Source organism: Mesoplodon bidens (genome assembly GCF_964165515.1).
Source record: "Mesoplodon bidens genome assembly, chromosome: 5".
Taxonomy (NCBI): domain Eukaryota; kingdom Metazoa; phylum Chordata; class Mammalia; order Artiodactyla; family Ziphiidae; genus Mesoplodon; species Mesoplodon bidens.
In genome coordinates, this window is record NC_138161.1 from 60381486 (window position 1) to 60486401 (window position 104916).

At 38.9% G+C, this 104916-nt stretch overlaps 2 protein-coding genes across 10 annotated transcripts in view; one reads left to right on the forward strand and one right to left on the reverse strand.

Moving 5' to 3' along the window:
- Positions 1 to 230: 230 nt before the first annotated feature.
- Positions 231 to 65259, reverse strand: SPICE1 (spindle and centriole associated protein 1). 5 transcript variants are annotated; one of them, XM_081235773.1, is made up of 18 exons: positions 65170 to 65259; positions 58629 to 58724; positions 55238 to 55285; positions 50835 to 50978; positions 46617 to 46719; positions 45692 to 45798; positions 42301 to 42416; positions 31915 to 32057; positions 31566 to 31703; positions 30948 to 31213; positions 20117 to 20248; positions 16696 to 16837; positions 15547 to 15771; positions 8564 to 9051; positions 6039 to 6222; positions 3543 to 3645; positions 2702 to 2789; positions 231 to 1447 (listed from the first exon to the last, which is right to left on the reverse strand). In XM_081235773.1, the coding sequence occupies exons 2-18, from the start codon at positions 58722 to 58724 to the stop codon at positions 1394 to 1396; spliced, it is 2577 nt and encodes an 858-aa protein (XP_081091899.1). In that variant the 5' UTR covers positions 65170 to 65259; the 3' UTR covers positions 231 to 1393. The 5 variants fall into 5 exon arrangements, with proteins under 5 accessions (XP_081091899.1, XP_081091903.1, XP_081091900.1 ...); XM_081235777.1 differs by lacking the exon at positions 65170 to 65259 and adding an exon at positions 64809 to 64830; XM_081235774.1 differs by lacking the exon at positions 65170 to 65259 and adding an exon at positions 64570 to 64750.
- Positions 65260 to 91526: 26267 nt separating this feature from the next.
- Positions 91527 to 104916, forward strand: part of SIDT1 (SID1 transmembrane family member 1) — a gene marked incomplete at its 5' end in the record, with an annotated part of 85656 nt that continues 72266 nt past the window's right edge. For all 5 annotated transcript variants that reach the window (XM_081235385.1, XM_081235383.1, XM_081235384.1 and 2 more), the window contains one exon: positions 91527 to 91739. In XM_081235385.1, coding sequence (XP_081091511.1) covers positions 91527 to 91739 — 213 coding nt within the window. The remainder of the gene's footprint in view (positions 91740 to 104916) is intronic.

Genomic DNA, 104916 nt, shown 5'->3' on the forward strand with positions numbered 1-104916 from the left:
TGGTTCTCAACTCTGGCTGCACATTAAATCACCATGAGCAGCTTTTTAAAATGCCACGCCAAGGCATCTTAGAGGTTGAAAGGAATATAGAGGAAAAAAATAAAGAGCCAACCAGTTGGAGAATATTAAAGAAAATACATGTCAAAAGAATGCATTCACAAACCAAGCAGATAACTTGACATTTCAATAAGAGAAGGAATAACACTAAAATGGTTTTATATGCCATACAGGGATAGTATTTATTAAATACCAAGGTTTAAAAAGTGCAATACAGATGGAAGAATCTGCAATAATGCACATGCATACAGATGACTTCACATAAATAAAATCAGTGATACCGAAAGATAATAATTATTTTGCCCCTACAACAATGAAGAGGCCCAAATGAAAGCTGCATAGCACACTTCCTACAACAGTGACTTACAACTGCAGGAGGAGGGAAGGTGTTATCTGAGAAAGTTCCCCAAGGAGTTTCAGTGTGCTTCCCCCTCGCCACTCCCACCTCACTTAGGCTGACAATTCCTATCAAGCCAAGGAGCAGAGACCATTCAAAAACCAAGTTTAAAACAGAAACCAATATGTGAGATCAAACAGGTGCCTTGAAGAAAAGTCTACCCTGAATGCATTGTAGATTCAAGGCTGGGAAAATTGATAGCAACGTTTTGTACTCAATTCTGTTTCAAACATTAAATAAACCAATAAATCAATGTTACTGCATTCAGATATTTAAGCTCAATCATTATTTTTTTGATATACATTACCATTACTGATAACATTTTCACATGTAAAGACTATGTAAGAATTTTATAATATATATAACCACCCTTACCTGCTTAAGCAAATACAAACAAATACTCCCACACTTACTTTTTAAAACTATATATTCACTTGATGGAAAAAGTGATGGACTACAGTGACTTCTCTCAAAAGGGGGTGTAAATTTTTCTGAAAGCCAGACTTTAGTCACACCGAGGCATTTTATTGTAAGTTATATGGAAAAGCAGCTTAGTTCTTCAGAAAAAAATAAGATAAATATAAAATAGATCAACACTTGAGATACACTGGACCAAAAAAAATCTGAATAAAGATGATAAAGAAAAAATATATTACTCAAAAAAATCCTTGAATTTATTAGAATATAAAACTTTTATTTCTCTCTAGTCAAAATTTTATTCACAAGAGGTTATAGGTTGTTTGTTTGTTGGAAATCTATTTGAAAAGGTTAAAAATTAAAATAATTGCTTTATTTCTTTGTTCCATTAGTACTAAGTCACGAGATCTTTGTAAGTTGTATCTGAAAGAAGAACATAAAAACTTAAAAGTGGGAGCAGGGAAAGGGGAGTGGAAGCTCAAGAATATATTACTGAGAACAAACTCTACAACTCGACCTCACTTAGGACACGTGGGTAGCAAGAGCAAACCAGCCTTCTTCATTCTGTTTCTCAATCTGTTGAACAAAGATGCAGAAAGGCTTTAGAAAGTAATCAGGAGCATGAAACCACTCAAGATTTACAATTATTTATACCAAGTACATAGAACCAAAGTTATCTTACACCACTGAATGGTACTAAAAATTATTGCTACTAGAAATATGTATTCTCTATCAGAGACACTCCCAAATATTCCCTGGTCAACAGATCCCCTTACTGATTTGGCAGGCCTAATTTTTTAAAAAAGAATCAATCTAGTATTTTATACAAATCAATGTACAACTTTTTAAAATAACAAAAAAGTTATTTGACCTTGGTAAATTAAATCTGTTACTAAATTCCAGAAATTAAGGGCAAATTATATAAAATAGTTTACATTAAAGCTTCTAAGAATATAAGAAACAACAAAGGACAAATCTTCCAGTGCTGGGCAACTGGAATATTCTGAGCCTACCGATTAATTTGGACTATAAATACTCAATGTTTATTGAGGCGTTCACTATTTGGTCTAATTACTGAAGCTAGTAATAAGAATAGCAAGGAAGATTCCCCCCTCCACCCCATCAAACAGTTGTTAGCTCACGTTTGCAAATGTAATGTTTAAGATTTTAAAGATACCCTCACAATTTGCTATGACTAATCAGTCAAAGGAACTATATTTTGCTGTATTACCAGCACAGAAAAACGCCTTTTGCAAAAATTTTGGATATACTGTAAGATGCTTAGTTTCTGTACATCCCTATAGCAAATCAGAACACATAAAAAATACGTAAGACATTTATTTACCCTTTGTGCCATAACCTCTCTATGTGTGGCACATAACCTCTCTGTGGCACACTCAGATACAGCACACTGGGGCAGAGAGACAAGGAAAGTGACTGGCCCCAGGGCTCTGGTTATCCCAAGCCCTACACAGCCACAGCAAAGAATGAGGAAAACAGTATCTCAGTAAGCCCACAACCCATTCAAGGCATCCCTGCGTGTCTTGCCACACTATTTGGAATGCTCTGCCTGAAACAATAATGTCCGATCTTTGTTGAAATCTTATTGAATTTTACCTTATTCCTTAGTTACCCTAGAAAACAAGAGAAGTGTATGCTTATTTGTTTTTTTCTAATGAAGGTGAATTAGTATTTCTTTTCTTCTGAGAATTTTATGTTATCTTTAAGATAACAGGAATAATAATTAAGCTGGAAACTACTAAATCAGCCACCTCCCACCTTTGCCCTCCCAACCTCTAGACACGTTCACAATTACATTTTATCACATACCTTTGCACTTGGATTAAGAGGTGTCAAGTGCCCACTTCCTGAGGTGGCATTTAATGGAGAACAAGAATTACTAGTAGCCCCTGGAGATCTATTTATGAGAAATAAAAGAGGGTGAGAGTGTAATCTATTATTATTCACCTTTAAAAATTATATAAGACACAATTCTCAATACTGAGAAGAGCTTGAAAGGAATGGCTGACTTAAGTCCAAATGAGGTAAATTATTTGCAACATATTTTCACCAACCTAAGTCTTGTTTTTTTAATTAATAGATTCTCTTTTTTAGAGTATGTTTAGGTTTACAGAAAGACTGAATGGAATGTACAGAGACCATTAGAGGACCATACAGATAAGTTTTTAACATTAAAAGAGGAAGAATGGATGTGCAGGTATGGGGAAGAAGGTCAAGGTCGTGGAAGAGTAATGAGACATGGAGCAGTGCAGTACTAGCATGTAGAGTGGACACAGAGAGCCAGGTACATCCTTGGTGTCACCATTTACCAACTACATAACCCATCGAGGCAAATTGCCCGATTAGCTCTATGAGCTTTGGTTTCACTTACTGTAAAGGAGAAAAATACTATTGGTCAATTTACCCTGTCATATACTACCTCCTAATTTTGTAACCCATAAAACACTCTACATATGTGCTATTATCCTATTTTTGTCGTCAATAGCCAATCCAGTGCTTTTATTCTTCTTTTTTCCCCCAAAATTCTCCTCCCCAATTACTTGATTTTCTCTACATGAGTGAATCTGTCTGAAACTAAGTCAGACATTATGCACTACCTTCTTTCACAAAAAGAATAAAACACAAACCACGTGCTTGATCTTAACCCTACCTTGTTGAATTTAGCCCACTGGTAGGAGAAACAATAGTGCATTTTGAGCTTTCTGGGGCTTCTGCTACTGGAATAGATACCTCGATCGTCCTCTTTCCTCCTTCTATAATATAAAAATAAACATTAGTTTATTACCTTTCAATAAAATGAAAATTAAAATTTAACTTGATTTCTGTTTTACTGCAAATCATACATTATAAATTTGAGGGTTCTTTCTATATTTTTATCATCATGGACCACAAATACACTTCAAGGATTTTTTAAAAAACGAACTGTGGGACAAGAAACTTTAGTTCTTAGTGTCAATTCAGGAGCATGCCAGTTCCTAGAGAGCCAGAATCTTCAGACAAGTGGTATCATGTCAGATCTGCAAGTGAAAAACAGAAATTAAGAGCTAGCCCTAAAGAATAGGGATCTTGGTGAGAGCAACTTATCTAAAGCTTTCCAAAAAAAAAAAAAAAAAGAAAAAGAAAGAAAATTTCTGGAGTCATGCAGTAAAACTTTAAATCTTCTAAATCTATTACATTATTACTGTTACTGAAGACATTAAATTTGGAGGGGAAAGTTGGCTGAAGAGCTCATATGGCCAAAGGCAAGTATAATTATGTACATTTTCAATATTTCAGAAGTAGATAATCAGTCAACAAATATTTACTAAGTATGTACTCATGAAAGGCTCAGGCAGTGCTCCTAAGAATCACTGCTTAAAACCAGTGATTTCTGGACTTTAAGGGGTAATGAAGCTCTATTCAATTTTATAACATATTCCTTGGTTACCCTAGAAAACAAAAGAGGTTCTGCATGACATATGATTTATTTTTAGCTTTATCATTATAGACCACAGAGGTTCCTGTGAAACCAATAATTTTACTTAAGAAAAGAATACCTTAGACAAACAAGCACTGGAATGGAAAGAACACGGTTGCAAATCTACCAGTTTGCTTTAGAATTTCAGACAAATCACTCAGCCTCTTTGTGCCTCAGTTTACTTATTTATCAAATAGTTGTATCAGTTTTGTCTACTCTGAGGGTATGCTGAAAACTAAATAAGCCAACAGAAATGGAAGTATTAACCTCAAAGAACTACTGAAACAGATGTCTCATTTTATCACAAAATTATTCTTACGAGTGATCTGCTTTATTTTTTCTTCATTGCACTTAGCACTAACTGACATTGTCTCATGTATTTATTTGCTTATTTGTATTGCCTGCTCCCCAACTTGAATCCCGGAGTAGTCAAGCTGGGCAGGGGCTTGTCCTGTTCGATGCAGTATCCCCAGTGCCCAGAACAGGGTGGCACATTGTTGGTATTCACATATATTGAGTGATTTCACTTATTTATTCTAGTCAGAAGTTGCCTCTAGACTTTCTGACTATGAAGAACGGTAGATAAAGCTGTAATGTGAAGGAGCCTAGATAAACAAAGAGGAAGGACCTTAGGGAAATGCGTTATCCATCACTTTCCAGTAACTTCCAAATCACTCTGTTTTCCTGTTTTCTTTTTTAAAAATATTTATTTATTTATTTGGCTGCACCAGGTCTTAGTTGCGGCACTCGCGATCTCTAGTTGCAGCATGCGTGCAGAATCTAGTTTCCTGACCAGAGATCGAACCCGGGCCCCCGGCATTGGGAATGTGGAGTCTTAACCACTGGACCACCAGGAAGTGCCTCAAATCACTCTGTTTTCTGGGTCTGTAATTCAAAAGGGAAATAACTTCTGAGAGAAAAAGTCTTATTGGTAGATCCTTCATAGGTAACCTACTTCAACCAGCCACAGGACATAGGAATCTCTCTAAAACAACAATGCTTGAAAACCTCAGGGGGCACACCACTTACTGATACAGAGCTGTCTATTCCTGACAATTAGAACCTTCTCTTACACCAGGCCCAAATTAGTCTCTCTAGAACCTTCATGCAGCTCTACCCCTTGAGGGTCTTAATAATTCAATTTTTGGCTAAAGAGCAACTTGAGGTCTACTTCCTTTATCAGTACCTTTTTGAATGTGATCACTATGACAACTAAATTTTCAGTTACTTTCTATTGTTTAGAATCCCCTGTAGCTTTCCACATTCCTAAGAGTAACAATTAAATAGGAAGTTTAACTTACAAGTGAAAATGTTTTAATGGTTTTAACAGAATAATAACTTGTAATTTGCTGCTGATGAAATTCTAAATTATTTTGATGCTTATGTTTATAAATAGTTGCAGCATATGCCATGAACGAATCATATACAGAAATAGATCCCATTTACATGTAGGAATTCAGACACCAAAGATTAACTGCAGGCACCATGGGATAGCTTTCTAGAAGCTAGAGAGGAGACCAGCCTTCTAGTCCCATTTCTGTCCCTTAGGTCTGTTTCTTTCTATATAAAATTGAAGACACTGAAATATATGCGCTCTGAGATTTCTTTTAGCTAAATATATTCTTGCAAAATCAAGAAAATGAAAATTTTCATGTGTCTAAGCTTTTAAACCATGAATTTGTGACTAACCAGTCCATGCTCCGAGAGGTGACCGAATAGGTGATACTGGTGGAGAGGAAGGATTCAAACCAACAAGTTTCTGCTGCTCTATGAATTGCAAGAGTTTTCCACGAGCCTCCATACTCTGTCGATTCAATTCTGCAATCCGCTCCTCCATGCTACTTGGTGTTAGAGCTTGTACTGCTGGAAAAGTCTTAAAAAAAAAAAAAAAAGGACACAGACTCCATATTAAAAATAATACAAACAATTTTGACCTTTTGTAAAAACGAACTCTTCCACTAACAGCCAGCAAATTAGTATTCATAGCCTTTGCTACATGTGAGCTTGAATACTGGGCAAACAGTAATAGAATTTACAAATCTCTTAATTGAAAAATAAAGGCTAAAGTAAAGGGATACTAATCCTTCTAATATCAGTGCCACATAAGCCCTCTAGTCCCGCTCTGTCCATGGACAGTGTCCGCGGGACAAAGCAAAGCCTTCCTCCATCTCTTAGCGTTTGTTGAGCTGCACAAAGATCACACGAGCAAAGACACTACTCCGAGTGATTGACTCCTAACATCCCTATTAAAGACAGGTCTGGAGTTTGAATCACAATATACAAAAGAGGACCTGCTATAGTTGAAATAGATGCTTCTATAATTATAATCTCCATACATGCACTATGAGCTATTTGGCAAAGATTTCTAGGAATCTTATCACTCCTTCTGACCATGTGTCACCCTACCCAGGCCACTTTTGGCCTAATATACCTGATTCCAGAAGGCTAGTGACTGGAAAGGAATATGAGAGGTAGAGTAAAAAGGAGCCACCAAAGGAATATAATGTAAGTTTGATTTGAAAATTCCTGAAAGGAATGTCACTCTTAAGTATTTCATTTAGTAAATATGTCCCTTTGGGGAAAAACAATTCCTACTAGAAGTCACTAATTTGTAGCTTATGCCCGTTAGTTAAAAAAGAGATAAGCAAAACAGCATGAATTAAAAATCATTTTGTAATTCTGATTATAATGAAAAGGGTGGTGAGGGCAATAGTACTAGATTGTCCTCTCTAGCCTAACTGTTATACTAATTGGAAAAGGGGGCAAGATCCATTTTTAATTCTGTGGGCTTTTTTAAACCAAGAGTTGCCTGTTTCAAATAATCTTCAAAGCTCTGCATACACAGAAATGTCTCTGTTGACTAAAACTGAGGCAGCTTGTACTTACGTACAACCGTAACAATCACTGCTGCCCACTCCTAATCTCCGTCCCGGCTTCTTCTGCCAGTCCCTTCTGACTGCTATTTCTGTCACTCGATACCCGTATTGCCCTTATTGCCCATGAGCCAGTGCTGACAGAGGTGGCCCTTACCCCCACCCTCTCCTAACCTTCCTCATGGAAGCCCTCAATCCACAGTTGGTAAAGCCCTTATGGAAGCCATCACTCTGGAACCCCTAATCCATGAAGCTGGCCAGCTCCTTCCCACGGCCCCGCCTCCCATCAGAACTCTGAGAGGCGCCACATTGGCTCATGACAGGGTAAAAGAAAGACTCTCCCGTCACTGGGATCTGCATGAGGGCGTGTGTTATAAACACTCCACAACTGGAACTTAGAATCCCTTTGCTCCCCGCAAACAAGGAAATGAAGGTTCACGTTGCCAGGTCAGCCCTCAGTTACGTAACTTACAAAATTCCAGCACTACAACATGCAGACTTTTGCTCCTTAAAGTGTAATCCTTGGACCAACATCACCTGGGAACTTATTAGAAACGCACAGGTTCTACCTCAGACCTACTCAATCAGAGTCTGCATTTTAGCAAGATTCCCAGATCATTAGTATGTACATTAAAGTCTGACTTTAATATTCTTTAAAACATCATTTCTAAGGGAAAATGCATTCTGTGTCCTAAAAAATTAACTACTCACGAGCTGAGGGCCAACTACACATAATTCTTTTATGAGCCCTTTAAGAGTAAAAATGATTTCAATTAAAACATAGTTATGTGGTAAACTTTCAAGACATATTTATTCTATATATTATATTTATTTTTATTTATTTATTTATTTATTTTTTGCTGTACGCGGGCCTCTCACTGTTGTGGCCTCTCCCGTTGCGGAGCACAGGCTCCGGACGCGCAGGCTCAGCGGCCATGGCTCACAGGCCCAGCCGCTCTGCAGCATGTGGGATCCTCCTGGACCGGGGCACGAACTCGTGTCCCCTGCATCAGCAAGCGGATTCTCAACCACTGCACCACCAGGGAAGCCCCTATATATTATATTTGAAACTTCATTCCTAGCTTAGTTTTAGCTTTCCTACCTGTTTTACTTTTGTCCTATTTTCCTCATTCATTTCCTCGTTTTAAATTTTATGTTGTACTCTTTTAATGCATGTGTGACATAAACTGATAAATAACCTCTACTTATTTTGTGATGAGGACTTGACACAGCATAAGCCATCTAGTACCAGCTTCAAAGATATCCAGGGTCATTTCTGGATGCTCCAGCAATATACTGAAATACCAATATGTCTGTAGGCAATCCTTCACTGGTACTCACAGAGGTCATGTCGCTGGCATGACTCGTCTCCTGTTTGTTAAACTCCCGAAGTCCATCCCCTTGCTCTCCCCCTGGCCCAATATTATTCAGATGTGCCTTGATAGCTGAATTCTGCAGTGTCAACTCAGCAATTCGTGCCATGATGTCCTTTCTTTGTATTAATGTCTCATCTGTTCTAAGCTGTTGCCCATCTCCCAATACTGGGGGTACTTCTGAGAGTGCAGGGTTTCTTGATTGCTGAGTGCTTGAACGGGAATTGCAGAGGGGCTGTGAGGGGTTAACAAAAGGAGCCTGGGTTTTGTTCTGCAAATCTTCTCCCATGTGAGAGGCCCTCCACCTCTGAGTAAAGAGATGACTCTCTTCACTTGAATTCTGAATGTCTGTGCCAGTAGGTATGGTCTTCTTTTCCCAATTTTGTTCCTTCTCAATTATTTCCACGGTTGGAGGAATTCGTGGGGCAGGACGAGTTTGAACAGTCCTCCTCAATACTGTAGATAAAATTAAAGCATAAGAAACATGTACCACTTAACCACAGTTGGCACTATAATCATCTCATTAGCCCTCCTTAGTAGTTAGAGAAATATTTCAATAGAAGGATTTGGTTTCTGAATGCCTCATTTATTTTAGCAGAGAACGTACCAGCAATACCAGCGCTAACAATCAAGTACAGAGTCTTTTATATTCCTTACAGCTTTATTGGCATCCTTGTGAAAAACCATCTACCAAGTTCACATTTTAACACATGTATTAACTCATACCTGGGAATCCTGGGGGGAGTACAGATACATAACGTAAACTGAGGACGGGCAGGGGAAGCATCTCTGAAGAAGTAAAGTTTTTAAATGATTACATATGTGACAGAAAGTAGAGCAAAGAACATTACAGTCAGAGAGAACAACATATGTGAAGGCCTCAAAATAGGAAACAGCAAAGAAAGGAGGCCAGTCTGGCTGTAGCATAGCAACAAGGCAGAACTGGGAGTATATGAGACCAGAGAGGCATGCAGGGCCATTTTTTGCAGAGCTTTTTAAAGCCATGTTAGAAATTTTATAATTTAATCCAAGAGCAATGAAACCTGGAGGTTCGGGAATGACTCAATTTACATAATTTGCATTTCTTAAATGCTGTCGATAATTGGAAGGTCCAGGAATAGAAGTAGGGAGACCAATAAGCAACTGTAGTAGTCAAGAAGAAAGATGATGGTAGCTTTGACTAAGGTATGTTTGCTATAAAGATGGAGAGAAGTAGATACATTTGAGAAATACTTTGGCAATAGAACTGAGAGTGATGAACTGAAAGTAGGGAGTGAGGGAAACGCACAGAGCAAGATGGCATGCACAAGCGAATGGATGGTGATGCCATTTACTGAGATGGAGAAGACAAGGAGAACAGATTTGGTGGGAGGAGGATTATTAAGAATTGTTTTGAACATGCTAAGTTTAAGGTGCCTATATATCCATCCAAGCAGATGAAACATGGGTCAGAAACTCAAGAGACTATCTAGGCTAAGATCCGAAACTGGAGATCACTGGCATATACTGGGTTGGCCAAAAAGTTCATTCGGGTTTTTCCGTAACATCTTACGGAAGCCACAAGAACGGGTGAGATTATTTAGAGAGAAAGAATAGAGTGAGAGAAGAAACCAGTAACAAGACACGAAGAACTCAACATTTAGAGTCAGATAAAGGAGGAGAAGCTAGCAAAGCAGACTGAAATGGAGCAGCCAGAAGGATAAAGAAATATTACAAGAATGTGGTTTCAAGGAAACAAAGAGGCAGTGGTTAATTGTGTGTAATATTACTGTAAGACCTAGAAACATAAGGACAGAAAGTGTACAGTGGAGTTAACAACACATTGGCCACAGGAGCCCTTAGCTAGAGTGATTTAGGCAGAATGACCAATATGGGAGTGAATTGGGGGAATAGATGCTTCTATTTCAAGACTACAGACTGAGCATACATTTATCTCGCCTTCTTTAACTGACAGTAAGGAAATATAAACACAAATAAACTCACACCAGTAAAGATAATGGTCTGGGGAGAAGCAGTAGCAAACTAGATATTTCAACACATTTCTGGAAGACTGAGAGTGGATGGGAAGTGTGTGAAAGAATGAAATTGTGCAGAAGCTACAGTCCAGAATATGTCTATTAATTAAAAGGAAGCTACAGGTAAACCAGTTTCTTTTGGGCAGTACTGAAAAGGCTGCAGGCTCAAAGCTGACAGGTACAGAGAAAGAGAAAAGTAGGGCTAAACTGGGGAATTACTTGAAAGCCTGTCTTTTATACAGTTATGTCAGTCAACCTGTTGCTCCCCACTTCCGACACCCATCCTTGAAAACAACAACAACAAAAAAAAACAGGGTTGGGAAGAGCAAATGTGGTAGACCCAATTGAACAGCTGGATCCTGCTTCCATATGCTACAGGAAGCCTGCAGTTAACACCTCATGCCCATATGCGCAAAGCAACTACTTAGGGCAAAACATATTGGGAAAACAGACCTAGCCTTACCTACATCATAGAGGAGAAGACTTTTGCCAGCTACCTATGCTATCCAACCTAGTCATTTATTCTTAAATATGAATGGACAATAAAGGATGACCAGACATTGAGGAAAGCCAGCAGCACAAAGAAGAAAAGCCAGGATAGATAAATAGAACAGACTAAGAAGAGAAGAAAGAAAATTCAGGTACAGAGGAAAATGTAACAAAATTTTAACTGGTTTCCTCGCAAGAGAGTTTCTGGAAGATATTGCATTCATAATGAGCAGCAATGGAAGAAAGGACAATCAGAAAATAAGAAAGGGTCCTTGCTTGGAAATTAAAAATATGGTTGGTGAAATACAAAAATGTAAAAGTCAGGCTTGAATATAAAGTGAAAAATACTTCCAAAATATAAGAAGGGGGCTTCCCTGGTGGCGCAGTGGTTGAGAGTCCACCTGCCAATGAAGGGGACGCGGGTTTGTGCCCCGGTCCGGGAAGATCCCATATGCCGCGGAGCGGCTGGGCCCGTGAGCCATGGCCGCTGAGCCTGCACGTCCGGAGCCTGTGCTCCGCAACGGGAGAGGCCACAATAGTGAGAGGCACGCGTACCGCAAAAAAAAAAAGAAGGAAGATATAAGACCAAATACATGAGAAAATAATCCAGAAGGTCAACATATAATTTCCCCAAACTGCAGAAAGTCACGTCTTCTGACGGAAAGGTCCCACGGGTGCCTCACAGTATAATGAGGAAAAAACCCACATTTAGATACACCCTGTGCAATTTCAGAATAAAAATAAAGGGATCCTAAAAGCTTCCACAGAGAAAGAGTAGGTCAAAAATACAAAGAAATAAAATTTCAATATGAAATCAGACATCTCGACTGCAACACTGGATACTAAAAATCAATGGAACAATGCCTTTAATTTCTCAGGAAAAGGGTCTAAGGACCTAGAATTCTATTTCTAGCCAAATCATCAATCAAGTATAAGAGAAAAATGAAAATATTTTCAGATTTTCAAAAACTCGAAGTTTACCTTCTATATACCCCTTCTGATGACTTCTTTCAGAAAATTGAGGGAAAAAACCAAAAAAGAGGAAGAAATGGAATCTAGAATGCAGTGGATCCAAACCAAAAGTGTGATAACAGGGACTTCCCTGGTGGTCCAGTGGTTAGCAATCCGCCTTCCAATGCAGGGGACGCAGGTTCAATCCCTGGTGGGGGAACTAAGATCCCACATGCTGCGGGGCAACTAAGTCCACGTGCCGCAACTACTGAGCACGCGAGCCACAACTAGAGAACCCATGTGCCACAACTACAGAGCCCACGTGCTCTGGAGCCTGCGAACCACAACTCGAGAAAAGTCCACACGCCACAACGAAAGATCCCATGTGCCGCAACGAAGATCCTGTGTGCCACAACTAAGACCTAATGCAGCCAAAAATAAAATAAATAAATAAAAATATTTTTTTAAAGTGTGATAACAGCAAGTCCCAGGATAAGAGCTGTGCAACAGGCCCAGAAAGCAATCCATTGAGACTGGAACAGAGGTTGGTGGGCTCTGGGAAGGTATCTCCGGTGTGAAGGTGGAATGACGAAAGGATGTGCAAATGAAATGGGTGAAAGCACATTATACTTTTGTCAACAAGATGGTGAAAGCAATTTGAATCCTCAGGCAAAATAAAAACAGAACAAGAAAATCACAGTATAAACACAGAGCCAAGTAAAACATTCTGAGCAAATGATGAAGTGAAATAAGAATTCACCTTGATCTTCATACTATGAACTTTTTCCTTTTGTGTGGCACAAGGACTGACAGTAACAATGGACCCAAAAAGAAAATGTAATTGTTATTTGTTTTCAATGTCAGTATCCATCTATAGATGAGACAGAGAAGACATAATGGTAATGGAACATTGTAAATGTTATCAAACTTGATACTACCAAAGGAAAGGTAAAGGTGACTGAAGCTGGGAGGTGGAAACAAAGGAGAGGAAGAAGGAAGGGAGAGGAGTTAGTGTTCTCCTCTCATAGCTGAAAGCTAATAGGTACTGCCTGAAGTTAATGAAAAAGAAATAGAAAGTATTTAAAGTCATAAAGTTCTGCAACAGAAGAATTAAAAATAAAAATATAATTATCCAAATTAGATAGAGAAGAGAGGCAGGTGTTAAGATGAATTAAACCCTCTTATTTAATAAGGGAGAGCCTATAATGATTGTGTAAAGTTGATATTTCAAGAGAAGAGATGTAAAAATATTTTATGTTAATTATTAAGACCACCATCAGATAAATAGAAATCAAACTGGGATAAAAATAACTGCCTCTTGAGGTAGCCTAGAGGTGGAGGAGGAGGAGGAATCCCTTGTATGTGCTTTTTTTAACCACCTGCAAATATGAATTAAATTAATACTTTAAAAAGTGAATGGAAGATAAGAAAGTGAAAACAGCATATGTATACCACTCTTTCAAGAAGCATGGTTATAAAACAAAGTAGAAATTGATTAGTAGCTAAAGGAAAGTATTTATGATGGGAAATTCTAGAACAACACTGTCCAATATGGCAGCCTCTGGTTATATGTGACTATTCATATTCAAACTTTAATTAAAATTAAATAAAATTTAAAATTCAGTTCCATCAGTCACAGTAGCCACATTTCAGGTTCTCAGCAGTCCCATAAGGCTAATAGTGGCTACCATATTAAATGGGGGAGATACAGAACATTTTTTATCATCACAGAAAGTTCTACTGAACAGTTGTTCTGGAGCATAACTGAACACTGATGATGCACCCTATGTACCTCTCATCTCTGTCTGCATGTTCAGTTTAACTGAACAACTCTTTACATGTGAGCATTCCAAAGAAAATGTTGAAAAGTATGTTAATAAAACTTCACCAATTCAGAATACATATTCCAAGGTAGTTATATCTGCACACTGTAAAAGAAATGTGCAGTGTTATTTTCAATGCAGAATCTGCTGAAGGTGCTAACAAAATGTTGTCTAGAGCAATCCCTGAATAATTTGCTTTAACGAACAGTTAATATATTTGCAGAGTAAAAATATTTATTATAATTATTTCTTTAAAAGGATTTCAAGCTACCTTGTTATCACCAATGAAAAATAATTTACAATATCTCATACGAGAGCATTAGGCAAGCCCATTAATAACATGCAAACATTTGAAAAATTACTTTAAGGAACGAAAAGCTAACTTGAACAGAAATCAGAATTGAAATTATATTTTGTAAATCTAGCCAATGTTAATAATACTTACTAGACCTCTAAAGAGGAAATATCAAATCACAGAACTGTAGAGCTGAAAGGACATTAAAGATAAAGGAAAAGACTCTCATTTGAGAGACAGGAAAACTAAAGTCCAGCAGAGGTATCTTAGTCCCATGACGCACAGCTAGTCACTGGACCAGCAGGCCAAGGACTCCAGCACTTTTGACCCTCAGCCTAGCGCTGTCCCCCTGCACCACAAAGATCTGACAAACTCTACATTTGCACTGTAAATGCTAAAACAAATTTTATAACAGCAAGGATTTGTCATTTTCTTTAACTTCTTATGGTCTTTTCACATCCTCTAAGGGAAACGAAGTGCAGAAAATCTGACAAATTCTGTATGTCCTAATGACAATAAAAATTATTCTTCTGTTCCTCTACATAAATATATAAACACTCTTTTTAAAGAAAGAAAAATTTAGGCAAATCAGGGCTGAATAACATTTTTCTAAAAACTTTGGAGGAACATCTAGTTTTTTTGATTGAAGAACTCTTCTGAAAATGAAATGAAAGCTATAGCTCCAGAAAAACGTACATGTGGACAAATAAACATAATTTTCCAAACAGTGAAGGAGTCCATGGAACATCTGAAGACCATCCATGAGCTCCAAGTTTTAAGAATCTATGAGCTAAGGATTAATAATAAATTTTAAAAATATTATTCAAAGTTCTCTTTATATATGCTGCAAAAGTAATTCTAAAGCTACTTTTAATTATACATAGGCTTTCATTATAAAATTCTCCAAGCTGACTGAGCTAAAAACTTTTGCTAAAAATGAGGTTAATAATCAGATCTGACTTACAAAATCTTCCAAGTCACAGTTCCTGTCTTTCCTTGGTTAAACTTTCCTTACTCTCCGGAGTACAATCTCCCCTTGTTTCTTACCCCTTCCTGTGCCCCTGGACCATAGACACAAATGGGATTCCCCTTACTCTGCATTTTATTGCTGAGAACTTTGGTCCTTTGATCTGAGTTCAATTAATATTTACAATGTCTGATGGAACAGATACATAATGAAATTCACTGTCACATTTCACCATAGGTATAATACACATGATATAAACCACCCTGAAAGACCCTCCTTCAGCTTAAAGATTAGGTATGGTAATCAGTATCTTTTAAAATTCTGTTTATCAGGGAAAAATGAACACAATATTTTACATATATGAAGCATAAAAAAACAGCTGCCTTATAGCTTTAGAAGAAGCCTGCTTACCATCCTGCAAAGGACAGAATTCTGAGTTGCTCTTCTGCCTGGGTGGTGTTAACAATACCGCTGGCTCAAATATATGCCCTGGAAAATTGCTGGCCAGATTCCCGCTTTCTGGAGGGTTTGGCACCTGAGACAGTTTAACAGGCAAATCTTCCTGTGGGAATTCAACCACATCTTCCCCTCTGAACATCAATGGCACGGAGACATTAGCATTTACAGCTGGACCCTCTGAAGAAGATGAGAGGCTATGAGTACTCAAAGGAATTATGAGCGCATTTCAGGTGTTAATGCTTAGATGCATTTCCACAGAGGGCAAAATCACAGGGCCTCCGGAGCCTTCACTTTCTAGTCCATATGCTCATTTAGCAGTCACTCACAGGCAAAGCTCCTGGGGGGCCAGCACTGGGAAGAAGTGGCTGTTTTTGAGAAAAGCACTGCCTTTGAAGACCCACCCTCACCACTGAGTTTATCTCATGCAATTTAAATTTTAGAGTCAGCCACTTCTTAGAATCCCTTCTAAGAAAACGTGCCTAAATACATAAAACTCTTTCCACACAGAGACACTCATCAAAATATTACTTAGAAGTAAAAAATCTTAAATGTCTTATTCAGCCTATGGCATGAGGTGAAAAAAAGGTTTTCAAAGCATCACCACAAATGAACTAAAGTCATGAATTTCTGAAAGTCAGTATTTTTTTTTCTTTCCATGACCATCCCGACCCCTTCTGAACCTGGGGCACCATAATGAAAGGTGCTGGTATTAAATTCCCACATGTCTAGGAAGCTAGTTCTTCTACTTACTATTTGTGTGACTTTGCTAAGTTACCAACACTTTCTCTAAGCCTTGGTTTTCTCATCTAAAAAATGGGGGTAACAATGACACCTACCTCATAAGACTGAGTGAAGAACTCTTGAAAATTAAATGAAAGCTATATTATGAGGATTAAACAAGATAATACATGTAAAACACTGTAAAAGTACTTGGCATAGAGCAAGTATCCAATAAATATTAGCTGGAAGTAGCAGTGGCAAATGCAATAGTGTTAATGCTGTTTATGCATAAACAGCCAATAATTACATACAAGTTTACAGTTTTGTTTTCTCTCTAAGTATTTTAATCCCAATCTGGGATAATAAAAGTATTCCACTCACCTGGACTGTCCATATTTCTACTTGTGGCTCCCCTTTCTAATGTCTGACTTTCTTTGTCATTTATCACAGGACAGTTCTTAATGGCATGTGTGAGTGATATAAGCTGCTCATCTGTTGTGATCATGTACCGCTGAAGTCTTGCCTAGAGAAAAACGAACAAAATAATATCACTGGCATATCAGACAACAAATCATCACCTAGGTATATATAACTATATCATTTCAGACTTTCAAATACTAAAACAATGCATTCATTAAAACATATAATTATAAATATTTTTAAATTCCATGATAGAAGAATGGTCTAATAAATCATGGAATATTATTCATTAATAAATACACTGCTACAACAATAAGAATTAACCTTTTCATAGGGCTTTCAATTTACAAAATCTCTTTATATAGATGATACACTACTGACTCTTGAGCTACCCTGAGAGATACATCAAGTGGAGGAAACTCAACAGAATATTATATAGGCATTTAAACTGATAAACATGAGCATTATAAAAATTTATGGTAATATATATAAAATAGTGTTAAAAGACTATATATATATACATATATATATGTATATATATACCACATAGGTATATATATATGTATATATATTACAGTTGACACCTGAACACAGGAATTAGGGGCATCAACCCTCTGCACAGTGAAAATTCATGTATGACTTTACAGTTGGCCCTCCATATTCGAGGTTCTGCATCTGTGGATTCAACCAACCACAGACTGCGTAGTACTGTAGTACATATTTATTGAAAAAAATTCACGTATAATTGAACCAGCACAGTTCAAACTAGTGTTGTTCAAGGGCCAATGGTATATACACAAACAGACATAGATATCTCCAAGATGAACAGACATTAGATAAAAATCAGATGTGGTCAGAAGTCAGAAATATTATTAGTAGGACTGCTGAATGAAGTATACTAAACATTTTTATATCCGCCCAAATTTTCCCCAAATTCCACACTCATATATCTAGTGGCCTACTCAGCATCTCCACCAGGAACTCACATAGGCTTTTCAAACTTAAAATACACAAAACCAAACTCGTCCTGAACATCCCCACCTCATCAATAACAACTCCATCCTTCTAACTGCTCAGGCCAAAACTCTGACTCTTCCCTCACATCTTCCCCTTCACCCCATATCCTATCCATTGGCACATCCTACTGGTTGACTTCAAAATATATTAAGGGGCTTCCCTGGTGGCGCAGTGGTTAAGAATCCACCTGCCAATGCAGGGGACATTGCCTACAAGATTAAAGTGTTTACAGATTCAGTATCACGTCAAGATACATTCCTTCTGATGATGTTATATCTTCGTGAGGCTGAGTTTTCATTAGTTGCTGTGCTAAAAAGCAACACTGCATAAAAATGACTGTGAATAGGAAATAAGACTGATGGTGTCCAATATGATTCTAGGCTATGAGAAGCTGTACAATGCTTCATGTACAACATGTATACATATTCCATTAGTAAATAACTGTGGTTATTTAATCATGATAAAAATAAGACTTTTTCTATCAATTTACATGTATTATTTTTTTCACACAGCATCCAAGCTGTTAAGACATAAATGCTTATTAAGTTGTTTGAACCTAACTACTTAATAAATGGAACTGTTGGGTATTTCTTTGGTCTAGGAGTTTCCTGAGGCACAAAGGGCTTGAATGGAGCTAGGGCAGTGATCTCTGATCTAATCTCAACACAACAGCCTAGAGAGATTCTCTTAAAACTTAAGTCAGATCCCATCTTTTCTCTATGCAAAACCCTTCAGTGGTTTCCCATCTCATTCAGAACAAAAGCCCAAGTCCTCACTCAGCCTGCAGGGCCCCATGGGATCTGGCTTCCCTGCTCTTGTCTCCTCCTGTGCTCCCTCTCCCACATCCCACTCCCGCCACCCTGGTCTCCTTGATGGCTTTGAGCTCAATAGCCATGCTCCCACCTCAGGACCTTCACCCCTGCTGTTCCTCTGCCTCGAGTGCTCTTCCCTCAGCTATCAGCATGCTCGCTTCCTCACCTCCTTCAGGCCTTTGCTCAATGTCACCTCCTCAGACAGACATGGGCCATCCTATTTATACCTTCCCACCTTGGGCACTTCCTATGTCTCTTACCTGCTTTAGTTTTCTTTATAGTACATAATAACCATCTAACTTACAATATACTTCACTATTTGGGGGTGTGTTTATTTAGAATATAAGCTCCTTGAGGGCCAAGATTTTTTTTTCGTTCATTACTGTATTTCCTGCACCTAGAACAGTTCCAGGCCCACAGTAAGTGCTCAATAAAGATTTGTTGAACGTATTAGTATACTTTAAAAGTGTACCATCTTCCTAAGAGAATTGAAAATATATGTTCACACAAATACTTGTACATGAATGTCCATAGCAGCATTATTAATTCATTACACACAAAAAGTGGAAACAACTCAAACATCCTTCAACTGACGAATGGATAAGCAAAATGTGGTAGAGCATATAATATTTAGAATATTATTGGGCAATAAAGAGGAATGTAGTACTGATACATGTGACAACAGGGATGAACCCTGAAAACACTATGTTGTGTGAAAGAAGCCAGACACCAAACACCACATATTGCATGATTCCACTTATATAAAATATCCAGATTAGGCAAATCTATAAAAACATAAAGTATATTTGTGGTTACCAGGGGTTGAGGGGAGGAGAGAATGGAGAGTGAATGCTAATCAGTATGGGGTTTCTCTTTGGGTTAATGAAAATACTCTGGACTTAGCTAATGGTGCTGGTACACAACTCCATGAACATACTAAGAAACCACTGAATTGCACACTTTAAAAGGATGAGTTAAATGGTATGTGAACTATACATCAATAAAAAAATTGCTTGTCTTATATCTAATGTCCATTGACACAAACATAATTTGTCTACTAACTACTGATTTTCTAGTCTCTTTTGGCTGTTAAGTAAAAGTAATAATAACCACTATTTGAGAACAAAAAGATGAATAAAGATGCTGAAGATACTATAAACAACTTTAAACAGCATATGTTATAGGAGGGTTCCTCAAAGGGTATCCTCTGCTATTTTGAAATGAAAAGTAGCTATCATAACACTCATTTCCTATTTTGGATAAACTATTATAATATCGGTAGTTCTCATTTAAATGTAGATTCTGTCTTCCCCAATAAATAGTAAGTTTCTTAAAGACAGTAGACTTATTCTACACTATTTGTAGTCCAAGTTTCTACTATACTACCTCCAATATAATAAATGTGCCATAAAAGTTACTCTTGATGATAATAAAGAAGCAATAAGTAATCATGCCAGCACAACTAAATCAAAGGCAAAGAAGAGAATCTCATACATCCATAAAACTGCTTTATACTACTAAACACAGAAAGGTTTGGGATCTCATCTAAGTACCTGGGTAGCAGTATTTTCTTCTTTAAGGAGAAGAATTTCAGCTGTCAGAGCATCAGTCAGCTCTCGATGATCGCCTAATGCTTGTTCCAGTTGCTGCCTTGTCTCTACTTCTTTACGCAGTTGGAGCTCACTCTACAAAAAAAAATGTCAAATAAACTCCCATCCATAGCATCACATGTTGAAAACTAAAAGTTTCTACTCAAAGCTGTCAAAGAAGAGAATACTTACAAAGTATATATTGTGTGACAGTAATGACAATGAAATATTTTTATTAAAAGGTTTATAGTTGATTATAATGTGCTGCTTTATCCTCTTCCCTTCTTTAAATATAACACAATGAACAGAATGGTATGTAGAATTAAACAACTACAACTTTTATAGAAGACAGTGGAAGGAAGCACATATACATGTTGCTTGAATGTATGTAGGCCATCTCCAGAAGGACACACTGGTATCTGGTAATGATAGTTGGCTACAAGGAAGGAAACAGGTTAAATGGAAGTTAGGGGTGGGAATTAGGTTTTTCATCGTATATTCTTCTGTATCTTTGAATTTCATACCATGTAAATGTATCACCAATTCAAAAATTAAGTTTGTTAAAATATAATTAAAAATAAAAAACGTTTAAATGATTTAGCTTTGTAAAGCAAGTGATTAACTAAAAAGTACATGCTTCTAAGCCTGTAATACGTTCAGAGAGCCAAAAGTACATTCCTAGAGATTCCTAAGTTCTGGGCAGAAGAGTGTTAAGACTATCACAAGTCTGACAGTATAATAAATCTTTAAAAAGCAAATGTAGATAGATCTCTACAAGACGGTGGAGGAGAAGGACCTGAGCTCACCTCCTCTCACGAAAACACCAAAATCACAGCTAACTACTAAACAACCGTTGACAAAAAAGGACTGGAACCTACCAAAAAAGATCTTCTACTTCCAAAGATAAATAAGAATCCACGAGACGGTAGGAGGGGCACATTCACGACACAGTCAGATCCCATACCTGCCTGGTGGGCAACCCACAAACTGGAAAATAATTATATTGCAGAAGTTCTCCCACAGGAGTGAGAGTTCTGGGCCCAGGTCAGGCTCCCTGGTCTGGGGGTCTGGCACTGGGAGGAGGAACCCCCAGAGCATTTGGCTTTGAAAACCAGGGGGGCTTGATCACAGAAACTCCACAGGACTGAGGGAAACAGAAACGCCACTCTTGGAGGGTACACACAATGTCTCATGTACACCAGGATCCAGGGGAAAAAGCAGTGACTGCAGAGGAGCCTGCGCCAGACCTACGTGCTGGTCTTGGAGGGTCTCCTGGGGAGGTGGGAGGCGGCTGTGCCTCACTGCGGGGACAAGGACAAGGACACTGGTGGCAGAGGTACTGGGTAATCACTGGCATGAGCTGTCCTGGAGGCTGCCATTTTGATGCCAAGACCTGGCCCCACTCAACAGCCTGAAGGCTCCAGTGATGGGACGCCTCAGGCCAAACAACCCACAGGGCAGGAACACAGCCTGATCCATCAGCAGACAGGCTGCTTAAAGTCTTCCTGAGCCCACAGCCACCTCTAAACACACCCCTTGACATGGCCCTATCCACGAGAGAGACAAGACCCAGCTCCACCCACCAGTGGGCAGCACCAGTACCTCCCACCAGGAAGCCTGCACAAGCCTCTTAGATCAGCTTCATCCACCAGGAGACAGACACAAGAAGCAAGACAAACTATAATCTTGCAGCCTGTGGGACCGCAAACACAGAAAGTTAGACAAAATGAGACAACAGAGGAATATATTCCATACAAAGGAACAACATAAGACCCCAGAAGAACTAAGTGAAGTGGAGATAGGCAGTCTACCTGAAAAAGAATTCAGAGTAATGATAGTAAAGATGAGCCAAGATCTCAGAAAAAGAATGGATGCACGGATCGATAAGATACAAGGAATGTTTAAGAGCTAGAAGATATAAAGGACAAACAAAAAGAGATAAACAATGCAATAACTGAAATGAAAAATACACTAGAAGGAATCCACAGCAGAATAAATGAGGCAGAAGAACAGATAAGTGAGCTGGAAGACAGAATGGTGGAAATCACTGCCACAGAACAGAATAAAGAAAAAAGAATGAAAAGAACGGGGACAGCCTAAGAGACTTCTGGGACAACATTAAACGCACCAACATTTGCATTTTAGGAGTCCCAGAAGGAGAAGAGAGACAGAAAGGGCCTGAGAAAATATGAGAAGAGATAATAGCTGAAAACTTCCCTAACATGGGAAAGGAAACAGTCATCCAAGTCCAGGAAGTGCAGAGAGTCTCATATAGGATAAACCCAAGGAGGAACATGCCAAGACACATATTAACACATTACTGACCAGGGGATTTTTGCAGAAACTAACGCTGGTGGCCGGCAATTTGTTATGTAAGTGAATATGGAAACACTAGCATTTGAGTAAATATTGACAACTTTTTTTTGCACTTAATGTATTTATTTGAAACTTTGTACATGTCTTACTAAAGCATTCTAATATTTTGTTAGAGTGGGTTAGGCAGTATAGCAGGCACCTCTGTGCAGGGGAACAGAACACCTATTACAAACATACTGTGTTTCACTGTGCTTTCCCCTGAAAGAGCAGATGCTACACTTTCTGGTGGCACTTTTTTTTAGTCCTGTGGGTACTATTTCCTCTAGAATATGTTTTTATTTTACCTGATAGTTGACAAGGTGGATCTTTGCAGGGGGCTCTTTTAGAAACGCCACAAGAAGGACCAGGTGTGGGACTACCACTACATTCACCAGAATGGTCAGTTACCCATTCTCTAGCTAATAAAAATTACTTGTAAGTCATTTTATTCTGTGCATTAAGGCTTAAATAAATTTTAAACACATTGAATAAACTGCAATTACTCAAAAGAAACCCAGTTTCTTATACCATTTTTGAGTTTTCCAGAGGACACTGAAGTTTGACAGATTTGATCAGATTGATCAACTCCTTTCATATATTTATTATACTCTATATACAAGTGGGCTTAGTTATCTGATGGCCAGTCCTCCTGTCTTCTTTTCCTGTAGATGCTATGGAGGTATCATGAATAGCTGTCACCATGTGGACTAGCCTCTTGTCTTTCCATATAAGAAGAATCACTTCTCTCTTCTGTAAGAATGTCATTTCTCCCCTCTGCTGATTTTTAGATTTCTCCTTTAATTGGTTTAATAGACCATGATTCTCTCTTATAGTCCCACAAACTCTGATTTTATTTTTCAACAATATTTCAGATGTGGACACAGTAGTAATAACTGTCTTTGTAAATATGGTGCCATGAACCAAGATAAGGTTGTAGGACCAATAATATTGTTTCTTGCAGCTTCTTTCCTTCACCCGTGTAAATCTCAAGGCTGCATGTATATTCAGTTTCACTTTCGCTAACCATCCTGACCAAAATTCCATACTTTGTAAGTTTTCTGGGATTATAGGTTTTGAATCTGAGTCGTCCTCTCCACTTTATCTTTGCCTCCTCAAGTGACAGCTCTTGTTCGGGTACATAGATCGATTGAAATTTTGGTAGAAAATAATCCAAAAGAGATTTAACTTTTGAAATTCTGTCGCAGGACATGGAGTTTCCAAGTTATTGCTAAAGTGAAGAAATGTCATTACTTGTTTGAACCTTCCTCTCATCAACATCTTTGGAAAGATAGGTGTTTCAAGTAAGGGATCAGTTGACCAATATTCTTTCCAGTGTGACTTTCTTATTTGTTCCATCAAAATTATTAATCCAAGAAACTTCTTCATGTCAATATTGCTTACATCAGTCCATTTTAAAGCCTTATCATACTTTTTATATGATTTTTCATTCTGTTGGTGATACAAGTTTGTTTGAGAAGTGACCAACTTGAAAAAGTCGTTACCAAAAATTAATTCTGCTATTTCACTAACACTTTGTGGGTTATTACATTAATAGTTACAGCTGACACGCCCGTAAAGTCTTCTAATTTTTGTGAAATGTTGCCTTCAACCCACTCTTCTGTAGAAGCAAAGAAGCATTCTCCAGCACTGTGAGTTTCACTTTCACTTTCTGTATCAGAATCAATCACTAAGGTTTTTTGTCTTTTTGTTGTTCTAATATTCACATCTTCTGAATCAGAACTATATTCTGAAGAATTATCATCTTCTGAGACACTAGTATATATGTCACTAACAATCAGAGAAAGTATGTGCATAAAATTCACCGAAAAATTCTTCTTCACTCAAAATTTCATGATGCATAATTTTTGAAGATTTTACGGTAATAAACTTGTCTTTATAATTTACACAAATTTGGAACAAAAACCTAATGGAGCAAAACGTGAATGATAATGACAATCGCAAGTTGTATAATGAACCCTTGATCAATTTTAAGCCCTAACAACTTCACACGGTGATACTAATTGTATCACTTTCTAAAAACGTACTGATACGTCTCTGGTCAATAACATTCAGGTAACAAAAGATGTATCAATACATCACCGGTCAACAAGTTGTTAATCAAATTGACAAAAATTAAAGACAGAGAAAATATTAAAAGCAACAATGGAAAAGCAACAAATAACATACAAGGGAATCCCCATAAGGTTATCAGCTGATTTTTCAGCAGAAACTCTGAGGCCAGAAGGGAGTGGCAAGATATATTTAAAGTGATAAAAGGGAAAAACCTACCACCAAGAATACTCTACCCAGCAAGGCTCTCGTTACAATTCGATGGAGAAATCAAAAGGTTTACAGACAAGCAAAAGTTAAGCGAATTCAGCACCACCAAACCAGCTTTATAACAAATGCTAAAGGAACTTCTCCAGGGGGAAAAGAAAAGCCCATGACAAGAAACGAGAAAATTACAAATGGGAAAATTAACTGGTAAAGGTAAACATACAGTAAAGGTAGGAAATCATCCATACACAAATATGATATCAAAATCAACAATCGTGAGGACAGTACAAATGCAGGATATTGGAAATGCATTTGACATTAAGAGACCAGCAACTTAAAACAATATTGTATATATATAGACTGCTATATCAAAACCTCATGATAACCACAAACCAAAAATCTACAATAGATATACAGACAAAAAAGGAAAAGGAATCCAAATACAACATTAAAGATAATCAAATCACAAGGAAAGAGAACAAAAGAGGAAGGGAAGAAAAATGACCTATGAAAACAATCCCAAAATAATTAACAAAATGGCAATAAGAAAATACATATTGGTAATTATCTTAAATGTAAATGGATTAAAGGCTCCAACCAAAAGACACAGACTGGCTGAAAGGATATAGAAACAAGACCCATATATATACTGTCTACAACAGACCCACTTCAGACCTAGGGACACATACAGACTGAAAGATATTCCATGCAAATGGAAATTAAAACAAAGCTGTAGTAGCAATACTCATATCAGACAAAATAGACTTTAAAATAAAGACTGTTACCAGAGACAAAGAAGGACACTACATAATGATCAAGGGATCAATCAAAGAAGAAGATATAACAATTGTAAATATACATGCACCCAGCATAGGAGCACCTCAATATATAAGGCAAGTGCTAACAGCCATAAAAGGAGAAATCTACAGTAACACATTAAGAGTGGGGAACTTTAACACTCCACTTACATCAGTGGACAGATCATCCAGACAGAAAGTCAATGAGGAAACACAGGCCTTAAATTACACATTATACCAAATGTACTTAATTGATATTTATAGAACATTCCACCAGAAAGCTGCAGAATACACATTCTTCTCAAGTACACACAGAACATGCTTCAGGATAGATCACACAGTGGGCCATAAAGAAAGCCTGAATAATCTAAGAAAACTGAAAACATATCAAGCATCTTTTCTAACCACAACACTATGAGATTAGAAATCAACTACGAGAAAAAAACTGTAAAAACCACAAACACGAGAGAGTGGCATGGACATATATACACTACCAAATGTAAAATAGATAGCTAGTGAGAAGCAGCCACATAGCACAGGGAGATCAGATCGGTGCTTTGTGTCCACCTAGAGGGGTGGGATAGGGAGAGTGGGAGGGAGATGCAAGAGAGAGGAGATATGGGGATATATGTATACGTATAGCTGATTCACTTTGTTATACAGCAGAAACTAACACACCATTGTAAAGCAATTATACTCCAATAAAGATGTTAAAAAAAAAAGACATGCCACATTTTTGATCTATGTACTCAACCAGCAAACAAAAACATGAGAGGTACATTCATCTATCTGATAGGCTTCCGCAGTATCTCTTCAAGCCAGTAGGATCTGTGCCCTGCAGAACAATGTAGTCAGTATGTCTATAGGCCCTGATAAGCTTGAAAAATTATCCATACATTTTCTACATACGAGACTAACCAGAGCCAACGGGAAAATCGTGTCCCTACTTTGGTATTATCTGTCTGATAAGTTTAAATGGGAAAAATGCTTTTCAATTTTTTCCATAGTCATTGAAACTGGTATTTTAATCTAAATAGTAACCTTAACATCAGTGTGACATTCCAGAGCTACTCTCTCATGTAGTTTTAATTTTCCCCCCACTTTGGAGAAATGACCTTGCACTACTGAGTTAAAAAGCAAATAGCTGCTTCAATATTTACATCAAAGGGTTTGCTCAATACATTTCAGTATAATAATTACAAACAAGAAGAGAATGCAATTTTGCATATCATAAGTGTCTTCTGAAAGTCACTAAAAATCCTATATCAATCTAGACACTGATTGTGTCCATTGTCTCTTTTATGTAATATTTAATTTATTTTCACAGAAATGCCTCAGGTGAATACAACTCTTTCCAGCTTGAGGTTTGTATTTTGGGAAATAATTCACAGAGTTCAATGCTTCCAACTTTGATAGATTTATTGTCATGGTAGCGCCAAACATCTTTTTCTGATACTTGCTTACACATAGAGACTCAATGGGCCAAGTGATGAGAAGCAGTTTAGTGCAGGTGCTTGTCCTAGTTTACACATATTTGGTATTGAACTCCTGGTAATAATGTTTACTTGCATGATGCATTATTGTTTTCAGAGAGCTACCATATCCATTTCTCTTTGTTACAGACCTGTGGCTGTAATTTCTGAATCACTCCAAAAGGTGTCCTGCTTGAGAACGTGTGCACTATCACTCCTGCTAGAACTGCATATCTTTGGACATTGTTATTGCTTCTAGGTAAAATAATAGGGAGAGGAGATATGTTCAGGTGTAAGAATTGAGGAAATATGTTTCACTTAACAAAGATCTCATCAGCAGTCCAGTGGAAATCAGTGATTACATTTAGTGAAAAGTTCTTCCCCAGGTGGAGCTTCTGGACCTAATGAAGGTGGAGGTATTTTTCACTCCTTGCTTTTTCTCAGAGAAAGCAGAACCATTATTCCTTGCAATGATGTGGGGAAAGAACAGTGGGAGCTCTGCTCTCCTACAATGAGTCCGCCATGCAGAACCTGGGTAGGTTCAGTATGTTAATCTATTTGTGTCATTCCTTTGTTGAGGACAGGTCAAGGATTTCCCTTTGCCTTCAGAGTAAGTAACATTTATGGTTCTTCGCATGGCCCATAAAAAAATCCTAAAGATGCTACCAGAAAACTACTAGAGGAATCAATGAATTCAGTAAAGTTGCAGAATACAAAATTAATACAGAAATCTGTTGCATTTCTATACACTAACAACAAAAAATCAGCAAGAGAAATTAAGGAAACAATCCCATTTACTATCATATCAAAAAGAATAAAATACCTAGTAATAAACCTACCTAAGCAAAAGACCTGTACTCCTAAAACTATAAGATGCTGATGAAAGAAATCGAAGATGACACAAACAGATGAAAAGATATACCATGTTCTTGGGTTGGAAGAATCAATACTGTCAAAATGACTACACTACCCAAGGTAATCTACCAATTCAATGCAATCCCTATCAAATTACCAATGGCATTTTTTGCAGATCTAGAACAAAACAAAATCTTAACGTTTGCATGGAAACACAAAAGACCCTGAATAGCTAAAGCAATCTTGAGAAAGAAAAATGGAGCTTGAGGAATCAGGCTCCCTGACTTCGGACTATATTATTAAGCTACAGTAATCAAAACAGTATGGTACTGGCACAAAGATAGACTTATAGATCAATGGAACAGGAGAGAAAGCCCAGAAATATACCCACACACCCATGGTCAATCAATCTATGATGAAGGAAGCAAGATTATCCAGTGGAAAAAAGACAGTCTCTTCAATAAGTGGTGCTGGGAAAACTGGACAGCTACATGTAAAAGAATGAAATTAGAACATTCTCTAACACCATACACAAAAATAAATTCAAAATCAATTAGAGATCTAAATGTATGACCGGATACTATAAAACTCTTAGAGAAAAACTTAGAACAGTATTTGACATAAATCGCAGCAATATCTTTTTGGATCCACCTCCTAGAGTAATGAAAATAAAAACAAACAAATGGGATCTAATTAAACTTAAAAGCTTTTGCACAGCAAAGAAAACCACAAGCAAAACAAAAAGACAACCCTCTGAATGGGAGAAAATATTTGCAAATGATGTGACCAACAGGGGATTAATCTCCAAGATGTATTATATAGACAGCTCATGCAGGTCAATATCAAAAAACAAACAACCCAATCAGAAAATGGGCAGAAGACCTAAATAGACATTTCTCCAAAGACATACAGATGGCCAAAAAGCACAAGATGCTCAACATTGCTAATTATTAGAGAAATGTAAATCAAAACTATAATGAGGTATCACCTCACACTTATCAGAACGGCCATCAATAAAAAGTCTATAAACAATAAATACTGTAAAGGGTGTGGAGAAAAGTGAACCCTCCTACACTGTTGGTGGGAATGTAAATTGGTATGGCCACTACAGAGAACAGTATGGAGGTTCTTTAAAAAACTAAAAATAGAGCCACGAGATGATCCAGCAAGCCCATTCCTGGGCATATATCCGGAGAAAACCATACTTTGAAAAGATACACGCAACCCAATGTTCACTGCAGCACTATTTACAACAGCCAGGACATGGAAGCAACCTAAATGTTCATCGACAGATGAATGGATAAAGAAGATGTTGTATATATATACAATGGATTATTACTCAGCCATAAAAAAAGAATGAAATAATGTCATTTGCAGCAACATGGATGGACCTAGAGATTATCATACTAAGTGGAGTAAGTCAGACAGAGAAAGACAAATATCATGTGATAGCACTTATAGTGGAATCTAAAAAAAATGATACAAATGAACTTATTTACAAAACAGAAACAGACTAGCAGACTTAGGAAACAAACTATGGTTACCAAAGGGGAAAGGTTGGCGGGGTGGCAGGGGGGAGCTAGGGATAAATTAGGAGGTTGGGATTAACATATACACACTACTATATATAAAATAGATAACCAACAAGGACCTACTGTATAGCACATGAACTTATTTATAAAACAAAAACAGACTAGCACACTTAGAAAACAAACTATGGTTACCAAAGGGGAAAGGTTGGCGGGGGGGTGGGGTGGCTAGGGATAAATTAGGAGGTTGGGATTAACATATACACACAACTATATATAAAATAAATAATCAACAAGGACCTACTGTATAGCACAGGGAACTCTACTCAACACTCTGTAATAAACTATCTGGGAAAAGACTCTGAAAAAGAATAGACATATGTATATGTATAACTAAATCACTTTTCTGCACACCTGAAACTAACATAACATTGTAAATCAAATATACTCCAACATAAAAAATAAAAACATATATATAAAAAACAGAAGTAAACATTTTTTTTTTTTTTTGCAGTACGTGGGCCTCTCACTGTTGTGGCCTCTCCCGTTGCGGAGCACAGGCTCCAGATGCGCAGGCTCAGCCGCTATGGCTCACGGGCCCAGCCGCTCCGCGGCATGTGGGATCTTCCCGGACCGGGGCACAAACCCGTGTCCCCTGCATCGGCAGGCGGACTCTCAACCACTGCGCCACCAGGGAAGCCCCAGAAGTAAACATTTTAATTAATTAATTTTTTAAAAAGCAAATTTAGGAAGACATCTCCAGAGAAATTGATACATGTAAATTAGGGTGGTGAATCAACTTTTTTTAAATGATAAAATTTCCTTAAACAGTTTTTGGTCATATTTGCTTAACAAATTTAAATATATAAAAAATAAATAACAGTTTAAATAGGTTTTTAAAAAGGTATAATACATAATCATTTCTGATCCCACAGCATTCTGAGGACTGATTATTATTCACAAATGAATTAAAGATACAATTCTTGCCTGTCTTATAACTTATTTTTACAACAATAAAATGTCTCCCACTTCAAACACTGAAGCAAAGCCCAAGTTACCAGTGATACAAATAATATGAAGAATTTTCCTAATCTGTGTCTACAGATTACAGGCATACCACTCTCCAAAGTGAACTGAAGTGGGAATAGCAAGCAGAGAAAAGCAGTAGAATGTTTAGTGGTTCTAATTAATCTGTAACTGCCGAACAGTAATATTAAGTATTAGCACAAGATATAATTTTATTTATAGCAGATTTACCTAACTAATTATATTTTACTAAAGCTCATATTAAAATCAACATCACTTATCTGATGTATCTGTATCAGGATGTAGAGGAAAATTAAGAGGATAAACCTTTACTACAGATAATCTAAAGCTGACGTATTTTAAACAAAGCTATTCAAATTTGACTATACTTTATTTGGAGATTGCAATAATTCAAGTGTAGAGGGGAAAAACCTACCCATTTCTGCCATTAGTCTGGCAGAAGAGAAGACTCTAATAACCTCACCTCTTTAAGGTACCGAACCAGGCGACAGAGGGAGCTCACGAGCGACAGGGTGAAGCCGGTGAGACCCTGACTGTTCTGGAGCCCCCGGACCTCGCGTCCTGTCCACCGCTCATATTCTTCCATTTCATGTTCCACTTCATGTATCATGTGTTTGAGGACATCTAGGCTGGGGTTACTGCTATTCGGTAAGTCTGTGGAGGCTGTGCTGGTTGATAACACGCTATTCTTCTGTTTGGAAGGAGCACGCAAATCTGGTTTTCTTTTCACTGATAATGACAGAAGCCATTCTATGTTAAGACTGGGAAAAATTACACTAGAAAAACGTTTGACTGTTGTTCACAATTTATAAAAGGTTTTTTATAGAAGTTATCATCATTTTCTCATAAAGAATCTATACTGTTTGAACCAGACTTATACTATCTGTAATGAATGGATGAGAACCATCCTTCTAGAGTTACATGGAATAAAAGGAGGCATTGCCTGGCTACCATTCAACAAACTCTTACTTAGTAGGATCCAACTGGATGAGTTTAAGGGAAAAGACATGCACTAATAAACTAAGATAGCTGTGTCAAGTTACATGTTTAATAACCCAATTTGTCAATTAAGAGACTGAACCTTTATTTAGCAGCTGTTTTTGCTTCCTTGAGTTCAGCACTTGTCTCACTACATAGCTTGAGTCTAGAGTCTCAGCAGAGTCTTCCAGTTGAAGCCTCGTATGGATTCTCTTAACAGCATTGGTAGCATTCAGAGCAGCTAAAAGGGAGAATTTTTCCAAAAGTATCTCAAGTGAACAACAACAAAAAAATTTTAAGCATGTCAATCGACAGGTCAATGAGTATTTACTCAACCAGGCTAAGACAGTCAAAACTCAAATAACGTTCCTTTAAAAAATTACTGTGCTTAAGAAAGAACATAATAAAGTAAGCTACTACTCTGGGAGAACTAATACAGTCAGGAACCAAACCTTTTTGTTCTCCTGATGGAGAAGCAGATGATGGAGTTCCTGAAGAGGTTGTTATTTGTGATTGTGTTGCTACTTTCTGCTGAATATCAGTCCATAGTTTATTAATTAACTCAGAATTATCTTCCTTTATTTGGTGGAGAAACCTATAAATTATGGGACAACAAGCTATATTAGAATTAGTAAGTACTATCATTTAACTTGTTCAACTGTTTACATGTTTGATTTGAAGAAACTTTTAATATTTCATAATCAAAGAGAAATATGTTTTGCTTTAACTTATAAGATAAAAATCTAAAATGCCAGTCTTCTCGGTGTTAGAAGGAATCATTCCATCTCCCTCCCAGTTTCCTAGCTATGTTGGCTCCTAAACCAGGAGCGATTTGCCCTTTCTGAAGTTTTGTGCTATAGGTTATGTCCTCCTCTCTCTTTCTCTAGAGAAAGTACATGGTTTCTATGAAGGAGCTTGTCCTCAGAGCACAGTCTCTGCTCATCACTGAAGTAAAGTGACTGGAGCAGACTCTGCCCCTGTGTTTCAGGGAGGCGGGGAGAGGGAATGAGAAGAAGAGCTACAGTGTAGGGGGTGAGAGAGATAAGCCTTTTGCTGTAATCATCTTTATCACTGATAAAGCTGATTTTTCAATCTCCAGTTGTCTGATTTCTTTGTCTATTCCCCAACTAGACTAATATTTAAAAGACGTAGAGGGTCTAAAAGTGGAAACAACCCAAATGTCCACCAGCTGATGAATGGATAAGTAAAATGTGCTCTATCCACACAAAAGAATATTATTCAGCCATAAAAAGAATGGAGTGCTAACATGTTACAATATGGATAAATCTTGAAAACATGTGACAGATCCCAGACACAAAATATCACATACTGCATGATTCTAGACAGAGGAAATGTCCAAATAGGCAATCTACAGAGATTTAAAACAAAAACAAAAACAAAAAAACCCAGATTCACCTAACAAATTAGATTGGGCTGAGAGGTTTGGGAGAAAATGGAGTCTGACTTTAAAGAGTATGGGGCTTCTTTGAGGGTAATGAAAATGTTCTGAAATTGACTGTAGGTTGCACAATTCAATGAATATACTAAAAATCTAAATATCTTTGAATACTATGCTTTAAATGGGTAGAGTGTATAGTATGTGAACTATAAATCAATAAAACTGTTATGGGAAAACAACAGCAACAATGACAGAGGAAAGGGGAAATCTTATTTAGTGGCTCTACAAACCTCAACCTAGAGGAGTTGCTTTCAAGCAACCTGTGGACAGCACACTGTACACTAGTTGATATAAAGTTTAGTTAACAAAAGGCTATAATGTGGTCCATTCACATTATGGCTAGTTATCAAAGCATCAGAAAGACTCCTCTGTAAGACAGTGTTAGTTAGGTCTAAGTCCAACCTTCAGGATAAGTCCTAAGAAAAGTGTCATAATGAGATTTCTGTACAAGTTGGGAAAATCCAAACCAGTGTGAACTCCCATTACCATCTCTAATATTTATACTTTTAAGAATTAGGTTATATCAAATAACAACAACAAAATAATACTATCTATGGTAGGCTTAAGAATGGCCCTCCAAAAGATACCCATAACCTAATCCCTGGAACTTGTGAATTTTACCTTATCTGACTAAAAAGGGACTTTGCAGATGTGATTAAGTTAAGGGTCTTGAAATAGGGAGATGATCCTGGACTATCCAAGTGGTCCCTGAATGCAATAATATGCATCCTTAACAGAGAAGCAGAGGGAGGTTTTGACACACACAAGTGGAGAAGGTGATGTGAAGGTGGATTGGAGGCAGAGGCTGGAGTGATGTGGACACAAGCCAAAAACACACCATCAGCCAGCAGAAGCTGGAAGAGGCAAGGCGTGGATTATAACTTAAGAGTATCCAGAGGAAATGTGGCAATACCAACACCTTCATTTCAGTCTAGTGAAACTGATTAAGGATTTCTGGTCTCTAGAACTGTGAGAGAATAAATTTCTGTTGCTTGAAGCCACCAAGTTTGTAGAAATTTGTTAACACAGCCCCAGAAAATTAATACAGATTTTGGTACTTGGATATGGGGTGCTTATGTAACAAATATCTAAAAATGTGAAAGTAGCTTTGGAATTGGATAATGGGTAAAGGCTGGAATAATTTTTAGGTGAATGATAGAAAAAGCCTGATTGTCTTAAAAAGACTATTGATAAAAATATGAATGTTAAGGACTCTTCCAGTGAGGCCTCAAGAGGAAGTGAGGAGCATGGTAGAGAAAGCCTATATTATCATAGAAGATAACATATCATCATAAATAGAATGTTGGTAGAAATATGAATATTAAAGGAGCTTCTGGTAAGGATTCAGAAGGAAATGAGGAACATGTTAATGGAAACTGGGAAAAAGGCAATCCTTACCATAAAGTGGCAGAAAACTTAGCTGAGTTGTGTGGAAAGCAGAATTTGTAAGCAATGAAACTGGATATTTAGCTGTCAAAGTTTACAAGGAAAGTACTGAATGTGCAGCCTGCTTTCTTCTTGCTGCTTACAGTGAAATGCAAGAGGAAAGAGATAAATTGAGAGAAGAACTGTTAAGCAAAAAGGAACCAGGACTTGATTTGAGAAATTCTCACTCTTCAGATTGCAATAGATGCTCAAATTAGGAGCCACTGTTAGGAAAGCAGGCTCTGGAGAGAAGGACAAGTGTACAGCTAGATAATTTTTTGCTACTTCTAAAGAGATGAGGCATGTGACTCCTGGATCCCCTCAATGATCACAGCAGAAGCCAACAACGAAGATGGGATTATCCAGGGAAGATCAATAGAGGAGCTCTCATCTAAAGGCATGCTTTCCCATGACATACACAGGAGACCCATAAGATCTTTTGACAGTGTTATACCATCAGAAATACTACAAGCTGGTACTACTGAAAGGGACAGAGATAGGATGAAATGAAGGAAGGGTGTCAAACTCCTAAAATTCTCCAGATAGTAAACAGGCTGATAAAATTACTCAGGGGAAAAGACAGGCTTCAAAAAAAAGGAATAATGATTTCAAAGCCAGGGCTGCAGGTATAGAGACTAGATCCATGGACACAGAGTCCAAGGCCAGAGCCACAGGCACAGAGAATTGAACCATGGACCCAAAGGGTAAAGTGTCAAGCCACAGAGGATTATTACCAGGCCTTGAAACCTAATAAAATTTGCCCTGCTGGGTTGGGACTGGTGACCCATTTCTTCCTTTGATTTTCTCCTTTTTCAAATGGGAATGTCCATAATTATTATCCTATGTCTGTTCCATCATTGTATTTTAAAAGCAGATAACTTGTTTTCTAGTTTCACAGGACCATAGATGGAGAAGAGTATTGGCCCAGGGTGTATCATATCCAGAGTTTTAACCATTCCTGACTTAGATGATTAGATTTGGTTTGAGTTTATGTTTAGATGAGATTTTGAACTTGAGTTGATGCTGAGACATTGGGGGATATTGGAATGGGGTGAATGTAAATTCTGCATGTGGGCCAGTGGGTGGACTGTGTAGGCTAAATTATGGTCCCTGAAGATATGTCCATGCTCTAATCCCTGGAACCTGAAAGTGGCCAAAAACGGGTCTTTGCAGATGTGATTAAGTGAAAGATCTTGAGATGGTGAGGTTATCCTCTGTGGGCCCTAAATGCAATCACGTATATTCTTATAAGAGAGACAGAGGTAGATTTTCTCTCCTCTCTCTCTCTCTCTCTCTCTCTCTCTCTCTCTCACTCACACACACACACACACACACACATTCTCACACACAGGAGGTGTTGTGAAGACAGAAGCAGAGACTGAAGTGATGTAGCCACAAGCCAAGAAAGACCAAGAGCCATCAAAAGCTGGAAGAGGAAAGGAACAGATTTTCTTCTAGAGCCTCTGGAGGGAGTGTGGCCCTATCAACACCTTGATTTTGGTCTAGTGAAACTGATTTCAGATTTCTGGCCTCCAGAAGTGTGAGAAAATAAATTTCTATTGTTTTAAGCCACCAAGTTTGTAATAATTTTTTATAGCAACTCCAGGAAACTAACATACTACCTTGAATTTGGCAGCTTTCAACTTAGAAACTTAAAATACTTTATAGGTATTATTGGGTCGGCCAAAAAGTTCATTCGGATTAAGATGTTATGGAAAAACCCAAGTGAACTTTTTGGCCAACCCAATATTTTTGAAATATGATGGGAAGAATAAGAAATTACTTTAAAGTATTTATCACCATCTGAAGACAACAATCTCCTTTAGATCTAGAACTCAATTTTACTTATTTTATTTACTTTGGGCATTGATTCACATCCAAGCTCCTTCCATTTCCACTGATGACCACTTATGAGCACCAATTCTATTTTATGGCAGCATCAATCACAACAGTATTTTAATGACTTTATTTCATAGACAACTTAGGAATATCAGCAACTCTAATTTATATTCCTAACATACGAACCATATCCAAAGGAAGCTACCTAAGCCTACTGGAAAGAGACATTGTCCTTGTCATTCAGTTTTTGCCACTAGGGGTTTATTCCTCTCAATTCTTTCTCACTTTTTTCCTATGGATGCTCTAACATCACCTTTCCCTCTCCCCAGCCTATACACAAAGATCTACAGAGGAAGTAGGTATTGATAATGGTTAAAGTGAGAGAAATGCTTGCAATCACTGTTTCCTCACTTGGAATGTACTGACCCCCAAAAAACAGCAATGACTCAGTAGAGGCTTTTGAGGATTGGGTCAGGAACATATTTATCATGTATAATATTATTGCTATGAGAAATCAATTCAGTGCTCACAGGAACTCACAGAATTCACAGAAATTTTCAAACCAGAAGGCACCTTAAAAATCGTATGTTCTACCCGCCTCATATTTTACAAGTGAGGAAATAAAGACCCACAGATTATCTAATTAGTAAGTAACCAAAGGCTTAGTCCCCAGATTCCAAGTCTAATGCATCTTCTAATACCTCTAATACCTTCTAATACCTTCTAATACTCTAATACCAGCAGTCAATAAGTAACATTTTGAGACATAAGGTATTCATAAGTTGGAAATTGCCTTTTCAAACAACTAATGAGATAAAACTAAACTTAACCTACCAAATGAAAAAAATTATTTGATTCAAGTGTAAAGAATAAAAGTAATTCTGTACAAGATTAGTTATATTTAGGCTCTGAAAGAAAAAGTACTTAAAAGACAATACATATTTCCAGGTATTCCTAACAAAATGGTGACTGACTAAATTTGAATTACTCTACACATCCTCCAAAAAACTATACAGTGAAACAAGAAAAGCAAATAAAACAGCATATAACCCATACCTTCTATATTATTGGAAGACAGAGAATACTACTAACTTCAAACTACCTGTAGGTAGAAAAATAAGCATCAAATTCCAGCAAAGATATTTCTTGAGCACCTGTAGGAAGCCTTTGCAAAGAATGGGGGCAGTTCAAAATGACTGCACAGAGAAAAGGAAAGCTGAGAGCCTAATGGTGACAAAAATCACCTCTAGAAAGAAAAAGTCCACTCTAAGTATGCAAATACTTAAAAAAAACAAAAAAGAAAAACCTGGGCAATCATAATACCACCAAGAAGTTTGTAGAACCCAAGGTAGTAGTCTTGGGAAGGCATCACTTCTTAAGGAGAAGAGAGTGAACAGGAAGGGAGAGGTACCCTTTGGAGGCTGAGTGCTAAAGGAGAAAAGATGGAAAAGTCCTTCAAGACAAAAGAGAACCATGATATTGGAGGACAAGCCAACTTTAACCCACCAACACTTTTTTTTTTTTAAAGGCTCTAAATAAGCTGTGCCTCACCATAATTGAGAGAAGAATCACCTAAAACTCCCAAACCTCTCCACAAAATGTACAGTATAACAAAGGCAGTATATCAAAACAGAAAACTGAAATTGAAATATTTCAGCTAATGAAAATTCCTGCCCCCAACATGCAAAAAAAAGAAGAAAACTGGGCTTCCCTGGTGGCGCAGTGGTTGAGAGTCCGCCTGCCGATGCAGGGGACGCAGGTTCATGCCCCGGTCTGGGAAGATCCCATATGCCGCAGAGCAGCTGGGGCCGTGAGCCATGGCCACTGAGCCTGCGCATCCAGAGCCTGTGCTCCACAACGGGAGAGGCCACAACAGTGAGAGGCCCATGTACCACTAAAAAAAAAAAAAAAAAAAAAAAAGAGAGAGAGAGAGAAGCCACTTTTGGCCTAAGCCATTTTGTGATCTAAGTCTGACCACAATTCTTGCCCTTGAACCAGTCTCAGTAGTTAATGATCTTACGGGAAGTATGGGAATTCAGTAACAAAGAAAACGCAGTCAAGAAACAGAAGTTCAGCAATAAAACGAGTCCTAATTGCTCCCCAAGGGATATACATAACAATCTGATACAGTTTTTGAGCTCTGTAGGAACTAAGGCCCCCACCTAGGTGGAAGATGGAATGATGATGTTGACCCTCCTGACTTCAATCAACTAAAGCTTGGACTCTGTCAACATTTGTCCCAATTCTCCTCTGCTCAAGCCTCTTCATGAATATGCATGTACTCTTAGCTTAAAACTTCCCCAATTTTGCTGTTTGGGGAGACACTGCTTTGGGAAGGATCCCCCGAGTTCATCTTACTTGCTGCAAGTAATAATAAATCCTTCCTTCCCTCAAAAAATAAATAAATAAATAATAAAATAAAATACTAACCAACAACAAAAATACTCAGGAATAATTTTAACAATAAACGAGGAAACCTATATAAGAAAAACATTAAAATACTCCTCAAAAACAAAAAGGTAGACATTAACAAATGGAAAAACATCCTTTGTTCTTGGATAGTAAAACCCAGCATAATAAAGATGTCAGGTCTCTCTAGTTAATTTATTAATATAACAAAAATATCAATAAACTTTTTTATGATGCTAAATAAGTTGACACTAAATTCATACAGAAAAATAAACATGTAACAATCATTATGAAAACTCTGAACTGGAAAAGGCTATGAGGGAAGTCTATTAACACAATATAAACTCTAATTAAAACAGTGTGGTATTGGAGCATGACTACAGAAACAAGGCCAGTGGACTAGAAAATTCAGAAGGAGATCCAGGTACACATGGTAATTAATGTACGCAGGCAGAATCTCAGATCAGTGGGGCAGTAATAAATGGTGCTGGGGCAACTGGATACCAATTTAGGAAAAGATAAGAATTAGAGCCATACCTCATACCACATACCAAAATACTCTCTCAATGAATCAGAGAACTAAATAAAAAATAAAACCACAGAAGTATCAGAAGAAAACATGAGTGAATTCCTCTAAAACCAGTTTTAAGAAAGAATTTCAGAGTATGATTCAAGATCCACATGTAAAAACAATGAATGATAAATTCAAACTATATATATATTCTTTTTTTTTTTTTTTTTTTGTTACGCGGGCCTCTCACTGTTGTGGCCTCTCCCCTTGCGGAGCACAGGCTCCGGACGCACAGGCTCAGCGGCCATGGCTCACGGGCCCAGCCGCTCCGCGGCATGTGGGATCTTCCCGGACCGGGGCACGAACCCGTGTCCCCTGCATCGGCAGGCGGACTCTCAACCACTGCGCCACCAGGGAAGCCCTATATTCTTTTTTTTTTAAACATGGAATGCGTCACAAATTTGTGTGTCACCCTTGCACAGAGGCCATGCTTGTCTTCTCTGTATTGTTCCAATGTTAGCATATGTGCTGCCAAAGTGAGCACTATATATATATTCTTAAATCTTTTATTTGTTAAAGAAATTCAAAAGACAACAAATTGGGAGAAAATATAACATATTACACAGGTAAAAGACTAATATCCTTAATATGTAAAGAATGCTTACAAATTAATAAAAAAAGGACCAAAACCCTAAAAGCAAAATAGACAAAAGACATGAATAGACAATTCACTGTAATGTCCCTTAAATATATGACAAAATTATCAATTTCACTTAGAAAGGCAAAGTAAAACTACACTGAGATAACATTTCTCACCTACAAAATCAGCAGAGAAGTCTGACAACACACCCTGGTGCAGACACTCTTGTAAGTTGACAGTAGGAGTGCAAAATACTACAACCCTCATAAAGCAGAATTCAGTAATTTTAGAACAAAATTACATAGCATTTACCTTTTAATCCCAAAATCCCACTTCTAGTAATTTACTCTAAATACACACCTTCAACCATACAAAAATACATATGCATAAGTTATTCACTGCAGCATTTTTTAATTGAAAAATATTGGAAACAACCTAAATACTTGTGTGTGTGTATATATATGTGTATATATATACACACACATATATAGCATTGCAAAAACTGGATAAAGATGTGCAAAAGAATGAAATTGGACCCCTACCTTACACCACTCACAAAAATTAACTCAAAATGGATTAAAGACTTAAACATTAGACCTGAAATGGTAAAAATCCTAGAAGAAAACATAGGGGAAGCTCATTGACATTGATCTTGGCAACAATTTTTTGGATCTGACACCAAAAGCACAAGCAAAAAATAATAGCTGGAACTACATGAAACCAAAAAGCTTCTGCACAGCAAAAGAAACAATCAACAGAATGAAGAGGTAATCTATGGAATGGGAGAAAATATTTGCAAATCATATACTTAATTAGGGGTTAATATCCAAAACACATAAAGAACTCATACAACTTAATAGCAAAAAATCCAAACCATCCAATTAAAAAAAATGGGCAGAGGAACTGAACAGACATTTTTCCAAAGATGACGTACAAATAGCCAACAAGTACATACATGAAAAGGTGCCTGACATCACTAATCATAAGGGAAATGAAAATCAAAACCACAATAAAAGCAAAACCAAACAAAAAATAAAACAAAAGTAAAAAAACAAAGAAAACAGAAAACAACAGAACCAAACAAAAGAAACCAAAAAAACCAAACAATAAAAACAAAACAAAAAAACAGAAAGCAAACTAAAAAAAAGCAAACATAAAACAAACACACAAAAATGATTAAAAAAAAAACCCACAATAAGATATCTCCTCACACCTATAATAAGAATGGCTATCATCAAAAAGTCAAGAGATAACAAGTGTTAATGAGGATGTGGAGAAAAGGGAACCCTTGTGCACTATTGGTGGCATTGTTAATTGGTACAGCCATTATGGAAAACAGTGTGGAAGTTCCTCAAAAAATTAAAAATATAACTACCATATGATCCAGGATTCCCACTTCAGGGTATATATCAAAAGGAAATGAAAACAGGATCTCAGAGAGATATCTGCACTCCCATGTTAACTGCAGCACTATTCACAATAAACAAGATATGGAAACAACCTAAGTATGTGTCAACACATGAATGGATGAACAAGATGTGATTGAGATACATAGATACGTATCATATTCCACTGTATACATATACAGTGGGATATTATTCAGCCATGAGAAAGAAGGAAATCATGCCATTTGTGACAACATGGATGAACCTGGAAGGTATTACATTGAGAAATACAAGTGAGACAAAGAAAGACAAATACTGTATGATATCACTTATACGTGGAATCTAAAAAAGCTGAGGGGACTTCCCTGGTGGCGCAGAGGTTAAGAATCCACCTGCCAATGCAGGGGACACAGGTTTGAGCCCTGGTCCAGGAAGATCCCACACGCCGCAGAGCAACAAAGCCCGTGCGCCACAACTACTGAGCCTGCACTCTAGAGCCTGTGAGCCACAACTACTGAGCCCAGGTGGGGCAACGACTGAGCCTGCGTGCTGCAACTACTGAAGCCCACAAGCCTAGAGCCTGTGCTCTGCAACAAGAGAAGCCACCACAATGAGAAGCCTGTGCACCACAACAAACAGTAGCCCCCGCTCACTACAACTAGAAAAAGCCCACGCAGCAACAAAGACCCAATGCAGCCAAAAAAAATAATAAATAAAACAATTTTTTTAATTAAAAAAATATATATATATAATAAAAAAGCTGAACTCATAGAAACAGAGTGGTGGTTACCAGGGGCTGGGAGGTGGAGCAAATGGGAAGATGGTAAAAGGGTACAAATTTCCAGTTATAAGATAAATAACTTCTTGTGATTATAGCTAATAATATTTTATTTTATACTTGCAAGTTGCCTAGTGAGAAGATCTTAAATGTTTTCACCACAAAAAAGAAATGGTAATTAGACGATGTGACGGAGCTATTAACCATCCATCACTTAATGCTATGATGGTAACCATTTTGCAGTATGTAAGTATACCAAATCAACATGTTGTATGCCTTATAAACGTATACAACATTATATGTCAGTTATATCTCAATAAAGTAGGGATGGGGGAAGAAATGGCCTTGGAAAAAAGGGGAGCATCTTAGATACTTATGCCATCTATACTTACATGTTCGCATTTGTGTTTGACTGAGAGCTTAGAGAGTTATCCAACTCATTCTCACTTTCTTCTGACTGGCTGTTAACAGTTTCTTCTCGTTGGTCATCATCTACTTCATTAAGAGCCTTTATCAACACAACAATAAAATAATAACACAGGTTGGTTATATACACACTCATCCTTTCTTTTTGTCATAACAGAAGAGAGATCCCTCCTTCTAAGGCTAATCCCTCCACATGTGGTCTAGAACCCAAACCTACTTGCTTCCTTCTAGTCCATCAATTGCCCCTTCTCTCTCCTGCATCTTCAACTTCTCCTTACTGGCTTCAGCTCATCCACATTTAAATCTAAGTCTTTGCCATCTTATCCGTACCCTATACTCACCTCGAGCTACCATCTACTCTTTCTGTGCAACAAACTTCTTGAAAGAGCTGCCCGCCACTTCTTTTTTTTTTTTTTTTTTGGTACGCGGGCCTCTCACTGTTGTGGCCTCTCCCGTTGCGGAGCACAGGCTCCGGACGCGCAGGCTCAGCGGCCATGGCTCACGGGCCCAGCCGCTCCGCGGCATGTGGGATCTTCCCGGACCGGGGCACGAACCCGTATCCCCTGCATCGGCAGGCGGACTCTCAACCACTGCACCACCAGGGAAGCCCCTGCCCGCCACTTCTCATTCACCATTTATGCCCTGCAACTTTGCTTCTGCCCTGCCACCCCATTTAAGCTGTTCTCTACATGGTCAACATCAACACACTTGTTCCCACATCAAATGGATATTTCTGTCTTTGCCTTCCCTTACTTCTGACTCATTAGACATCAATGACCACTCATTTCTTTCCCTCAAAATCTTCTTTTGAAGAAGATAAACTTTTCCTTTCCACTTCCATGATACCATATTTTCTTGTTTTTTCTCCTTTTGGCCATTCCTTCCCAATCTCCTTTATTGGTTCTTTTCCTAGCCTTCCCTTTTTCTGATGTCACTCAAGGTTCTCCCTTTGGACCTTTTCTCCTCTCATCTGACTCATTTTCTGTATGATTATATTTAATTCCAAGGTGCAATTACGAGCCAAATGCTGTTAATTTCCAAATTTCTAGCTTCACTCAGATCTCTCTTGAGCCCTCAACATTTATATCCAACTGCCTAAAAGATACCCCTAGGAGAACATCCTACACACATATACTCAACATGTCTAAAATTCATCATTTTCCTAAGCCTCTACTATCATTCTTCCAGAAACCTTGTTCCTGTCATGTTACCAAGACCATAACCAGCATCACTATCTACTCAGGTTCTCAAGCCAGCAAACTGGAAATTATCCTTCTTCCTCATCCATCACATCCAATCAATCACCCAATCCTGTCAATTCTATCCCTTCTTAATCTCTCAAATCTATCCCTCTTCCCCTCTACCTCCTTCCCTACTGCCACTGCTTTGGGTCAGTCCTCACCACTTCTGCTAAGATTCCAATGTGAGTCTTCTAACCAGATCCTCTCACCAGTCTTGTCCCTCCCTCCCCAATCCATCTTCCACGTTACTGTCAATTTCGCCATGACTGTGCTCTTCTTAAAATCCTTTAGTGGCTCTACTCTTGCTTTCTGGTTCCTTAGCCCTTCGTGACCCAGCTCCTTCTTGTCTCTCTTACCTTGCCTCTTGCCACCTCCCAACCTTCATCATAGAGACCATGATCATTTGAAAACTAACTTTTTAATAAGTGTCAAAACATACATGGCTTTTGGCTGGGGATATGGCTAATGGACTTTGGCTATTAAAAATATGTGTAACGTTCTACTTAATTGCCTTTATAAGTAGAAAACGGTATATTTATATGACTCTGGACCTTGTAATTCCCTAGGATCATCCATCTAATTGATGATTCTTCTTTTTGTCCTAAAAGATACAAATAACTTAGGAAATTGCATTAAACAGGTACTAAGACCTAGTCATTCTTAAAAAGTTGATTTATTTTAGTATTAAATTCTTCATGGGCTTTTAAAAAATGTTTCCTATCTCAAAATTCTAAACATTTTGATTAATTAAGAGTTCCAATTAGATTAAGATACAGCTAATAAATGTTTTACTACTATACTTTTCTCATGTAACTAGTCAATAAATTCAAAGTTTCTTGGGTAGCTGCTTTTTAAACATACTAATACATTAGAAGGGACAAAGGTATTTTTAAAGAAATATTCAAGTCTGTTCCATAGTGACTAATTCACTGACTTTCAGATATAGTCTAAAATATTCTTTTTGGGCCTCCCTGGTAGCACAGTGGTTAAGAATCCACCTGCCAATGCAGGGGACACGGGTTCGATCCCTGGTCCAGGAAGATCCCACATGCCGCAGAGCAACTAAGCCCGTGCGCCACACCTACTGAGCCTACGTTCTAGAGCACCGGTGCTACAACTACTGAAGCCCGCGTGCTCTAGGGCCCATGCTCCGCAACAAGAGAAGCCACTGCAATGAGAAGCTCCCAACGAAGAGTAGCCCCCACTCGCTGCAACTAGAGAAAGCCCACGTGCAGCAACGAAGACCCAAAGCAGCCAAAAATAAATAAATAATATAAATAAATTTATTTTAAAAAAAAGAAGGGACAAAGATTTCATGAAGAACTAATATCTGGTATTATGCTCAACACTTTACATAACCTATCTGAGCTGATCCTCACAACAACCATAGCAGGTATATTCTATTCCCATTTAACAAAAAACTCTCTGAGCCAACTCAGATACCTTGAGAAATCAACTCAACATCGAACAGCTAGTAAGTAACAGAATATGAACACAGATTCACCTGACTCCAAAGTGGGACGTGGAAAGACTCTCTTGCTGTTTCCATATTTGTAGATGGTGACAGTCTTTATTTTAAAATTTAATTTTATTTATTTTTTATACAGCAGGTTCTTATAAGTTATCTATTTTATACATATTAGTGTGTACTATACATGTCAATCCCAATCTCCCAATTCATCCCACCACCACCACCTCCCAACTTCCCCCCTTGGTGTCCATACGTTTGTTCTCTACACCTCTGGGTGACACAGACTTATGGAGCCAGACAGCCTAGATTTGAATGCCATCTCTCATGCTAACTAGCTATGTGATCTTGGACAACTTACTTAATTTTTCTGAGCCTCAGTTTTTCCATCTGCTAAATGGGGATAATAATAGTAACTACCTCCTAGGTAAGCACTCAATAAATGTTAGCTATTATTATCTAGTCCTATCTTGTTTAGTACAAGCCTTACTCACAGTACATGTACTATACTTGAGTAAGAACAATTCTAGCAACCACAACTTGGTATTTAGATAGTAAAGCTTTTGAAATGTTTACCACTATACCTATCTACATCAACTTAAACTGAATTTCAGCATGAGCATTATGGCTGTGAGCAAAGTACATTACCTGAGGCTCAATAACAGATTCACTAAGGATGGCCTGGGTGACAGGGTCTTGATTTACCACAATGGGACCTTGAGAGGAATCAGGAGCCATTGTTACATTAGGAAACCCTGCAGAAGGAAAATGTCATGATGATTTTGTTTCATTTAATTAAATTGACTTCACACATACAATACACTGCCATAGGTCTGAATTATTGTATGAAAATCTTAAATAATAATAATAGCAACTCGCACTCAAACAGTGCTTACTATATGCCAGGCATTGTTCTAAATGCTTTTACATATATTAAATTGTTTCACCCTCACAAAATCCTATGAGGTTATTAGTATCATTATTTTACATATGGGTAAACTGAAACTCAGAGACGTGAAGCAACAGGCACAGAGTCACATTAGTGAGTGGCCAAGCCAGGATTTAAACCTTAAACTAAAAACTAATGATCTGTTTTTAGGGATTAAGGTAAACAACAGATTATATACACATTAAAGTAAATAATGTTGTGCATCTCACAAGAGACAAAGTTCCTTTTAGAGAGACACTGAAGTTGCTTTAGTTTTCAAATTAAGCTTCACTCAAATTACATACAAAGCAGATACTTTAATTATATGGTAATTTAATATTAATAAGCTGAAAATGAAATCATACCTTAAATTATGAAATCTTATAATTTCACAAGATATTTTAGTAAATAATAACAATTTACCTTTCCTTAACTTGAGTAATTTGTAATAGTTAATATTCTTAGTGAAAAGCAAATAAATTGTAATAAATCTATGTCTAACAACTCTTGTATGCTATCCACCCTAGAACACATGTGAAAGAAATAATATGATGCCTGAGAAAAGATTTTAAATTCTTTCAAATAGCCAGGTGTGGGCTATGATGAATAAGATAAAGAAACTTTCGTTTGATGTGACTACTTTACCTGTGCGCCTACGAGCAAAATCAACAAACAGATCTTTTGCTGTAGCCATCAAATGATCAGATTTTTCCAATACATCCTGCATCCGGTATTGATCAGAAAGAATCTAGACACATGTTAGTGATAAATATTATTATTCAGAAAAAATATATATACTTAATAAATCACAAAGGAAAAGTCCATACAAAGGCAGGAGCTTAAAAATCATCTCAAATCCTTCAGCGGCAATATCATTAAGTACCAGTAGATGGAGCTATTATAATAATTAGTGGATTTCAAATGCTTGGCTTTGATCCAAAGAAATACATTATTAAATTATGACCCAGTCCACACACAAATGTAGACAAACACCAAAATAAGAGCTTTGCTTAAACTTACTCTTTGATAACCACTCTGATATTTTCTTTTTCGTTTCTATTCTATTTTTTCAAATGATGGTCACAACCCACTAACTTGATTTTACAATCCATTAAAAAGTTGTGATCCACAGTTTGAAAAACACTGATTAAACATGAATCTTTGAGCCATAAACTCAGATGTGTGACTCTTTGGTATTTCAACCACTAAAGTGATTTCATAATCCATTAATGGGTCATGACCCACAACTTAAAAAATACGACGTGAGATACAACTTTGGGGGCATTAAACAAAAAAGTGATGCTTCTGCATTTATAAACAAGCTTGAATTTTATCCTGGAGAAATGAGAACTCAAAAAATACCAATCTAGCGGTGCCTCTGATTATACACTTTCAACTTAAGAACTTTCCCAGTTACAAGCAAGGATGCGCAGGCTAGAGTGAAAGCAAGTCAACACCCACCACCACCAGATCGCATTCTTAGGCTGAAAGGAGTGTCAAAATTGGAAAATTTCCAGTTTCCAACACTGACTCAAATCAAAACATCTGGTAACAAATGCTCTTACCAGAATTTCTCTAGACCATGGAAACAAGCATACAATGTGACCTCAGTTACTGTTTTAGGACATGAAGAAAAATAACCAGAGTCACGTTCTGACTTTTTCCCCCTTCTTCCCCTGCTAAAGCCAAGCAGGTTGGCTGGCTCTGTTAGTGAGAATAAAGTCCTGAATCTGTTCTCTCCACAACGAGTAAGTTTTGGAATGGCACAGGACAAAGAGCACATTTGGAGTCAGAAGACTGGCATCCTAGGCCCTGTCAAGAGATACAAAAGTATACTAAATCTGTATACAATTCTAGAGATATTTGAGAATGTTGTTACAACTTAAATTTTCATCCCTGGTTAGCCATCTTGTAGCACATGCAATTAGAGTTTAGGAAAGAAAGTAAATGGAGCATTATAATCTACCACTTATACTAGAAAAATTTTACAAAATATATTTCCTAGCAGCAGTTTTGTTTACTATTTTTAAAAAAGGTATTGACTTGCTATCAAAATGAAGAGATATAAATTGAAAGAAGCAGATTGTGGAGGAATAATTTTATCATATCAAAACCTGATACTAATTATAGTGAGGTCTCCAGAAAACCCACTTCCCTGCAGCCCTCTCCCTGCTAGTCCCTGCCCAGGCTCCTTGGGGCAGACGGCTTGAGTGGCCAGAGGTCAGAGCATTGGCTTTCTCTTGCTCTTTCTGGATTTCTTTATCACTCTTCTATGATAAAACTCATCCTCATGATAGGTAAATCAATCTCTGCAGGCCCATCTGTATATATTACTTCCCCAGATGGGTTTGCAGAGCACAAGACCAAACTTACGAAGAGCACAACAGAATACATCTTGGATTTTCAAAAGATCAGTCAAGGTCCCTTCAAAACCATTATTAGAAACTTGTCACGCTAGCAGTTTTGCTCTCTGGTAATAAAAACCAGACAGAATTGGGAAAGTACAAAGAGACTAGGTTAGTTAATATACTTTTAAAATTTACAAAATCTTTATCAAAGCCACCCTCTCTCTGATTTGGATTTGGACCCTTATTTGCTTGATTCCCATGGCATGAGTGGATCATACAGCAAATGAAATCTAAGATTATGCTGGTCAAAGAGCTTTTCTCTTAATTTACGTTAATCTAGGAGCCCAGCTTCTGGGGGACAGGTCCTGGTAGCTCTAACACATAATGATAAAACCTAGGTGGATATGCCCAAGGAGGACTCTTCCTTCCCCTCACATACCTTATCACAGACATTACAAATATAGCAATACTGAAATAATAGATGTATGAATGCTTTGACTCAGCAATTCCACTTTTAAGAATTTGTCCTACAAATATATTTATACATGTACTCAGAAACATATTCATTACATTATTCATTACATCATTTATAGTGACAAGGCAGGAAATAATCTGTCGGTGGCAGACACTGCTACTTATCCACCAATATCCTTTCTTTCTGTTTTCTCTTTAACAGTGGAACTCCCAAGTTAGCCAAGTACATAGCTAATTTCCCAACCACCCTTGCAGGTGACAGTGGTCACTTGATGAAGTTCTGGACAATGGGATAGAAGCCAGAGCTTCTGGGTGATACGTAAAGGGAGTAACATGCATTCTCTTCCCCACTTCATGCTGCCTGGGAAACATCTGAAGGAAGCTGGAACAGCCACTCCAAACTCAGACATGGAAGCCCTGTAATAAAGGACCAGAGATCCCCCTACCCACTACCATGTATCTCTGAGCTGTTCCATAAAAGTGAAATAGATTTCTATTTTGTTTAAACCAGTATATTCTGGGGTCTTTTTTTTTTTCCAGATGCTTATACCATATTCTGATACACATCCTAAATGTCCACTAATAAAGCACTAGATAAATAAATTGTGGTATATCCACATACTACTTGGCCATTAAAAAAGAAAAGGTAGATTTCTAAATACTGACATAGAAAAACCTCCAAAATATGTTGTTAAATGGAAATGCCTAAATCCCACTAATAGCAGAGGTTCTCAAACCTAGCAAAATATTAAATATTACATAGCAACTGTCTTAAAAATACCTAAGTGGGGCTGCATCCCAGATCCACTGAATTAGAATACCTGAGTATAAATATGTCTGAGTCCAGATACTATCTGGTTTTTTTTAATGGGAATTTTTTAAATGGAAATTAGAATCAGTCAGAGTTGATAAACACTACGCTAGAGCATGAGGAAGCCGCGTTACAGAAAGAAGGCAGAGAAATTACACTCACCCTCTCTTACCACTCTTCTTCAACCCCTAATTCTACCACATCTACAAGGTATAAGGGATTCAGGACATGAGCAGGGGTCACCAGGGACGGGAAACAAAAGCCCAGAGTCACCTCAAAGGGGCTGCCTTTTTCCCTGGCCAGATCTGTGTTCTTAGGCCTTTCATGGAGAATTACCACGTAACATTTAAATGTAGGTGACTTGCCTAAGATCACCATAAGATACGTACCTCTAAAGAACCATTCTCTCTCAATCCACTGTTCTTTTTACAAGCTCGTGTAAACATTTATTTGGGAGACATAATTCTTCCTCATGATATATAAAGTCATGACTTTCATATTTCACTAAGAAGCCTAACAAATTCCTCAAAAGACAGAATGTGACTTAAAGCTGCAGCAGAAGGTCACCCAGACAGCCAAGTGCCATAAGCTCCAACAGTGAACAAGAAGAAAACAGGCATTTCTTTTACAATGATTTCAGCCCAAATAAAAGAAGGGTTTTGCTGTAGTTTCTTCTTATTTTCCATATTATTTATTCCTACCCACTCTGATTACTTATTCAAACACCCTACATCTGACAAAAGATTCAGCCAAAGACAAGTGCCTTACTAATTTGTTGGACAAGCACACATTTTTTTTTGCAAAGTAATCTAACAGCATCGCTGTTGAACTGAGAAAAATAATTATAGCAGCTTTATATATATATATACGACACTAATTATGTGCCAAGGACTGTCCTAATCACTTTAGTAATATTTTATCACTGAAATCTCGTAACAATACAGTCAGGCAAATACTGTTACTCCAGTTTAAAGATAAGAAAATTCAGGCTGAGAAGTTAATAATTTAAGGTCACCTGGCTAGTAAGCTGAAGAGCAGGAATTCAAATCATGAAACTAGACTGTGATCGTCACTCTGCTCCTTTTTCCAAAGTCTACCTGTAGATCACCGCGTAAGGACACAATAACGATTAGAGTCTGTCCAATGTTAATCAAATACGCGGAAAAAGAGAGACACCTATTTACCTCTTCTTTTCTTTCTAACTCTACAGATGATGCAGTTTAGCATTACCTCCTTCATGAGAGACAATCTCCTTTTCTCAAGATTAGAAATTTCCGGTTTCTGCTTCTTCCATTTTCTCTTCAAAGCTTTTTCTTGGAGCTCCCAGTGTACTAATGCTCTATTCTTCGATTTGTGTATTTCATGACGACGGATCTATATGGAAGAAAAAATATATAAAAGAATGTTTCAGGAACAAAGAACTTGCCTATTCAGATGGTAGGACAACCTAACCTAGTTCATCTTTTTTTATTTTTTCTAGTCCAGTATAAGTATATTATATATATATATATATATATATATATATATATATATATATATATATATATATATATATATATTCACAAAATTTTCACCATCTCCTAAATTTTCAAAAATGATTTTTTAAAAAAGAAGTATCAAAAACTAGTAGACTTAAGGAGTTCCCTGGTGGCCTAGTGGCTAGGATTCTCAGCTTTCACTGCTGTGGCCTGGGTTTAATCCTTGGTCGGGTACTGAGATCCCACAAGCCACGTGGCATGGCCAAAAAATAAATAAATAAAACAAACTAGTAAACCTAGCTAAAACACAAAATGAAAGAATATTAATTTCTACTTTTTTTGTACAAGACTATCCAATAAAGTAGTGTTTTGCAAACTGCATCTTGGTACTCACTTAATGGGTGGTAAAATAAATTAGTGGATCAAAACCAACATTTTTAAAAAATAAAATAGAATATAGAATAGAAAATATTAAGAACATGTTGCACATAATAAAAGTTAAGAATTCTTTTGTTGGGGCTTCCCTGGTGGCTCAGTGGTTGAGAATCTGCCTGCCAATGCAGGGGACAGAGGTTTGAGCCCTGGTCTGGGAAGATGCCACATGCCGTGGAGCAACTGGGCCCGTGAGCCACAATTACTGAGCCTGCGCATCTGGAGCCTGTGCTCCACAACAAGAGAGGCCGCGATAGTGAGAGGCACCGCGATGAAGAGTGACCCCCGCTTGCCACAACTAGAGAAAGCCCTTGCACAGAAACGAAGACCCAACACAGCCATAAATAAATAACTTAAAAAAAAATTCTTTTGTTAAATTTTTCAGTTACATATGTGTGTACATGTACAATTATAAACACACACATACACACACACACACACACACACAGACTGAGTATGACATAAAAGGCACAAAATCCACTAAGTCATCTCTGGCAAAGGCACACCCATTCCATGATATTCACATCACCAAGAGCTCACAATGCAGTGTTTTTATAGCCCTGTAATGGCTGCATGTGGAAGTGGGTCCATGGAGATGCAGGACTCCAAGGAAGTGGAATTCCAGAAGTAGAAGCAGAGATATGAGGCACAGCTTAAGAGTCAGAAGGGAGGAGTTCACTAAGGTGGCTAAGGAACAAAAGCAGATATTGGCTTTACAAGCACTCTAGTATTCAGAACTATGAATATGAACAAAACTTGTATGTCATCTGATAAAATGTACTACTGAGTTTGCACCATGTAAATATGAAATCAGTCCATTAAGAGACTAACAACCAAATATTATGTAAGGATTCTGATTCACAAAGAACAAACGAAGATGACATTTTTGAGACAGTCAGGGAAATCTGAATATGGATTGGGATTAGGTAATACCAAAATATTAGTGTTACTTTTGTCAGGCATGATAATGGCATTGTGGTTATATAAGAAAATATCTGTTTTTTTTTAAAGCAAACTGAATATGTAGGCACAAAATGACATGTCCTCTGGGCTTTGCTTTAAAATGCTCCAGTGAAGAAGCAAAGGGTAAGATAAATGAAACAAGTATGGCAAAATTTTCATAACTATTATATCTAGGTGAACAGTATATGGGAGTTCTTTATACTTTTGTCGCTCTTTTCACATGAGTTTGAAATTTTTCATAATAAAAAATTTTAAGTCATTTGGGCACCATTATTATCCTCAACAAACATTTAATGAGTACCTACTACGATTTAGATGCCTAGGCCCACAAAGACGTATAAGATACGGCCTCTATCTCTCAAAAACATTAATAATCTGCCCAGAGAGATTGGACATATGCATATAAAGATAAATGACATGGATTAGATGGCATATACTCAATGCCTTATGTAGGTAGTAAGTACAACAGTTCAGAGAAGAAAGCAACTGTTAGGCAGCTTCAAAGAGTAGGACTTCAAACTTACTACAATAATCAAGAGAGTATGGCACTAGCATAACGATAGACATACAGCTCAGTGGAATAGAAATGAGAGTCCAAAAGAAACCCTTATCTTTACAGACAATTGATTTTCAACAAGGGTGCCAAGACAATTCAATGTGAAAAGAACAGTCTTTTTAATAAATGGTGCTTAGACAATTGGATATCCATGTGCAAAAGAATGAAGCTGGACTCCTACCTCACACCATACACAAAAATTAATTCAAAATGGATGAAAGGCCTAAACATGAGAGCCAAAACTTTAAAACTCCTAGACAAAAACATAGCAGTAAATATCTGTGAACCTTGGTTAGACAATGGTTTCTTAGATATGACACTAAAGCTACAAGTGACAAAAGAAAAAAATTAGATAAAGTGGACTTCATCAAAATCTAAAACTTTTATGTTTCAAAGGATACTATCAAGAAAGCTAAAACATAATCAACAGAATGGAAGAAAATATTTGCAAATCATATCTGATAAGAAACATATCCAGAATATATAAAGAACTCCTACTACTCAACAATAAAAACACAAATAATCCAATTTTATTTTTATTTTATTTTTTGTGTCCCTCTCTTCATCAAGCCCAGTTCATAGTTGTCACATATTTCCTCTGGAAATTTTAAAATAACTAAGAGACTTGAAGAGACATTTCTCCAAAGAAGATACTACAAATGGCCAATAAATATATGAAAGGATACTCAATGTCATTAGTCATTAGGGAAATGCAAATCAAAACTACAATGAGATTCCACTTTATACCCCCCAGGAGAACTAAAACCACAAAGATGACAATGACAAATGCTGGCAAGGGATGTGAAAAAATTGAAACCCTCATACATGCTGGTAAGAATGTAAATGGTGTAGCCACTTTAGAAAACAGTTTGGCAGTTCCTCAGAAAGTTAAATATAGAGATATCATATGACTCAGCAATTCTACTTCCAGGTATACACCCAAGAGACTAAGAGCGTATGTTCACACAAAAACTTGTACATGAATATTCATAGCAGCATTATCTATAACAGTCAAAAAGTAGAAACAACCCAAATGTCCAACAACTGATAAATGGATAAATAAAACATGGTATATCCGTAAACAAAATAGTATTTGGCAATAATAATGAATGAAGTACTGATACTACAATATGGATGAACCTTGAAAACATTACACTAAAAGAAAGAAGCCAGATATAAAAGAATACATATTATATTGCATTTATATGAAATGTCCAGAATAGGCAAATCCATAGAGACATAAAACAGATTAGTTGTTGCCAGGGATTGGAGGGGTGGGGCATAGAGAGTGACTGTTAATGGGTAAAGGGTTACTTTTGGGGGAGTGATGAAAATGTTATAAAATTAGAAAGTGATGATGGTTGCATAACTCTGTGAATATACTAAAAAGCAATGAATTGTACACTTTAAAAGGGCAGATTTTATGTTATGTGATTTATATCTTAATAAAGCTGTTTAAAAAAACAAACAAACCTATAATAAAAGCTTTTTTTTTAAAAGTAAAACTTGGGCTTCCCTGGTGGCGCAGTGGTTGAGAGTCCGCCTGCCAATGCAGGGGACACGGGTTCCTGTCCCGGTCCAGGAAGATCCCACATGCCACGGAGCGGATAGGCCCGTGAGCCATGGCCGCTAGGCCTGTGTGTCCAGAGCCTATGCTCCGCAACGGGAGAGGCCACATCGGTGAGAGGCCCGCGTACCGCAAAAAAAAAAAAAAAAAGTAAAACTTGAACTAGGATAAGGAAGTAAAGTAAGATTTGTACAGGAGGAGAAGAAGGTAGGGAAACTGTTCCAAGTAAAGAGAATAGCATGAAGTGGGGCTCAAATGTGGAAATGTACGTGGCATGTTCAAGAAATAAATTATAATGTATGTTTGTATAGGGAAGTAATGGTAAATAATGCTAGTGATATCTACAGATAGGAAAAGATGATAAATGTGTACAGGAAAATACTGGACTAGAGAGATTTGAACTGTAAACCAAACCTATCTAATGAAATTCTAATGCATGCTAACTGATGTGCCTAAGTAAAATAAGGAAGCCCAGGACATATGCTTTTTGATTTTATATAGACATAAGCAAGATTAAAAATAACTGAACAACTTCCAAGAAGTGCCTCTGGTTTCTATTCTGTAGGTTAGAAGTATCAAGTATCAAATATCAAATAAGAACATGAACAAACGACTTAACTTTCGATAGTAAACTTACCAGATCTTCAGGAGTTGCCCGATGAACTGTTAGATCAGTTACAGTGTTCTGCAAAAAAAAAAAAAAAAAGATGAACTTCCTTTAAAAAGCAAAAGGTTTCTTAAAAAATATTAGTATATGCTGAATTTTAATGGCTGAAAACGGATTCAAAATCCTGAGACCAAAAAGTCTTACCTTGAGAATTAAATTCTCAATTTAAATATTAACATGGATTACTTTTAGGTGTCTTGTAGAAAATAACTGACTATTTTTAAGTGTCTCACAGAAATTAAGCACTAAATTCACCAAGCAAGCATACATTATATTAAAATAATGAAAACAACTGGGTAGTACATAATTCAAAATGAGTTAGTTTAACTAAAGTTATAGCTTTCGAACTATATTTCATGGAACAAGGCAACTCTAAAGATTACTAAAATATAAAGTGTGATCACTACAGAGAGGTTCAATTTGTGCCCATGCCAACACCTTAAGCATAGGACCTATCATAACCAGAGAGACAAATTTTGAGGGTATTGTATAATTTCATAAAATGTGAAAACAGTCACTCAAGTAAAAAGGCACTAAACCAAATGGCAGGGCTTCCACATTGCACAACTCCAGGTGGTTCTGTTGATATCACAGGCCATGTAAATAGTGCCCCTTGGAATTGTGCAGTGCACAGCCCACACAGCTCTGAGTAGCAGCCCTGCAATTTGGTCCTTTCCAAAATGACTTCAGCCATTGTGTTATACAGATTTGGTAAGGCAGGGAAAAAAGCAATGTAGACTTTTAATTCTAAGAGAAATACAGAGAACTGAGCCTAGTGAAATAGCTTCGGATGTATTCAAAGACTTAACCTTTCGGCCATAGTTTATATTTAGCTCAAGTCTTTTATATACTAAAACTGTTATTCCTTCCATGTTGATTTATAAAAGCACAAGATACAACGCTAAGATCATGAGAATTGGGTTTTTTTTGTTTTTTGGAGGGGTTTTCTGGCCATGCCACATGGCTTATGGGATCTTAGTTCCCCGACCAGGGATTGAACCTGGGCCCTCAGCAGTGAAAGTGCCAAGTCCTAACCACTGGACCATGAGGGAATCCACGAGAATTGTTTTTAATAATCATAATAAAAATTCGGGCATATAAGTGATATGCTTGGAATTAGTTTTCATGGGAGAAAATATAATTTCATTTATACTACTATTGCTTAAAACTACAGTTGACCCTTGAACAACATGGATTTGAACACAGGTCCACTTATGTGTCGATATTTTTCAATACATACTACAGTGCGACACGATCCACATCTGGCTGAATCCATGGATGCAAAACCACAGATACAGAGGGCCAACTGTAAAGTTATACGTGGATTTTCGACTGTGCAGAGGGTCGGTTCCCCTAACCCCCATGTTGTTCAAGGGTCAACTGTATTTTCTTCTGAAATTGCCTTTAAATCTAATTTACAAGCCATTTCAGAAAATGCCTCAGTATTTTCAGCAAAACAGTATTATTCAGTTGATCTCTCCTTCCTCATTTACTATTCACACCAAATGACCTATAACTACTTTCAAGTTCCATCTACCTTCAGAAAACAAAGTTTTTTCTACCACTGGAGATAATATAAAGTAAATGAGGAAGGTTCTGAATGCAATTTCAAATAATGGTTTTCAATTATGTTTTGAGCAACAGCAGCATATCAAAATAAATATGGAACTTCCCAAAGTAACCACTCTGAAGGGGACAACTTATGTGATCATTTTTTCATGATAACATAATGTTAACATTATGATAACATAAATGTTAAGGTGCATTTTTTCACCTTTTAATCAGTGTCATTACCTTAGAGTCATATCCTTATACTATTTTATAGCCAATCACATGGCAACAAAGCAATCTAAACATAGAGAAATCCCCCTGCCCCATTTTCTAAGGCTGTCAGTTTGCCCAGGATACCTGGCTAAGGTGGTTGGCCACAACCCAGAAGGTTCTAAGTCCAAAAGAATCCCTAAGATCCAAACTAGTCCCTGACCAGTTAATCTTCACAACAGAAAGTAAAAGTACCCAAAGTCTCATGGTCCAAACCAAAGTACCCAACTCCAAAAGATAAAAATCCCTGTGATAATGCCAAGTGGCACTCAGGGTAGGAGCCAGGGATCATGTCTCAGATACCTGAGACCTGTCTTACACCTTACGAGAACCTTTGTACTGAAATTGACAAATCTCTGGAGATGAGCAAAAAACAATTTGAAGGGTAAGAGAGCAAGGATCACCCACTTTTTCAGTCAAAAATGCCACTCGCATGATTATGATATCACAAGTTGCTATGGGAAAATCTAAAATATGTACCCCAAAATTTCAGATTTCAGGTTAACTAGAGTTACCTTAAAGCAGTGAGTTCTCAAAGTAGAGGTGGGGGACATTTTAAAAACACACTCCCCACCCACTTAAGATTTCAGTTCTTTTTTTTTTTTTTTTTTTTGAGGAGAGAAGGGAAAGGAAATCCCTTCCCTCTTGTCTTTTTTTTTTAATTAATTAATTAATTTATTTATTTTTGGCTGTGTTGGGTCTTCCTTTTTGTGCGAGGGCTTTCTCTAGTTGCGGCAAGTGGGGGCCACTCTTCATCGCAGTGCGCGGGCCTCTCACTGTTGCGGCCTCTCGTTGCGGAGCACAGGCTCCAGACGCGCAGGCTCAGTAGTTGTGGCTCATGGGCCTAGTTGCTCTGCGGCATGTGGGATCTTCCCAGACAAGGGCTCGAACCCGTGTCCTCTACATTGGCAGGCAGATTCTCAACCACTGCGCCACCAGGGAAGCCCCAAGATTTCAGTTCTTAAAAAGAGGTAGAGGGGCTTCCCTGGTGGCGCAGTGGTTGGGAGTCCGCCTGCCGATGCAGGGGACATGGGTTCGTGCCCCGGTCCGGGAGGATCCCACATGCCGCGGAGCAGCTGGGCCCGTGAGCCATGGCCGCTGAGCCTGCGCGTCCGGAGCCTGTGCTCCGCAACGGGAGAGGCCACAGCAGTGAGAGGCCCGCATACCACAAAAACAAAAACAAAAACAAAAACAAAACAAAACAAAACAAAAAAAAAAGAGGTAGAGCTATAGCCTCAACATAAAAATTCCCCAAAGGCATCTGCTCTTCCCTCCAAGACCTAGGATATTGGATTGGCCAAAAAGTTCATTTGGTTAATGAATACGTTGTTCAATAAAGTTCTTGGTGAAAATGAAAAATGTCTTTTATTTTTATTTAAAATGAAACAAATGTTTTGGCCAACCCAATAACATGCCCAGAAATCCATTCCACCATATCACATGCTAAGCCCCATTCAGAGCACCATCCTGAGTGACTAAGGTCATCACATTTATTCCTTCCATGTAATGTTATGCCATGTATTATCCCACCTAGACTTACATCCCATTCTTGCTTTACTGACATTTTCTTCTTTACTTTCAGTGCTTTCCTTCCTCCTCCATGGGGACCGTAACGGTTCACTCTGACAAATGACATCTAGGAGTAATAATCATATCAAATTTTAAAAATACATGAAAAACTAATAATTAATCATCACCAGAGAGGGAAAAAGATATCTAAGAAAATAAATTTTAAAACATCAGACGAGAACTTTAAGTATAATGAAAGGAACAGGCTACCAAAAGACTTGGTTCTTTCACTTCGTAATTATTAGCAAGTTGATATTGATAACTATGATAAAAGAGGTTTCAAATCACCAAATTAAATATATGTGATTAATAAAGAACCCTAGGAATGAAGCAAGTATGACCTAAAGCAGAGATCTATCTGACAGCAGTCATAAACATTGTCACCTGTTACACAAATTCGCAATGAACAGAGGAAATGTCAATCACATGTGAACAATGTGAATGTAAGAGAAGGAGAGCAGGAGACAGCTAGGGTTCTTTTTTAAGCATCTAACACTCAAAATCACTACCAGACACATACGTACTTACCTTAAAATAAAGGTGGCTAAATTTTAGAGAATGAATGAGTTATGATACGATCTCTAGTATATTTTTCACATAATACTAAATGGGGGTGATTATCGATACTAAACTAGAATACGAAAATGGCCAACAGATGCTTGGCACTTTTAAAATACAATGCTAAGGACATTAGACTAAACATCATACAAAATTAGAAAAAGACTCACAGTGCCTGAACACTAGGATTTGAGGATACATATATGATTTTTAAAAAGCAACACATATACATGACTCCAATTCCAGAACTTCTTTAACACCTAAATAATTACAGAACTTTCCAGCTGACCCCCTTACTCCAAATTATCCTAAAACAAAGACTCTAGTATTTTCCTTAAGTACATCTTTTAAAAAAATCATTTAGTCTACTGTGAATAAAGATGACTAAATGCAAGTATTTCTCAGGAATTGGCCCTATAACTCTTAGCAACCACATCCACTCTTTAAGCATGGTATCTAATTTCAGAACGTACAATCCAGCAAAGGAGATAAGTCACATACAAGTTAGAGAATAACATTTAAGTGTTATCATAGTGATGGTGATGATGGCGATGATGATGACAGCGGTGGTGGTTATAATGATGGAATTAGCTACTAAGTACTTTCTTCAAGCCAGGTACTGTTCTAAACTCTTCCCATATATTATCTCCTTTAATCCTCACACTAATCCCATGAAGTATTTACTGTTTGTTACTCGTTTTACAGATGAGAAAACTAAGGGACAAAGAGTTAACTGACTGGGAAGGTCTCACAGTAAATTGCAGAGCCATATATGCCATTTTAAAAGATATGAATGGAATAGAACCAAGAGTCCAAAACAAAACTTTAAACTTATGGTCAGTTTATATTCAACAAGGGTGCCAAGAAGCAATTCAATGGGGAAAGAACAATCTTTTAAATTAATGGTGCTGGGACAACTGGATATTCATATGAAAAAGAATGAAGTAAGACCCCCTACCACACAACATGTAAAAAAATTAACTTAAAATGAATCACAGACTTAAATGTAAGAGCTAAAAGTACAAAACTCCTAGAAGATAACATAAGCATAAATCTTCATGAACCTTGGGTTAAGCAATGGTTTCTCAGAAATGACACTAAAAACACAAGCAACCAAAGAAAAAATAAATAGGGACTCCATCAAAATTTAAAACTTTTGTGCTTCAAAGGACACCATCAAGAAAGTGAAAAGACAACCAAAAGAATGAGAGAAAACATTTGAAAATCATATATCTAATAAGTAACTTGTATCCAGAATATATAAAAAACTCTTACAACTCAACACAAAAAATCCAATTTTAAAATGGCTAAGGGGGCTTCCCTGGTGGCACAGTGGTTGAGAATCCACCTGCTAATTCAGGGGACACAGGTTTGAGCCCTGGTCCAGGAAGATCCCACATGCCGCAGAGCAAGTAAGCCTGTGCACCAAAACTACTGAGCCTGCACTCTAGAGTCCGCGAGCCACAACTACTGAGCCCATGTGCCACAACTACTGAAGCCCACATGCCTAGAGCCCATGCTCTGCAACAAGAGAAGCCACTACAATGAGAAGCCTGCGCACCGCAATGAAGAGTAGCCCCTACTGGGCGCAACTAGAGAAAACGCACGCGCAGCAACGAAGACCCAATGCAGCCAAAAACAAATTTTAAATTTTTTTTAAAAAAGAAAGAAAAAATAAATAAATAAAATAGCTAAGGGATTTGAATACACATTTCCCCAAAGAAGATACTACAAATGGCCAATAAACATGTGAAGAGATGTTCAAGATCACCAGTCATTAAACGCAAATCAAAACCATAATGAGATATTACCTTACACCCACCGGGATGGTTATAATCAAAAAGATGTAAATAACAAGCTTTGGAGAGAATGTTGAGAAATCAGAATCCCCATATATCACTAGCGGGAATGCAAAATGGCATAGCCACTTTGGAAAACAGTTTGGCAGTTCCTAAAAAAGTTAAACACAGAGTTACTACATGACTCAGCAATTCTAGTCCCACATATATAGCCGAAAGAATTGAAAACTTATGTCCACACAAAAACTTGGACATGAATGTTCATAGCAACATTATTCTTAATAGACAAAAAGTGGAAACATCCCAAATATCCACTAACTGAAGAAGGGATAAATAAAATATTGTATATCCATATTCTGTAATATTATTTAGCAATAATAAGGAATGAAGTACTGACATGCTACAACATGGATGAACCTTGAAAATATTATGCTAAGAGAAAGAAGTCAGACACCAAAGGTCATAAATTATATGATTCCATTTATATGAAATGTCCAGGATAGGCAAGTCCATAAAGACATAAAGTAGATTAGTGGTTGGGAGGGTCTGGGGGGAGGAGGAAACGGAGAGCCACTGCTAATGGGTACAGGGTTTCTTTTGGCGGTGATGAAAATGTCCTGGAATTAGATAGTTGTGATAGTGGTTGCAAAACTGAATATACTAAAAAACTCTAAACTGTATACTTTAAAGGGCTAAATTTTATGGTCTGTGAGTTATATCTCAACAATGCTGTTATAAAAAAAGATATGGAAAAAGATAATGGTTATTCAAAAAAGCTTTCTTATGTATTTTACTCTTGAACCACTTAGATCTTCGATTTACTTGGCAGAAACAAAGGGGAATCATAAAGTGTCAGTATACCTAAATGATGAATTATGTATTCATTAAAGTTATATTATGAAGAATATAGGAAAATACATAGAAAGTTCAGTGTAAAAAGTAGAATACAGAACTGCACATACAGTATATTCTCATGATATTAATACACACACAATACTAATAAAGCACTTACCTGTGCTAAAAGCTTCACATTTAATCCCTCAACCCGATGAGGCACATACTATCCTGAGACACACTAGAGCACAGTAGTTAAGAGTACAGTCTAAAACCAGACTGTCTGGGTTCACATCCCAGCTCTGCCAGTAGCTGTAAAACGGAACTGATTAAATGCACAAGGTGCTCAGAACCCCTGCCTAGCACATACTAAGTTCTACTTAAGGATTACTAATGATTATGTCAGCAACAATTATTAACCCCCTTTCCCAAATGAGAAAACTGGGGCTTTTGAGATATTGCTCAAAGTCACAGAAATAATAATGCACAGAGCTGGGAGCTGACACTCAAAACCAGGTCTGACTAATTATGACTAATTATAATAATGCACATTCTAGAAAACATTACTAGAATTAAGTTGTCTCTGGTTGGTTCTATATTTTCCAAACTTTCTACAATGAACTCATGTTACTCTTAAAATACTTTATTTCAAGTTATTTAAAATATTATACTTTTCCACCAGCCTCAATTCTGAAAAATCATCCCTGAATCTGAAGTATGCAAAGGTTAAGTTTACAATGGTGTAACAAAGCTGGCATCCCATCTCTGACCTTCCCTTCACCAACAAACTTCATGAAGGAGAGGCCTATTTAAGCACTTGTATTTACTAAGCCCCAGTTATACTTCAAACTTTTATAACACAGGAACCACCTATGCACTGAAAAGTGTTCTCTTGAACATCACCAGTAAAGGTGACCATATTTTTCTTGACCAAAGATCAGACTTCGTGGTCTAACGAAGGGATTTTGTGCCACTTACACGAACCAGGTATAAGGGAGCTATAGTTTACATGCTGAAATGTGAGACTATAAAGATAGTCTGATGGTTTACAGTGCCAAGATGTCAAGTAATAACATTAGCATAACCCAGAAAATCTAGGCGCATTGGGAGAAAATCTAAAATACTAATAGCTTCCTAATTGCTAAAATTATTGGTCCCTTATTTCTCAGGCCCTTTCCATCTCTAGAGACGCCCACTCCTGGAAGCTCGCCCCTCCCTTGGCTTCCATGACACTCTTTCTCCTGGTTTCTCTCCTATTCTTTTCTCCTTTTCAGGTTAAGACAATACTCACATACTATGTAATCAAGGATCTTCACTCAGTTCTATCCCAGTCTTTTCTTTCCATTGGACACCCTCTCTCTTTGTCCAATAATTGTTTTTGAGAGTCTACCACATGCCAGGCACTGACCAGGCACTGGAGATACAATAGTAAACAAGTCTAATATGGCACCAGCTCTCATGGAGCTTACTTTCTAGATCACCAAGGGGAGTTCACATCTTCCCTTAGTGATCTCACCTACTCCCTTGAGCAAAGCTATCAATGTACTGGGAACACAAATACACTGTGAAAGTTAGTCCCAAATCAAGGATGCGCACCTTTCCTCAAAACACCTAATGCTCATTTCCAACCGGCTTCTGTGCACATCTCTCAAATATCTCAAATACAGTATGGCCAATATACAGCTTAGCATCCATGCCCCCTCCCCACCAATGTCTAGTTCTTGATATATAACTGGCTTGCTCAGTAAATGTCTGCTGAATAACGCTGAAGTACAGAATTACCTTTCTTCCAGTTGCTCCAATTTAAAACCTTAGCATCACCTTCTCCCCCTTCTTGTCTCAAAGCTAATCAGATACCAGAATCTATTCATTCTTTCCCTCAAACATCTCTCTCATGTCCCCCCTTTTTTCATCTCTACTATGAATGTTTTTGTCCAGGTTCTCATTATTTCCCCTAATTAATCTTCCTTTCACTCATTCGCTCTCCCACTTCATCATCCATCTATTATTTCAACAAGTATTTTGAAAGCACCTGCCAAGAGCTTGGCACCAGATACAGCAAGAAAGTAGAATAACTCTGGACCCTCACAGAGCTTAGTTTGTCCGACCGCAATTAAATAAGAAATTGCAATAAAAGGCTAACGTTGGAAGTAAATTTAGTGTCATAGAAATACCTAAATTACTCTACACAGTGGGAAAAGGCCACCTCCTCCCTCTAATTCACCCAAAAATATTTAAGCTGAGAGCGGAACTATGACTAAAAGTTAGAAGCTGGGGAAAAATGCTCCAGGGTGGGGTCGGGGGAGGGCACTTACAAAGGATTTGAGAGGTTCAGTTTAACTAACAAAGATTTGAGAGGGCAGGAAGGCTAGAAAAAGGATAAAAAAGAAAGGCAGAGGCCAGATTACGGCCTTGTGAGCCACAACAATTTGAACACTAACCTAAAGACCTATAGGAAGCCACTGAAGTGTTTTAAGCAAGGTCAGTTACGATGGGATTTAGTAAAACCACTCTGGCTAGTGGAAAATTGATCAAAGGGAAACAAGACCTCTTTCCAAACACTATCCCTCCAATCACTCCTACCCAGATATATGGATAGAGGATAGCTCTCAAAACTTTACTTCCTTCCTCAAACGATTTTAACAGCACTCCCCTGCAGAGAGGAATCCAGCTCAGCTGGGCACTCAAGACACTCTCGCCGCTCCGTGCGGCCCAGCTGACCTTTCTTTGCAGTCATTTCTCCTCTCACATCTCCCACACATCCTAAAACAAAGCTCTCGCCTTCCCATATCGTTCCAGCCGTTCCTTACGCTCTGCTTGGAACACCCGTCACACTTCCACTCCCTTTTCCACGGGGTTAACTCCCACTCACTCTTCAAAACTCATTCAGGCGGGCCTTCCTGATAAACCCTTTCCTAACCTTCAAATTGACTTAAATGACCCTCCCTGTCCCCAAGTACCCCGGGTAGTTTGTCTCTCTCCCACGAGACCGGAAATTCCTCGAAAACTCCATTAGGGTACCCCAATTTCTAGCTCTGCGCATAAGTGCCCGAAAGCGGTGCGCACGCGCACACTCAGGATGCTCCTGGGGGAGCGCGCTAGACACAAACACACCCAGACAGGCATCCTGACACGCACACACACTCGCAAAACACATGGAGTCGCGGGTGCACTTTCTGTAGTAAGGATTCTCAACCCAGGCGCCTGGATCCCCAGGGAACAGAGAGGAAGACGCCACGACCGTTCGCCCCGCCCTGTAGCCCCGGTCCCTAAGATTCTGTGGGGCGGGCTGCAGGCCTCCGCCCCGTCATCACAACCTGCCTTGCAGTTTCCTGACTGCTGCCTCCACCACGACTATAACTCCAGGTTCCAGAACCACCCGGCCGGCCACAAGTTAACACAGCCCGCCGCTTCCGGCATGTTGCCTAGGTTACCGAAGCCCCGCCCCATTCCCTTGCGTACATCCGGCGAGGCCAGTGCGCATGCGCCTCCCACGATCTGGCTTACGCTATGAGATAGAAAGGCTCTTGCGTGTCTTGCTTTGGCCACCTGTCGGCAGGGTTCCGGACATAGCTTTGGAGGGTAGGCATGTATCATTAGCCAGGTTCTTGTGAATTCTCGGAAAGCAAGATGTTGCTCCCCACACCAAACTTAACATGTCACACTTGCTTTCACCTCTGTTTATTCAAAAATATTTATTACTGGGCTTCCCTGGTGGCGCAGTGGTTGAGAATCTGCCTGCTAATGCAGGGGACACGGGTTCGAGCCCTGGTCTGGGAGGATCCCACATGCCGTGCAGCAACTAGGCCCGTGAGCCACAACTACTGAGCCTGCACGTCTGGAGCCTGTGCTCCGCAACAAGAGAGGCCGCGATAGTGAGAGGCCCGTGCACCGCGATGAAGAGTGGCCCCCGCCTGCCACAACTAGAGAAAGCCCTCGCACAGAAACAAAGACCCAACACAGCAAAATAAATTAATTAATTAATAAACTCCTACCCCCAACATCTTCTTTAAAAAAATAATATAAAAAAATATTTATTGCTACCTACCAATGTGCCAGAGACTATGTTATATTCAGCGGAGTCTAAAAACAGGCGAAGTCCCTGTCCTCAGGAAGCTTACTGTGTAATAGCAAACAGTTACCAACAATACAAATGTCACATTAAAACTCTGACAAGTGCTAACAAATAGGCATACTAACTAGATACTAAACTTATAGGAATATTTGAATTACTAGGAAAGCTGAAAAGCAAGGATGAGTAAATTACCAGGGACAGGTAAAGCCTTCCTGCAGAGGAAGCCACATATGCAAAGGTGTGTGGCAAGTGCAAGGGAGTGGAAGAAGTCCAGTACCTCTGGTGTTGGTGTAAGGAAGGCTGCCCTAACTGGGCGGAGCCAAGACAGGCAAAGCTGCATATCCCATGTTAAGATCTTCACAGAGCATTTCACTGGAAAACAGAGTTAATTTGCTCCAATAATACAACCTCCTTCAGGTCCTGGTTTTCTACTGTTAAGACATAACCATACATGGGCCAGCAAATACACATTCAACACCTTCTAGATGCAAAGAACTGCCTTCTAATAGTTTCCACTCTGATTGAGGAAGTTTAATGTAGTTATATTCAACGGTCAGTCAATATAATCATCCCCTGCATACATCTTCAACTCCCTGCCCCTCTCTGAGTTACTGTAAACTTGGCAAAACCACAATCCTGGCTATTTCAACACTGTATTTACTAAGTGCCTGAACCCTTCCAGATAAAACTAGAAGGAGAAAAACACTCAGCCATGCTGACTTTAAATTCATGATCACTAATTTTAAGTGGGCCTTTAAAAATGACTGAAGACCACAGTACCATTCCCTGCTCTGTTAATTCTCCTACCCTCCCAAATGACAACTTTATACCTTCTCTCGTGCTGAACATCTCTTCCTCTGTCCTCAGTCTCAGCCAGTGACCTTGCTCCCTACTTCATTGACAACACTGAAGCAATCTGAAGAGAACTTCCATAAGCTCTCATCACTAATTCAATCCTCCTGTCAGCATCTTTACCCACTAACCTGCCTTCCAGAAGCGCAACAAAATCCAAACACAAGAAACATGAAGAACATTACATCAAGGTACATAATAACCAAATTCAGTGATAAAGAAAAAACTCTTAAAAGCAGCCAGAGGGAAGACATTACAGAGGAACAAAAATAAGGATAACATCATATTTCTTATCAGAACTATTGCAAGCAAGAAGACAGTAAAACATCCTTAATGTATTAAAAGAAAAATACCTGTCAACCTAGAATCCTATATCTGTCAAAAATATATTTTAAAGATGAGGATGAAATAAATATGCTTCCACACACAACTGATAAAATTTATCACCAGCAGACCCCCACTATGAGGAATGTTAAAGTAGGTACTTCAAGCAGAAGGAAAATGATATCAGATGGAAATCTGGATCTACACAACGACAAGCACAGGAAATAGCTACAGGAGTAAGTATATAAAATTATTTTTCTTATTATTTAAATCTCTTTAAAAGATAGTTGACTACTTAAACAAGTATACTAAAAATGTATTGTGATGTTTATAATATATGTAAAGGCAAAATGCATGGCAACAATAACATAAAGTCCAGAGGAAATATATTGTTGTAGGCTCTTATACTATTCTGATGTGTTATAAAATCACCTGAAGTTAGACTGTGACAAGTTAAAGATGTATTCTATAAACCCTAAAGGTATCACTAAAGTAGTAAGAATTACAGCTAAACGAGATGATATGTATAAAAAGAGATATTATAAAAGAGATAACAAAGAATAGTTGATTAAAAGTAGGCAGAAAAGTGCAAAAAAAAGGAAACAAAGAACAGATGAGAGAAATAGAAGAAAACAGCAAGATGACAGATACAAATCAATTATTACATTAAATGCAAATAATCTAATCACCTCGATTAAAAGGAAGAGATTGTCAGATTAGATTTTTTAAATTGCTGCCTATAAAAAGACACACACATTTATCAATAATATAAAAACACAAGTAAGTTTAATGTACAAGGATGGGAAAAGATATATCATGCTAACACTAATCAAAAGAAAGCTGGAGTGGCTTTATCAATATTTGATGAAGTAGATTTCAGAGCAAAGAATATTACCAGGGGTAAATAAGATCATTTCATGATGGTAAAGGGGTCATTAAATCAAAAGTATACAACAATTCTAAACATTTATGCACCTAATAAGAGAGCTTCAAAATAAATGAAGCAAAAACTGATAGAACTGCAATGTGAAATAAAGTCCACAATTATAGTCAGAAATTTCAATCCCCCTCCCTGAATAACCTACAATACAAGTAGGTAGAAAATCAGCAAGGTTATAATAGGCTTGAAAAACATTATCAGCCATCTTGACCTGATTACATACATAGAATACTACTCCAACAACCAGCAGAATACAAATGCTTATCATATGTATACAGAATTTTTAGCAAGATGGACAATAATCTGGACCATAAAGCAAGTTTCAATAAATCCAAAAGGATTCAAGTTATACTAGCTATGTTCTCTGACCGCAATGGTTAAATCCAAGGAGGAAAGAAATAATAAAGATTAAAGCTGAATCAATAAAATAGTAAAGCAAAAAACAATAGAGAAAACCAATGAAACTAACAGCTGAATCTTTGAGATGATTAATTAAATTGATGAACCTATAAACAAATTGATCAGGGGAAAATTACATATAAATTACCAATATTGGAAATGAGAGAGGTGACAGATTCTACAGATACTAAAAGAATAATGTAATATTTTGAACAACCCTATAGTAATAAATTCAACATCATAGGAAAAAAATGGACAAATTCCTTGAAAGACATAAATTACCAGACTTTCTCAAGGAAAAGTGGATAACCTAAATAGTCCTATATCTATTAAAGAAGTTAAAGTTGCAATTTAAAAAAAAAAGAAACCTTCTCACAAAGAAAAGTACAGGTCCAGATGGCTTTACTGGTGAATTCTATCAAACATTTGGGGAAGAAATATTACCAATTCTACAGAAACTCTTTCAAAAAAGTTGAAGAGGAGGGAATAATTTCCAACTCACTCTATGAGGCCAGCATTATCCTGGTATCTAAATCAGAGAGAAGTTTACAAGAAAACTACAGACGAATATCCCTCATGATTATAGATGCAAAAATTCTTAGCAAAATTTTAACAAAACTCATTTAATAAAATAATTATGCTGAGTGAAATAAGCCAAACAAATTTTAAAAAGGGTATATACTGTGTGAGTCCATTTATGAGTCTCTAGAAAATGAAAGTTAATGTAGTGACAGAAAACAGACCACTGGATGCTTGATAATAGAAAGGAAGCAGAGAGGAAGTAGGAGAGAGATTTAAAGGAAGAAGAAAACTTTAGAGGATGTTGGATATGTAGAAAATGGTTTCATGAGTATGTGTGTCTATAACACAGGTGATATATATGCTTTAAATATGTGAAGTCTGTTGTATGTCAATTATACCTCAAGAAAGCTATTTATTTAGTTTTCTCTGGGCGGTCCAAATGTGAGCCAGATATGCTCCCCAAGCCATAAGATGTTCTACTTCTGCTTAGTCCACCTCCAGATCCCCCATCCCAAATTCTCATCAGAGTATTTCTGAAGTCTTCCCTTTATTTATTTTATAAACCTTTCCTACTCCCCTCTTGTCTTTGAGTCTCTGCCAAATGCAAGTGATGGTGGATGATCCTTCCTATATCAAACACTGAATAGTTTCTGTTTATTCTCATGTCAGTAGTCTTTGTTTCCACAACTGCTTCTATTTTTTATGACACTGATTTTTTTTTAATATGGGGAAGATTCGTCTTCAGTACTACTATGACAAGAATCATACTTTTTATATATTCTGATTTTTGAAATGTAAAAATACCTAAACTGGGATATAAATCATGTAGATCTCTGGTTGGTTATGAGGAACAAAAAATAGGGAAGCTGGCAAACATGACCAAATCAGGACAATTCTGGGTTGATTGTTGCAGAGGTTATGGTTTGGCTTCCTGGACTGACTGCTACAGATTGTGGGTCAAGTTCTCTTGTTATATATCATCTGCCCATTGTCTGTTTGAATATTCAGTCACAGAGACCACCATGACTAGCAAACAAGAGATCAAGAGCAATGCAACTGTCCACCACTGCTCATGCCAATGAGTTGAGACTGATTTCTATTCCTTCTAGAGATTAGGTAGTATCATTAATAACTTTTGCCAAAGTTAATGATAACTTCATCTTATAGTCTTTTCTATTTGTATAATTCTCACCATTGAGAAGACTGCTCTGATTATTAGGATAAACAATGAGGCAGCAATTCCTCCAGGTAGAGTACCTGCACAATCAAGGGTGGTCTCCTTTTGTAGCTTGCATCTGAGCCAGAATTTCCATCCTTGGTAGTTTATAGAATTAACGTCTAGGTGTATAAAGAAGTCTTGGGGTGCTATTACTAAATTGGATAAAATCTTAGTCTGAGGCAAACAAGACCATGTGTTCTGCCTGCAAAGAAAGTAGTAGCCTATAGGGGCACATGGAGATCCGAGAAAAAAGATTTTATCATAAAATGAAATCAAAACCAAGAACTTACATACTTAGATCTCTATTAGTCTCTTCCAAGTGGCAAGTATTTGGCCCATCACCCTACAAAGTTTGTTGAATTCAAATTTAGAATTACCTGGGGTCTGATCAATAGATTGTACTAATTGATTCTTTCTCTGGGAGAAGGAAAACTAGCAGAGTCACAGGTTAATGTGTTTAATGTAGTTTGTCCAGGTAGGTGCAAGTGGAATAGCCATTGGCTATAGTTTTCTGTGATCTCACTTGATGCTAGCCTATACGTTTTCACTGTGAGAATCCAATGATGAATGGCATATCCAACAGTCAGTAAGGCTGAGGGCAGAGGGTCCTATCTGGGACAATCTAAGAAGAGTGACTATGTTCTGATCCAACAATTATAATAAAGAGGAGGGAAAAGGAGAGAAGGGAGCATTCTGGGTAGAAAACATCAGTGATCTATATAGTAATAGAGAAGGAGAATATCAGTAAGTCAGCCAAAAACAAAACAACAATTAGACAGGGGTCCTGGTACAATGTCTTAGTTGGAATCTGTCCATTTTCCAAGGCCATGTGCTTATTCCAAAGGTCTTCAGTCCATTGTCTATTTCCAAAGATCAGTTGCTTCTAAAGGATCTGTGATAATCCTCAGCTTGAGGTCCCCTATTGGAGTAGACTTCCAGTTATATGGAACTCTGAGTTGTTTATTTAGCTGTGAAAAGTTAAGTCAAAAATTGACTTACTGGGCTTCCCTGGTGGCGCAGTGGTTGAGAGTCCGCCTGCCTATGCAGGGGACACGGGTTCGTGCCCTGGTCCGGGAAGATCCCACATGCCATGGAGTGGCTGGGCCCATGAGCCATGGCCGCTGAGCCTGCGCGTCCAGAGCCTGTGCTCCACAACGCGAGTGGCCACAACAGTGAGAGGCCCGCGTACGGCAAAAAAAAAAAAATTGACTTACTGAAGTTTCACTAATATATTTATTGTGTTAAAAATGATTAAAGTAGACAACTTTGGTGATACAAACAAACTTTACTTAACACTTCATGAAGTAGACAATCTCCTTTTGGAGAACTGCAAAATGGGGTAGAAGGAAGGAAGCTTTTACAGGATAAAGAAAGAAAAGGAAAGAGAAAAACAGAAAATATCTGATTGGCTGGGGCCCCACTGTCAACCATGTTTGGGTGAGAAGGCCAAGAGCTAACTTGCATTTGGGGATTGACCGACTAAATATACTGCATTTCTGGTCAAGTGGAGCATTTAAAGGGATGCGAAAGTTATCTAAGTTTCAGTTTACTAAATGTGGCACCCCAGGCAGGAGTGGCTCCATCTTGGGCCTAGAAAGGTATTTCAACAGTTGTTAACAGTACCTAATAAGGTCCCTTCCAGTGAGATTCAAGAGAGGTTTTTCCCAGTGTCTCTTCCAATAGATGAAATTTCCTAGTTGATGATCAGGAAGAGCCAATTTAAGAAGCATTGTGTGAAGCTGGCCTTAACGTGTCCATTATAGGACTTGGAATATTTTGCCACACCTGCATGCAGCAGAAAAGAGTCTAATATCAGGGGTGAAATTTCTAAAAGTATGTGCCTTCCTGTTAACAGTTCATAGGGATATAACCAATGTGTCACTGAGACATGTGGCCAAAAGGGCTAGTGGGAGTACCTCTAGCCAAGAGAGCTCAAGAATTTCTGAAAGTTTTGCTAATCTTAATCTAAGGATTCCATTGGTTCTTTTCATCTTTCCAGAAGTTTGTGGGTGGTAGGGACAGCATACTTTTTGAGAAAGAGTGATGCCTTACAAAGTTCTTTTATAGTAGTTCATGTAAATTGTATGCCTTGGTCACTCGATATAAAAGTTGGTATACCCCAGATTTGAAACACAAAGTCAAGCAGCTTTTTAGAGACTCCAAAGAATGTTCAGCAAAGAAGATTTTCAGCAAGAAAATGCTGTAACTCATCCTAAAAATAAATAAATCCCATGGAGAGTGGGAGCTGGATAAAATCTGAAGGTGTTCCAGGGGTCCTGGAGGCTTTGGTTCCTGGCCATGCCTCATCTTTACAGTTTTTCCAGGATTACGTTGTTCACAAGTAACACGTGTCCCCAAAATAATCTCAGCTGTCTTTTAAAGTTTTCCCACCAACATTGATTTAAGATAGTAAGCAATATGTCTTCACCATGATGAGTAGTTTCAAAGAGAAATTCAGCTAATATCCATTTGAAATCATCTGGTGCCACCAAATTGTCATCTTGAGAGTCTCAAGGATTATCTAAGTGAAGTATACACCACATTTCTTCCATTCTTCCTTTTCCAAATCATGGGCTGGATTTTTGATGTGGATATTTGATAATGGCTTCTTTGTCTCAATCCAGAGATTTGTCTTTTAGGGGGTTAGTTAGTATCATAACCTTGGTTAAGCCTGCTTGTTTGGCAAAATGATCTACTAGAGCATCTCCTTTAACTTCCATTTAATCTTTTTGTCTCTGTTACCACGGGCCTCAATCTTTACAGTAGCCATTTCACTGGGAAGTTGAAGTGCATCTAAAAATTTCTTAACTTGTTGTCCACTTTTGATGGGGATTCCAGGAGAAGTGAGAGAAACTTTTTGTTTCTAAAGCAGCATGTACTACTCCAGAAGTATACCTGCTATCTGTATATGCGTTTATTCTCTGGTCTTCAGCTAGTTGACAAGCTCTAATAAGTGTTATAAATTCTGTCGTCTGGACTAACTTTCCCTCAGGTAGAGGACTCTCCTGTAATGGAGAGTTGAGATTAGTGATAGCATTAGCGATGGCATGATAATCTCCAGTTTCAATTTTGAAGTATGACCCATCAACAAATACTATTCTCAAAGGGAGAATTCTCAAAGGGAGAATCCTCTCTAATAAAGCTGAGCAAGGTACAGAAAGTCCCTAGCTGAAATAAGACGATTGTGAGGTTCCCTTTCTGGTAAGGGCAGGAGAGTGGCAAAATTGAGGGTGTTGTGCAGTTAATAGTAATGTGAGAGGGAGAGGGCAACAGAAATTCATAAGAGGTTAACTGACTGACTTAAAAGTGTTGTGTGGAGATTGGCGGAGTAGGAGGACGTGCTCTCACTCCCTCTTGCGAGAGCACCGGAATCACAACTAACTGCTGAACAACCATCGACAGGAAGACACTGGAACTCACCAAAAAAGATACTCCACATCCAAAGACAAAGAAGAAGCCACAATGAGATGGTAGGAGGGGCACAATCAAAATAAAATCAAATCCCATAACTGCTGGGTGGGTGACTCACACACTGGAGAACAATTATACCACAGAAGTCCACCCACTGGAGTGAAGGTTCTGAGCCCCACGTCAGGCTTCCCAACCTGGGGGTCCGGCAACAGGAGAAGGAAGTCCTACAGAATCAGACTTTGAAGGCTAGCAGGATTTAATTGCAGGACTTCGATAGTAGTGGGGGAAACAGAGACTCCACTCTTGGAGGGCACACACAAAGTAGTGTGTGCATCGGGACCCAGGGGAAGGAGCAGTGACCAAATAGGAGACTGAACCAGACCTACCTGCTAGTGTTGGGAGGGTCTCCTGCAGAGGCAGGGAGTGGGTGTGTCTCACCATGAGGACAAGGACACTGGCAGCAGAAGTTCTGGGAAGTACTCCTTGGTGTGAGCCCTCCCAGAGTCCACCATTAGCCCCACCAAAGAGCCTGGGTAGGCTCCAGTGCTGGGTTGCCTCAGGCCAAACAACCAACAAGGAGGGAACCCAGCCACACCCATCAGCAGACAAGTGGATTAAAGTTTTACTGAGCTCTGCCCACCAGAGCAACATCCAGCTCTACCCACCACCAGTCCCTCCCATCGGAAAACTTGCACAAGCCTCTTCGATAGCCTCATCTACCAGATGGCAGACAGCAGAAGCAAGAAGAACTACAATCCTGCAGCCTGTGGAACAAAAACCACATTCACAGAAATATAGACAAGATGAAAAGGCAGAGGGCTATGTACCAGGTGAAGGAACAAGATAAAACCCCAGAAAAACAACTAAATGAAGTGGAGATAGGCAACCTTCCAGAAAAAGAATTCAGAATAATGATAGTGAAGATAATCCAGGACCTCAGAAAAAGAATGGAGGCAAAGATCAAGAAGATGCAAGAAATATTTTTAAAAGACCTAGAAGAATTAAAGAACAAACAAACAGAGATGAACAACACAATAACTGAAATGAAAAATACACTAGAAGGAATCAATAGCAGAATAACTGAGGCAGAAGAATGGATAAGAGACCTGGAAGACCGAATGGTAGAATTCACTGCTGCAGAACAAAATAAAGAAGAAGAATGAAAAGAAATGAAGACAGCCTATGAGACCTCTGGAACAGCAATAAACGCAACAGCATTTGCATTATAGGGGTCCCAGAAGAAGAGAGAGAGAAAGGACCCGAGAAAATATTTGAAGAGATTATAGTCGAAAACTTCCCAACATGGGAAACGAAATAGCCACCCAAGTCCAGGAAGCACAGAGAGTCCCATACAGGATAAACCCAAGGAGAAACACGCTGAGGCACACAGTAATCAAACTGACAAAAATTAAAGACAAAGAAAAATTATTGAAACCATCAAGGGAAAAATGACAAATAACATACAAGGGAACCCCATAAGGTTACCAGCTGATTTCTCAGCAGAAACTCTACAAGCCAGAAGTTAGTGGCATGATATACTTAAAGTGATGAAAGGGAAGAACCTACAACCAAGATTACTCTAGCCAGCAAGAATCTCATTCAGATTCGATGGAGAAATCAAAAGCTTTACAGAAAAGAAAAGCTAAGAGAATTCAGTACCACCAAACCAATTCTACAACAAATGGTAAAGGAACTTCTCTTAGTGGGAAACACAAGAGAAGAAAAGGACCTACAAAAACAAACCCAAAACGATTAAGAAAATGGTAATAGGAACATAAATATCAATAACTACCTTAAATGTGAATGGATTAAATGCTCCAACCAAAAGACACAGGCTCGCTGAATGGATACAAAAACAAGACCCTTATATATGCTGTCTATAAGAGACCCACTTCAGACCTAGGGACACATACAGACTGAAAGTGAGGGGATGTAAAAAGATATTCCATGCAAATGGAAATCAAAAGAAAGTTGGAGTAGCAATATTCATATCAGATAAAATAGACTTTAAAATGAAGAATGTTACAAGAGACAAGGACACTGCATAATGATCAAGGGATCAATCCAAGAAGAAGATATAACAATTATAAATATATATGCACCCAGCATAGGAGCACCTCAATCCATAAGGCAACTGCTAACAGCTATAAAAGAGGAAATCGACACTAACACAATAATAGTGGGGGACTTTAACACCTCACTTACACCAATGGACAGATCATCCAAAATGAAAATAAATAAGGAAACACAAGCTTTAAATGACACAATAGACCAGATAGATTTGATTGATATTTATAAGACATTCCATCCAAAACAGCAGATTACACTTTCTTCTCAATTGTACACAGACCATTCTCCAGGATAGATCACATCTTGGGTCACAAATCAAGCCTCAGTAAATTTAAGAAAATTGAAATCATATCAAGCATCTTTTCTGACCACAACACTATGTGATTAGAAATCAATTACAGGGGAAAAACGTAAAAAACACAAACACATGGAGGCTAAACAATACGTTACTAAATAACCAAGAGATCACTGAAGAAATCAAAGAGGAAATAAAAAAATACCTAGAGACAAATGACAATGAAAACACGATGACCCAAAACCTATAGAATGCAGCAAAAGCAGTTCTAAGAGGGAAGTTTATAGCAATACAATCCTACCTCAAGAAACAACAAACATCTCAAATTACAAATCTAACTGTACACCTAAAGTGACTAGAGAAATAAGAACAAATAAAACCCAAAGTTAGTAGAAGGAAAGAAATCATAAAGATCAAGGCAGAAATAAATGAGATAGAAACAAAGAAAACAATAGCAAAGATCAATAAAACTAAAAGCTGGTTCTTTGAGAAGATAAACAAAATTGATAAACCATTAGCCAGACTCATCAAGAAAAAGAGGGAGATGACTCAAATCAATAAAATTAGAAATGAAAAAGGAGAAGTTACAACAGACACTGCTGAAATACAAAGCATCCTAAGAGACTACTACAAAACACTCTATGCCAATAAAATGGACAACCTGGAAGAAATGGACAAATTCTTAGAAAGGTATAACCTTCCAAGACTGAACCCGGAAGAAATGGAGAATATGAACAGACCAATCACAAGTAATGAAATTGAAACTGTGATTAAAAATCTTCCAACAAACAAACGCCCAGGACCAGATGGCTTCACAGGCGAATTCTATCACACATTTAGAGAAGAGCTAACACCCATCCTTCTCAAACTCTTCCAAAAATATGCACAGGAAGAAACACTCCCAAACTCATTCTATGAGGCCACCATCACCCTGATACCAAAACCAGACAAAGACACTACAAAAAAAGAAAATTAAAGACCAATATTACTGATGAATATAGATGCAAAAATCCTCAACAAAATACTAGCAAACAGAATCCAACAACACATTAAAAGCATCATACACCATGATCAAGTGGGATTTATCCCAGTGATGCAAGGATTCTTCAATATATGCAAATCAATCAATGTGATAGACCATATTAACAAATTGAAGAATAAAAACCATATGATCATCTCAATAGATGCAGAAAAAGCTTTTGATGAAATTCAACACCCATTTATGATAAAAACTCTCCAGAACATGGGCATAGAGGGAACCTACCTCAACATAATAAAGGCCTTATACGACAAACCTACAGCAAACATCATTCTCGAAGGTGAAAAACTGAAATCATTTCCTCTAAGATCAGGAACAAGACAAGGATGTCCACTCTCATGACTATTATTCAACATAGCGTTGGAAGTTCTATCCATGGCAATCAGAGAAGAAAAAGAAATAAAAGGAATACAAATTGGAAAAGAAGAAGTAAAACTGTCACTGTTTGCAGAAGACATCCTAACGATGCTGCCAGAAAACTACTAGAGCTAATTGATGAATTTGGTAAAGTTGCAGGATACAAAATTAATGCACAGAAATCTCTTGCATTCCTATGCACGAATGATGAAAAATCTGAAAGAGAAATTAAGGAAACACTTCCATTTACCATTGCAACAAAAAGAATAAAATACCTAGGAATAAACCTACCTAGGGAGACAAAAGTACTGTATGCAGAAAACTATAAGACACTGATGAAAGAAATTAAAGATGATACCAACAGATGGAGAGATATACCATGTTCTTGGATTGGAAGAATCAATATTGTGAAAATGACTATATTACCCAAAGCAATCTATGGAATCAATGCAATCCCTATCAAACTACCAATGGCATTTTTTTTACAGAACTAGAACAAAAAAATCTCAAAATTGGTATGGAGATACAAAAGACCCGAATAGCCAAAGCAGTCTTGAGGGAAAAAACGGAGCTGGAGGAATCAGGCTCCCTGACTTCAGACTATACTACAAAGCTACGGTAATCAAGACAATATGGTACTGGCACAAAAACAGAAATATAGATCAATGGAATAGGATAGAAAGCCCAGAGATAAACCCACGCACATATGGTCAACTAATATACGATAAAGGAGGCAAGGATATACAATGGAGAAAAGACAGTCTCTTCAATAAGTGGTGCTGGGAAAACTGGATAGCTACATGTAAAAGAATGAAATTACAACACTCCCTAACACCATACACAAAAATAAACTCAAAATGGATTAGAGACCTAAATGTAAGACCAGGCACTATAAAACACTTAGAGGAAAGCATAGGAAGAACACTGTTTCACATAAATCACAGCAAGGTCTTTTTTGATCCACCTCCTAGAGTAATGGAAATAAAAACTAAAATAAACAAATGGGACCTAATGAAACTTAAAAGTTTTTGCACAGCAAAGGAAACTACAAACAAGACAAAAAGACAACCCTCAGAATGGGAGAAAATATTTGCAAACGAATCAATGGACAAAGGATTAATATCCAAAATATATAAACAGCTCACGCAGCTCAATAGTAAAAAAAACAAACAACCCAATCCAGAAATGGGCAGAAGCCCTAAATAGACATTTCTCCAAAGAAGACATACAGATGGCAAAGAAGCACATGAAAAGCTGCTCAACATCACTAATTATTAGAGAAATGCACATCAAAACTACAATGAGGTATCACCTCACACCAGTTAGAATGGGCATCATCAGAAAATCTACAAACAACAAGTGCTGGAGAGGGTGTGGAGAAAAGGGAACCCTCTTGCACTGCTGGTAGGAATGTAAATTGATACAGCCACTATGGAGAACAGTATGGAGGCTCCTTAAAAAACTAAAAATAGAATTATCATATGACCCAGCAATCCCACTACTGGGCATACACCCAGAGAAAACCATAATTCAAAAAGACACATGCAGCCCAATGTTCATTGCAGCACTATTTACAATAGCCAGGACATGGAAGCAACCTAAATGCCCGTCGATAGACGATGGATAAAGAAGATGTGGTACATATATACAATGGAATATTACTCAGCTCTAAAATGGAATGAAATTGGGTCATTTGTAGAGACGTGGATGGATCTAGAGACTGTCATACAGAATGAAGTAAGTCAGAAAGAGAAAAACAAATATCGTATATTAACGCATATATGTGGAACCTAGAAAAATGGTACAGGTGAAGCCGGTTTGCAGGGCAGAAATTGAGACAAAGATATAGAGAACAAATGTATGGACACCAAGGGGGGAAAGTGGCATGGGGCGGTGGGATGAACTGGGAGATTGGCATTGACATATATACACTAATATGTATTAAATGGATAACTAATAAGAACCCACTGTATAAAAAAATAAATAAAGTTCAAAAATTCAAAAAAAAAAAAAAAAAGCGTGTGTTCTGTCTTTACCCCACATGGAACCGTAAGTTCAAGCAGGGAGCCCAGAACTAATTCAGCAGAAGCGTCAACAAGTTTTGCAGTGGCAGCTAGAGCCTAGCTGTCCACATAGAGTGTCATGCAGTCAGTTGAAGGCAAAAATGTATCGACAGCCCCAGTGTAGACGCACACTGAGAAAGGCAGAGCAATAATCTGCTGCAGTGAAGCAGGTGATGTGGGGAACAACTGATGACAGCATAGTGTTTCAGTTAGGTACTAATGGAAAGAAAGTGATAATAATTGTATTGATGTCCCTGAGATCTTGAACAAATCAGTATCCTTGTCCATTTGGTTTCTTTACTGGCAGCACAGGAATGTTACAAGGGTTCGTGAAGGTTATGAAAAGGCCTTTGGATATGAAGCCCTGGACCATAGATTTGAGGCTTTCCTTTGCTCTAGCTTCTGGCTTTGGGGAAGTTTGGATAAGAGTTTTGTAGGATCTATCAGAACTTTAATAGATTTCATTCCAATTGTTTTTCCTATGTCAATTCCTATGGGAACTTTAGCCCACAGAGAGTCAGGTAGTGTCAAGATCTTCATCTGGAGTACACACCAAATACAGTGGAGAAGGGGAGGTTTATATAGAGCAGACACAACTTGACTATGAATAGGTGAGTCCTCTGAAACCAGAAATAGCCCCTCTTGTGTGCATTTAATATTACAGTTCCATTTGCAAAGTATATCTCTCCATAATAAATTTGTAGGGGGGTATCACAGAGCAGGAAGGAATGTTTTTCAGTCAAAGACCCAAGGATTGTAGTTAAAGAAGAATCTGTGGGTTATCTGAAATACCTACCTGTGTGCTATGTTTACTCCAAAGAAGAGGCTGAACGATGATGGCAGGGGTTGATGTAGAAAGATCAGTGTTGTTTGAAGATATTTTCTAGTTTATCCCAAAATCTCTTATAGTTTCATCTTTTTGTTTGTTGCATGATTGCATTATGGTCCAATCAACTTTTATTGGAAATGTTTCAGGTGTGGCTTTTAGGAGAGCATGACCTATCTTATGGGCTTTTTTTGACCCTGGGGTTTATTGTGGAAAGAGGGATCCTGTAGGTCCCTTTCTGCATCAATCCAATCAGCTTTTGTCATCCAGGATTTAGCATCTGAGGTTCTGATCACAATGTGTACAAGTTGATATAGGTCAGGTAGCCCTGGGTCATATGTATCCAAAGAATTCCAAATTCTTCCATGAATATTTGCTGGTGTTGCTTGGGTTTACAGAAATTTTTCATTACAGCTCTTAATTCCCCCTGGGTCCAAGGTTTAAATTTTATGCTTGTCTGCATATCTAGCTTATGGGAGGGATGAATTCTTAGAGGCAACTGGCGTTTGAGGGTTTTAGAAGAGTTGCTGACAAAAGGTAGGAGGTCTGGACAAGAGGAATTTGAAGGAGGATGGGCAGAAGGGAAGAGAGCAGAGAGATAAGGGGGACGGGATGCGGGGGAACTGGCTACAGGAAGGCAACTGGAAGACAAGGAGGCAGAAGACTTGCTATGGAAATGAGTCTAGACTGTTGCTTAAGTTTGCTAATTGTTCATTAGCTTTGACCAAAGAATCTTTTAGTGAAGCAATTTTGAACAGAGTTTCATTTCAAGGTGTCTGCAAACCAGTAAAAAAAAATGCTGCCCATTGAGTTGAAGTTTATTCTCTTTCTTTTTTGAGGCACCTCTCAAATGAACAGTTTTGTTCAAGCCCAGTGTTCCACACAGTGGCCACTGAAGGCCCAGATCATCCTTGGGGAAGTTATGCCATTTGAAACACAAGAATTCAAGGTGCAAGAATAGAACTATAATGAGTCAACATATAAGAAGTAGGAGTTCTTCCAGAAGGAAGAGACGAATTAGACTTAGCTGACCCCATAAGAGCTGGCAACAAACAGTCCATTGAAAGTGATGCTGTGCACTTTGAGTCTTGAGCCCCCAGTGTGATGGTAACTGCCTCCAAGTGTAGACCCAACAAGCTACACCTCCAGGCAGGTGTAGAACCAGAGAGGAAGCTCTCTGTGGATCAAAGCCAAACTCTGGGGACCAAAAAAAAAAATTTGAAACACAAGGATAGTCTTATCTAGGCTAAGCAACATATGTCCAAAAGAATGCCAGGCAAGTGAGAACCATACTGGTCTGTGAGACCAGCTTAAACAAAGAGCTTAAAAGGCCTATGCCTGTGTTCTACTCTGTGATAAACAACACTTTTAGATGACATAACATAAAACAGAAGTAGAAAAGAGAGCAAAAAAAAAAAAAAAGGATAAAAAGGAATGACCTGACTCCACCAGAGATGCTGAACAAATGGGAACCAATAACGAAACCGGGGTATCAAACTGAGACTCGATAACCAAAGAACTCAAAGCAAAGGGCAGAGTTCAGACCCAGTGCTGACTTACCATGTCAACGCCTGTAAGTGGACTCGGTGGGTACTGCACCTGGTTGAAGGCTGGAGTCCGTGATGACAGGCAGTACAGACAACATCTCAATGGGACCTTCAGAAACACTATGGAAACAAGGACCACCCAAGGAAAACAAGCAGAAGTTATTTATTCAGAGCTTGCTATAGTAAGCCACCACTTGTGTTTGGCAGACTTAAAGGCAGGGGAGTAGGAAAGCTTTAGAGTGAAAAAAAGGGAAGGTTTTCAGAAGTGCTCTGATTGGATCTTGGTGGCATGGAGAAGCTGGAAGCAGGCACATTTTATGGTTTGTAGAACATATTTGGCTTCCCCTGACTGTTTCTAAGTTGGAAGCAGGAACAAAAATTGGAGAAGCTGGCAGTCACTGACCAAGTCCTGACTGTTCTGGGCCATTTGCTACAGAGTTTGTGGTTTGACTTCCTGGACTGGCTGCTGCAGAGGTTGTGGGTCGGGCGTCTGTCATCATACATGGACTGCGCATTGTCTGTTTGTATGTTTAGTCTCTCACAGTGGAAGCTGGGCATTGTAGATATTTTTAAAACCTGGCTGATGGGCCATGTTTTACTTTTTATCTATTGAACAATATAGTCATATGATAATATCTGGTCGTATAACATTTTATGCTTTCTAATACTGATACAATTTCAAATACATTCTTCTCCCACCCCCCTTTTATCCTTACAGTGATCTTGTAATCCTGGGGAGGTTAATTACCTAATGTCATTCATTGGATCTGAGCTAGAGTTAGGAGTCAGTCAGAGTATAGCCTGATTTGCAATGTAACACTCAAATTGTCTGGTATAGATATCATCTATAATGGCTTTAAAATAAATATTTTGGGCTCTATGGGATAAAGGGTGTATTCCAATTGCTTTTAAATTCATTACTTAAAGTTAGGATAAATCCTTGAAGGGTCATAGCTCCCTTCAAATCCCTACAAGGCTGTCATGTGGAAGAAGGATTAAGTTTATTCCTACGGCTCCAGACGGCAGAACTCACAGCAGTGAGTGGAAGAGAGGCAGATTTCAATTTAAAATGTGAAATATCTTTCTAATAATGAGACACTTGCCCCCCCAGAGAAGGGGTCACCTTGTGAAAGGGCCAGTTCCTCACCCCTCTTAGTGTTTGAGAAGGACTCCATGATCCTACTCCTCTAGAAAGTGCTTGAACTGGCCAGGCCAGCTAATCTCAAAGGACATCATAAACTTCAAGTTCATGAAAATTTTTTAAATTATAAAAAGAGACATAGGGCTTCCCTGGTGGCGCAGTAGTTGAGAGTCCACCTGCCGATGCAGGGGACATGGGTTCGTGCCCCGATCTGGGAAGATCCCACATGCCGCGGAGCGGCTGGGCCCGTGAGCCATGGCCGTTGAGCCTGGGCATCCGGAGCCTGTGCTCCGCAGCGGGGAGAGGCCACAACAGTGAGAGGCCCGCGTACAGCAAAAAAAAAAAAAAAAAAAAAAAGAGACATAGACATTTTAAATACAGCAATTTAACATCATTCAAATTCTGGATGAAATTATCATGCTATGTTTCTCAAAAACAATCAGTTCTATTTTAAACTTTACCCCCAGACTCTTCTTTGAATCCGTATTTTTGTCCTCATGCCCATATATTTTCAAAAACATTTTTTAAAAAGTAAAAAAAGGGGACTTCCGGGTAAGATGGCGGAAGAGTAAGACGTGGAGATCACCTTCCTCCCCACGGATACACCAGAAATACAGCTACACGTGGAACAACTCTTACAGAACACCTACTGAACGCTGGCAGAAGACCCCAGACCTCCCAAAAGGCAAGAAACTCCCCACATACCTGGGTAGGGCAAAGCGGAGAGATTCCCGCACAGAGGATCGGTGCCGAGCGGCACTCACCAGCCTGAGGGGCTTGTCTGCTCGCCCGCCGGGGCGGGCGGCGCTGGAAGCTGAGGCTCGGGCTTCGGTCAGAGCGCAGGGAGAGGACTGGGGCGGGCGGCGAGAACTCAGCCGGAAGGGGGCTAATGTGCCACAGCTAGCCGGCAGGGAGTCCGGGAAAACTCTGGAGCTGCCGAAGAGGCAAGAGACTTTTTCTTCCCTCTTGGTTTCCTGGTGCGCGAGGAGAGGGGATTAAGAGCGCTGCTTAAAGGGGCTCCACAGACGGGCGCGAGTCACAACTGAAAGCGCGGAGCCCAGTGACGGGCGTGGGACGCTGGGGCTGCTGCTGCCGCCGCCAAAAAGCCTGTGTGCGAGCGCAGGTCACTGTCCACACCGCCCTTCCGGGAGCCTGTGCAGCCCGCCACTGCCGGGGTCCCGGGATCCAGGGGCGGCTTCCCTGGGAGAACGCACGGCGCGCCTCGGGCTGGTGCAACGTCACGCCGAACTCTGCCGCTGCAGGCTCGCCCCGCACTCCGTGCCCCTCCCTCCCGCCCGGCCTGAGTGAGCCAGAGTCCCTGAAGAGGCTGCTCCTTTAACCCTGTCCTGTCTGAGTGAAGAACAGACGCCCTCCGGCGACCTACACGCAGAGGCGGGGCCAAATCCAAAGCTGAGACCCAGGAGCTGTGAGAACAAAGAAGAGAAAGGGAAACCTCTCCCAGCAGCCTCAGAAGCAGCGGATTAAAGCTCCACAATCAACTTGATGTACCCTGCATCTGTGGAATACATGAATAGACAACAAATCATCCCAAATTGAGGAGCCCGGAGTCAGTGCTGTGCCTCTGAGGTGGGAGAGCCAACTTCAGGACACTGGTCCACAAGAGACCTCCCAGCTCCACATAATATCAAACGGCGAAAATCTTCCAGAGATCTCCATCTCAACAGCAGCACCCAGCTTCACTCAACGACCAGAAAGCTACAGTGCTGGACACCCTATGCCAAACAACTAGCAAGACAGGAACACAACGCCACCCATTAGCAGAGAGGTGGCCTAAAATCATAAAAAGTCCGCAGACACCCCAAAACACACCACCAGACGTGGACCTGCCCACCAGAAAGACAAGATCCAGCCTCATCCACCAGAACACAGGCACTAGTCCCCTCCACCAGGAAGCCTACACAACCCACTAAACCAACCTTAGCCACTGGGGACAGACACCAAAAACAACGGGAACTACGAACCTGCAGCCTGCAAAAAGGAGACCCCAAACACAGTAACATAAGCAAAATGAGAAGACAGAAAAACACACAGCAGGAGAAGGAGCAAGATAAAAACCCACCAGACCTAACAAATGAAGAGGTAAGAGGCAGTCTACCTGAAAAAGAATTCAGAATAATGATGGTAAAGATGATCCTAGATTCTATTTCCCAGATCCAAAATCTTGGAAATAGAATAGACAAAATGCAAGAAACAGTTAACAAGGACCTAGAAGAACTAAAGATGAATCAAACAACGATTAAAAACACAATAAATGAAATAAAAAATACTCTAGATGGGATCAATAGCAGAATAACTGAGGCAGAAGAACGGGTAAGTGAGGTGGAAGATAAAATAGTGGAAATAACTGCTGCAGAGCAAAATAAAGAAAAAAGAAGGAAAAGAACAGAGGACAGTCTCAGAGACCTCTGGGACAACATTAAACGCACCAACATTTGAATTATAGGGGTTCCAGAAGAAGAAGAGAAAAAGAAAGGGACTGAGAAAATATTTGAAGAGATTATAGTTGAAAACTTCCCTAATATGGGAAAGGAAATAGTTAATCAAGTCCAGGAGGCACAGAGAGTCCCATACAGAATAAATCCAAGGAGAAATATGCCAAGACACATATTAATCAAACTGTCAAAAATTAAACACAAAGAAATCATATTAAAAGCAGCAAGGCAAAAACAACAAATAACACACAAGGGAATCCCCATCAGGATAACAGCTGATCTCTCAGCAGAAACTCTACAAGCCAGAAGGGAGTGGCAGGACATAATTAAAGTGATGAAGGAGAAAAACCTGCAACCAAGATTACTCTACCCAGCAAGGATCTCATTCAGATTTGATGGAGAAATTAAAACGTTTACAGACAAGCAAAAGCTGAGAGAGTTCAGCACCACCAAACCAGCTTTACAACAAATGCTAAAGGAACTTCTCTAGGCAAGAAACACAACAGAAGGAAAAGACCTACAATAACGAACCCAAAACAATTAAGAAAATGGGAATAGGAACATACATATCAATAATTACCTTAAATGTAAATGGACTAAATGCTCCCACCAAAAGACACAGATTGGCTGAATGGATACAAAAACAAGACCCATATATATGCTGTCTACAAGAGACCCACTTCAGACCTAGAGACACATACAGACTGAAAGTAAGGGGATGGAAAAAGATATTCCATGCAAATGGAAACCAAAAGAAAGCTGGAGTAGCAATTCTCATATCAGACAAAATAGACTTTAAAATAAAGACTACTAGAAGAGACAAAGAAGGACACTACATAATGATCAAGGGATCGATCCAAGAAGAAGATATAACAATTGTAAATATTTATGCACCCAACATAGGAGCACCTCAATACATAAGGCAAATACTAACAGCCATAAAAGGAGAAATCGACAGTAACACAATCATAGTAGGGGACTTTAACACCCCACTTTCACCAATGGACAGATCATCCAAAATGAAAATAAATAAGGAAACACAAGCTTTAAATGATACATTAAACAAGATGGACTTAATTGATAGTTATAGGACATTCCATCCAAAAACAACAGAATACACATTTTTCTCAAGTGCTCATGGAACATTCTCCAGGATAGATCATATCTTGGGTCACAAATCAAGCCTTGGTAAATTTAAGAAAATTGAAATTGTATCAAGTATCTTTTCCAACCACAATGCTATGAGACTAGATATCAATTACAGGAAAAGAGCTGTAAAAAATACAAACACATGGAGGCTAAACAATACACTACTTAATAACAAAGTGATCACTGAAGAAATCAAAGGGGAAATTAAAAAATACCTAGAAACAAATGACAATGGAGACACGATGACCCAAAACCTATGGGATGCAGCAAAAGCAGTTCTAAGAGGGAAGTTTATAGCAATACAATCCCACCTTAAGAAACAGGAAACATCTCGAATAAACAACCTAACCTTGACACCTAAAGCAATTAGAGAAAGAAGAACAAAAACATCCCAAAGTTAGCAGAAGGAAAGAAATAATAAAAATCAGATCAGAAATAAATGAAAAAGAAATGAAGGAAATGATAGCTAAGATCAATAAAACTAAAAGCTGGTTCTTTGAGAAGATAAACAAAATTGATAAACCATTAGCCAGACTCATCAAGAAAAAAAGGGAGAAGACTCAAATCAATAGAATTAGAAATGAAAAAGGAGAAGTAACAACTGACACTGCAGAAATACAAAAGATCATGAGAGATTACTACAAGCAACTCTATGCCAATAAAATGGACAACCTGGAAGAAATGGACAAATTCTTAGAAATGCACAACCTGCCAAGACTGAATCAGGAAGAAATAGAAAATATGAACAGACCAATCACAAGCACTGAAATTGAAACAGTGATAAAAAATCTTTCAACAAACAAAAGCCCAGGACCAGATGGCTTCACAGGTGAATTCTATCAAGCATTTAGAGAAGAGCTAACACCTATCCTTCTCAAAGTCTTCCAAAATATAGCAGAGGGAGGAACACTCCCAAACTCATTCTATGAGGCCACCATCACCTTGATACCAAAACCAGACAAGGATGTCACAAAGAAAGAAAACTACAGGCCAATATCACTGATGAACATAGATGCAAAAATCCTCAACAAAATACTAGCAAACAGAATCCAACAGCACATTAAAAGGATCTTACACCATGATCAAGTGGGGTTTATTCCAGGAATGCAAGGATTCTTCAATATACGCAAATCAATCAACGTGATACACCATATTAACAAATTGAAGGAGAAAAACCATATGATCATCTCAATAGATGCAGAGAAAGCGTTCGACAAAATTCAACACCCATTTATGATAAAAACCCTGCAGAAAGTAGGCATAGAGGGAACTTTCCTCAACATAATAAAGGCCATATATGACAAACCCACAGCCAGCATCGTCCTCAATGGTGAAAAACTGAAACCATTTCCACTAAGATCAGGAACAAGACAAGGTTGCCCACTCTCACCACTCTTATTCAACCTAGTTTTGGAAGTTTTAGCCCCAGCAATCAGAGAAGAAAAGGAAATAAAAGGAATCCAAATCGGAAAAGAAGAAGTAAAGCTGTCACTGTTTGCAGATGACATGATACTATACATAGAGAATCCTAAAGATGCTACCAGAAAACTACTAGAGCTAATCAATGAATTTGGTAAAGTTGCAGGATACAAAATTAATGCACAGAAATCTCTGGCTTTCCTATATACTAATGATGAAAAATCTGAAAGTGAAATCAAGGAAACACTCCCATTTACCATTGCAACAAAAAGAATAAAATATCTAGGAATAAACCTACCTAAGGAGACAAAAGACCTGTATGCAGAAAATTATAAGACACTGATGAAAGAAATTAAAGATGATACAAATAGATGGAGAGATGTACCATGTTCTTGGATTGGAAGAATCAACATTGTGAAAATGACTCTACTACCCAAAGCAATCTACAGATTCAATGCAATCCCTATCAAACTACCCCTGGCATTTTTCACAGAAGTAGAGCAAAAAATTTCGCAATTTGTATGGAAACACAAAAGACCCCGAATAGCCAAAGCAATCTTGAGAACGAAAAATGGAGCTGGAGGAATCAGGCTCCCTGACTTCAGACTATACTACAAAGCTACAGTAATCAAGACAGTATGGTACTGGCACAAAAACAGAAAGATAGATCAATGGAACAGAATAGAAAGCCCAGAGATAAACCCACGGACATATGGTCACCTTATCTTTGATAAAGGAGGCAGGAATGTACAGTGGAGAAAGGACTGTCTCTTCAATAAGTGGTGCTGGGAAAACTGGATAGGGACATGTAAAAGTATGAGATTAGATCACTCCCTAACACCATACACAAAAATAAGCTCAAAATGGATTAAAGACCTAAATGTAAGGCCAGACACTATCAAACTCTTAGAGGAAAACATAGGCAGAACACTCTATGACATAAATCACAGCAAGATCCTTTTTGACCCACCTCCTAGAGAAATGGAAATAAAGACAAAAATAAACACATGGGACCTAATGAAACTTCAAAGCTTTTGCACAGCAAAGGATACCATAAACAAGACCAAAAGACAACCCTCAGAATGGGAGAAAATATTTGTAAATGAAGCAACTGACAAAGGATTAATCTCCAAAATTTATAAGCAGCTCATGCAGCTCAATAACAAAAAAACAAACAACCCAATCCAAAAATGGGCAGAAGACCTAAATAGACATTTCTCCACAGAAGATATACAGACTGCCAACAAACACATGAAAGGATGCTCAACATCTTTACTCATTAGAGAAATGCAAATCAAAACTACAATGAGATATCATCTCACACCAGTCAGAATGGCCATCATCAAAAAATCTACAAACAATAAATGCTGGAGAGGGTGTGGAAAAAAAGGAACACTCTTGCACTGCTGGTGGGAATGTGAATCGGTACAGCCACTATGGTGAACGGTATGGAGGTTCCTTAAAAAACTACAAATAGAACTACCATATGACCCAGCAATCCCACTACTGGGCATATACCCTGAGAAAACCATAATTCAAAAAGAGACATGTACCAAAATGTTCATAGCAGCCCTATTTACAATAGCCCGGAGATGGAAACAACCTAAGTGTCCATCATCCGATGAATGGGTAAAGAAGATGTGGCACATATATACAATGGAATATTACTCAGCCATAAAAAGAAATGAAATTGAGTTATTTGTAATGAGGTGGATGGACCTAGAGTCTCTCATACAGAGTGAAGTAAGTCAGAAAGAGAAAGACAAATACTCTATGCTGACACATATATATGGAATTTAAGAAAAAAGAAATGTCATGAAGAACATAGGGGTAAGACAGGAATACAGACACAGACCTACTAGAGAATGGACTTGAGGTTATGGGGAGGGGGAAGGGTAAGCTGTGACAAAGTGAAAGAGCGGCATGGACATATATACACTACCAAACGTAAGGTAGATAGCTAGTGGGAAGCAGCCGCATAGCACAGGGAGATCAGCTCGGTGCTTTGTGACGCCTGGAGGGGTGGGATAGGGAGGGTGGGAGGGAGACGCAAAAGGGAGGGGATATGGGAACATATGTATATGTATAACTGATTAAATTTGTTATAAAGCAAAAAATTAAAAAATAAAGTAAAAAAAAATTTAAATTCTAATAAAAGTACTAATAGGAAGTCATCTAATTCAATCGTCCATCTGCATTGTTTTCTGATTGTGCACTTATAACTTTATACCAAATGTATTGAGCTCATTGTTTTTGATGTTTTAATAAATTGTAGTAATTCAGTAAGGTTAAAAAAAGAGAGAATCACTTCCCATTGAATGTTAAATGCTAGGATTTTAATCTGTAATCTTAATTCTTTGAACATGATATTTTTCCTTCTTTGTGGCTTCTTTTTTAATGTTCCCTCAGGTTGAACTCAATTATATTCTTTTCTAGTTTACAAATAACTTGAAGCTGAAAGAAAAGAGTCCTCCTGACTTGTGACTGATATTCTGCCAGGACTTCCGAGGGATCCTCTTCTCAACCCACCCTTTACCTTCCTCTTCAACTGTTTAAATTGACTCCCCTAATTTTTTCCTGAAGGGTATCTCCTTTTGATTTGGGGCTGCGGTTTCTCTCCTGAAAAACAATACAGAATCCTGGGGATTCTGCTAAATCTAAGAAGTCATTGCAGAGGTAAAGTAGACAAGAAGTTGGGGCAGAAGTTGTGCCCTCTGCACAAAGCCAGCTGCTCTGGGTCGTCTTTGACAACTTCCGGGACTAGACTTAAGGCAGTGTTCGAAATTGTTTTCTTTACCACATCTATTTATTTTTTTATGACTGTACATATTTACATACGTACACGTATGGCGAGGGAGAGAGAAAGTGATGACGTGAGGCTCCTTGAGATTAGGAGGTGATAAGAAAATAAAGCAGGTGGCTGGGAAGGGAGAAGGGAGAACTCTGTTAGAGAAGGGAGAATGGAGAGTTAACCGTCATTCAGACGAGCAAGAGGTCTCTGCGGGTAGCAGTCTGGAAATGCGAACTCGTGCACCCTCTTTGAGGACAGGCTCTGTTGCTTTCTATTCCTTCGCTTGCAGCCGCGTGCCTATTTATTTGAAACTGACTGAATTTCCTCTCAATGGCTGGTCAGGTTGATTCTTCAAGACTAGTGGATATTTCTTTTTAATGTCTCCAATGCAATTTTTCTTTCTTTCTTTCTTTTCTTTTTTTTTTTTTTTTTTTTTTTGAGGTTGAGGGGGAAGAGATGGTTGAAATTCTGGCTGGGTAAGTGGGGGGTTCTCAGAAATGAGAAAGGGGGAAGGAAACGGACTTAGAAGCCGGCAAGCAAAGCAGCAGCCCCCGGACCCCCTATCCTCCGCACCCCCTACCTCCGCCCCGTGACCTTCCGTGGAGACCCCAGGAGGCTGCATCAATATTTGATCAGCCTTTCGCCAGCGCGTTGCCAGCACTCGTCGGCAGGGCTTGCCAGGCATCGCCTGCGCTGCGCTGCGCTGCAGCCGGCGCCGGGGCCCGCAAGGGGCTTTGGAAGGACCGGCTCTTCGCTCGCCCTCTCCCCTGGGGCGCGGCGCCCACCATGCGGGGCCGCACGCTGCTCTGCGCGCTGCTCTGCGCGCTGCCCTGGCTTCTGCCACCGGCGGCACCCGCGCTCCCCGCGCAACCCTTAGCGCGGCGCCGCGACCCCCGCGACCCCGCCAGGGGCGCTGAGTTCGATCGCATCTACAACGGGGTGGTGAGCCTCAGCACCGAGAACATCTACTCCTTCAACTACACTAGCCAGCCCGGCCAGGTAAGACACTCGCTCGCTTCGCTCCCAGGAACTTGCCAGATCTCAGAGCCCCGTCGCTGCTCTGGGTCCCTGGGGAATCGACCTCGGGAGACCACAGGGACCAGGGGACCCTCGTTCCCTTTCTCCTTCAAAGCAATCACTGCCTTGCCCAAGCTGCCGCATCCTCCGCTACCGGCCTCGGGGACATCTTCGCCTCCTCTAGTGCCTTCCCGGCCTCGTCTCTGGCATTTCTGGGCTTTGCAGGGGCGCTGGTTCCCCGCACCGTCTGCGGGTCCTGGCCCCCTGCTGGGCCCTTCTCTAGGGAGGTCACGATTTCTAAGGCTGAGGAGGGAAAGGACCGCACCTCTGTTCCTAATCCCCTGCGGGGAAGGAACCTCATCTCTTTTGGATGATTCTGCCAGACTTCTATTTCATAGCACACGGGGAGGGAGAGCTGCTCAGAATCTAAAATGGGAATGTGTGAGAACAGACCAAGCTGCAGAATCTCTGTGTGTTCAAGAGTCACTGCCTGCGTTTCTGTACCGTTGTCACACATTTGTGCTTCAGAGAAGCCAGAAGACCCGGCCAAAGATATTGGAACTGCAGCCATCAGCCGATTTATCGAGGTTGTGATTTTATACAAGGAGAGGTAATGGAGTGAAAGTTCTAGACCTATTTCTGACAAAAATTGAGGTGAGACAAGGGAAGGAAAGGACTGTTCCAGCAACTACCCCTTTGACACATATACTCTATAATGTAAGAAAACGCATACAATTAGCTTTTCCCCTCTAATAGGAGGCATAGAGAAAAGAGAAAACTCCCCAGTGTACCTGCCTCTAGATCTTCTTCCCAGGAATGTATGTGAATGAATGTGTATATATGTGTATACATATGTATGAATGTATATGTATCCCTTACTATGCCAGCATTCCCTACTCATTGGGGAAATTCCAGAACCCGATGATTGGGATACCATGATATGCCTCCCTAACTCTCACTTAGGATCAAAACTCAGAGACCTGGTAGCTTGGGGTAGTATTTAGCCAAGAGGGACCAGTGTGCCCATCACCACTCCCAGACATTTCCCAAGTGTGTGTACTGAGCAAGTGCACCATCTCCAGTCTGGCACCAGATCCTAGGCTTGGTCTTCACCATGGACCATGTCACCATATTCTTACCCTGTCCTGGCCCTCGCTGACCTTTAGGTTGTACTCCTGAAGTAAGCAGACTGGCTGTGTGCAGAGCCATTCCACTGTAGACAAGTCGGGGGGGGGGGCTCAGTTTTTACTCCCCACATTCCTTGTAACCCACATTTTCCAGTTCTGTGTGCTGTATGGACCAGCTGACTTGCACCTGAAGTGTGTTCCCAGCCCTGTTATTGGCTCAGAATAAATAAATGTCTGAAAAACCCCATGATCTCTAGGGTGTACTGCCAGTTTCCCCCTAAATCATTGGTAAGGAAACTCAAATGATGTGTGCAAAGTAAGACCCTACATCAGGCTTTAGTATTTCTTACACTGCTGCTTAGAGATAGAGTGACTGCTTTTTTTACTGTTCTTTGGACCTTTTTTGGCTGCAGTATTCAGTAAGTTCCTCTACCTCAGCATACGTTGCACTGTCTGCAGTTAGGGTCACCTACTTGACTTTCCCAGAAAACCGTGAGATATTGAGGATAGTGGCAGAGTCATGTCCATCTCTATACCCTAGTACCTAGCACAGTGCTTGGCACATAACAGGTTTACTAATGTTTTTGAAAAAATGAATACATAGTTGAAAAAAGATTTAAGGATTCTTTAAGCTAAACCTAAATAAAATATACTTTTTAGTAGGTTGAATGTGAGATCATTTCAGATAAAAACAAAAATTTTTTTAATTGTTCTGAGATTATGCTCTTTCCATTTTGCCTGTATGTATGTTAAAATGCCCTTTATTTTATGAAACAATGGTGATAATTAGTTTTTAAAATATCTTTGCATAATACAATAAAAAGCTGACAGCCCCTAAATTTTACTAGTCTGAGAAATATAGTTGGAAACCTTAGGACTAGCAGAAAACTCAAGTGTTTTAATTATTTTAATGCCAGTATGCAATAATATGAACCAGATGTCCTCAAATCTTACAGCCTTCTGAAACTTCTCTTTAATGTGCATATAAGACAGTGGAATCCTCAATCAATTTACTTTGGAAAATTGCCCTTCTCTCCCTCCAGTCCTGTATTCCAGTTGCTTTCTCCAGAAATGGCATTGTTCTGACCTACCCATCGAAACCATTATTCTGTTTCTCTTGATGGCCTCCTCTCTTCTTGGTCCCTTTTGCCTCATGTTGGAGACCAGCCCCCCCTCCTTCTAAAATCATGAACACAATCCTGTTGGATATAGCAGAATTTTACTGAAGGTTTGGAGTAACATAAGGGAATTGCAGAACAGCACAGAGTAGGTGATAAATTAAACCAGAAAATCTAAACAACACTGTCATAACAATTTACCAGCTATTCCTCCACTAGGAGAAATATCAGGATGGTGGCACTATTTTTCAGGCCCTGGCTTGTCACCATCTTCTTGGCCACCCCTCACCCCAAATGCTGGCCTCTCAGTCTCTAAATTTTTGTTATTCTCTCACATCAAGCAGTTTTGCCTCCACGACCAACCCCAAACTCACTAAAGAACTCTGCTAAATAAAGAGCTATGAGCCCAAGAGCAGAACCTTTTTCCTTTAACCTGAGCAAAGTCTTGGTCAGGGCTCTCTCCCGTGCACACGTCATTTCCCATCTACCTGTCTTCAGTACAGCTAATTATTTGGTTTAGACATAGGTGTGTTCTTAATTGGAAAACTGAAAAATATTGAATGAAATACATATAACAGTGTTTATATTGGCACTAACGGACATGTAGCACATTAAATCATTAAATTCACACTACAGAGCATTATAAAAAGCAGACTTTCCTGAACTCTTTTTCAAATGCTTCCCATTTCTTTTCCAATGAACATAAATTTTATTTCCTAATTTTCACGTAGCATCTAGCTCTCCAGAAATCTTGACTTTACACAAGTTTTTCTCAATTTAATTAAGTACATTTTAAGATTTTTATTTTTGAAAAGACTAATCATCATTAAAATTACACCAGATGTTTCATATAAAGACACTGTCTGCAAATACTGATTATAATGCTGTAAGCAAAGGAAGAAAAAATTAAAACAATGTGGATAAGTGCATTTTTAAAAAAAAAAAAAAGGAAAAAAATTCGGTTTAGGAAAAAAAAGACTAATTTTTTCATTTTAATCTTTTTTCCTTTTCACTTCAAGCCATTGGTATGTTTGCCATTCTTTTTCCTTCAGCTTGGAGGAGAAAGACTATTCTAAGTTTAGGCTTTGGTGCAGTGAGGAAGCCGATGTGGGAGACTGTTCCTAACCTCTCCTGTCAGCCCCTGCATCTTCCATACCAAACGCTGTCTTGGAGAACTATTTAGCCAAATGTGTCATGCTAATTAGCTAAGCTAGCACCTGGAAAAGTCTCACATGCCTTCCAGGCTGAGAGTAATGTAAATATGAAGTTGCCATTAAAAGAAAAATCACTGAAGGAATGGAGTGACTGGTTTAAAGAAGGATAATGAAAATAACGATTGAAGGTACAGGTCAGGCAAGATCGTGGTTCATTTCAATCCCTGGAGGGGCAGTGTCTGGAGACTCCTTTCAAGGGGCATAGGGTTTCATTGTGTCAAGGGCTGGGACCAAACAAGAAGGAAATCACCTTGTTGAGAAAATTGTCAGGGATGGGTTTGACTGGGACAGAGGGCATAAAAGCAGGTTTACTGGGAAATGAGAATACTCTTGTAGAGACACATGGTGACAATAATAAGATGTTTATATTTGAGCTAGATGGTGATAAGAAGCCCTTAAATAAAAATCTAACCATGACCCAGCAAGAGGTCTTCTCTGAGGCTTTCAGTGACAGAATTCATTGTCTGCCATAGATTTTTGAATTTGAAATGTTTCTCTGGACTTATTTCTTTTATTTTGTTTATTACACGGAGGCATTTATCTTTTAATGACATATAGTTGTCTATGCCTAAGGAACAAATCTTGGCTTTATTAATATCAACCAGTATCTAGAATCAGTTATACCAGCCTGTCAGATCCAGACTGAAAAAGCCCATCCAGTTCTCATGAACTGGACAGTCCAGGGGTAACTTCTAGCTGTATACATTACTACTTAGAAGAATTAAAAATGTTGATGCAGTAGCCTCAGTTCTCTCCATGTCGTATGTATTCTCCCCGTTTTCTTTACAAAATGAGGCAGAGAAACCTCCTCTGCTGTCCTCCCACATCTCCTTACTGAACTGGACTGGTGCTTGTTTGGGAAGAATCATCTCATTAGCACATTACCTGGGTGGTTGGTTACTGTCTCAGTCAGTTCAGGCTGTTAGAGTACCATAGACTGGGTGACTTAGAAAACAAACACTGATTTCTCACAGTTCTGGAGGCTGGGAAGTCCAAGATCAAAGTGTTGGCAGACTTGTATCTGGTGAGAGCTGGCTTCCGGGCTTGTAAACAGCACTTACAGATGTGTCCTCATGTGGCCCAGAGAGCAGAGAGAGAAGCCAGCTCTCTCCTGTCTCTTCTTAAAAGGGCACTAATCTCATCACCAGAGCTCCAACCTCATGATCTAATTAACTTCCAAAGGCCCTACTTCCATATACTATCACCCTGGGGATTAGGCTTCAACATATGAATTTGGGGATGTGGGGACACAAACATTCAGTCCGTAGAGTCACCTCTCACATTTTCCTGCATGGCTCTGAAAAAAGAGTATTGACATGTCATAAGGGTATTTAGGGGCTGACATTACTCCAGTTATGAGTCTGATTTTATGGAGGGCCCATCTTCTGCCTGCCTTGACCTGATAATCACATGCTAAACTGTACAATGGACCTCTACCTTTGCTACATGTGCTGAAGTTGTTTTTCAGTTCCTTTTTGTTTCTTGCTGAGTGCCATGTCCATAAGCTTGCTGTAGTGTTGGGTTTGGTTTTTCAGTTGTTATTTTGTTTTGTGTAGATTTTACTGCTGTGATGGTCCCTTCTGACAGGGTGTTTTAGGTTCTTATACAGTTCATCGAGATTTTCAGCCTGCCTTTCCTGGTTTGGTTTCAATGTGTTACCTGATGTAACTCCTATGTCATTCCTCACTGTTAGCTTGAATCTTAAAGACTAAGGGACTTGAAGATACCGTGAAACCTCTTTGCTGCTAGAAGTGCCAGCATTTCTTTCTTCATTTCAAATAGAAGTAACCACACCCTGTTGATATTATTACACGTTGCCATGCAGCACCCCAGAGTATGTTAGCCAGCTCTTCCTGCATTGTTTAACGCTAGAGCTGACTGAAGTTCATGTCAACACACCAAGATGGTGCGTTAGTGATTTAAAGGCACATCTAGTGAGCTATTGGAATTGGGGCCTCACCATCCTTTCTGCTTATTTGCTAAGAAAAATATCAAATACATCATAGGCTGCCAGACAATATAATCATAGTCTTTTCTATTTTGCTAAAAAAAAAATTATAAACATTGATTTTTTTTTCTTTACTTGGACATTTTGAAAATGGAAACTTTGAGGTTTTCCAGTACATTAGTTGGCTATGCAAACCAAACCAAAACCTAAGGACCTGTATTTTGCTTAAAACCTAAGGTCAGCAATAAGAATAACATTGTATTCTATTAAGTCCTCAGCCTAAGATCCTTCTGTTTTTATATATAAGAATGTGTGTAAAAATTAGATAGGAGAAGCAGTTGATTTACATGTTAAAAGATAGTGCTCCATTCCTGAAAAGCAAAGCTGAATGTTATATAGCAAATTTAAATTATATAGTAAATGTTATTAATAAAATTAATTTGCTATAATAATTCATTACTTCAAATTCTTGTTCCCCTCATCCCCTCAGTTTATTTGAAGTGACAGTAATAGCCAAAGAAATTGATTTTACTGTTGGGAAGAAGTAATATGCAGATGTTAATTTTGCTGCAAGATTCAACAGGGGATTTTTCAGTTAGTTTAACAAGAAGAGTAAAGCTGGCTTGAAGTTGTCTTATATTGAAAAATGTGTCCAGAGAAAGCTGAATATAAGTTTTCTTTCCTGATAAGAAAGCTGTAGGAATCCACTTCCCCGTCACAGCTCCCAAGAAGTGGGAAATTTTCTCTCTGTTTGGACCACTGAAAAGGTTTTGAGGAGCTAGTTTTCAATCCATAATTTTAAGGAACTTTATTTTGGACCCAGCCTTCTACAGCTGATCCCAAGAATGGCCAGGGGTGTCACTATGTAATTATGAAAGTATTGGTTATTTAAAAGTGAAGATCACCTATGTTTCGGTTAGACTCAAGTGTTGGAATAAAATACTTAATTTCCAAAAATGGTGGCAAAATTAAAGTTTGTCTAACATCATCAAGTAACATGTTGTCCTGAGTAAAAACATCCTTTGGCTACCTGGGAACTTACACTTGATACTGTGGACATTTAAAAGTGTAGATAAAAGTTCACCTCTCCCTCTGCCTTACCTTGGCTGCAAAAGATTTTCAACTTTGTTTGCTTCCTCACTGTCCCCTATATGTACATATTTTTAACAAAACTTTATTCTTCAAAGCAGTTTTAAGTTTACAGAAAAATTAAGCAGAAAGTGCAGAGAGTTCCCATATATCCTCTCCCCACCACCCCCCATTCACACACAGTTTCCCCTATTATTAATATCTTGCATTAGCGTGATACACTAATGATGAACAAATATTGGTGTAATATTGATATTTTATCGGCCTTTATTATTTACTAAAGTCCACAGTGTACATTAGGTTCACTATTGGTGTTGTACAGTTCTATGGGTTTTGAGAAATGCATAGTGTCATATATCCAACATTATGGTGAGTTGTATAGAATAATTTCACTCCCATAAAAATCCCCTGTGCTGGGCTTCCCTGGTGGCGCAGTGGTTGAGAGTCCGCCTGACGATGCAGGGGACATGGGTTCGTGCCCCGGTCCGGGAAGATCCCACATGCTGCGGAGCGGCTGGGCCCGTGAGCCATGGCCGCTGGGCCTGCGTGTCCGGAGCCTGTGCCTCGCAACGGGAGAGGCCACAACAGTGAGAGGCCTGCGTACCGCAAAAAAAAAAAAAAAAAAAAAAAAAAATCCCCTGTGCTCTACCTATTCATCCCTTCTTCCTTTCTTTCAAACCCTAGCAACCACTGATTTTTTTTTTTACTCTCCTTATAGTTTTGTCTTTTCCAGAATGTCATACTGTTGAAATCATACAGCATGTAGCCTTTTCAGACTTGCCTCTTTCACTTAGCAATATGCTTTCAAGGTTCCTCCATATCTTTTCATGGCTTGATAGCTTATGTCTTTTTAGTACTAAATAATATTACATTGTCTGGATATGCTATAGTTTGTTTATCCATTCACCTATGAAAGACGTCATGGTTGCTTCCGATTTTTGGCAATTATGAATAAAGTTGCCGAAACATTTGGGTGCAGATTTCTGTGTGGACATAAGTTTTCATCTCATTTGGGTATATACCAAGGAGCTTAATTCCTAGATCGTACGGTAAAAGTATGTTTAGTTTTATAAGAAACTGTCAAACTTGCCTTCCGCAATGACTGTACCATTTTGCACTCTCACCAGCAATGAATGAGAGTTCCTGTTGTTTTTCCATATCCTCATCTGCATCTGGTGCTGTCAGTGCTTTAGATTTTAGCCATTCTGATAGGTGTAGAATGATATCTTATTGTTTTAATTTGCAGTTTCCTAATGGCATATACAGTTGAGTATCTTTTCATATGCGTATTTGCCATCTGTATATCTTCTTTGGTGAGGCATCTTTGCAGATCTTTTGCCCATTTTTAAATTGGATTGTTTGTTTCCTCGTCATTGAATTTTAAGTGTTCTTTGTAGATTTTGGATACCAGTCCTTTATCAGAAACAAGTTTTGCAAATATTTTCTCCTTGTCTATGGGCTTGTCTTCTCATTCTCTTAATAGCATTTTTCACAGAGCAGACATTTTTTAATTTAATGAAGTACCACTTATCAATTTTTCCCCATGGACCATGCCTTTGGTGTTGTATCTAAAAGTTTGTCATAAAATCTAAGGTCACCTAGATTTTCTCCTTATATTAACTTCTGGAAGTTTTATAGTTTTGAATTTCATGTTTAGATTTATGATTCATTTGGGGTCAGTTTTTGTGAAAAGTGTAAGGTCTCTGTCTAGAATTTTTGTTTGGTTTTTGTTTTTGTTTTGCATATGATATCCAGCTGTTCCAGCACCATTTGTTGAAAAGGTCACCCTGTATTTTTAGTATTATAGTACTGCGTATGTTTGTATACATTTATAGCCTATCTTGGACTAAAGAGTTTGAAGCAACTCTTTATTTGGGGCTCATGGTTCTTACCATTGTTCCCAACCTTCCCTTCTGTTACCACCATCTCCGATCTCTACCATTCTCTTGTTGCTCCTTTTTTCTACGTATCTTATGTCTCTCTGCTTCTTCCATCCCTTTTGTCTTTCCAGTCTTCTGTGAACACTGTCAGTCCATCAGGGTTCTTCCTTTTCTCTGGTCGTTTGAAGCTTTGTTACTGGCAAAATATTCTTTCTTCTTCATCTCAGGAGATAGGTTTTGTTCCTTCCTTCCTGATTCAGAGCCGGTCTCCCGATTTTTAAGGCCTTGCTATAGAATGTTAATAATACCAACAGTGAAGGATGAAGAGCATACATTATTTGGGCCATCAGTATATACTTGTTTTGACTTCATGTACCATTATTTCCTTCTTTCATGTCAACAAGATTTTCTCTGTCAAGTCTGCTTAGCTACAGAAGTGTGTCACTGGGCTTGCATTTGTGATGTTTTTTCTATTTTTTCTATCAATAAAAGAGACACAAAATATCCCTCAAAACCATAAGAAAGAGGTAATTGTATTTTAAACTTAAGAGCTGAAAGGACCTTTTAAATGACCCAATCTCCTCTCTCTTAAAAGGAGAGAAAACTGAGCTGGTAAAATAAATGACTTGTCCAAATTATACAACTAGTTTGAAGCAAATCCAGGAACATAACTCAGGTTCCTGAGGACATTTCCTCAGGATATTTCTACTAAACCTCCCACAAGAGCACATCTGTTATGCTTATCAACAACAATAAAAATGTTTAAATACCATAGTCATAATTCCACAGTCAGGTTGTTTGATCACGCAGTTTAAGAGCTTTATGTCTGACTCCCTTACAGTTACTGAAAGTTGAAACAAGAGGATTTTCGCTCTGTTTTTCCTCCGTGGATCGTCCAGGCATCCATGTGCCTGTGTTAAGTCAGGCAAGCAGAGTTGACACTAAGAAAAATGGTGAATGTGACAGATTTCCTTCAGTGTTTCACAGAGCCACAGGCACCCACCACCCTGTGGACCAGTCTTCATCTCTTGTGGGCTTTATTGTCATTAATGCTGGGTTCCTTCTTTGTGCCAGACATAGGGCAGCTTGGAGACCTAAGCAGTTAACCTATATGTTCCTCTAGGGCAGTATTAATCCTGAGAACTTGTATTTCCGGATCCCCACTAAATAGCTATGAAGATAAGCCATAGCAAACAGGAATGACTGACTCTTTCTGTCCCTTTAGATCTAACTGCCCTTTTGTGGACGAAGTGACCCACAACTATTTTAATTTGTCTAACTGGGGGTGTATGTTATGCTCCCCCCCCCAAAATTAGCATGTAAATGCTCACAGTTTTATTTTATCCTCTCTAATACTTGCAAAAAAGGAATCCTGTATTCGTCCCCACTCTCTCCCTGCACCGTCTTCACCAGAGTGGAGGAATTATAGGTTTCTAGGAGAAGGACAATGTTTATCTGGGTAATAAAGGGATAAAAAGTGGGGGATAAGGAAACAGGCAAACAGAGTGAAGTCTGGGTGTGCAGAGATGGTTTGGGGAGATCTGTGGACAGTAAGGCTCAAGTTAGCTGTGGGCTATGAGTGAAGTAGACAGAGAAGGAAAGAGGGTGTGGGGTCAGGCAAGGTTATTGGCTGCAGGCAACAGAAATCGACTGGCTAACATAAGGAGTAAAAGAATTTACTAGAAGGATATTGGATAGCACCCAACCTGAGTTCCTAAGCTCACACTATGGGGACCAAGAGAGAATACACTGCAAGAAATTATAACAATAGTCACGCAGCAGGAATGTTGTGGCCAGGATGCTCACCTAGGCACTACCACCTCCTCTGCCATTAGACATGGTCACCCCTGGGCCCTGTTGTCATGGTCCCTACTGATGTCACCATTGACAGCGAGTGTTAAACTCTTCCTTCATCTTTGTATCATTTAATCACCATTGAAAGTACCAAGTGGGAGCATCCAACTCTCTGAGCGTGGGTCCCGTACCTGGCCCCTATGGCATCTACAGGCAGCCTTGCCTCCCACAAAACTCACACAGTGGGGTGGAGGGGAGGAAGCTCCTCTAAAACATGCAAAACATTTGTATGCTGGGCAGCCCCCAAATCAACCCCACCAAAAGTTTTCATGGGGTGTTCTCTAGCTAGGACATTTGTTGGAAGACAGCTACATGGACCCAGACATAAGTGATCAGGGACCAAAGGGAGCAAAGCTGGGCTACTGGAGGCTATCTTTGCCCATTTAAAGAGGAACATCTTACCTGAGCACCAGAGAAGAATGCAAGTCATATATATCATCTCAGCCACAGTGTTTACTCCATGATTAGAAATAGTTGTGTCTCTGAAATATGGCCTTCCCTGAGGCCACTTCTGCTAGTCTCAGGAAATTTTCTTTGAAGATTTTGAAGGGGATGATGTTTGAAGATGATTGGCTTTGTCTTGTTTAGAAAGCAGTTTTTCTTTAGGTAATACTTATATCCCGCCAATACTTATTTAAAATTATAAATGGCACCAGTCTGGCAATGAATACCACTACAGAAATAAACAGCTGATAAACATCAGATCATAACTCTGACAATCATTGCAGTTTTGTGGTGCTTTTCCATCTTTAGAGCATTAATTAAGTAGGCCTCAGAATAGCTCTAGAAGAAACATGCCTGCAGTGCAATCACTCAGCATATAAATAAAATCCAGGGAGTAGATCCTTGTGTTCTGCCTCAAACCATAAACTAAATTATTTTTACCTCTTTACAATTTTTTCTCCCTCCCAAGAGAAGGAGTATAAGCAGGAAATAGAAAAAGACAGGAAAGATAAAGAGGAAAAAGGAATCACAAACAGAGATGAGCAGACTCAGATACCTAAGAGGTTGGTGAACCAACAGAGGCCCCTGGCTCTCCCCCAGGAGCCAAGGCTGGAGATGCCTCAAGCCAGACGGAGGGCAGTGGGACAGAGGAGCGAATGCAAAGTCTGTGAGGGGCCTGGAGAGACAGAAGACGGTCAGCTCTTGGGGTGAGAGGCAAGTGGCCACCCTCAGTCTAAGAGGCCACGGGTAGGGAACAGGTTGGAGGAGAGCTTTCTTGTGGTGCTTTTTGGCCTCCCTCCGTTTGGCCCAGGTATACTGCTGCCTGCCCTGCCTCGTCATCATCAGGAGGGAGGAAACAAGCAGCACCCACCCAGGGCGGGCTGGCTCGCGGGATAATGTCTGTGGAGGCTGACGTGGAGAAGCGTAACCACTGTGCCTGCTGACCTGCTGGCCCTGAGCCGTCCCTGCTTTCCCACAGGCCCCTTCACAGGGCAGATGCCGGCAGGTTAGGATGGGAGCAGGAACAGTGGGGCTGGGGGGCGGTGGACGAGGGGCGGGAAGGTAGAAGTAAAATTAGATGGGGGGGCAGACTGGACCCCTGGAGGGGGGTGAAAAGGGGCATGGTCAACTCAGAGGCTCTCCACCCTTCCAGTCCCTCCTTCTTCCCTGAACTCCCCTCACATTTAGCTCCTCCCCTCTGGAGTTCACGCTACAACTCTAGGTAGCTGATAGCCCAGGGAATCAGAGCTCATGGGAGAAGATAACAACAGATCTACAGAGGGAAGTTACGTGAGAAATGTCAAACTGGATGACCTTTACCAGATGTAGCAGAGTTAATGAACGGGAAGAATAAGACTTCATGATAAGCAAAGTGAATATCCTGGAAGAGATGTGGATAGGAGGATGTTGTTCAAATGAAACAGGTTACAGCTATAAAGATGAAAGATGAAGCAACTGGGAAATCCCAGATTTAAAAAATAATCCTGTTTACATAAAGACCTCAGCAATGGGTTGGACATTAGAATGAATAATGGATTAGAGAACTGGAGGATCGTGTTGAGGATCTACCTAAAGAGATGTAGGATATAAAGAGAAAAATTAAGAAATTGGGAGCACGGACCCAATTATGACATCAACATAATAGGGGTCCCACAGGAAGAAAACAAGTGGAGAGAAAGGAATATCTGTAGAAATAACGCTGAAGAATTAAGAACAGCCAATTCCCTGACATCCTGGGGTGTTTTTTTTAGGACTTGTTGAAAGCTACAACCTTAGCTGGACTACCTCTGCTCATATGAAAACAAACTGTAGTGCATGTACTAAGTGTCAAATACATGCTTGACTCCAAATAATGTCACAGATAAAATCCTCAAAGAGAAACAAAACAAATACCTGGAACAATTAGCAAATATTACAAAACATGAAAATATGATGTAATTGAGCACTAAATTGGGTAGTACAGTCCTTAAGTTTTATGATATTAAATGGCCAGATTAGGGCGAGTTAGGGTCTTCAGGACATACCTGATTTGACCTCAGTTCTTGTGAAAAAAATATCACAGCACTTCCCAAAGTGTGTTCTATAGAACATTTGTTCTGTAGGATAGTCTTGGTGTGGCATGTGAAAGGGATTCCAAATGTAGTGGAATTTGGCCATGTTTTAACTGCCCAGTATCTGAACCCCATTCCTATATGTTTTGGGGAAATTCCTCATTTCATGAGTCTCTGCTGGAGATAGAGTTCCTTCCACTAGGGAAGCAGAACAGCAGGCATCTGCTATCTTGAACACACCCCTCCCAACCCCACCAAGCTCAGGCTTGGGTCTGTGGCCTCGGCGCTACCAATCAGATCAGCTTTCCCCAGACTTTGATTTGGGAGCCAGTGACACAGGAAAGCAGTTGTTCAGCAGCAACAGATGGGTGTCCAGGGATGGCCATAGCAATGGGGTGGTAGCACTTAAAACCCTCCAAAGGCTTTCTATTGGC

Bases quoted from the DNA above. Each gene is read 5' to 3' on its own strand.
- SPICE1 (XM_081235773.1), bottom strand. From the start codon at position 58,724: ATGTCATTTGTCAGAGTGAACCGTTACGGTCCCCATGGAGGAGGAAGG. The intron at 45,799-46,616 runs GTAAAGTAGTCA...TTCCTTCTGCAG, and splicing joins TTTTGCTCGTAGGCGCACAG to GGTTTCCTAATGTAACAATG. The intron at 6,223-8,563 runs GTGAGTACCAGT...TTTTTTTTTAAG, and splicing joins ATGCCAGCGACATGACCTCT to ACTTTTCCAGCAGTACAAGC.